This window comes from Hippoglossus hippoglossus, chromosome 21 (assembly GCF_009819705.1).
Source record: "Hippoglossus hippoglossus isolate fHipHip1 chromosome 21, fHipHip1.pri, whole genome shotgun sequence".
Taxonomy (NCBI): Eukaryota; Metazoa; Chordata; class Actinopteri; order Pleuronectiformes; family Pleuronectidae; genus Hippoglossus; species Hippoglossus hippoglossus.
The window spans coordinates 19,636,379-19,780,557 of NC_047171.1; the positions used below are offsets into that span (position 1 = coordinate 19,636,379).

At 41.3% G+C, this 144,179-nt stretch overlaps 7 protein-coding genes across 8 annotated transcripts; 3 read left to right on the forward strand and 4 right to left on the reverse strand.

The window, feature by feature from the left end:
- Positions 1 to 21,309: 21,309 nt before the first annotated feature.
- Positions 21,310 to 24,249, reverse strand: gdf3 (growth differentiation factor 3). Its single transcript, XM_034574955.1, has 2 exons — positions 23,825 to 24,249; positions 21,310 to 22,395 (listed from the first exon to the last, which is right to left on the reverse strand). Exons 1-2 carry the CDS (start codon positions 24,120 to 24,122, stop codon positions 21,542 to 21,544), a joined length of 1,152 nt encoding a protein of 383 aa, XP_034430846.1. The 5' UTR covers positions 24,123 to 24,249; the 3' UTR covers positions 21,310 to 21,541.
- A 2,526-nt stretch (positions 24,250 to 26,775) lies between these two features.
- trappc10 (trafficking protein particle complex 10) lies at positions 26,776 to 45,247 on the reverse strand. The gene is made up of 23 exons (XM_034574468.1): positions 45,061 to 45,247; positions 41,710 to 41,791; positions 40,926 to 41,061; positions 38,933 to 39,132; positions 38,632 to 38,827; positions 38,317 to 38,428; positions 37,913 to 38,160; positions 37,557 to 37,703; positions 37,197 to 37,311; positions 35,873 to 35,949; positions 35,569 to 35,660; positions 34,780 to 34,920; positions 34,374 to 34,483; positions 33,683 to 34,200; positions 33,421 to 33,562; positions 32,397 to 32,555; positions 31,579 to 31,808; positions 31,090 to 31,190; positions 30,752 to 30,875; positions 30,091 to 30,255; positions 29,771 to 29,951; positions 29,178 to 29,372; positions 26,776 to 28,536 (listed from the first exon to the last, which is right to left on the reverse strand). Exons 1-23 carry the CDS (start codon positions 45,119 to 45,121, stop codon positions 28,289 to 28,291), a joined length of 3,780 nt encoding a protein of 1,259 aa, XP_034430359.1. The 5' UTR covers positions 45,122 to 45,247; the 3' UTR covers positions 26,776 to 28,288.
- A 5,475-nt stretch (positions 45,248 to 50,722) lies between these two features.
- On the reverse strand, positions 50,723 to 60,690 carry cnga4 (cyclic nucleotide gated channel subunit alpha 4). Its single transcript, XM_034574273.1, has 7 exons — positions 60,219 to 60,690; positions 59,587 to 59,688; positions 59,396 to 59,502; positions 58,636 to 59,219; positions 58,285 to 58,530; positions 58,043 to 58,208; positions 50,723 to 51,925 (listed from the first exon to the last, which is right to left on the reverse strand). The coding sequence occupies exons 1-7, from the start codon at positions 60,368 to 60,370 to the stop codon at positions 51,189 to 51,191; spliced, it is 2,094 nt and encodes a 697-aa protein (XP_034430164.1). The 5' UTR covers positions 60,371 to 60,690; the 3' UTR covers positions 50,723 to 51,188.
- A 2,015-nt stretch (positions 60,691 to 62,705) lies between these two features.
- fam160a2 (family with sequence similarity 160 member A2) lies at positions 62,706 to 81,605 on the forward strand. The gene is made up of 12 exons (XM_034574272.1): positions 62,706 to 63,086; positions 66,477 to 66,951; positions 68,838 to 69,242; positions 69,657 to 69,887; positions 72,158 to 72,403; positions 72,609 to 72,776; positions 73,591 to 73,670; positions 73,784 to 73,953; positions 74,682 to 76,079; positions 76,573 to 76,751; positions 77,317 to 77,479; positions 77,928 to 81,605. Exons 2-12 carry the CDS (start codon positions 66,823 to 66,825, stop codon positions 78,230 to 78,232), a joined length of 3,474 nt encoding a protein of 1,157 aa, XP_034430163.1. The 5' UTR covers positions 62,706 to 63,086; positions 66,477 to 66,822; the 3' UTR covers positions 78,233 to 81,605.
- Positions 81,606 to 84,702: 3,097 nt separating this feature from the next.
- On the forward strand, positions 84,703 to 90,972 carry LOC117755317. Its single transcript, XM_034575002.1, has 3 exons — positions 84,703 to 84,856; positions 86,494 to 88,476; positions 88,579 to 90,972. Exons 2-3 carry the CDS (start codon positions 86,545 to 86,547, stop codon positions 89,320 to 89,322), a joined length of 2,676 nt encoding a protein of 891 aa, XP_034430893.1. The 5' UTR covers positions 84,703 to 84,856; positions 86,494 to 86,544; the 3' UTR covers positions 89,323 to 90,972.
- Positions 90,973 to 93,702: 2,730 nt separating this feature from the next.
- On the reverse strand, positions 93,703 to 111,750 carry ankrd50l (ankyrin repeat domain 50-like). 2 transcript variants are annotated; one of them, XM_034574440.1, is made up of 4 exons: positions 111,492 to 111,750; positions 105,991 to 106,815; positions 99,377 to 99,594; positions 93,703 to 98,542 (listed from the first exon to the last, which is right to left on the reverse strand). In XM_034574440.1, the coding sequence occupies exons 2-4, from the start codon at positions 106,437 to 106,439 to the stop codon at positions 95,016 to 95,018; spliced, it is 4,194 nt and encodes a 1,397-aa protein (XP_034430331.1). In that variant the 5' UTR covers positions 106,440 to 106,815; positions 111,492 to 111,750; the 3' UTR covers positions 93,703 to 95,015. The 2 variants fall into 2 exon arrangements, with proteins under 2 accessions (XP_034430331.1, XP_034430333.1); XM_034574442.1 differs by lacking the exon at positions 111,492 to 111,750 and adding an exon at positions 106,892 to 107,291.
- A 4,193-nt stretch (positions 111,751 to 115,943) lies between these two features.
- hpxa (hemopexin a) lies at positions 115,944 to 120,856 on the forward strand. Its single transcript, XM_034574443.1, has 10 exons — positions 115,944 to 116,213; positions 116,718 to 116,803; positions 116,928 to 117,002; positions 117,180 to 117,334; positions 118,126 to 118,279; positions 118,776 to 118,988; positions 119,427 to 119,522; positions 119,654 to 119,784; positions 119,869 to 120,016; positions 120,173 to 120,856. Exons 1-10 carry the CDS (start codon positions 116,155 to 116,157, stop codon positions 120,400 to 120,402), a joined length of 1,347 nt encoding a protein of 448 aa, XP_034430334.1. The 5' UTR covers positions 115,944 to 116,154; the 3' UTR covers positions 120,403 to 120,856.
- Positions 120,857 to 144,179: the final 23,323 nt, after the last annotated feature.

Here is a 144,179-nt window from a genome sequence, read left to right on the forward strand (position 1 = left end):
AAAGCCGTTTTTCAGACATGAGCTCCAGAAAATTGGATTTGGAAATGTTCCGAAGAAAACGGCAGGAGATTGTCTGTTTCAGACATGTACACAACGAAAGGAAAATGTCCGAAACATTCAGGCGAGGGGTGTAGACAGGAGGCAGGACATGACGTAGAAATTCTGCTGTGGAAAGCACTGTCTTTTTATTTACAGCACATCGACACCAACGTTGGCCCTCATCACTAAAAACTCTTAAATCTTGTTGCCTTTCCACATTGACATCTTTGCCGGGATTCTAAGTGTATGGCAACTCGCTTTGTTTTCTTGCCATATTCTCACATGGACTCACTCGGACATTTCCTGGACATTTTACTCCGGAGCTGGCAGGAAAATGCCTGGAGGAGCTGACTATGAGGTCCAACATTTTTCATGTTTCCCCACAAACATCCTCTGTAGTCCCTCTTACTGTACAGGTATTAGGTGTAACTCCAGAGAGTTGGTAATGTACAAACTTGTATCTGTAATCTGACAGTTCTTTGCTTATTTTCCTCTTGTTTCTCTCCTTTTTCTTGCCACACAGCTTCGGGTTCATCCCAATTTCTTTTCAAGTTGAAATATTTTTTATTTCGTTGACACAATTGAATAAAAACACTTGTGTTTGTGTTTTAAGAGCAAATCTGCATCTGTTTGTGTCCCCTGGTCTTTTTTATTGACTTTTTATTCAATCAAACTGCCACTAAAATTCACCTCACGTCCAACCTGAACACAACTTTATGGTTCTGCATCTAATTCTGCCTTTGCTGCAAAGACCAGACTGAACAATCATTATTCACTGCAACAGGTTATTGAAAATGGAAACAAGAGCACTGGTTGTTTTGAAAGCATGAAGAAATAAATAATGCAGTTTTGTTCTGCTGTCCACATATTTTTTATACTTTTGACTTTCATGGTATGGACGAAAGGCCTGTAGGTTCCAGAGAAGGAAAATGTTAATGCTTCGTCCGATAATATTTTTTGGGGATGTTTCTGTTTTTAACATGAAAGAAAATCAAGACATGACTTTCCGAGCCTTATCAGCCAAGATTAGACGTCACTTTCTAATGCATCATATCCCTACAGCCAGGTTCCAAAACCTGGTGCGGACCATAGACTGTATATAAAGAATGTAAAGATGGACGACATGACTGCTCCCCAAATGTGAAGCCAATGCATCTGGTTTGCCCCCTGGTGGCTGGCTGCAGTATAGTTTGTAAACCTTGCCTCCTTCATGACACCTCGAAACTATGTACATTTTTTCCCAAAGATGATTTCTGTTAAATTAGGTAGTTCTAATCTGATTGGCTAATTGACAGCTGACATGCAATTGTTTGAGCGATTGTATAAGCCGAACCTCGATACTGCGGCTCCATCCCCCATGTTTTTTATTTTACGGTTGTCCAATTTGGACAAACTAGACACCTTTTTAGTTTTTATGACAACAAGAAGCTGCCACGGGTTCTCTTTCATGTTTGTAAGGGGAGGATGAGGTGAGGGCTTTTCAGCTGCAACATGCAACTTCACCCCTAGAGGTCACTAAATTATGTACATTGAACCTTTAAGGCTGAAATATGAGAAGCAATGAGCCTTTCTTATGAAACCCTGCACATTAATGACAATTTCAATACTTTCATTAGTGCAGTCACACACACACACACACACACACACACACACACACACACACACACACACACACACACACACACACACACACACACACACACACACACACACACACACACACACACACACTGACAGTTAGTGCAATGGCAGCATTTCTAATAATTCCAGCCTAATTGTAATGGGTGATGTGACTCATGGCTCTTTAGAGCTATTGACTAGATCTACAGACACACTGTTTAAGTCATCATTAACACAGCCTTCAATAAGGCTCACTGGCAGCAAGTGTAACACTGATTAGTGTGTGTGTGTGTGTGTGTGTCTGTGTGTGTCTGTGTATAAAGTGTGTGCTTGAGTAACAGCAATTGTGTTTCTCTACTAACATGGGTTTGTCCATCTATGAGCCATAGTTGTTCTCCTATGTTCCAACCTGTTCTAAGGTTAGAAATTCACATGCATGGGACGGAGTGTGTATTAAAAATGGATAATGTCCTGTTGGATATGATGGATGGGACGTAGTGTACTGAATTACATATATAGGCCAGTGTAAAACTAATCAATACTGGAGTCGTTTTGTGTGAAGGACCTTTTGCTGAATTGATCTAGTTAAATTTTTTCAAGGTTCTTATTCTTTGTTCGGTTTATTGGCGAGTGCCAACCAACGTCAAGGTGCATTACCACCAGCACACATAATTATTCTTCCTTGTTCCTTGACAATCGGTTCAGTTTTCTACAAATTTCATTTAAGTTTCAAACCAACCCACCCTTGCTTGAAATGGTCATACTGGATGTGAGCTTTAAAATGTAAAAAGTTCTCCATCTTCGTCCATCTTTATATATACGTCTATGGTCTCACTCCTATTAAGAAAGGTGTGTGTTTCTCAAATATTCATGTGAAATAAAGGAGACGCTAAGATCCAATGTTTGTTTAGGGTAGCAATGATATCGGATATGATTTGTATATCAATGGGTCACATAACCTGGCAGCTATTAGAAACTTACTGCATACCATTGCCAAGGCCAAACATTCCCATTATGAAACCACATTTATATTTACTAGATCCAGATTTTGATCTGTGCACACTTTAAAAGGTTATGTAGTGTAAACTTCGTATAACCAGCAGTGTTGCCAGATTTCAGAATAATAACAAAACATCTGAGACAACAAGCAAAATACACTAGCAATTAAAAATCAAAGACAACAAATGACATAATAGAAAATCTAATTTCAGAAAGCTTCTTCATTATGTAAATGGCTCAATAAATTGCTCAAATTGCTCCCAAACTGAAAAAGAATATGAAAAGTGAATAACATGCCATTAGCAGTGTACACAACAGAATTTTAAACTCTTCTGACTCTACGTTTTGCACTGAAATGCTGCTCAGGATAAAAGTCGACTTCCTTCCTTCAGTCTTATGTATCCAGTCTTTTACCTTTGACCATTTATGAAATACCTGCTTATTTTCCAACACAGTTATTTTGTACTGACGTTAATGTTTATTTTAACCTTGGAAGTGCTCCAACCATCAACCACCTAGTTTGTGTCTGTACAGAAAATGAACAAGACTTCTACGTCTCGATCCCTGGGCGCCGGAGATAACTCCTCCTCCGTCGCCGCCGCAGAGTAAGTTACATCATATAAAAGCCTCCCAATCTCGGCTGTCTCCTCACTCTGGCTGTGCTGTTTTCTGCCCCATGAACTCCTCCGCCCTGATCATTCTTTCAGCCTCTCTGCCTCCCCGTCATTATTCTTCTCCCTCTCCATGTCCCAGTTCTCTCTCCATGGCTCTGCTCTCCTTTTCCCCTCCATCTCGCCACTCCTCTCCCTCCCTTTGGACGCCTCAGGAAGAATTCAGCACCAACTGACAGTCTGATTTAGTTCCAATACCAACCTCCCATCTCTCTTTCTCTCCCTCTGTCTCTCCCCCTCTACTTCTCTCTAGAGAGAGGGTGTCACACATAAATCTCCGCTGTAGCCATCTATTACCTTCTACGCTCGAGCCCTGACCTAATTCCTCCCCGTCTCCAATGTGTCAGTAGGTGCAGGATATAGTGGCCCCAATGTAGTCCATCTCCCTTTCTCTAATCCCAACTAAGTCTTCTCTGTGTTTTATGGATAATAATTTTACTAACACTATCACATTACCTCACAGCACTAATGTAATAAGATAAATTGCCCATATATAGTTCACTTTATTTCCCCAATCACCTTTTTTTCCCTCTTGAGGTATTAAGAAGCAGTGTGTGCCTGTCTGTGTGTGTGCGTCTGAAATGATGACTTATTTTAAGTATATATCTCTTTCACTCTTATTGGAAATTATTGCATCAGTACTTTAGCACCATGATAGAAGGGACAACTTTAGTCATTTTTAAGAGGTCGTTATCGCTCCTCGGGAGAAATAGATTTATTAAACTTTCCCGCCCTCCTTACCTCTAATATTATTCACTGGTAATAATCTATTTCAATCCCAACACAGTCATAGACCAATATTTAGAGACAGGGGCATTGTTAGAACCTCGGCTCCTCTAGAAACAGCTCATGTGGGGGCCAGAAACAGTAAATATCGTCTGCCCCTGAGGCTTCGAGCTGGATAGGGGTCTTTTCTTTCCGACGCGGCACCGCTGCATGAAGGTGCTGATAATTGCTGTGTTCTCTCATGATGACTTTTATTGTACTTTTGAGACTGTATACACAGTCGACTACAACTCTAGTTAATTAGCCAATTTGTTTTAATTAACAAGTAATTATCAGTTAATCAGAAGAGTGCTGTGCCTCAGTAGTTAAACACTGCCCCATCACATAAAGACAATGTGGTTATTCTTACAACTCGGTGAAAGAAGTCTTTAACCACTATAGATATCTTTGTGTTTGTCTAGATCAATGTCTTTCTCTTAAAAAAGTTGTTAAATTTTTGGTTTTAATTTTAGACACAAGTTCTACTCAAGTCTCAACCCACCGTGCTTTCTCCTACTGGTTTGTGATCTGCCGTTTTGAAGCCTTGAGTTTGGTATTTTGTCCATTTTGTCCACAATATTTGGAGAAGCTGGGGGACAAACCTGACTGAGAACTCGAGGACACTGGACAGGGCTTGCCGTCAATCACATGGTATCCACGCCTCAATGCAAACTAAGCTTTATCGTCTACTTACTCTAAATTTGACCATAATTTACAAAATGATCATGCTGTAAGACAGATGGAAAGATGATGGAAGGCCCGCAGATAGATGATGGAATGATAGGAGGATGGATGGATTTTCTTAAACCCAGATCCATACCTTTGCCTTTCATGTCAAGTTGATTGATGAGAAAAGCTTCATCATCATTCGTCTGGTCACTGATCACTGGTTCTAGTGAGTTAATTAGTAATTAAAATGTATAGCTTGGCAAAAACAAGGTGCTTTACGGGTACAACAAGAATTAAAGTGAGGGTCAAATTAAATTGTGCCCCTTTCTCCGTAGAACTTGCAGGGCTTAAATTTTTGGTTCTGAATCATAGTCTGTATATAAAGATGGACGATGTGACAGCTCCGCAAAAGTGAAAGCAAAGCGCCTTGATCGCCCGGTGGATGAGGTATAAGTCATGAAGCCTGCCTCATTAATGTTCGCAGATGGGAAATGGACCAAACTAAAAAGTCATAGAACATAAATACATTTTTTATCAATGATAGTTTCTCTCAGTTTAGGTAGCTCTTATCATACTGATATATATTATGGTATTCATCTTCTGATAAAGTCGGCTTTAATTAGTTATTTGATGCTATAAAAATGGGGTGAAACAGCCTGAGCGTATCTCACAATTGGTTGAATCCTTGCAGTCTCAATACCGCGACTACACTCCTGACTCGGGCTTTAAATGATGTCAAAAGTGCAAGATGGCGACGCTCGTATCCAGGATATTTTAGCTTCATTTTAGCACAATGGGAGGAGTACGAGATGCATTGTCCATCTTACAGTTTATGTTTTGTATATTGACTTTTTTCACTGAATATGATGATTTGTTGTCATTTGCTGTTTTGTTAAGTTTGAGATCTTCACCATCCATCATACTTTGTGGCTACTTTTCACCCACACAGAAACTATGGATGTGACACAATAAAATAGGAATGTTTGAAGCTTTAGTAAGTCATTGTGGACTTTCGACAAAATAACCTTAAATCGAAACATGTCACCCAAAGGAACATTTTAAAGCTTCAAAAAGACAGGATTTATTGCAAGGATATTTCATGAATTGTACTATATTCTACTCGTGCCCATCTTGTATATATTATATGTTTTCTTCTCAAAGAAACTAAGGGAGAGCCATATATGTGGATGGTCATGTTTATAGCCTGTTGGGTGTTCAGTGGTGTGGAGGGCTCCATTTATCCTCTCCAAAGTTCTCCTTTCAGAAGGGTAATTATTTCTGAAGTGCTCCTCAAAAGGATTCCATTACAGGCAAAAGCCAAAGGGGACTAAAAAGAAATGAAATGATCAGTCTCAAGCTACAGTCACAATGTGCTGGGTTGTGGTGGACGGCAGACTGGACTTACTGTGTGGTCAGCAATACCAAAGTTGACCTGAAGCAGACTTGAAACATGAAGGCCAATAAACCTGTCTGAAGGTATCAGGTTATTGCCATGAATCATCATACACATGGCAACATTCATTGTGTTCAGTGAGAGATCAGATCATCAGTAATCTGCTGCGCTTTTCAATGGAAGCAACCATCAAAGCCTGAAGCTTTACAAACCATTGTTTTAAAATGTGGAGTTCGCCACAAACCAGTTGCTGAATTGACACCGGAGATCAATGGGTAAATGTGTTTTGATTTCCTCAATCTGACCATTTCTTTATTTACCTCCACCAAGAAGTCAATGTTTTCGCTCCCTCTTGTTGGTTTGTTGGTTTGTTTGCAGCAGGATTACGCAAAAACTACAAAACAAATTTCCACAAAACCTGGTGGACAGATGGAACATGGGTCAAGAATGAACCCAATTAATTTGGGCATGGATCTGGAAAAAGCAGCAGTTTCACTTTCTTTAACATTGCAAGATTTGAAGGGATTGTGTTTTTTTTTTACATATATCATTGACAGATTTCCAAGAGAGTCATTAAAGGATCTTGATGAAAAGGTTTAGAGGAGTGATAAAAATCTGGATCTAGTGAATTTGAATGTGTTTTCATAAGGAGACTGTTGTGCCTTAGCGGAAGTATGTGCTCTACTGTAGTGCCATTCAAGTTTATAATGTATTATTGTCTGTTTTAGTGTTCCTTTTAACGTTAAACATTGTATATAAAATGTTCAGGTACTGAAGTTTAATTTTACATAAATGTGTAAGGGGCATGTTATTATTTTATGTGGTAAAGGTATCATTAACAAACCAATTTAAATGTATTATATTTATTATTATTTTTAAGTTAATTCACTTTGTATTCTGTGTATGTTTCTATTAACTAACTTCATTCATTTTCAAAAGGATTACAATGTTGCATAAGTTATCAAGCACCAGTAACTGTTGCAAGGTCTACTTCCAATGTATATGATGAAATACACACTACTGACATGCTTTGTTTACTTGTTGGTTTCCAGGTTGTGAGGAGGAAATTAATTGTCAGGGGCAGCTGGACATGAATAATTTATCTGAAGTAGAAGAAGAAAGTTTCTTTCAATAATCGTTCATCACATTTATTTTAGCCGAGCACAAAACCTTTTTTGGTGATATCTTACGAAATTTTCTCAAATGTTTGATATTCTCCAGCAGGTTTTGACGCTTAAAATTAAAATATGCACGAGTGTGGGTGGAAATGTGTGGATAGAGACACACAAACATGATTGACTGACATGACTTTTCTGGTATGACTTTCAGGTAAGGGTAATATCAGCGGTGACAGGAGATATTTCAGTGAGTTGAGGAGAACAGAAGGTATTTCTGGACTTTGGAACGAGGTATAGAGGTGATTTGAAGGTTAGCGGATTAGAGGAGGAAATAGGTTGACAGCGGTGGTGGGATAGGAGGATAGGGAAAAGGAAGCAGGAAGAAGAGGGAAAAGATTTAGTTGGGGTGAAAGAAACAGATGGAGCAGAGAGAAGAGGATTTGAGGTGAGATGGGGAGGAGGGGGAGAGGAATCAACTCAGCAAGGAGCGCAATGAAGAGGAGAGTAAAAAAAACTGAATATTTGTCCTTTTATATATTTCTATGTCCTTATCTTGTACTTGTTTGTCTTGAGTTTTTTTGTTTTTACTTTAGTCCTTGGCCCTAATGACACTAGACACAAAAGTAAATACCATTTGTTCAGTCCTAATTTTTACTGACTTCTTCCAGGGTTAATGGGATATGATCAGTGTCCTCATCATACACTTTGAGTAAAGATGAAGGACATCCACTCCTTTTTTACAAAAATATGGCAAATACCATCTTGCACATTTGATGCCAGAATCTGTGCAGTAGTGATCGACTTTGACTCTCTTTAGTTTACCCGTGTCCCATGTGCTAACATGGTGGAAGCCGCGTTTATGACCTATACTGTGGCCAGCCACCGGGGGTTAATCAAGACAGTTTGGCTTCACTTTTGGGGAGCTCTCATGTTTTCTTGTCTTTATATACAGACAATGGTCCCAATTTGGGGCCCACATGCTTCAAATGACTACAAAGGTCCCATCAAGTAGATCGCAAAGGCCAAACCGAAATGAGGTGGTCTTGTCACCTGTTTTAGTCCCTCGCTTGTCCCACTCTTACCCTTGCATCGTTAGCTACTCTGAGCTGCGGCATTAACTGCAGCTAGCTTGTTAGCTTCGTCACTGGCATGCAAAGAATCTTGGGACAGGTTGGATCAACAAGGATTCACCCATTCATTGCTCAGGAATGGAAGGATGCATTTTTCAGCCTCGTTTGAAGGAGACTTTGCAATGCGACAACCTGGTCGGGATGCTTTGACGCAATCATTCTTCAAATGCAGCCTCTGAGGGGTGTTTCAGTTAAAGCAAATACGACAAGAAATCAGACTTGGAGAATAAACTACGGTGAACATGAAGATGTGACTTAAACACTGAAGAGACAAAAACAGCAGCAGATAAATACATCAGGCGCAAAGGGGGACACTATAATATTCCTCGAATTATTTCATGAAAAAACTGAAATATCATCATGTTTTCTACATAGTTTTCGTTTGGTTATGGTTTAACTGCTCTTCTTTTTATTTTCATTTTGTTGCACCTTCCTCTTCTGCGATGTTTTAATGGCATCTGACTGGAGATTTAGTCGCTCCATCTGCTTATCTTAATGAACCAACTCCTGAAATTACCACAGCAGCAGTGGATGAAAAATGCAAATTTACATTTTGCATTTTCTTTTTCAGGTTTTCTCAAAATGTATTTTCAAGTTTGAGCTGCATTCAGGAGAAAACCCAATTTTCTTAATTTCATCTGTTCCCTCCTCATCCTTGTTATCTAATCACTTCCCCTCTTCGCTCCTCTTGTCTTCTTCTCAGCCTTGTTCTGGATTTCCTCTCCCTCTATTGCCTTTTCCTCCCTCTTCTCTCTAATTCACATTTACCCTGCCTTTTCTCCTCTCCCCTCATCTCCTCTCCCCTCAGCATGTTTATTGATGACCTCCTATTCTCTGTGCCCGGGCAGACAGGAAACACAGACCCCTGCAAAGAGTGAACACTATCACAACCCCTCGGGCAAGTGACCAGGTGAGTGACTCTATGTGTGTGTTAGTGTGTGTGTGTGTGTGTGGCTATGGTGGTTGCACTGACAGAGGTAATAAGGTAAAAGGAAAAAGAGGAAAAAGAGGAAAAGAATCAATTTTTTCCAGAAGGATGAGGTTTTCTCTCTGTGTGTGTGTGTGTGTGTGTGTGTGTGTGTGTATATAGAGTAACAGTGGACTCCTGCTACCTCCAGCCCTGCAGGCCTCTCAGAATAAATGGATTTTCTTTTTCTATTCTCGGACGCACTGGACCTTATTTCCTTTTCATTCTCCTCTCTCTTTCAATCTGTCTCCATCTCTGTTCTCCCCGAGCTACGAGAACATGCTCACAGATGCTCCAGCCCTCACTCTCTGCTCTGTTATCTCACAGAGCACCATTAATAGTCTTTAATTGAATCTAATAATACTGCTCGGGTTACAGTAGACTATGAAATGGAGCTGGAACCCAAGCAAAGATCACTCCAACCCAAACCCGAAGCTCAAATAAGTCAGATTAACAACACAAGGAAAGACAATAGACAAACACAGAATATTAACAAACTAGCTAAATAATAAGATATCTGTATAAATAATATAAAATAATCATGATCATATTGTCTAGGACATAGTGTATTAGAACCTGATACCAAAGCCACCTAACGAAAGAAAGGTGTCGTTATCATCAGCTTAACCACATATTTGATAACTTGCCTGATAATACTGCATGAAGCATCAGTATTGTTGCCATGGTTACCAGCAGAATACATATTCAACACTGCTTTAAACACAGTGATGAAACTGAGCACTGAAGATGATTCTGTTTTAACAGACACCTGCCAAGAAGTCAGAAGCAGTTTTCTGCCCATGGAGCGAAGTTAAGCACGAGAAGGTAGTATGATCTTAGAAGAAATGAGGATTCCTCATCATCTTTGGTCTTCAGATAATTTGACTCATGTGTCAGTAGTCGTTTGATATGAATGACCAAATGATGGAAATGAGAACTGGATATTATTCTAAGAGGACGGCCCTTAAGAGAAAAACAAAACTTGTCCTTAGCTGTGTCCCAACCAGAGACTGTATGTCGAGATGGAGGACACACGTCTCCACATCCACCTGTTAGCTAAAACATCTCGGACATTGAGTCAAGTCAGTTGTCAGTCAGGACGTTTCACCTTTTTTCCATCCATTCACTATCTATACTGCTTGTATAGATAGGTCACCACACAGAAAGAACAGGTCACCACAGGTCACCACACAGAAAGACCCAGGCAGAGCTGGAACTGTCTTTCCAGCATGAAATAACTAATTAAAGCTAAACTTGAACAAACATGGGTTAAGAACTCCCTAAATTGACACAAACCATCTTTAAGAAAAGCTACATTGCTTTGCACTTCAGGACGAAGCTCGGAGAAAACAGGATAATTTTAAAGGGCTAGATTTTGCAGCTCTTTTGTCGACTGTAAGCAGTAAGCGGTGCTCTTTGTTGTTTAAATACTGGTCCTCCATCAAAAGTCTTATTAGTAACACAAAGCTGCTGAGCTTGTGTTTATGTAAGCTTTGTCCTTTAACATTCACACTTTTCCTCTGAGGCACAGCTGCTGCTGAAAATCCTGCCCCTGAATTTGACTCGTCCAATTCTAGTGTAGGCGTCTACAGGAGCCGTCCATCTGCTTTGGCTCTCAAGGCTGGAATCACATCTATAGTGAGATGGAGGCCGAGACTCTTGACACTGTCCAGAGACGGTCCATCTCCAAGAGATCTCCATGGTGATAACCGCATCATGTTACATCTTATAGCAGAGAGGGAAGCTGTGAAAGGAGGGGGAGGCCTGGAGGGAGGCAGCGATTTGGTTTCTGCAACATGCACAAAAAGACATCAAATATGGAGTAAAAAGGCACAATCCTACACACACAGAGAATATATGTAATATCACAACTATATTCACACAATCATTACTTGTAATGATTTTATAGTCTTGTAATATTACAACTTTATTCTCAATTACACATTAAGTCTGTCTAACATGCTCCTGATAATCCATCATATAATCATTATTTTCTTCAGTACAATGAAATTTAAAATGGATATTATTAAAAAGATTTAATGATGGCTTTGCAGTGAAACTTCAGAAATAAATGGAGGTATCTCACACTGTTACTGTGGGATTGAGGTTGTTGAATATTGCTGAAGGACCGTGTTCGACATGGATTCAGAGAAGCAGACAGTCATGTTGCTATCTTTGTCTTTATGTGATCCTGTATTGACATAGTTAATCAGGAGTGATGCTTCGATAACTACAATTTTAAGAACTTGCCAAACACATTCAACTGTGTCAGTGTGCTCACACTGCACTTTTAAAACACTGGTTACCTGATAGATGAAGACACATTCGATTTGAAAATGAGAGGAGCTTTGATGTTGCTGGACAGTAACTATGATGATGAAATTACCAAATGACCATAAATGATGATTAAGGAAAGTACTGAATGAAAATTGCCAACGGGAACAGAAAGAAAAAGAGAAGTCAGTCAAATAAACGAAGAAGCAAATGATCCTGAAAGCCTGATTAGTGCATATCATTAGTCTCCTGCTAGGCTGGTATATCAAGGAATTTCATTAATTTTAATGAGATTGTTTTTAATTATATGAGAAAGACGCTTTTCAGCAGATTTCAGTGGAGTATATCAGACTGGTTAAGAAGAATCAGTTAAATGTTTAGGTATTATGCCCAAAGCTTCAGTTTATAGTGGAAAGGAAAGAAGACAAAGGACAACATGAGAAGAAACAGGTTGTTTGTTGTTGTTCCGTTTAATTGATCATGTTCCTTCCACAAATTAAGTAAACTAATGCTGACTCACGAGTGGTCAGACACTGGGCTGACAACAGCTTTTTTATAATCGTAAGTGTAATCATGTGTGAATATATTCTAGTAATAGACGAACAATGGACCGTCCCCTGCATAAATGTGGGGCAGGGTGCTTCTGTGCAACGGCTTTGTCAATAGTCCCCGGAGAAAGAAAAAAAACGGTAAAAGAAAAAACGCCTTCTCCTCCTCGGGGAGTGGACAGGTGATCATCGCCTGCTGCCATTTTTCACCGACCTACAAACCAGACGCACCTCGGGCCTTATGACAGAGGGTTTTTTTCTGAGAGTCAATTTTCATTCTCCAAGGACAAATTAATCACTTCTTGGTGTGTACGCCTACTCTGTGTGGGTGTGGGTGTGCCCTAATTCATAATAAGCTGTGTGCACACTTTCATGACAAAGATGTGTGTTCATGTATGTAAATGTGTGTGAGTGTGTGCATATGTGCTTGCTTAATATCCAAGTTAATATTCAGTTTGTGGAACGAATGCTAATTTAATCAATATGCTGTAAATCCGACTGGTTGCTGGCCTGAAAGTCCCAGTGGGGGAAGGGAAGAAAACACACACACACACACACACACACACACACACACACACACACACACACACACACACACACACACACACACACACACACACACACACACACACACACACACACACACACACCTATCAGATCTATATATAGGTCTTCCCTTCTTCAGTACCTGTTGTATCTCTGGTTCAGTGTGTGATGAGGTGAGCAGGTTTCCTGGCAGCGACTGCCCTCCATCACCTCAGACTCCCACTCAGACTAAAGTCTTATTCAAACAGGATTTGTTCCTCAAGGGGAGTTTGTGATTTGAATATTTAATTTGCTGATCAGATTTTAATCCTGTCTGCAGCACATATGGGTTTGAATTTTCTCACATTGTTCCAGCAGTGATTCAGAGGCTCCAAAACATTTAAAATGAAGAATTGCATAATTGACATCCCAGATTTGAAGGACTCAATAAGTGTTTTAGCCACTGAATAAAAATTGCAACTACACTTGAAAAATACAATGAAAAATTTGTTTTTCAGTTTAGTTTTTTTTGGGGGGAATGTAGCCTATATTCTTCCTACCATTTCAGACATCTACTAGTTTACATGGATGTCATTGGTTTCAATGGTTTTCATGTGTATTGTTAAGGGCCCAAGAAAGTGCAGTATCGCATTTGGTGCGATTTGGACGAGTGATAAGTTCAATATTAAACTTGTATATTCATAAATAAAACAGACGACCAGCTCTCTTTGGTGGCTGGGACTCATCAATGAAAGTGATGTTGTCGATCAAGGGTTCAGTGGACTGGGTCCCACAGCAGGTCTTTACTCGCCGCAGCTCAATTACTGCAAGACACTTCTACAGTTCCAGAAAGAAAGCTGCAACCAGCATCACTACAGGCCAAGTAAACAATGCTATAAAAATGCATGGAGGCCAATGGCTACCTGGAACGACAGGACTCCAGATAATGAGCTGCAGAAATGTAAAATTTACACAAATTGCAAATTAAGCAAATGGACGTCGGAGCAGACTTTCTACTTCCTGCGCCTCACTGAACAGAAAATGTTCTTCATAAATACGGCACCTTAACCCGCAGAGGGTCATTGACCACACGCTCTTGATGTGGCTTAATATCGGACACTGATGTTAGATGCTCATTAAAATCATATTTGTGTAAGAATTAATGTGAAAGCACTGAACTGTCCGACTGTGAAGCAGTGAGCACTTTTAATTATATACTCCAACTGCCAACTGCAAACCCTCACACACACACCTGGACACACACACACAGATGCAAGCTGAGGGGTCAGGGGTAATGGTGTCACCTCTGTGTGTGCGTGTGCGTGTGTGTGTCCAGGTGTGTGTGTGTGTTGGTGGAACCTGCTGTCACCTCATTACAGGACACCGCCAGCCACAACTCACGCTGACATCCAGGGGCCATTCACTGAGCATTTTATTTTACCACCAGGAGATCTCCTAAATGGCACCAAAAACTTCTGAGCTAAGAGTTTTTCCTCTTAAGTCCCATTCACAAAGCTGCTGGGAGCCACTCTAACTGAGGGATGGAGAGAACTATTAAAGACAGTGCAATAAAAAAATATATTTTTCTTATCCTGTTGTATCTGTTCCGTCTTTCAGGGAAACAGATACACAGTCCGCTGCACTCATCACTCAGGGGCATATACATTCATTTATTATACATTCAAATGTGCTCCATCATTAAAGCTGCCCTTGACCTTTTTAGCTGGAGTCCACCTAAGTTGAACTGAATGCGTAATCAGTTTGCAAATTGACTTGGCTTCTGCAAATGAATCCATTGATTGAGGGGATTCCATTGAAATTATTTTAATCTAAATGTTAGAGCTATTGATGTGATTGAACCCGAGAAGGATACAAGGATCACAATATCCCAAAGTGGTTTGATCAAATGCTGCACAAAACAACACCTCTTATGAGTCAGAGCACAGAGCTTCAACTTGCACCAACTGAAAGACTAAAAGTAGCGTGCCTTAACTGTCAGACCACGAAGCCAGTTCAATCTTCTACTAAGTCCTCTACGGCTGATAATGTCTTCGCTCACTGAGCAGCAGGTCACTCACCCAGGACACAGTTGAATGAAAGTCTCCTTACGTTGTCCAAACGTGGTCCCAGGAAGAAAAGAACGTCCACATTCGGTCCTCAGACGAGGAAGAAGAACAGCGGTGGATCTCTCTCAGAGCCGGAGGTGCAGCCGTGCTTTCCTGGTCACACAGTGGCTGTCTGGTGACCCTCAGAGGCCATACGTTCAACGTTAGCACTACGCTAGCAGAGATGCTAACCCACGGCTAGGCAGCAGCTCAAAGAGTCGTGCTTAGCTCCTTAAATACGAAGAGAAAAAACACTTACCAGCCTTACATACATGAGTCAGGCTAATTTGGTGACATAACTTTTAATATCTGGCTTACTTTCTTAGCTGGTGGCTACGTTAGCACCACGCTGCCAGAGATGTTAACTGATGGCTACACAGCAGATGGACAGAGTTGTGCTTAGCAACCTAAACAGTCTAAAACTGTCCGAAACACACTTTCTACAAACGAGTCAGGCTACTTTAGTGTCAAAAACCTTCATATTTAGCTTATTGTGTGACAGCTAGCTACATTAGCAGAACGCAGCGAGCACACTACTCACACTTCCTCTTTCCATTAGTCCCGCCCCACAACCAATCATCTTCTTATAAGTGGAGGGACTCTCTGAAAGGACCAATCAGATAAGGGAAACACATGCAGGGTCTCACCTGTTGAGGGATTCTTAAAGTAACAGACCTGATTGTCACATTTCCTGTTTTACAATGAGATCTTTTCATGTAGCAGTGGTAGGATTTCTACTGCTATGTTACTGCTATGTATATATCTTAACTCTGGGGCTTTTATACTATTCTTACTGTTCTACTATTTTCACTTTTACTGACTCTTTCGTGTTCATAGTATTTTCTGCAACTATGCATCCAACTGCAGAGTAGACGATCTTCTTCCTGTTTACACCTGTACACACATATGGCCAGTGTACATGAATGGTCATGTGATGTGTGATCACAGGTTTGTTATGGAGATTTCTTCTGAAACTGAACTAAAACTATGCAGACAAGCTGTAGAGAACCAGTGTGGATGTACAATGGTTCCTCTCTCTAAAACACTATGAACTCAATGAGGCTACAAAGCTGTGAAAGAGTGCAGAGTCGTTAATCCTCCGTGGTTTCATCCCCACAAGTGGTTCCCACACATAACACAGTCATTTGATTAATTGGTTATTATATAAAAAACGTAATTTGTGATGCTTTAAACAATATTAATTATCCCACACGGATTTTGGTGGCACAGTGACATCATCTCCAGTGTAACATCTGGCTGAGTGTGGTGACGATTGTTCATACATGTTCCAACATGCAAACACGTGTACGCGTGTGACCGAAGGTGTAGGTTAGCATGTTAATGACAGAGCGGCTTGTGTTACCAGGCAGGATACACAGTGATTCCATTACCATTGATTAGGTGACAGAGTGTGTGTGCCAAATGTATGTCAGTGTGACATAGACTGTAAAAGGATTAGACACATGGAAGCCAAGAAGTGTGTGTGTGCGTGTGTGTGTGTGTGTGTGTGTGTTGACAGAACATTAGTCAGAGTGCTTGTCGTATTATACGGTGTATTACAGTACTCACTGTGGACCTGAGTGGAAAGATGAGTGTGTATGTGTGTTTGGGATAAATTAAGTGCTTCAATGTCATCTTTGCCACTCATATGATCGTCTGCTCGTATTAAAACGTGCTCACAGTAAAATGTCGCTCTTCAGTAACATTGACTTTCCACTGCCGGAGGCCACAACGACTTTTACACATCAAATTCACTGTTCTGGTTTTGGATTTTGACCATTTTAACTGTTACCACTTGTTATTTATTCAAGCAACAACACTTGAGGCTGCATATGATTCAAATGATGAGCAGATCTTTTCAGTCAACTTATGATGTTGTGTTTTGTGAATACATGTTTGCTAATTGTAAAATACACATAAACGGACATATCAACACCATTTTTCTGTATTCTTGTTTGTAAGCCACAAGCATTTTAACTGCTTAAATGCATTATGTTTTTTTGTGTTGTAGTATTTGTGCAAATAAATAAACCCATATCAAATTGTGTTAGATTTCTTTAAATTTTGTAATAAAATTTTGATTTGTTTGGCCACCTGGAGGCAGCAGAAACAAAGCTGTGCACACATAAAAAACTGATACACAGTATTAACCTTTCAGTTGATATTTCACAGAGCAACATTTGCTGATAACAGATGCCTCTTGTGCTGCAGGAGTCAACTACACAATTAATCAAAAGAGCCTAAAAAGCTCTGAGGAGCTAAGGGAGGAAAGTCTCTGTTGGTTTACTCATCAGTGATTCCCCATAAAAATACCTATTACTGCAGCTTTAAGTCTGTAAACATTTTATTACATATGTTTAGATATATATAAATTATATGTGGCCAGAATTTTACATGGGGAAATTGTTTTACAGTAAAATTTGTGCTGTATGAGGTGTAATAAGATGAATGTTTGGATGTTGAATGTTGGTCCGCAATGCATTGGAGGCTGTGTTTTTATGCCATTTTTAAATAGTTTTAGTAAAGTAAAGTTTATTATTTTGAGTTGAATACTTGAATCAGCCAAACCATCTCTGCAGGTGGTCTGCCAGTTTGGAATGAGCCGCTTGTTTGGCCTGTGGTGACGCTGGTTACACTTTTCTTTCTGAACCTGTACAAGTGACCTGCAGTAATTGAGCCGCAGTAAAGACCTGCAGCAGGACTCAGTCCAGAACCCTGAAGCTGCACCACCACTGCTGCACAAAGAGCTGTTCACCAGTTTATTCAAAGTTCACTACACAGAACCTGAACTGGAGGGTTTAAAGTGTGTTAATATTGAACGTATCACATGTCCAAATCGCACCGAATTCAACATTGCACCTCCTTGGCCCCTTAACAATACACATGCAGAGTGTGAAGCAGATATGTGAGACACAGACAGACAGACTTCTGGAATTATTCAATATATTATTTGATAGATATGAGGTTTGGTATGTTGAGTGTTTAACTATAACCTAAACCTTAATGTTTGAGCCTTACACAGACACATACACACAGGTAGTCTACACACAGACTCACACATATCACTACTGATGGTCTCTGCAGTGGTCAGCTCACACACACACACACACACACACACACACACACACACACACACACACACACACACACACACACAGCAGACAGGACTGGACTGAAGCCACATTGCCCCCTGCTGGTTGATAGAAGAACATGTCCTCCCTGTGGCAGAAAGATTTAGATCCTTTAGTGAAATAACAGCAGCTCCACTCAGTCCTCTGTTCCACTACATCCTCGACTCAAGTAGAATTAAACAAGCGTTTGAATTAAAATGTGGTCAAGTGTCATAGCAGCTCTGCTCATTATGAAGAATGGATCTTTTAAGGCAGTTAAATTATGCAGAAAGAGAGAAACAGCATTATGTTGTAGATGAGCTAAGTCTGAATGCTTCTTCTAACTGTTTCCTATTTCTAAATTAATTTATGAAACTCACTTGTTTTTACTGTTTAAAACGTAAAGCGCTTGAGTTCATGACATGTTCTACACCAGAGCATTTTGCTTGCAATCTTTTGCTAGTCTACACAACCTCTTACGAGGCTATTGGATTTGCTTTTCTTGAAAAGAGTGTGTTTATGAAAGCCGATCAAGTCCATTTTCCGATGTACGTATGTTGAGCAACCTCTCACTTTTTAACCCAAACAACAACGAAATTTCCTCCAGATTTCTGAATCAGTCCCATTCAGCACCAATAACATGACCGATGGTCCAGTACTGACGTTGGAGTTTCAGTTCAGATCAGGAACTCTTACAACAAAGTCACAAACATTATTGTCTAGAATATAAATGTATGCAGTATCGTTGAATGGAGACGGATGGAGGGACTGGAGACAGAAATCCAGATGGACAGAATGTGCCACATCCATTCAGGAGGGCTGAGTCATGTGCAGCCTCTGGTACTGATTACTGGTATTGATTATTAATTTGACTGTTATTGACTGAGCTCAAACTGCAGCAGCAGGAGAGAGAGAGAGAGAGAGAGAGAGAGAGAGAGAGAGAGAGAGAGAGAAAGAGCGAAGCTATTATTCATTGTGTCAGATAACATCTATACTATGGTTATGGAACCAGTCAATGAACAGAGCAAAGCTACGACTCAACAAACGTGTGTGTGAGTGTGTGTGTGCATACACTCATTTAGTCCACGTGTCGAACAAACATTTTTAGTTTAAGAAAAAATACAGAGTTTAGATTCTTATCACCAGATCAACCTTGTTAAGTTTCATAGTTGTTCAGGCTAAATGTGAAGGGACTGCACTGAATTCATCTTGAGGGGGAACATCTAACAGTTGTGAGATGTTTCACTCAAAACCACAAATGTCAACCTCATGGTGGCACTAGAAGTAGAGTCAAGGGACACCAAAGACATCAGGATTCATCCCTAGGGGACGTGGATAACTGTGACTTGCAACTTTTTCCCCAAACCCAGCATCTAATAGGCTAACTCTAGTTTTCAGACCTGACTTACAGAAAACCACCAATGTAAACTTTAATACAGTTACTGGGTCATAGTGAAGATTTATTTGGGAGGAGGGGGAGACTTTTACTTTTAGAGACAGGAGGGAAAACACCAGTGTGAGTGTGACTGTAGGAGATAGAGCGGGTGTCGTTGGCCCCAGAGGTTTAAGTGGAAACGACTTTGTCTTTGACAGCAACGTTCTGTGGAAGAGCCTGAGGCCTCCTCCTCTTTTTACTGCCCCGCTCCCCCGCTCGCTGCTTCATCTTCTGCTCCAGCTCAGTGTTAGGACGCATCAGACAGTCGACCTGTGGGACAGAGAAAACTGGCAGAGCTGTTCAGAGGAAGGGATCAAGAAAAAGATGTAAACAAATAAAAATAAAAACCTAATGAGAGAGGAAACACATCACTGCTTTCAGATCAAGGGTCTTTTAATAATTAGAGTTGTTTGAAGTTAGTTTAATCTGTGACCAGTATAGTTGTATTAGGCAGTTTTAAAAATACTACATATGGTTGGATGAAAAAATATATATATATGATAAAATTATAGTTATAATAATGTGAGTAATTTATCATTTATCACTTTAACTACATGTTGGATTTTCGGTTTAAATACTGTTCAAACGTTTAATGCGTTATCCACACAAATGAGAATCGTAAGGAACTTGACCCAGACTTCACAATAAAAGAGGCAACTTGAACTTTTGGGTCAAGATCCTTAAGATAAGTTGAAATTTAGCAAGATTTACAGGTAAGTAATAAAAGCACATCTTCACTGAGTTAAAGTTAGAAAATTGATGTCACTATTTGAGTCATTTAAGACTGGTTGGAAAAAGAGCTATGGCACTCAGAAGAGCGCAGACCTCTGTCAAGCTGGGGCGTAGTTTCCGGGGGTAATCAAAGGAGTTACCCCACCAATAATCTGAACCGGCCAGTATAACCCTGCTAAATAATTAGTTATAAAACCTGATTTGGTTTTCGTTATTCTATTTAAATTGCAGCAGCAACAAACAATAACTTGTTCATACCCTAATTTTATGATAGATACTTTGGCTGGTAGCTAGTTGGTATTATCTAATAAGTGTGAGGTATAAAGAGGTATTATTTCTATGAAATATCAAGCAATTATTCATTGATAAATTGTTTTAGGAACTATCCAAAGTATTTGACCATGTCATTGAATCTCAATCCCCTCGATGTTCAACCCATTTTTCATCAAGAGCCATGAATTATTCCCTGGGAAATTGGTGAATATGTCAAATTAATGCCTCTTACAATGTTCTAGAAAGTGAAAAAAGTATTGATCTTCTCCTTTGTCTGTATCCATGCCAAAATGTAATTCTTTCTTGGTCCATGTCTCACCCAAATTTTATCCAAATCCGTTCTATATTTTAATCACCAAAAACGTCCTTGAACGTTAAAGGAGGCCAAAGAACATCTCACTGTGGCTCCTCTTCTCTGCGTCTTCACACCCCAAACTCTCGCCACGTCTCTCTCTCACTAATTACTACAACCTGTCAGCCTCTCTCGGTTGCTGTGGCGACCGGCCGTCGTCATGGCAACCCCAGTGGTCTGACTGGCTCTGCGAGGGAGGGGACGGAAGGAAGGGGGGGGGGGGGGGGGGGTCTTATCATGCAGGAAGGTGAGATAAGAGTTAATTTCTTATAGAGCAGATAAAAAGAGGAGCTGGTCTCAGTCAGTGGAACAGTTATATCACAGGGAAATGGCGGTGAAGCTCAGAAGGCCAAAACTTTATCCAACATACGAGTGATTCATCTTTCACAGCTGTGAATCTTTGTATCGAGGTGAAGCAAAACCTGTAGCAGCCGTCTGGAGAAGCCCAGTTGGCCTCAAAATCTTACAAATCCAGACTGAGAATTTATTTCTTCTTCCACCCATTTCAACTTTGATGAGCCTTTTTGAGACCACTATGTTTGCTATGTTAGCGTGGATTAATAAGAAAGTTCCACCCAAATTAATGATGTAATTTTATTGACAAGATATTTTTTTTAATCATTCAAACCTTCCCTGAGAACAAACATATTGAATCTTACACTCTTTAAAACCAACGAGGATGTCACATGATACATTGAAAGCAGGATCTGACAAATCATCAAACTGATACAACAGAAAGAATTCAACATTAAAAACCTGCACAGGAAAATAACAAAAGAACGTTTCAATTTCAAGAGTCAATCAGAAGTGTCCCGTTCATCGACAGCCACACTCGTCCACCACCATGTCCTGGTAATGCCGCAGCACCACGTTGTCGTTGTTGTCGTAATAGAGCATGGAGATGGGCGAGAGGCGGATGGGGACGCAGCAGGGCTGAGGCGTGCCGTGCGGGTCCAGGGAGTGCACCAGCGTCTGCAGGATGGCGTGGTTGGTGCCGTTCAGGCTCTCGCTGAGCGGGAACGGACACTCACCGTGGCAGTAGTTGGCCATGTAGCCCTGCGGAGCGATGATCCAGTCCTGCCAGCCCACATCCTTGAAGTCGATGTAGAGGCGTCGGGCCTTGCACACGTTGCTGGGGGTCACTGGGAGGTGGATGGCGCTTCTCCGCTGCCTGGAGCGACACTGGTGGGGGTTGAGGGACACGGCGACCAGTGAGGCCTGGATCAGCGGCAGGATGAGGGCTGGTTCCAATGGGAGCGAGTTACCGGGGTGAAACGGAAGAAGATCCTGTGGCTCTGCGCTGAGGGGAAGCAGCTCCAACACCAAACCGTAGTTGCGTCCCGGTTTGCGCCAGTTCTCGGCCAGCGAGGTGAGGTCCATGGTGATGGAGGTGGGTTCCGGCTGCAGCTGGACGGACTGGGACAGCAGGAGTCTGCGGTTGGCCTGTGGGTCGGCTCCTCTCAACGTGGTTCTCATGACTTTGTACAGAGACACGCCGAGGGCCCGGGGAGCCTGCAGGAGCTCTGCAGATCTGAAGGGTTTCCAGTGGAAGTTGACCTCCAGCTGAGCCAGAGACAGCAGCTCCACAGGCTGCAGGACGGACATGTTGAAGAAAAGCTGCTTCTCCACACAGGCCTGACAGCTGCTGCTCCACCCTGACACCAGCCTGCCTGCAACACATCAGCCACATCAGTCTTTACAAGAGCCTCACTTTGTTTCAGGACTTTATTTAGGTTTTTACTTGAATGATGAAGAGTTTGTCCAGTTTGACTGATTTATTATAACTTTGACTGAATTTACTGTTAAAATTCACAGAACTTATTGATTACAATGCATTTCTTTAGTCACTTTAGTCACTTAAAAAACAAATTTACATCAAATTAAGGTTTTGTGTGAGTTTGATGGTTTGCTCTGCCTTATATAACATAAACAATATTCTGTAACTCATTACCTGTGTACTCATCATAGGTTTTGAGGCTTGTCAGTCTCAGAGTCTGACGTTACTTTACTTTTGGCTCTGCCTGAACACTATAAGGCCAGTTACACACGAAAAGTTTAAAAATGTGTAATTTTCAAATCTAAATTGATAAACTCAATAGAGGGCCAGTCATCCTCTTATAAAACCACATTTAAATTTGCTAGATTTTTATTTAAATCTGCAAATATCAGATTGTTTTCAAAAAGATCCAGTGACAATGAAATGATAAAGTTATCCTTGGATCTGCCCGCTTGTCGCAGTCAATGCCAATTTTGTATTGTGTACATGTTTTTGTTTGTACAAGCTGTTCCAAATGAATTGCCCCTAGAGGGATAAATAAGTTGTTTGAATTGAATTAGGTCATCATCACAGATTTTTAACTCCTGTTTTCAAAGTAGAGAAAATGAGGCTTTTCTCTGTTGCTGCCCCCACAAGCTCTGAAATAGTCGATTTGCCCCACTATCGATTCATTTAAATCAAATTTAAACTCCTGCCTCTTAAATCCTGCTTTGAAGTCAACCTGATTCTGTTTGATGATTCTGCCTTTATTTTATCTGGTTTACTTTTATCTTAACTTCTGTGTCTTGAACTTTATTTTCCTCTTGCTTTGGATTCTATCATTGCTCTTCACATTCCTTTTTATCCACACTTGATTATTTTAAAGCCCTTTGGCTCAACTCTGGTTGATTTTTAATCTGAGCTGGGTAAAAAAATAATACCAATAATCACCACAATATCACTTGCAATAAAGTCCTATATATGTGTGTATATATATATATATATATATATATATATATATATATATATATATATATATATATATATATATACACACACACACACACACACACACACACACACACACACACTTGATGTACCTCAGATTTGAAACCACACATTCTCAAGCTCAGGAGCAAAAAGCAGTCTTTAAACCTAGAGAAATAATAATGTGACATTTATTGTGATGGGCTGAGATGATAATGTTTATCTTGATATAATTGTTGGCCATATCTTCCAGCCCCTGACTAATCTGTGTGATTGTATCTTGCAGTAAAAACCAAATCATAATCCTACAAACCTCTTTGGCCCATGAGAAAACTTTAAACCAGTTACTTTATTACCTTGGTCCTGCACATATCGGATGATGTTGCCGCGGACTCCGTACTCAGACACCGTGCAGGGCTCGCTCTCCTGGGTGCGGAGGGTCTCGGACCTCCGGAACATCCTCCAGAGCGCGGAGGGGACGTGGCTCCGGGCCTGCGGCTGCTGCAGGTGGGTCCCTGCGGCCCGGGGCGGCCCGGAGAGCCCGAGGGAGCTGAGGAAGATCCGCTCCTGGCTCTTCATCTCCTCCACGTGTGAGAGATCACACACATCCAGAAAACACACCGCAAGCAGCAGAGGAGTCAGGTCAGGCCTCATGTCTGGTTTCACTGCTGCTCGTTCCTCACCTGCTCCAGATACACGCACCACGTTTGTTTTTACGCGTGAAACCTCCCGGTGTGCAGCTGCATAGTTAAGTTAATGAGGAGGTGAGAGGGTGGCAGACAGGCGGAGATAAGGTGAGGGGGGCGGGGACATGTGGAGATTGATATCAGAACTACAAACATACTGTCTGAACCACAAAATCACTGTCTGAACTACAAACATACTGTCTGAACTACAATACATACGGTTTAAGTACAAACACACTGTCTGAACTACAAAAATAATGTCTTAACTACAAACGTACTGTCTGAACTACAAACACACTGTCTGAACTACAAACATACTGTTTAAGTACAAACACACTGTCTGAACTACAAACATACTGTTTAAGTACAAACACACTGTCTGAACTACAAACACACTGTCTGAACTACAAAAATAATGTCTGAACTACAAACGTACTGTCTGAACTACAAACACACTGTCTGAACTACAAACATACTGTTTAAGTACAAACACACTGTCTGAACTACAAACACACTGTCTGAACTACAAACATACTGTTTAAGTACAAACATACTGTCTGAACTACAAACATACTGTCTGAACTACAAACACACTGTCTGAACTACAAACACACTGTCTGAACTACAAACACACTGTCTGAACTACAAACACACTGTCTGAACTACAAACATACTGTCTGAACTACAAACACACTGTCTGAACTACAAACATACTGTCTGAACTACAAACATACTGTCTGAACTACAAACATACTGTCTGAACTACAAACACACTGTCTGAACTACAAACATACTGTCTGAACTACAAACACACTGTTTAAGTACAAACACACTGTCTGAACTACAAACATACTGTCTGAACTACAAAAGTATTGTCTGAACTACAAAACACTTTGAACTACAAACACAATGTCAGAACGAAGTATTACAGTGAGACCCTAACCTCGGTGTGGGGCGTCTCAGCAGTGCAGGGTGTAATGTATGTTCAGTGTGATGGAAACCTCGGCTCAGAGGAGCCCTGATAACGCTGTATGTACTCCTGTAGTGAGGTTATGACACCACCTAGTGTCCATTGGAGGTACTTCTTTAGCAGCGCGTCTACTGTGTTTCATAAATAATACATGTTTTCCAAGTCATTGAGAATAAAGTAGCATTTTCCAACATGTTTTGATCTGTGAACGACGACAGCAGCCTCAGTGTGGATGCGTTCGTGTGAGCGGTTTCAAAGAAAGAGTAACCTTTCCATCTCAGACGGTTTCATATTATCGAGGCCTATCCTTTTAACGATGTTATGACCTCCTCAGGTTTTTCTTCCGTCCTACCTGGGAGATCATAAACTTAAACATAAAGATTAAACGCCATGAGATCATATTAGGGATGGCTGCCACTTTCCATCAGCACACAGGTGCAGATCGATAGCGGTGCAACAGTCCCCATCACTGACCCAGCTCGGCCTCTTAAACATCCAACAGTGTTTAGTAATCTTTATGAGACGTCCTTGTTTGATCTTGTTGCTGTTTAATGATGTGTACAGTTTGCATGGTGGGTGTCGCTCTGTTGTTTGTTTCATGGGACGTGGTTTGTGGGCGTGAATGTGAACATGCAGTGTGGTGAAACTGAATTTCTCCTTCCAGGACAAACTGGAACAGCAACTGTGGGTCAGACCTCGGAGCTCACTAATGCTCCATGGGCTGTGTCGAGGACTCTTTGATCCATCCTCACACATTTTATCTGTACACCATTAGGAGAAAAGAGCTTGTCTCATTCCACACATACTCCCTTCTCTCTCTTCGCAGTACTCAAGGTCAGTTTATAGACAAAGGGCCAACTAGCAGTACATTGTAGCGTCTACGCTTAGACAGAGAGGCACCAAATTCCAAGTCTTTTGTGTATTACACCAGTGGAAAGACGTAAGGACACAAGCTGCTTTAGGTATGCATACTTTAGGCTTAACTATCCAATAGGATGTGAACACCTACATGTAACATAGAGAGTGACAGCAATTCTAGCCACTCGTGGATGTGCTGTTAGAATGGATAACTCAAGTAGAGGAAGATATACTGGGAAGCTGTGGGAGACATCTTCAGACTGGGGGGGTGACAATTGCTCCTGTTACTCTGTGAGCGTTTGTATATTGTTCCACCTTCTGGTCTCCTTGATGCATCAAGTCTACATTAAAACCTTCTGCATAAGACATCAGCTGCTGCCTGAGTTCTCCTTTCACCAGCTTCCAGAAAACTTCCAAAACAGGCTGAATGGGAGGAAAAGTCTGCGCAGCCAGGTTATCAAAGTTCTGTGGAAGGTACAGATACACGATGTTCAAACTTATTCTGCAGTAAAGATTTATTTTGTCAAATCTGGTCCTGGATGCATGTTCACTGGAAATAAAAAATGTGAATCTTATAAGTGCTGTATTCCACCATAAGCTTTGTAGCATTAGTTGTGTCAAATTATGTCAAACTTTTGTCCCAGCTTTGGAAAATAACCTGCACAAATACATAAATCGCTCTATAAACCGTCCATTTACTATTCAATGCTCACAGCTTTGTTTTTGGGGTGTTTCACACTTCTCGTGCTATGATGCTGTCGCTAACATGCTGCTACAAACACCACACATTCAGTCAGTTCCAAGATTTTTTTTAATATAGTTGGCAATCAAAGATGATCTTGATTTGAATCATTATTTACAGATCAGTATGTACAGTGGTCAAACCGAGAGCACGAGGCTGTAGTTACACTGTGTGTGTGTGTAGGAGGTGGGGGCAGAAGTAGCTGACATTCATCCTTTCAAATAAATGAATGAATAAATCAAGGAAAACAAAAAACTTATTTCACTCATTCATTCGACGGCTAACGGTATGTGTGCATAGCTCAGACAAGGATTTGGCGACACACACACACACACAAACAAACGCACAAACACCACTCACACAGAATAAATATACACACACAGTATATAAACAATCCACTGATAGTTAAGACAACTGATAGACAATAATGTGCACGATGATTCTTATCTCATCTTATCTTATCTCATCTGATCTCACCAACACACCCACACACACACACTCATACAGACCTTCACACATACACTAAACTACAGCTGAACATATACTCACACACTCACACACACACACAACACACTGCTAGATTCAGCCCGAGCCTCTCAGGTCATCACTGGGTTTATATTTGAGATTTCATATCTGTGCTGATGTTTTCATCCGATTCTGACTAACTACATTGTTGCTTTAAATAAATAGAAATAAAGTTATTAATCTCATTTCATCGAGCTGCGCGCAGAGCTGTGTTGTGATTATTAGAGAGAGGAAGTGAGATCCCATCACAAGTTGTCACAGGAAACTCATCCAGGACACATTTTTAATTCCAGGTGTGAACAGACAAATTTAGAGTTGACCACTTGTGATCTTTATCATATTTCATGTGTAGGGAAGATAACTGTGGGCTAATCTGGCTGATATTATGAATTAAATTATTCTTCACTATACACCAGTGGGTATGTTTCCTGTGAGGACTGTGGATATGCTGTCTCCTCAGGTTTGTTAACCTGCCTGGTTTTGACTTGTATCATATCTGAAATGAAAGCCAGCAGCTTAATTAAGTGACTTCTCAAATATGAAAGCGGTGACAGGCTGACAGGCTCAGTGACAGCACGTACAGCTGGAAACACTCAGTCAAAGTTACAGCACTTGAACAGCTGATCGAGGCGTACACACATCTAGGGCTTTGGTGCATCATGGGACAATCAGGAGTGTTATTCTTCAGTTTGAAGGAGCACAGCAGTCGCCGATCTGATCGATCAGTCCATATATATATTTATATCTTTATAACTATAAATCCATCCAATGACCTATGTACAAAGTATGGCAAAGAAAAATCTTCATTTTAAGTTATCAGCAGATGTCATTGGCTCTTCACTGTCTTGTCCATTATGTCTCCAGTGATGTGAATGGTTCATGCTTGGGGGAGGGCGGGAGTCCATACCGGCAACCTGCAGAGGTCTTCGACATGGACTCATGGACCCGATCTGCCCCAGAGCAAAAGCTCAGCAGAGTCCATCCAGGGTCTCGGTTCAGTCCTGTAAGAGGAGGACGGGGAGTCTTCTCGCCACCAGGGTCATGTGGCGTTGACCTCCATGATGTGGTCGTCGCTGGAGGGCAGCACCAGGACCTGCCGTGCGTGGCTGTGGTTGAACGCCTGTCCGGGGCCGAAGGGCTCCAGCCGTGGCATGGCCACGCCTTTCTGCTGCTGGTCGGCACTGCCCACAGAATGGACGCTGCCCCGGCTCCGGATGCTCGCTGTGTCCCCCTGGTCGTCCAGCGTCTTGTCCAGCAGGGACAGACTGTCGTTCTCCACGCAGCTGTCTGAGGAGGGCAACAAACAAACTATTTAGCGTCCACAGGATGAGAAAGGGAATTGACAAAAGTCCGTAAGATTTACTGAAGGAACAATGCAGAGAACATTATTTTTTAATTAATGTTATTAATGATAAAATGAATGAATAAACTGTAAAATATACAGAACAACATTTTTTAAATGATTGCCAAGTTATTTTTTTAAGGCAATATTAATCCTTTTATTGGGCCTTAAAACAAACCCAAGCAAACTAAATGTGTTATATTTAGTGGTTAAATAGTTCAACTATGTCTGCTGCTGCAGCAGGTGAATGTGAAAGGACTTTACAAAAACAAAATCCTCAGTGTTACTGAAAACCTGGTGCTGCTTTGAATTTTTCAGCCCCATCTAAACTCAGTGGGCTCATCATATTCAGTTTGTTAACAACTTGTTATTCAGTCTCACAACAACTCCTCCTTAATAAGTAATACTGTCACATCTGTGATACCAACTGCTGCTTGTGGTTCATCCGCTGTCGGAGACTGATCCTGCTGCTTGAATGTCTTTAAGTGATTTTCCATCTACTGTTTTCCAGGAAGTTCAAGCTTCCCTTTCCCCCCTAAGGGATAAACATGCAATGATCTGTGGTTCTACATTCAGAGTGTCTTACCAGGGTCTGGCTGAATGGCCACAGCTGCAGTGTGGGGCAGGTACTTCAGTACTTTGATTTTGGGGAAGGGCAGATGTCCTGCGAACAGAGGCATCACCTCGATCTGCACCTTGTGGGTGGCATTGGCCGTCATGGGCATCGACACCATCCCTGAACTCTTCCCACACACTGCCCAGTTACTGCTGCTGTCAGCCACTGTGAACACACACATACACACAAGATATAGTCACAAAGAACCAATGTTTTGTCTGTTTCAGTCTCTATGTGCCAAGAGCAAACAATCACTAATGTCTGATTTTTTTACATCTAGAGCAACTTTTTTTCCTGAGAAATTACCAAATACATCTCACAATGTAAAGGAAAAACGATGAAATAATTCCTGGATCTGTTCTCCTCGAGGGGGGGGATGAGCTGTCGCTGTGTTTTTATCAATCAGCTGACATAGCAAAAACTACATTTCTAATGAGTCGCATGAGCACAAATGTTTAGCAACTCAAAAACATCAGAACATTATTTGTGTTTGAAATACTGTCCATATACTGTCCATGCTACTGGATGAAAAGCTCAGATGACGCGTTCTTCTCCAGACTTACCTTCATACATGAGTTTGGTGGTTTTGAGTCCATCAGTGTCTGTCTTGCTCTCCTCTGCATTCTCCCCCTCTGCAGGTTCAGTCAGTCGTGTTATACACACCTCCAGTCCACAGAGGAGGCCAGAACGACAGTGCTGTTCACCAGCAGGGGGCAGGATCTCAGCTCTCACGCTGTACAACGTCTGACAATATCAAAAGTGGTTATTTACAGTGGCAGAGTCTCTGGTTGTGGCAATAAACTCAAAACAGACATGTTTGGTTTCCCTGTCCATGTCAACATAATCAGAGCCATTAGAGCAAAGAAAAAAAGAAAAAACTTACAGTGACTCTCTCGAGCTGAAACTGGTAATGGAAAGGTTTGAGGGAGGAGACGTCCTGGTTGGTTAAAGAGAAGTTGGCAGAGAAAACACACTGGAGACAGGAAGGCAGGTCATCCTTCCACCTCACCTCCCACAAGCAGAACACACTGTGCTTACTGCACAAAAGCTGCACACAGAAACACACCAGATAACAACATGAATTAATAGTTAATGTAGTTTTAACAATCTTGCATATTGTTGTAAAAACAAATACCAAAACTCTGAAAAACTGTAAAATATCTTCCTTGTGTATAACTGTCATCACATGGTAAAGAGAATGGTTGACAGATTTATTTGGATATCATTATACTGTACTTGATAATTGCACATCAGATAAGATGCCTCAAAAGTGCCCGGACACTTTAAACTTCACTTTCCTGCGGATATCCGAGCTCCTCCCCCTTCCTCTACTGCTCAGCCCCACTCAGGAAACAAGGAAACATTTTGGCTGCTGATAAACATGATCCTTCTTCCATTACACAGAATTCATTATCATAAATTGGGGACTCTCTAATATTACCATAATAACCATCAAATATTTTACAAAACCCAAACCATTTTTCAGAGACTTACAAATCTATTAACTGATGTATTCTCTTCTCAGTGACATTTGTTTTGTTCACCTGTTGTGCTTTAGTGGTCAGGGACTGTAGCTCCAGTGACTCATGCTGCTTCTCTGTCAGCTTCACTTCTGCCAGCGTGAAGTTCACGTCTGACACATTCTGCACACACACCTGGATGTACTTCCTGTTGAATCAGGGCAAAGGTCACAGACCAGACATGAAACTGTGGCATCTAAGCGAGACAATTAATTCCCATGGATCGTTATTGTTAGTTCAACGATACAAAATGGTACCATTTAATGAACAAGGTAATAATTTTAGTAGCGTCATGATTTCTCAAATGTTGAGATCACAAAATCAAATCGATAAGTTAATGGGATTTCTGAATGGAGACGTACCTGTTTCCAGCAGAAAGCAGTGAGTGTTTGGTCTTGAAGGGGATGTAGAAGGTGAGGGCGAGCAGCGTGGAGTAAATCGACCAGGGACAGTCGATAGACATCTGTGGACACAGCGAAAACTTTACCATCAATCTTTTAACTCATCGTGGTACAAAACAGCTAACTGTACCACAAACGAGGTCATATTTATCTGACTGATAATGGTTATGCTAATGCTGATTATTTTCCTAATAATAATTGGGTTGCATCAGAGAAGTGAAATAAAATCCCTGTTAAAATATACAAATTCAAAGTGACTTAATCAAATTCATTATTTTGTCTCAGAAAACAGAAAACCCTAACTTCTACAAACAAATGTCACTTATAGTTTTGCTCTGAAAAAAAAAAATACACACACATGATTAACTAAATCCTTCCATCACTATCTACCCCACATAAGTAGAAATTTGTCCCACACTCTTAAAGTGTGTATTTGTCCGTGGGCCTCACCCTCTGGTCGATGGCGGTCATGGGCGTGTCAGGATGACTGTAGCTGCGTGGTCGATGGCGGACCTCCCCATTGGTCAGCCTCTCGTTGGCGGGCCGGTCGTACCCGGATGGGATGAGGCACAGGACCTCCAGCTGGAACTCCAGGGTGTGGTAGGGAGGGGTCGGGGGCAGGCTGATGCTGGTCACCTTCTCAGACGACTGGATGGAGAGGACGCTTTCACTCAGCAACTCTGAACACGGGACGATGACAGAACGAGAAGTCATGAAAACTTTAAAGCAGCATGTGTGTCAGTTACAGCTCTTAACAAAACAAATTAGAGTTGGTTTTTGAACTGGTTCCATACCAAACCAACCCAGTCCACATTTCTATTAGTTTTGAGGAGAACTATTGTAACTGAGTACTTCATCAAAAGAGGGCGTTGCCAAGTGTACAATGGAGCTCTTTCCAAATAATGTTTCCACACTTTGCACTTGGCAAACTACCGGCTGTAGTCAACTTTCTCTAGGAAACCAATCTTATAAACATTATGTAAGAAACATGGCTACATTGGGGTGATAAAGAGAAAACTAGTTAAAATTGGTATATTAGTGCTGGGAAAAACGGATTTCAGGCAGATTTCAAACCCGTGAAAAACAAAGAATTCAGGCAGAATAAGAAGAAGCAGCAAAATATATTTAAAGGAAAAACAACTACTCTAAAAACAATAATTAAATCCAAAGTTCAACAAAACAAAAACTGAAATGATTAACTAAGTATCAAAGATGACCTCTTTAAATTAATGTAATTGTCAGTTTGAAATAAAGTGAAATGAACTGACCAGCCGCAGGGTTGCTGATGCGGGCGGAGCAGCTGCTGGAGGGCAGGATGGGCATGGTGTCTGTGTTGCTGAGCTGCAGAGCGTCTCCTTTCTTCACAGTGTAGTGACCCGTCAACAGAGTGAACTTCACCATCTGAGGCAGACCGGCTAACAGCGGCTCTGAAAACAGATAAACAGCGACAGTTAGGCAAACATCAAACATCAAACATTTATTATGATCAGTGAAGGCTCATGTATTTGTGCACGCATTCTGAAAGCTTACGGACACGGCTGAAAGAGACGAAATGGAGCGATACCACCGGAAATCGTGGGGGGGCATAGCAGCCAATAGTTTTTGCGAGAAAGCCATAAGACACAGGTCAACGATGGCAAAAACTTTTTCAGACACTTTGTGATTTGGTAAGAAACTACAGCCGTGTCTAAGATGTTTCTTCTTAAGACGTACATGACCACTACCTCCTCCACTGTTGCTTGCTGCTGTCAGAAACCTTCGCGCTGCCCTCTAGTGGATGTATTAACAACCGTGCCAAAGGAAAAGGAAGCATGGCAGTGACATTGACATAACGGAGTCTCTGTTTTTGTACGTAAAGGCAGCATAAATAAGCCTCAATAATGTAGAAGCACAATTGATCTCAGCTGGTATTTAATTCATCTTTAAATCTAAATGTAGTGCTCAATTGTTGGAAAATCATCAGATTATTTTAGATTTAAGATCTGGCCCTGAATAATTATGTAAATATAACATTATGTAAATATAAGAATACAATCTTCTGCTTGACACAGTCACATTAACGATCAACACGCTCAAACAAAGAAGCCTGAGGGCTTGTGTTTGATTTGGTTTGCCAGCTCCTTGTTTAGTTTGTTCAATAAGACAAATCCAATCTAAAGAGAATAGCTCGTATTTAAAGCAGTGCAAGTGAGTTAAAAAGACAATTATTTTAAAGTCTGAGAACTGTGACCAGCATCACAACCTCAAGTATTAAGCAGTAAATATCACACATCATATCAAATTTAATCTGACCTGAGAGCGGCTCCACAGTGAGCTGTGGCTCCTGAGAATACACTTCATACTGGACTGATGGGTAGATGTGAGGCAGCACAAACTGCACCTGACCCACTGTGGCACACAGCTGACGCAATGTGTAAGTCCCTGGCTGCCCACTCTACAAAGAAGAAAAAGAGAGAAGTACAAGGTGACATAGCAAAAGGTGTGAGGTGAGAAGAATAACGGATAGCAGACAAGCAAATCTTGAGAAAGGAGGAAAAACAAAAAGGTCTCTTACTGGTGCTGTGAAGGTAATTCTGTTATTCCCAGGTTCTAACGTTACATCCTGCACTTTCAGCATCTGTGCTCCTTCCTTCATGGGAACAGCAGGACTGACACAGTTGGGCGTGTCTGGTGGCGAGCTGCTGTCATGACGACGCATGATCAGGTGAGTGTTTTTACACACCACTCCTGTAGAATTGAGGGAATTGTCTGACGGACTTCTGTCGTGAATTTCATCCAGTTCTAAAGCAGGACCCGAGGCCGAGGAGGAGGGGGGGCCTGCTGACGAGCTGCCTTGGTTAAACTCTACTGTCCCTGGGTTTGTTTGTCTCTGCAAAGCCTTCAACCTTCCGTGATCCAAGTCAAAGTGAATGCTAGCAGCTACTTGTTGTATGTGCACGGACACGGGCATCAGACATCTCAGAGTGAGCTCCACCTGCAGGACGGCTCCAGAGTGCACAGACGCAGTCGCTGGGTGGAACTGGAGCCGTGTGAGGTGAGCAAACACGCCCATGCTGAGAGTAACATTTTGGGCTGCGAAGGAAGAAAATGACATTAAACGTAAAACAATTATTTCTGATTGTTCAATGTTTTGTTTGGATTCACCAGTAAGAGTTTACTGTTAATTATACTGTGAAGCAAGTTTTGTTATGATTAGCTGCAGTTAAATATACCTTACATACTGATGTAGATCAGTGGTTACTTACAGGAATCGCCAGACTTGGCAGCAAAGGTCAGAATTTCCTGACAAAAGTGTTTCCTCTCCTCTGTGGTCAGATTTGCGTCACCCGCCAACAAGGCACTAGTCTGCAGGTAGCTGTGATGAGTCGTTAAGAAAAAGAAAAATAATACGGTGCTTTCGCTCAAGAAACAATCACAAACTTTGAGGTGAAAATGGATTCTTCTGTTATCTTCCCAAAGATGTAGGACAACAACAAGTATGAACAGTGTCCAGCAACATAACCCTGATTAAAATATTATTATAGAAGTAAAGGCACAAAGAACCATTTTGTCATAAATGACGTAATTTCCTCTGCTCCACTGGAAAGTTGACATATTTGGGCCTGAGACAGCGACAGGCGACCTATGTGACCCTGGTGCTTTGAAGGATACTCTTCAGTTCTGCCCAGCAGTTTCTGACACGCCGCGATCTGTTTTCTGGTGTGAGTGACAGGGAGGTTCCACCCCTCTGATACATACGACTTCAGAGCTTCCTGTAAGAAGTTTTCTGCTTTCTCAGGGTCCCCCTTCCTCCTAATACACACACAAACAAAATCATCAACTTGGGTTTTTAAGGCCACAGGAAAATTCTAGATCTGTTCTTAACAATACATTTCTAATGCTTTTTAAAGCCCTCTAAAGCTATAAAAATACATAGATTACAGCTAGTGACAATAAATGAAATTATGAAACAATTCAGAACACATACTCGTAAAATAAATACTTATAACAGAAGTATTGTTACAAATTTCCAATGGTTTTGAACTCTCGTCTTTTGTGAAACCTGACCGTGAAAGCAGAATAATAAAATACCCATGTGCATTTGGCTGGGGTTCTGCATCAGTAGATACTAGGATCTGTATTTACAGAAAGTAAATCTTGCTTCTAAAAAAATATTTTGTGCTTTGGGATCTGTTCAATCTTAAAGCCGCTTCAATCTATAGTACACCTAAACACAGTTAATCCTGTCACTGCATGAGGAGTTTAACTTCTGAGAAGTGTTTGAAATGTTGCTGTCAACTGGACTTTCATGGCTTCACATAAACTGTCTAATTCGACGTCTCCCTGGGACTGCGTGGGTGTTTACAAGTAAGGAGTTCTGGAGAAAATATCCTTATTCAGCAAGAATAACTGAAAACACCCATACGGCCTGTGTGAACCAGCAGCTTTAACCTTCCTTACATGTAAAACTCCGCCAGGCTTTTCCCCACCAGTCTGGCAGACCGTAGCCGCCCAATGGCCCTGTACATCTCCATAGCTGCATGGGAGAGTTCCTGATGCAAGAAGTGGCCAACAAGATGGGAGTGGAGGCGGAGGGGGAGGGAGACGGGAACGAGAGAGGAGAAATATAATCAGAGTTTCCAGGAGGTTACGTCAGACAAATGTGGACTTCAAAACTGGTACAGGAATTCAGGGAATGGGTTTGATGCCAAGCTTTGAAAACTCCTGAAATAAAACAGCAAACAGTGGCGAGGATTTGACTTACAAGATAGTGTCTTTCAAAGGCCTCCACAGATGACAAAGCCTCTTTTAGCTTTTTGTATGGGCTCTGCAAACTGTTGACTGAGGAGGAAAAACAGAAAAGACTTAGAAACGAGGAGCACACGGTTTATAATTGTCCTTCAAATAAGAGTCAGGCTTTTTCATTACGCTTGGTCTAACAAGCTCAGACTTCTTTCAGACAGAAGGCAATTCAAACCCCAAAGGCATGGACACACAGCAATGAATAACCAAATAGACAGACTGCTGTGTTGCTTGGTGTCCTCTGTTAAAAGCTGCACTTGAACGGTTGACAGCGGACATGTATATTCAGTCTGCACCAGCATTAGATGAAATACAGATACCCTTGAGTCACATGTATGTGCCAAGACACATACAAATACATAAAGCAAAAATACAACAGGAGAAAAACAACAGTTTGCAATGTTTGGGATTGGAGTATGTAAGGATTGCCTTATTTCAACAAGTTAAATTTCAGACTTTTTAAAGACCCTTTCAAGATAAAAAGGAACGAAATATAAGACCAATGTCAAGACACATATGAAGAGAAAAGCGAAGAATAACTGGAGATGAGGTGAAGTAGCCTAGTATAGCAGAACCCTCAAAATGTCTTTCCCACAGCGAAGCTGAGTGTACAGCAAAAATATTGGTGTGTTTGTAAACACAGTTATCAGTTCCACGTTGGTCTTAATTGTAGTTTTATTACATCATATCTGTATTGTTGAGAAAGTACAACAACACATGCAAGCATGTCACCAAAACAATAAGAAAATACCATTTTAAAGCACGACAAAAGTAGCACTAAATTTAAAAAAGTTAATATAATTCAGACAAACCTAAACATATTTACGACCTACTACATTAACATTTCAAATATATTTTAAGACTTTATAAAGCCTCAAATTCAGATTACTGAAGACTATTAGACTATTTAAGACCTCCTAAGATCCCACTAAAACCCTGTAGATGACAAGATGGAAATTTGGATGTGGCATTTTTTTAGCTGATGGTCATCTCCTTGTGGAGGAAAAATGAAAAGACGAATATGCATTTAATGGGTGCAAAGACCTAAGTCATCTAAACTGCTGCTGATGATGGCTGAGTAAGGCCAGTGGATCAGGATACATTTCAACAACTACAGGCAGCAGACGAGCATCGACTGTTACCTTGGTGCATAAGGGCCATAAATTACAACCTGTGTATTAATGTCAAAAATGGGAAAAGGTAAAAGCTGGATGCCCCTGTAAGCTCGCATTTAGATTTTCAAAACTCACACTAGTTCCATATGACAGGAGAATCTCACAACTCACCAGTCTCAGGTCTCTCATCTCCCAGTCCAGCCAGCAGATCTACAGTCCTGTTCAGGTCCTCAGATGTGGGTCCCTCCTCTGACACCAGGCCACAGTGTTCCCCCAGAGACTTCAGCTGATGAAGGCAGACAGGAAAAAGAAGGAAGAATTTTATTTGAAATATAAATCAACTTTACGGACAATGATTTTAAACCAAATATTTACTGCTTGATATTCAAATTGATTATATTTAAAATTTGGTTTTGTTTAAAAAAAAACAAAAAATGTTAATGCACTGCTGCAGATCAGAAAATGATGTGCAAATTATTTCATATCAACAGCTTGTTTGAGACAAGCAACATCATTGATTTATTTCCGTACCTTGTCAGTTGCATAAGCCCACAGCCCGACAGTATGGGAGCAGTTTGATGCTAACTGGACCTGATCACAACAACCCTCGATCCTGTGCAAAACCTCCAAGCAGCTGAGGAACACCCAGCAGTCCAGTGCCCCCTCCAGCACCGACACCTGAATGAGAAAATGAGTTACACATTCAGTTCAGTCAGTGCCGTCCATTTATGTAAGAACATTACATTATTTGTGTTTGACCTCTTGTCTAATAATGTCCGAACATTCCCTCAATCTCACCATGTTATGTCTAACATACTACATACTTATTTTCCACACAATCGAATTCTACATTCATACAAACTGAACATGTAGGGGTGTCTGTTTACCTCGAGCAGGCGTAGCTCCTGGACACAGTTGTGCAGCAGTTCCAGTGCTCTTTGGGTGACCTCCCAGGGCCTCTGGAGGAAGATGAGTAAGGTGCACTGGCGGGAGAAAAGGTAGCTCCTCAGATCCAACAGGCTGGCCTCCCCTCGCTGGATCCCATCCCTCTTCTCCATGTCAATGGGCCGCCGAAGCAGCAAGCCGCTCCAGTTGCCCACCGGGGCGCAGAACGAGCCGAGCCAGTTAGCTGTATCTGTGGATAGAAACACACCAGTAAGAACAAAACCATAACCATAACATTTTTTGATAGCGTTAACAGAGAATGCATGCAAAAATAGCTATTTAGCTTATTTTACTGTATAGGATTGCCATATTGCAAATGTCTATTGTACTGGTAGTAGAAACATACCTCCAGCTCCAAAGTTCAGGACATACTGGGTAAAAAGAGCATCAAGTTCATCATACTGGACCAAGGCATCTTCAAACTGCTGCAGCATCTCGAAAACAAAGGCAAGCTCTTCCTACACAATCACACAAACACACTGACATGAGACACAGCTGCACCCTGAAATTTAAATATCAGAGTCGGTTTCTAAGTTTAATGTTTAATCTGTAGTTTTAGAAAAGGGTCAGACAAGTTTTTATGTTATTTCAGTAATAACACAACCTCATCTACATTTTCATTGCTTATAAAACAAACTATATGTGCTTCTTTTTTGCTTACCTGGACCATGAAGTATTCACAGAAGCTCCAGCCGGGCTGGGTGCGTTTTTCTCGGAGCGTCCGCATGTCGTCTTCAAATCGACCCAGGTTCTTGGTGAAGGACATCAGGAGGAGAGTTCGCAGCTTGAGTAATAAGGAATTCCAGGATTCCTGAGAGCGAGACGAGTCTTTCAGAGGATCCGATAGCACCACGCACCTGCACCGAAGAACAAGACGCCTTGTTTACTCTGGGACATCAATGTAGGAACAAAACAACCATCTTTTACTGTTACTGTGGCAGAAGCAGAAGGAGTCTCCTCACCTGTCGTTCTGTTTGTTGCAAAAATCACTTCGGATCTTGTCCACAATGGAAGCGCGAGGCAGGATGTTGGTCTTGTTCTTCTTCTTAGTATCGTTGGTCTCCACGACGATGATGACCCAGTCTACTGAGCCGTGGCCCCGCAAGCTGTTCTGCCAGCGCATCACGTCCTCCTTCACTGTGCCCTTATATACCTCCGTATCCTACAACAAAACAAAGTGCATTTAATATTAAGACCATGTGAGGGGGGGGAAGTAACAGCCCTATGGAATAAGTGTGATCTAAATAGCATCATTAAAATCATTCTCCTGCATTAAAAAGTATTGATTAATGTATTAATTATCATTGTTTCTTAATTATTTATACACCAATGATTTTAGTTACACTGGCTTATTATTTTTGTCTGACTGTCCTTAACATGGGTGCCAGTGCCTCCCACAGTTGGCTGAGTAGATGCAGAAGCTAAACTGAACTCTTTCAGCAGTAAGATAACAGCCTGTAATTTATTTCAATACAAATACAGATGTTAAGTGTGACTCGTTGGTGCAGTGTGGTTTTACAGCCTGTGCAGGTTTGAACCTTGTCCACAGCGCTGCCCAACTGTCCACACCACCTGTGATGCTGTCATACTGTGTGCACAGGATTTGCTCCTCTGTGTAAAAAAAGACAAGGACTTGACAGCTCTGCCTGTCCACAATATTCAGTCTGCTTGTAATGTTAACAGAGTGTGGGTGCATTGACTGACGTCTCTTTAACTCTATATGTATCTATAAAACTCTTCCAGCAGAACAACTTGTACCTTTTTACACCCAACTGTTTGTACCTCTATATCAACACCCTCCCCTTGAAAACAAAAGAAACCTCAACTGCTGTGACTGTGTCATCACGGCTTGTGCAACTGAGTAATGAAATGCTGGACTACACAACCTGTATTCTATCCAGCCTGCAACAACACACAGGCTCACTACTCCCACACTAGAGGCATAATCCTTAGGAAATGTCATGAGTCATGGGTTGATACCAGCACTTCCTTAAACTAACCAGCTGCTCTGTCAGCAGCACAAGGTTCCTTTTTCCCCTTCTTGTTTTTCTCCACTCTGCTGTCCCGAAGCAAGTTGAGCAGAGTAGATTTCGAGCCCCTTTAACTGCCTCAAGTTACACCATGTGCACAATGTTGCATTGAACGTTTGCAAACATAAAGTAAATCTTTAACAAAACTAAGCTCTGAAAAACACTATACACACACACACAATAGGTTAGAAGCATTATATAATGACATTTTCAAAGTCAACAGAGTTATGCCAACATTATCTGAACACAGTGAACTTGCATATCTCACGATGCCACCTTGAGTGTTGATGTATCTTGCACATGAAGCTAACTGTGACCTATTTTTGCCCAAACAGGATAACTGCAAGACCTATTCTATTCTTAGAGAGTCGACAAGCAGTCGTTACCCAGTCCCGCAAAGACATGGACTCAACAAACTGAATCAATATTCGGTTTCTCCAACTTCCTCATTTGGTAACAGCAACGTTAAGAAACCAGCTTTGACTCAATCTCTAATTGTTATCACTCATTGATTTGTCCATGCTTGTATGATGCCCGACAACTTAAAGATTCAGTGTGTACAATGAACACAGACAAGTCAATGTGTTCCAGAGAGAGACAGCGGTGCAGAGAGCTGTTCCCTCTACAATGATGCAACAGCACAAAACTTCATAAGAAACTTTTGGTTTATCATGAGAAGTCCACCACCATCGTCTCGATAATTAAACATGACACACAAGTTCAAATGCAGCAGTAGAGTGAGCCTGCTGGCAGTGAAATCTAACTTTAAATATCTCACTCAGAGCTCCACACTGAACCAACACAGGTCTTTTCTGGTTAAATGTCAGGTTGTATCACTAACACCGGAGCTGTCACAAGTTTATTACCAAGTGGGAACATTTCCACACACCGTGGTATCCCTAGTGTGTGCTGCACAAGTACTCACACAGCAGTCGGTCCAGTAGATGTGGAGGAAGGGGAAGGTGAGGAGAGCCTTGTTGCCCTCCTTGGGGAGGAGCTCCTCTTTAAATTGGACAAAATTAGCTTCAAGGTGGATCATTTTTGGTGCACGGCCATACGTCCTGTACAGAAAGGAAATTAGAGAAATCAGAGATTTACACAGATAATCATCACTGGTATCCTTTATCGACACTCACAAGTAATAACCGTAAACAGAATAACACAGCAGACGTCATGTTAAAAGCCTTACACACTTTACTTCTCATTTCAACTCGTAAAATTCAAGATGATGCAATATCTCCTCCTCCATTTCCATGCAGCCATAATAGAAAACATCCTTACATAATACACAACAGAATAACAGTGAGGATGAGTGTAAGTCATACAAAATCCCCAGAACTCCCCCCACACACTATCAAATCCCTCTATCAGAGCAAAAAGGGAAGAAAGGGAAGTGAGACACGTTTCTGACCCAGTAAATTTTGATTATTTATTTTTCCACAACCACACATTCCACAACTCTTACAGTTAAACAACTAAATGATGCTCATCTTTTAAAATAAATGCTTTATGCATGGGATGTCTTGTGGCTATTATAGTGGAATATGTAAGAGGGTAAAAACTCATTTTTGGACAGAGTGGACAAAAATTCAACAATAGCCCATCGACTACATCATCCGAAATAACCGTAGACCTTTCAATTTACAAGCTTCAAAATGATATTTAATACCATTTAAGTTCCATGATGCATTCAGTAGAGCAGTACTCACCTCCTCCATTCCATTGGCTCCCTAGGAAGTTGTTGGGCCAATGACGTATAGAGCGACGTAAACAAGCCCTGGTCTCCAGCACCTGTGATGGGAGGGGGAGGACAACCAAGGTTTAAAAATTAGGTCAGAAGTGGAGAAATCAAAGAGCTCAAGGTGAAACTGAAATCTAATATTTACTCAATGTCATATCCTCATTATAAGAACTGAACTAAAGATTTGGAGTTTTGTTACCTTAACGAGTCTCTAAATCTCCACATTTCACTACTTGAGGTTTGAGCAACAAAGGGAAAAAAGATATTTTGGGCCAAAACAAATGAACACATAATTAGAAAGTGCTTGTATTTGTAATCAAAAATAATTGAAGTGATAGGAACGCAACCCAAAACTCAAGTGCAAATGCAAAACCTCAGAAGTTTTATTTTTACTCTCCTAGTAAATTGGTAAAGAGAGCACTAATTATGCTCATGTTTTCAAATTCCACATAGATGAAGTTCCACAGCAGCAGTGAGCCTAGAGGAAAAGATTATATTATGTTGCATTACTGAGCAAAGAAACCATATTAGGAAATGTGTTCAGCAGAATTATCAAGAACAAACTGAAGTTAAGGGTATTTCAAAAGACAGAGTCTAAAAGAACACTAACAGTGTTTGTCACAGACATTAAAACACGAGGTGAGGCAGAGATGCGATTTTCATTTTAGATAATGTACTGTAGTAAAGGTTTATACAGACAGTGACCACTTATGGGTCAGTGTCCTGTTGTGCTCTTTGCCTTTATCTGCTCTCTCATGTTTAAAAGCCTGTTAAATGTACATAATCTGTTATCTTGAATGAGCAAACTTCTTTTACCACACAACGAGGTATACGCCAGTGTTTGCAACATAGACTCTCACCTCTTTCCAAACAAAAATCAAAGACACTTTGCTGAAATTTCTGCTTCCCTTTTTGTTGTTGGTAATTTTGCAATGAATAACTTGACCTTTTTCTGATTTACTTGTTTTGTCATTTACAGCAGGCTCCAGACCAATTAAATAGATAACACTGAAAGCAGCGCCTCATGATCAGCAGAACAATTTCCACTGAAACACAGAACAACACTATTATAGTAATGTTTACCCGAACTACACAACTGATCACTCTTTTTTAAAACAGTAACTTCAGGTCCATTTCAAAACCCAGTCCCCCACCTGGTCTCCTGATACAATCTCCACTGTAGCTCAACAATGAAGTGACTTCAATTTCACATCTGGTGCCTCATTTCAGAAATGTTCAAACCGTCATTCCTTATAGCTCTGAGCGTTTTGATAGGAAGTGGATTACAGGACTGAGGTACCTACTCAAGATACACCAGAACTGGGTCACCACATACAATGAATGAACCATGTAAATATAATCCCTTTTTGTAAGAACCGCCCAAGGGTAAACAGGAACACTGCTCTGCCACTGGATGTAAACACCTTCAAACATCCTGCAAGATGAAAGTCAGCACTTAAACTTCACAGTCAGTTCTTTTTTAATCCAGTGTGGTGACGCTGAGCCAAAACACCTCCCGGTGCTGACAGTCTGACTGCACTGTGAATCAATTAGTCTAGTTGCTCATTGTATAAACATAACAACAATTTAACAACTTTTAACGATTGCATCATGTGTCCACTCAACATTCTGACAAAATATTTCTTAGTTTTTTTAATTTGTGTGATTTCATGTGAAACTCTCAGCTGATTGATATTGTCTTGGGGCGCTTTCACACCTACGTTGTTTTGTCCAGACCTTCTGACTTTTCAATTTAGTCCGAATCCAAAACAACAGGTGTGAAAGGGGCCTCAGACCTCAGTCCAGAACAATGAACCAACATTTTATCCAACCAAAAGAGGTGGTCTCGGTCAGGATCAAAGAGAACCATGGTCTGTTCCCTTTTTTAATCGTTTGGATCTTCGGGCAAATTGCAGGAAGGTGAGACAGAGTTAAACAATAGAAGAAAAAGAAGAAGCAGCGGCTCTCAGGATTGCTCGTAGGACAATCCATTTTTCTGGTAGTAATGATATCACGGTGGCAAGGAAATGAACAAGGTGAATCAGTTTTCATTTTCTCTATTTAAAATGGAAAGACAACTTTCCCATCATGCACTTTGTTCAAAAAAGTTAGCAAATACAACTGACAACAGGCCACCGTCAGACGCATACCTGTCAACAAACTAATCTAAATATAGGCCGACACAGCCCACATAGGTGATGACGACAGGACGTATGCATGTAATCAAACATTCCATGCCTCTTGCCCAATGTCAGCTGAGACTGGCTCCAGGCCTCCTGACACCCTCAATGGATACGTGCTAGAGATCATGGATGGAGGGTTTCCAAGATCTGCAACCCACCTCTCACAGAACACTGTGTTCAACCACAGGCATCTGCCGGCTTCCACAGTGATACAAATAACAAACACTGTCAAATGTAAAATGTCACGTCAGTTTAATTACATATTCTGATTTGCCAGTGCCCTTTCCAAGCTCAGCCTCGGGTTTGCATCTCCTCTCAAAGTCTAATTTATTCAGTTCTCTATAGTAGAAAAGCATTTGAAAACCTGGAGCTTCAATGATCAGTGTGGTAACAGATAATAATTAATACTGTTTGAGACACAACCCTTAAGTTGTTGGTTTTCCCACCATAATCCACAGATGTCACAGTGAGGACTTCAGGTGCACACACACTCTCAGGAAACACACGTGACTTTGAATCTACACAATCTACTGATGGTGTCACAGCCATGTTCATGATTTCCTTTAATATTCGGACTTGCCAGCACCGGAGCCTCTCAGGACCAGTCTGACCTAAAAAAAGGAGCAGCCTGCGGCGGGAGGTGAAGCTGTCACCGGGCTCCTAAAATAACCCCTCCACCGAGACGCTTCCAAAGGGATTTGTGAATGGAAAACCGACCCCACCGTCCAGGCATCGTGTGGCGACTAGTGTCTGTGCTGCTGAGCCAAAGAAGCGGTGGCTGTCCAGAGGGGAACCAGGTGAAGTCCTTCCCCCAAAAACTGCAGCAACTGGCCGTGACGTTACATCGTTAGCTCGGCCTGTTAATCAATGTAGCCACAAGCTAGCTGACGGCGACACCGCTCTCCATGCTAACACTTAGCACAGACAGCTTCACAGCGTTGAAGTACGAAAATATCGCATCTCTAGAAAGTACACATTAAACCTCCATTCCCAACAGGCACGCACATGCGGTGCTTTCAACCTGGTTAATATGAGTGTGCCTGCTAGCTTAGCTAAAACGAGCTAATCCCACTAGCTAGCAGGCTAACTGTCACAGAGAAAATAAGAGTGAACGTTTGTTTTTCCTCAACACTCACATGTCACGATCGGCTTGTTTTCCATAGTATAGATGATGGGTTTTTCCTCTTGACTCTCCATATGTGTCAGCGGTGGGCCCCCATGAAGATGACATACAAACACAGCTTTATTATTAGTAAGTGCTTATGTGAGCACTTGTGTTCAATCGATGGGGCCTGTGTCCCCACTGCACTTCCGGGAAGTACGTCACCTGTGCGTCATTAAAGGGCCGACCTGTGCTTTTTTTTCTTCTAAAGGGCGCGTGCAGTGGAAGTATTCAGATGCTTTACTCGAGTAAAAGTACAAATACCACACTCTTAAAATACTTGATTACATATTAGTATTACAATATTACATTGTTAAAAAAAATACTCGATAACAAGTAAAGTACAATTATCACACTATATATAAATATATATATATATATATATATATATATATATATAAAAAGGTAAAAGTCTCACACTGTTAAGTCCTGCATTCAAATGCTACCTAAGTATTTTATCACAGTGTACAAGTAAAATAGTAATTATCACACCATGAAAATACTCAATTACAAGTAAAAAATTATCAGACTATAAAAATACCAAGTTACTTATAAAAGTCCTGCATTCAAAAGGCTGCTTTAGCACAATCACCACACCATACACAATACTCCAATACAATAAAAGTATAAATACCACACTGTGCAAAATATTTATTTGCTAGTAAAAATCCAAATAATACATTGTAAAAAGATTAAACAATTACAGGTAAAAGTCTAACACTGTTAAGTCCTGCATTCAAAATGCTCCTTAAGTAAAATTAGTGTAAAACAGTGTAAAAATTCTCAAGTAAAAGTGTAATTATCACCCTGTAAAAATGCTCAATTACAAGTGGAAGTACAATTACAAGACTATAAAAATACAAAATTACGGGTAAAAGTCCTGTACTCCAAATTCTGCTTAAGCTAACGTACATATGCATCTAGAAAATGTATATACTTAAAGTATGATTGCGTATACTAATACTTACAATATACTTAAGTATATTGAGCTTTGACCGAGCTCCCTCAGCCGCGTATCCCCCCTGGTAGCTGCTCCTTTATAATCAGTCATACATAACATTAAATACAGGGACATTAATAAGGACAAATAATTACAGATTCATAAATCTGTTTAAAAAACATTTAACTCTTGCAGGGTTCGAGACGGGGGTCTGAGCTTTAGCGCTGGTCCAAGAGCAGTGAGGCTTCATTGTCTACTGTATATGCATGGGTCTACTTACTTTCTTCTGACATCGGGACTTTGAAAATGTGGTTAAGAATTTAAGTGCACTGCTGTAAATATTAAGGATTACCTGCCCTCTTTTGTGACCTCCTCTTGGCAGGGGTATCTTGAGGAATATTCAAAGCCGGCTATCCTCACTATAGAAGCAACAATATGCAAAACAGCCTACAAGTTTTGATGAAGTGTTACTCTGTGTTTTGTGCATTGTTATTTCTGATGACATGTGGTGTCACTCAGAAATGTCCTAAAACCAGTTTTAAAACATGGGGTAGTTGAGATGAACAACTATAAGAGAGGAGCATTGCAGAGTGAGACCACGTCTCTCAGAGACCTGAAAAAGAGGAATTTGAAGCACAGGTGAAGTCTCATCAGAGATCATCTTCTCCCAGGTCATCCAGATAACCTCCAGAAAGTAAGACAGCCCCTCTTTGTGTGTCCCTGTCTCTGCCTCTTTGTCTCTGCACAGCGCTGCTGGGTTTTTGCCTCTTTAAAAAAAAGGCAACACTGAAGCTGGACAAGCACAGGAACTGTTAATCCACTTTGTATCTTTTATTGTTTTGACCACTCAAAACTCTCATTTTCAACATATGTAATAACACTTATTAGTAAGATTCAAACTACTTTTGAATTTTGTGTGTGGGGTTTCTCATTATGGATACCTACAGTTTAGTTTAATTATTACTACCTTTAACTCTAGTTTCAAATATCTATAATGGAATTCTTACAAATTCATATGTAATTTAAGGCATCTCAAATTGAGGAGAATTAAGGATATATTGAATTATGACTAGTAAGAATTAAATTGTAAGTATATGAAACTGGAATTATAGTCATAATGAAGTTTCAGATATCTGGTATATGCATAGAAAGAGCATTGTACAAGAAGACAAAGTTGATTTTTAAATAAACTTCTGGAAAGGATAATATGCAGCGCTTGACTTTTTATCAGATTAATAATTGAATAATAATTTTAAAAATCCACAGATGAATCTGTTATCAATATAATTCACCAATAAAAGATTCAAGTTACTGTCACAACACAATATTCTCCTCACATTGATATAGTGTCGTGTTTGTCCCTTAATTCACCTGTACTGGTTTTTAAGAAGTGTCCTGTTTGGAGGCTGATCCAAACCAGACTGTGACGGCTCTCCTCCAACATGCTCCTCCTCCTGGTCTACCTGGCTGCACTCAGCCAGCAGTCTGCTGCAGGTAAGAACACACATGACTTTAACCACATGGCAGCCATTTTTAAACCCCACCCAAACTATGAGTTGACTATTGCTCTGCTGAGCTGACCGGTTTCTTCTTGTCCAACAACTTTCATTGCATTGTTGAGCCTGTGTTAACTGCATATGACAAATAAAACTTGAAACTTAGCAACCACTTTATGTGAGGAGGTACAGGACTGTGACAGGTGTTTGTGGAATTAGCAGGTACATTGTACAGTTTTTACTTCATGACTTGTTTTACATGTGGTTTCTCCCTCATCCCAACAGGTGGACTTACACGACGGAAAAGTTGCAATTTGTTTCAAAGGCCATTATCCCGCTACACAAGAGAATGACTGTTTAGTGATAGCACAGGAGTCAATCATTGCAGGAAGATGGACATCAGCTACATTCAACCAATGGCTTGGATCAATTTATCATCAAAAAGTGCCTGGTCTCGTTGGTACATCAATATGCTACACTTTTATATCCTCACAGTCAAACAGCCTATACGTTGAGTATTGTTCTGAGTATTGTTCTTTCCAGTTCAAATTGCATTACTTTGGCCAACAATCCATTGTCAACCTACAGGATTACAGAGGTTAAAACGTGGTAAGTACATGTACAACAAACAGTATTGCCGGAGACACATGATGTATAAAGACAGTGTTTTGTGATGTCAGCAGGAGGGTCAGAGATTTTTTTCTTGTTCACATGATGATTCAGTGGAATGAAGCAGAGAGGTCACTATCCGTTGTCTGGTGGTGTATTTTCGAGAAAAGGAGGAGGACCTCTTCAAAGAGCACTTGGTAAGAAACACTGAAGTTCAAACAGTTCACTGTACTTTGTGTTGCTCTTGTTTTTTCTCTTGTTCTGTGACAAAAGCTGGATTAAGTTCAGGATATTATCCAAAATATTTTTTAAGAATGTGGTCAAATTTGGTTTGTCTTGTTTGAGGGCAACTTCGTGGTGACAGCCTGAAAATATTTTACTCTGTGTTAATTTGAAGCAATCAAATCAGTGTTAGTTTGGTTTTCACTTCTGCCATTTTGCCACGTCGCAGGGTAAACTCAGGGGTAATTTTATAAAATCAACTATGGTCCTGTTCTATTTAGTGAGTCAAAGCCACTCCAGTGAGTATGTGCAATACCAGGTCCCTGACCCACCTAAATGGAACAGAACCATAATTTACATTATTAATCAGACCATTACACCTGTGTTTACCTTTCAATGACTTGTCAAAGTGGCTAAAGGGCCAACTATGAAGACTATCTCATTTGAGGACGAGGAACCAGTTTAGTCTTGACTAAGTAGTGTAGGAATTTGCTGGTATATTTTGTGAACAGATGTTAGCATAATTGTTGATGGTTAGAATAAATTGTTAGAACAGTGTTTACAATAAACAGTCTGACCATATTAAACTGGAATTGATATTTGTTGTTCTTACTTTAGCTACATAAATTACTAATACTCAAAAATGTAGGATGGAAATAAAATAAAGAAGTTAGATTAATGTAGATGCAATAACAACTTTTTAGTTAATATTAAATTGGTTCAACTTAATTAAGCTTTTAGAGCTCAAAGCAAATCATGTTGGATGTACTTAAGTAGTTGGGATAGTATGACCATAAAAGACACAGCATTTACTCAATAATGCCAGAGTTGAAACTACTTAAAAAGATCCATGCAAATTGTTTTAAGTTGAACCAGTGAATTTTTTTCACTGGGAAGGGGGGAAGGGGGGAGAGGTGGGTGGAAAAGAGGAAAGAGAGAAAGGAGGACGCCGAGGAGAGAGAGGAGAGAGACCAGGAACCACATCTAAGTTCTGTCAGACTGGTTAGAATCAAAATATAGAAAAGGGTTAGGCAGCACCAGTTAATATGGGATGGGTCAGGGCTCACCTGATCCAGCCCTAACTATAAGCTTGATGAAAGAGGAACAGTTTAGGTCTAACCTTAAATGTAGAGATGGTGTCAGCCTCCCGAGAGGAGCGTACAGCTAAAGGCTCTACCTCCCATTCTACTCTTACAGACGGAACCATAAGTGTATTTAGGGAGCAAAGTGATCTATTGGGACAATACGGTGCTATGAGCTCTTTAATGTATGAAGGGGCTTTGATTGTTAAGGGCTTGTAAGTAAGAAGCAGGATGTTGAATTCTATTCAAAATTTTACAGGGAGCCACTGCAGAGAAGCTTAGAGTAAAATGTTCCATTCTTCTAGTTGCTGTCAGCACTCCGCTACAGCATTTTGGACCAACTGTAGGCTTTTAGCAGATTTCCTGGAGAATACTGGTGATAAAGAATCACAACAATCCAGTCTAGGTAAAGAAAACATGGACTAGTTTCTCAGCATCCTTTTGAGAAATGATTTTCCTCAAAAATCTGTAGATTCTGGTAAATTGAATACACACAGAAAGTCTTTTCGCAGGTCAGCTTCCTGCAAATTGGTTCGGTGTTTTACACAGGAACCTGATAATTTATGTAGAAACAGTCTCACACAGACCACAGTGTCATGTGAGAAATAAAGGAACTGGATCTGGGTGCATTAAGAAAATAACCAAAAGAGATATTTAGTCAAATATTTTCTTCCACACCATCTTCACAACTTTCTGAGATCAGCAGTTCTTTCCTTTCTCTCTTTGTTGTTCCAGACGACACACATGGAGATAACATGTGACACTTTAAAGTAAAACATTTAATTTAAATGAAGTTAATAATTTAACTTAGGTGCGGGAGGGGGACCACGCCTCGACCCCTCCTCTAATCTCCCATCAACCCTTCTTATACTAGTCAACCCATCCTGCTCCGTTTGTCTCAGATCTCTCGACCCACCCACCATTCCACTCATCCCTTCCTCCTCCCTACTACATCCTCATCACTACCTACATCCCTTCATCCTCCCCTACCTACATCCCCATCCCTACGTACATCCCTTCATCCCTACCTACATCCCTTCATCCCTACCTACATCCCTTCATCCCTACCTACATCCCTTCATCCCTACCTACATCCCTTCATCCCTACCTACATCCCTTCCAACTAAATCGGGCGCATATTTCTCTAATGTCTCTCCCAAGGTCCTGGGGGGTCCGACACCAGCGTGGGCGGAAAAGGGCCTGAGACGGAACCCCCAAACTGAGTCTCCATCCGCCTAGTTCACCACATATCCTCCCCAGCCTGACAGAGACGTCCTCCCATAGATGTGTGTTCTCGAGAGTAAATGGGACATCATCTGACTCAAGGATTAGACCTTTGCTCAGGAATGTGACTGGAGGAGCTTTTTTAAGTGTGAAATAGTTTTGTTGCGTGCAGATTGTTTTCCCAGGAAGATGTGTTAAAAGACTTTTGGGGTGTTTGTGTACCTCTCCTACATGTATGGATATAAATGTATTATACTGACACAGTCTCTCATTTCTGTTTCCAATCTTGCACAGTTTCTCTGCACTAGGGTACAATAATGCCATCTATGGGTACAGGTTATACTGCAAAAAGTGTATGTGAGATGTTGAGGTTTTCAACATTTTTATTAATAGAAATCAAACAACAATACATATTTAAACTTCATTCTCCTTTTCAGTTATTTGGATTTTAGATACATTTTTTCTACTCTTCATCTTTCGGCCCCTTTCCTCTTTTTTCTTCTACAGCCTTATCTCTCCCCACTTCAGATTATCTTTCTCCGCTTTTCTCCTCTTTCTCCTCTTCAGGTCTGATCTCAGCTCCATCTCCTTGCCCAGGTCTATCATCTCCTTTTTCTCTGGTTTTGTCTCCATCATCGTGTTTTGTCTTTTCCTTGTCATCTGGGTCCTTCAGCCCAGATTTATCTCCCTCAACTAGCTTCTCTACATCTTTTGTTGTGCTTTTCGTGCTGTCTCCGTCTCCCTCCTTGGTCACATCATGGCTATCTTCTGTCTGTTTCAGTTTTTTCACCTTTGGATCTGAACCCTCCTCTTCCTCACCTTCTGCCTCTTCTCGCTCCCACTCAACCTCCTCTCCCACACCTGCACCTCTTCCCTCTGCTATTTCTGCCTCTTCCCCATCTTCTGGCAGCTGAGTCTCCAGCACTGCCACCTCCCTCTCCAACTGCTCAACCCTGGCCTGCATCTTGTGGCTGCTCGACTCTAGTTCCATCATCAGTCGAGCTAGTTTGGTTTGCAACACCTCCAAGTTGCTCTCCAGCCTTTTTATCTTGGTTTCCACTTTCTCTTCCTCCTGCTGCTCTCCCTCCCCACTCTCCTCCAACATGCCCATCTTGGTGAGGATCTGTCTTCCTTTCTCCTCCAAGTGATGTTTGGCTGCAGGGAACTCAGATAACACATCAGTTAGATCTTCTTTGGACAAGCTAAACAGGTCAGAATAGCCGATGCTTCGGATGTTGGCAGTGCGACGGTTGCCGGACTTGTTACCTAAAAGGAAATTGCAGTTGTCTTTAATCACCAAGGTTAATAGTAGTAATATTTAGGTATTCTTATCTTACAGTTGTTTCTATAGTTGCTCACAATGCTGTTTTTGTTAGCTAGTTGGTAAACAGTAGCTGATTGATCTAAATAAATAGATACAAATTAATGACAAAATTTGAACAAAGACTGATTCAATTGTTACTTATGCAACGAATAAGCTAACTAGATTGTTCTGTAGCAAATCAAACACAGTCAACCATAGTCAACAGTTCCCAGTCCTGACCAGTCTGAGCACCAGTCTTGGTACTTTATACTCAATATAATTACATAGACCAAAAACACCAAAGAAATATGTCCCTTCTCTCATTATCAAATCATGTTCATCTGCTTGAAGCATTTGAAATATTGTGATATATACACATATTCTGTGTATGTTCTCGCTGGCATTCAAGGGAAAGCTGACTAACATTCCACTGTGTTGTTATTTATTATTATTATATTAGATTTGTCTCTTCCCAGTGGGGAGAGAACAGGTGCATTCAGTTAGTGAGTTTTAAAGAGTTTTAAACATATAATTAAATAGCATTAATAACATTATATAATATTTAGTTATTATTCATAACATTATTATTTCAAATGTAAATCAAATATAGTCATCAAAATATCTAAGTAAGAAAAAAAGTATTTACTGAAATAAATGATTGCAAAACAAAATCAGTAGGTGTTTTCATCACCATAGCAACCAGATGCTAAGATTTGAAATAGAAGCTGATTTTGATTGACAGGGACACTCCCTCAATACCCCGATTGTTGCTGTGACAACAGGATGATTTTGATTGGACAATTTTGATAGGAGACCCCTGATTGGCTGTTGATTGGCTTAAATACTGTTAAAGTTTAAGACAGTTTCTATTGCACTCTGACCTTGGTAAGTCATGTCTCACTCTCTCTGTATTTACCCAGCATGCTAACCGATACTATTCAGGCTCATAATTTAAGTTTGAAATGAGACCACTGTATAATATGAAGTTGCTGCTGTTACCGGCTACTGTTAAATGTTGATAATGTGCTGGTTTCTGTTGCTTCTATGACAAATGTGGGAATATTGTTGCTGGCTTGTTTTGTGTTTTCTGCTGCTTATCTTTGATTCCTGTGGTATTCTTGTCACGTTGTGATACGTGATAATGAATGAGTGATACGTGATAGCGTGATGCTAAGTAGCGGCAGAGCGAGGCATTGTGGAAAACACATCTTTAGCACCAGGATATTTTCACATTTCACATCTTATTCTACCAAACAATGTGATTTTTGTAACAGTGGGAAGATTAACCTTGGTATTTAACTATAGTATTGCAGAGAAAGTCATAAAAAAACAACTGCCATCACTGCCAATCAAACTCAGATTCAAATTCATATCAAAGCATCTGGTTGCCATGGTGATTGATGAGGGAAGTTTTCCCAGTCATTTATTTCAGAAAATGCTTTTTTTTTACTGGTGAGTTTTAATTGGTTTATGGGGAGTTTGAATGTGTTTAAGGACAAGTTGACGGGAGCTTAAGCTAATGCTAGGAGCACATTACATGAGGTGTGTAGCTCCTTTAAGGAAAAAACAATCCCTCTCCATTTCAGAGAAAACATTTCTGGAAGGAGCATCAACTCGCATAACTCGCTCCCACGGTCCCATTTTTTTACTCTCACAAATCCCAAATATATCTCTGTGTTCGGCAACGTCTTGGGATTCTCTCGATGTCTTTATTTCACAGATAGGACTTACAGTTTTTGAATTAGAGTTGTTTGAGTGCTGCACTCAGAGTTTAGATTTGTCTCTTCCCAGTGGGGAGAGAACAGGTGCATTCAGTTGAGTTTCCATGGCAACCAGATACACACATAGCAGGAGGGGAGTCTCTCTCTCTCTCTCTCTCTCTCTCTCTCTCTCTCTCTCTCTCTCTCTCTCTCTCTCTCTCTCTCTCTGTGTGTGTCTCTCTCTCTCTTAAACCAGCCAGTCTGTCTCTGTTTCTCTGTCTTTCTCTCTCTCTGTGTCTCTCTCACTCTCTGGGTGTCTCTGTGTCTCTCTCACTCTCTGTGTCTCTTTGTGTGTCTCACTCTTTCTGTGTCTCTCTCTCTCTCTTAAACCAGCCAGTCTGTCTCTCTCCCTCTCTCTCCTTGTCTCTGCGTGTCTCTCTCTGGGTCTCTCTGTGTGTCTCTCTCTCTGTGTCAATTGTTTTATATTGAATGTTTGTCAGTAGATCAATTTCACCTAAATCTTACACACTATTTCATCCTGTCACCTGCAGACAAACGTCATTTGACTTCTAGATCCAGACGAGAACAGAAACTTCTTGTGAGAACGATCCTCGACGACCACAAACCAACATAAAGACAACAAACTACTCAGCAGATAAGAGAAAATAGAGCATCAACGGTTCCAAGAGCTTCATCAACAAATAGATCTGCTCTCTGTTGTAAACATGCAGCAACCAGACATTGTGTTGAGCCTCAGAGCCGAACTCCTCCGAGCCAACAGGGAGATTATGGCTCTTAAAAATGGAAACTTGTCTCTGAAGGAGCAGGTGGAGCAGCTGGAACACCAGCTAAAAGACAAAGATGGTCTCATAAAGAAGGAGACCAAGAAACGGCGTGCTCGCCTCAGGGCCTACATTGACTGCATGGCCGAGCTCACTGAGTGTCAGGCCAAGGCTAGGAGTATGGAGGCAAGTCTGCACCAGGAGCCACCTCAGCCTGAGACAAGCTGGAGCAGAGAGGTGGAGAAGGAGAAGGAGATCCAGGCTCTGAAGGAGCAGTTGGAGCAGCTGCAACATCAGTTGAATGACAAAGATGGTCTCATAAAGAAAGAGACCACAAAACGGCGTACTTGCTTGGGGGCCTACATTGACTACATGGCCGAGCTCACTGAGTGTCAGGCCAAGTCCAAGAGTATGGAGGCAAGTCTGCACCAGGAGCCACCTCAGCCTGAGACAAGCTGGAGCAGAATGGTGGAGGTGGAGAAGGAGAAGGAGAAGGAGATCCAGGCTCTGAAGGAGATGGTGGAGCAGCTGGAACACCAGCTAAAAGACAAAGATTGTTTCATAAAGAAGGAGACCAAGAAGCGGCGTGCTCGACTCAGGGCCTACATTGACTGCATGGCCGAGCTCACTGAGTGTCAGGCCAAGGCTAGGAGTATGGAGGCAGGTCTGCACCAGGAGCCACCTCAGCCTGAGACAAGCTGGAGCAGAGAGGTGGAGAAGGATAAGGAGATCCAGGCTCTGAAGGAGCAGTTGGAGCAGCTGCAACATCAGTTGAATGACAAAGATGGTCTCATAAAGAAAGAGACCACGAAACGGCGTGCTTGCTTGAGGGCCTACATTGACTGCATGGCCGAGCTCACTGAGTGTCAGGCCAAGTCCAAGAGTATGGAGGCGAGTCTGCAGCAGGAGCCACCTCAGCCTGAGACAAGCTGGAGCAGAGTGGTGGAGGTGGAGAAGGAAAAACAGGCTCCGAAGGGGCAGGTCAACCTGCTGGAGGTCGGACAGAGGAGGCCGATGGTTAAGCTCATTAACAAGAACCAGCTCATCACATGCGAAACCAAAAAAAGGAGAACTCCCCGGCTGCCCGGGCTTGCGCACTACAAAAGAAAAGGAGCATAGGAAGAGTCGGGGCTGGAGGTGAAGCAGGAGGAGACGACTCCACCTATGGGACTGAGCTGGAGCAGAGAGAAGAGGTGGAGAAGGAGAAAAAGGCGAATCAGTGCTCAAAGAAGAGAGGGATGATTAGACGTTTCCCTTCACCCATTCTTACCTCACCCACTCCTTCCCTCCTTTACCCCGCCACCCTCACCCTTTTCCTACTCCTCAAAACAAACCCCTCCCGCGTTCCCCCTTTGTACAATATTATAAATATTTTAATGATGTGAATGTTGTAAATATGTTAAATTTTGTGAATAAATATAACTAGTTCAGTAACATCTACCTCTGTCTTTCTGAATATAGATACAGGATTCATGGCCCTGATCAATTAACACAGTGTTGGAGTGAAACAAATCATAATAATGTTGTTACTTGAGAAAAGTTTATAGATTTCATATTTACATCATAGATAGCATGTATGTTTACATTTGGAGCACTTTCTTAGCAAATTATTCATGATTTAAAAAAGTAGTCATTCATTGCCAATTACTTAAAGCAATACAAATAAATACTATTATATGATTAGTTCAAATTTTTGCAATGTAACAAACAAGTGATCCAAAAAGTTAGCTAACAAGCTGGTGACCACAGTGGAGCATTTAGCAGCTGATGATATATTTAATTAATGGGAATTTCATTGGCTTGGAGTTGGTGGAGACCAAAAACAGAGTTAAATGGGGTAAACTAACCCTATTTGTCCTTTAAATCACCAAGTGGATGACATGAAATCTCAGTAAAACCTCAGAAGTTGTTAGTTTGGTAGTCTGGTGTAAACTATAGTTGTGACAGTGTTCCAGGGCAAAACCATGTTAAATCTAAATATTTAGTTTGAAAAAAGATGAATGACAATAACAATGTTATTCATTCAACACACAAGTATTTATGGGACAATAGGTACATTCATGACGAACAATATTGTTTTTAAATAATTCTATTTAATACCCTTGACAACTATTGGAAGAAAAAGACAGTTCCTTTGTTTTCGTTGTGCGCTGGAGACATTTGGGTTTACAATCAGAAAATGAATATGAAAGAAAAATTCAGGATTTCAGTTTTATTTCCCTGGTATTTACATCTTGATTTGTTTAACAATTCAGGATGTTGCCTCTTTTGTATCAAACAGCATTTTAGGCGAGCAAAAATGAAGAAACATAAAGTATTGAATTAAAATAACTTAACTGAATATTTGGTTGCATAAGCTTTGCTTGCAGTAAATACTTCAAGGCTGTGATCCACTGATTTCAACAAACTGTTTGATTTTTCATTAGTGAAGCTTTTCTCTCACTTTGCTGCAGCCTCTTCTAGTTGGGAGGTTGTTTGTGCATCTATTTGGGGATTACGTAAAAACTACTTTACCACTTAAGAACCCTTTTGAGTGGATGAAATTATGGGGTAGATACAGGTCTTTTTTTCTTGTTTTCCATTACAAGAAATAACATTTGCAAAATATTTGTCAATTTCTCATTAATTAATGCAGTTATCTTTCTGAAAGAAACCAAGCACACTTTTACTGGTATCTATTGTTGTATGAAATTTGGTGTGGCTTGATTCAATTTAAATTGGGTGCATATCTCCTTGGCAAAGGTATGTACTCAATAGTGAGTGTCATTCTAACTCTTGTTTGTCTCTGGTGGCTCCTCTCCTCAGAGATTGTGATGCTGGATCGTGGATTCTACCATTACTGGCAATAACTTCTCTATGTCAATCGTCAGTGTTGCTCCCTTCATCTATATCAGACAATTTCCCCCCTGTTTTTTTTCGGGCTGGTTTTCCTTACTCCTGCTGATGGTTAATGACAGAGGATGTCGCACCTTCTTAAGCCCTATGAGACAAATTGGGATTTGTCAATTGGGCTATACAAATAAAATGATAAATTGATTGTGTTGTGCAGTGTGTCCGGGTCAATGTCCTGCCGCATGATGACAACGTGTTAGTGCAGCCTTCTGAATTATTTCTACTGCTGATGATTACTTAACCTTCAATAACCTTTGAATATACTGTCTGTCATACTGTGTCCAGTTTTGTGAGAATCTTGAATGACTTGACAGCAGATGGGAAAATAATGAGCTGAAGTTAGGAAAACCAACTATTTTATTTTCAGATGAGCTTCAATTATTGTTATTGTGTATTTTCTGTGACCTGCAAAACTCACACAATCTATACAAATCATCTCCGATTATTCCAAAACAGTACTTTAAGAATAGCTTTTACAGAGAAACTGATTTCTTCGGCAGTTTTCCCATTCTCCTCAGTGTTTCTGTGAGGTTAGCCAAGCTGCTATATCTTTCTCACTGTGTCAATAAAGTGTTAACACAAGCCGAGTTCTAATCCAACTCAGAGCAGAAACAAGCCTACAGGTACTTTATTAACACTGTGCATTCAGTTCAGCCTTGTTAATAATTGTTGTATGACCATGTACAAGAAATTGTACTTGACTTACCTTTGATGTTGAGGATACTAATTTCTCCGAAAAAATTCCCTTCAGTCAGCACAGCGAACTCGGTGACCCCATCATCTGCTACAACTGCAAGTTTTCCCTCTTTGATGATGTACATCTCATGGCCCACATCTCCTTTTCTGCAGACATATTCTCCTGGACTGAACACCTGCGCGAGAGAGGCATTATAAAAGTATATATCCCTGAACAATTCTTTTCTGCGCTAGAGCCAACTTTTCCCTGACCTGAGGTGTTAGCTTAAGCACCAGCTCCTCCAGCAGACTTTTCTCACAACTCTTGAAGATGGTGACTTTGGAAAGCGTGGAGAGGTGAACGCTGACAGCGATCTCTGTCCTCAGGTGCACGGGCAGCTGCTGCAGGATTTCATTCTCTCGCATGATCTTCTTGTTGATGTGCAGATGCTGGTACCAGTTGTCGATACGCTGACGAAGCTCCTTGCTAATGTGATGGCTACGTAGGTATCCCTTCACCTGAAATTAAATTGTGTAATTCATCAATCATCCATCTCCAATTTATTATTTTTTTCTGTGTCATATAATATAACAAGACTGTCAGAAAAAAATGGAACAACTTACCAGCTCATGGTTGGGGAAAAATACATTATCACGGTCTCGTAGGCTTGAGATGACATTACCAACGTTGCCAACAATGGATGCAAATACCAGCACAGCAATGAGCAGGTCTGCAATCATAAACAAGTACTCCTCTTCCCTTTTTGGCAGGGGGGTGTCTCCTACTGTGGTGAAAATCTGGGCAGAGAACCAAAAGCAGTAAAAGTATTGACGGCGCATGGAGGCAAACTCTGCATTGGTGATGTTTGGGTAGACCCAACGGTCACTTCCGAAACCAATGTAGTTGGAAAGTGCAAAGTAGAGACAGGCATTCCAGTGGATCAACACAAAGATGTAGATCATGAGCTTGGTGATGCGAAAGGTGTTGGGGTAGGAGGTTCTTGTCTCCATGCGATCCAAGGCCTCGTTGAGTCGTGGCATGCGCAGAAGGCGGTTGATCCTCACCATTGGTGTTTGGATGCCAAAGAGAAAGTAGAGAAAGTCAGTGGGCAGCACGGAAGTCAAGTCCCTCAAGAAATGTTTAGAGTGCAGGTACCGCTTCTTCAGTTGATTTAGATCTATTACCAGGATACCCTGATCCAAGTAACCTAGAGTGGGGAGATAAAGACTTAGTAAGGCCCACAGCACACTTCACACACTCATGCACTGGAATTACCTTTTCAAAGTTTAGATTGGCTCTAACTTTTCAAGAATAGTAAATGTACCTGATCTCTATTTGAAGTTCTGTTCTATTTCAAATATCCAATTAAAAATTAATATTTACCTGTGTGAACAGTGATGACCATGTCAACAATATACATGAGGTCTGACAGATAGTCCAGTGTAAGCCACACAGGCAGGTAGCTCGTTGCAATTCCTGTGAAGCATGTTCTGAGAAAGCCAAAAGACTGAGTTTCAACAAATTATAGGCAACATGCATAGATATATGATATATACCACATCCCATGCTTTTACCTCAAAATAATGATCACCCAGTTGTAGACAATAGGGAAGATCATGACCTGTAGCCAGACATAATAAAACTTTTCTGCCGGATCAACCGCCAACTCTCTCCAACTGCAAAGGAAAAGAGGAGAGAAGGTAGAGCACTTAGAGAAGAGAACTTAATCTGTCACACCCAAGGAAAATGTACATATTGAGATACAGAATATATACAGATATAGAATGTTTCATTACTCACATCACAATCAATTATTTAAATTGAGCAAAAATTGCAAATAGAAACATGAAACCCTATGTATATTTGTTTTAATCTATAGAATATTGCAAATACCTCAGTGGAATGAATATCAACAAAGATTAGTTCTGAGCATTTTTTTTACCTGATATAGCCATATCGCAATATCAATGTTATACTGTGGTAACAATGAGGATATTAATTTTCACATATACTGTAGTCATGTACTTTGTGATATGTAGTAAAAGCCTATGATTATACAATTGATGAAATGTTCTAGTTATGGAAAAGGGAAGCGTTCAAGTAGATTGAATTAGTGGGGACGTTTATTTAAAGGTTAATACTGTTCGGTGTTTTAAAATATTTACATTTTTTGCAACTATATCCAATCCAATTGTTAGTTACTCACTTAACTTTCAACTTCAGATCCGGAGCGATGTTAGGTTTCCCTTCATCTTTGGCTCCATCTTCTCCTTCCTCGTTCACTTTCTTCCCTTGATGCCACCGGACGAGTCTCAGCCATTTGTTACCGCTAACATTAACATCACCTGTTTTCTCCATTCTCCAAAGTTTAGCATTAGACTAACACATGCTTCTAGATGAGGATGAATGTTACTCTTGATCTTGTTCCCTCCTGCATGAGTGTCGCACTTTCTTGGACAATAATTCAAACAACCAAGATGAAATGCATAACGCAGCACTGTGTGGTTCACCTAACAACAAACCAGGTCTACATGCACACTGCCTGGTGATGCTGGTCACTATGGAAGGAAAGCACAACAGATGCCATGTGTCCTTTGGGAGTTCTTCCCTCACCTAGAAAAACAGAGAGGTCCTCCTCTGCACATCCCAGAGGGTTCGTACATCAAGTATCATTCATCCGTTGTTGTTAAAGTCACGCAATGAAAAACAAATCCTGTGTAGTCTAGTCCCAATTTGAGTTCCAATTGAGTTTTCATCTTTACATTGATTTTCCTTTGAGAGGGGAGGAGTGCAGTATTGTGTGTTTTTGAGTGAGCTGCATCTTGCCAGCTGGTTCCCATGCCTCTTCATACAAAGCGATGCTAGGCTAATTGTTTTAAAATATTTGTGTTGTCAATACCTCCATTAGCACATACTACTTTACAGTGACAGCTTTGTAGTAGTTCTTATGCTCTTTTTCTCGACTGTTGTGTGTGTCTTTCTATCTATCCATCCATCATCCATCCCTCTAGCTTTCTAACCATTTCTCTCTCTATCTATCCATCCATCCATCCTCTCTCTCCCTCTATCCATCTATCTATCCCTCCCTCTCCCTCTATCTATCTATCTATCTATCTATCTATCTATCTATCTATCTATCTATCTATCCTTGGTGTAGTTGAGTCATTTTATAATTAGGGGTACATTTCATATCAGTCAAAAAAGTGAAAAAATCTGTGTTCTTTTTTGCTAAATATTCTAGTTGTTCCCATAATATACCCCCATAATTTGCTAAATTCATTATTTGGCAAGCTTGAGCTCAAATTACTTATTTAAATGAAGTTAAACATTCAAATCATTGTTAAGTCAACAGAAACTGTGTCATAGAGAACATGAATAAAGTCTTACACATTTGTTTGAAAAAGGTCTTGAGTCTATTCACCAGGGGTTTTGAGATTGTTTTTGAAAATATGAATTTTGCCCTGGATAACAGATATTCTGTGGGATGCTTTCACCAATGATAAAGTTTGTTTCAACATAAATCCAAATTACACAGAATTTGGAATTATTCAACATCTTTATGTACGTCTCAAGTTCAGCCAACATTTCAAAGATTGAATGTCGGGGCTTACAGACCCTTGGATGACACCACAGGAGCAGTATGGAGGCATTATATGGTGGGGGGGTTTGTACGTTTGAAGTAGGAGTCACCATTTACTTCAACTGTATTGGATCTTGCTGCAACTCTGTTTACCCCTGAAACTACAAAAGTGTTTTGTGGACTCAAACACTTCACCCACCCCTCAATCGGCATAGTGGTGAACTATCGGTGAACTATCCCTTTAATAACAAATCTTTATATCAAAATAATCCATACTCCATGAAATCATTGTTTTATTCATATGAGTGTAGCTTGTGATAACTGTAGTTGATTAATGTTAATTAACACACAAAGTAAGCATATTGTCAAACTGTTCCAATAAACCACACCAACATTGTCCCATCAAGTATAACACAGTTGACATTTATTTCATTTTATGCCCTTGTGCTAACTGCTAGCTGCTAACATGTCATCACTTATCTCATGTTTTCATACACGCTCTCTACACTTTTGTAAATATATTATTTAAAGCAATTACACAAGAACATGTTGATAACACAGTGGACTGGCAGTTAATTCGCTCTAAGTGCAAACAATAATATTGATGAAATATCGAAGAGGAGGAGTAGAAATTTACCTCAGAGTATTCAACATTCCCTCCAGAAAGGAGATGGCATCTTATGGTGTTGACAGAGATTTCTCGGACACACACAAAGTGACTAATTTAATGTATAGTAATAATAAAAACAGTTTTTGATAAACCTTTGTCATGTTTTAATGATTTACACAAGTAATGATGCCAATAATATACAAAAACGTGTATCCTACGGGTTTATGTGAAGAGCAAATTTTGGTATTTAGCAAATCTGACAGTATATTATACTGCAAATTCCAGTATAATATACATGTTTTCTGCTAAATAAGTAATGGAACCTGTTTACTTTTTGTAATAAATGAAAGAGAAATGTGCCCAAATATTGTTTTGCTCGTTGCTTGAAGTGACTGTTTGGTAAAAATTGACAAATACAACCCACGGATCTTAAAGGTGCCCCTAATAATAGAAGGAGTCCGTTGTGGAAGTGGGTCACGGTGTTTAGCGGCTCACCTCCGGCTCCTGACGCCGCTCGCACAGCTCCGTGGAGCCGCGGTGTGGAGGCGTGTGTCGGGGCCGTGTAGGCGGAGTCAAAGCAAGATGGCTGCGGGAGAGAGGAGAGTGTCTGAGGAATCATCTGATGGGATGTTTATCTGTCGCTAACAGGATGCACGGCAGCCCGAGAGGAGCAGTGGTTCATTCGTCAGCTGCCCCGGCTCAGTGCGGTCGAACCCAGCGGTTGTCCCCGGGTCCTTGTGTCGCTGCTCGCCCCTTCACTGCTCTGACATTGTGGAATTCATTAGCAGCTAGCCGCTAGCCCCCGAGCAGCGCTAACTCGCTAGCAGGCAGCTAGCAGGTTTCTGTGGACACCTCGTAACGACAGACAGATACAAACAACCAAGGTGAGTGACTCCTGCGCCAACCAGCGTTAGACGCCTCCAGCTGGATGCACAGACATGGCTGACGTCCCAGAGTCGGCTAATCATCTGTGTAGTATCCACCACTAGCCTGCTACATCATCTCGCCATTGAAATGCATTGATTGTTGTTTCCAGGCGTAGTCCAACGTAAGCGGCTAATATGAGATCCAGTGCAGGGCGATGACTGAGGGATCACATGTGAAGAGCTAACGTTCCCGACACGGTGTCAACAAACTGGGAAGGTTTTAAAGGAAGGTCGTGTTGTTTGATGGCTGCACAGCTCGTTGCTAACTGTCTGTCAGACTGGGGGGGGGGGGGGGCACATGAGCCACAACACCGCAGTGACTGATGACTGTCTCCGGCCTGATGCTGTGTGTGTGGACGCCGGAGTCTTTAAATAAGTGGATATTGTTTGTCCTGGAGCTCACAGGAAGTTATATTCAATATCTTCACATGTGTCAGAAGCAGTTAACACAGACATTTAAATACACTCACATAGAGAAGATCCGTTTGTTTTGATCAACAGCAAATGTCTAAAAGAGTACTGAAAGAGACTATAATGATAAATATTATTTGTATGGCACCTTTCATGCAAGACATGCAGCTCAAAATGCTTGATATATAATGTAAATAAACATAAAAACATTTAAAAATGTAATTCAAATAAGAAGAGAGCATATTTAAGGAGACATTAGAACACGTTAAAATGACATTTGAAAGAATCGGAAACAAAAAAGAAAATAAATTGAAATGCATAAAGACAAAAAAAGCCAAGGAGGGTATTTATTTATATTTTTTAGGGGTAGAATATCTCTTCTTTCAGGCAGTCCTGGTAAAGATAGACAATATTAAAGTAAAAAGGTTTCAAATACCAAGGAACATACTTAGAGACACGTGTTTTCATTGTGTGTTTGTTTGTCAGCAGGGTTACTTAAACAACTAGGTGGATTGATCTGACTTTTTTTCCCACTTTCCTTATCTACTGTAGGTTTATCACAAATATAAAATCAAGTTTATCAGACCACCTCCTTTTTCTTCTGTTTTATACAAACTCAACAACTATGTGGGGGTTAGGTATTTTCACAGATCACCAAAAACTTAAAATGATGGAAAGCATTAAATGCTTGTTCAGACTGTGCAGCAGTGTTTCCACTATAATAGTACAGTCTCAGGCTGACGAGAATCCCTGCCAGACCAAGAAACAAGTAAATATGACACCAATGAAATAATGAGTTTCGAAATTTCCATAACATGATGGAATCTTTCTCCAAAACATCTTAAAAAGAGAACATTTGCACAGCTAAAAGTTTTCCCAAAAAAAGGAAGATAAAGTAGAGCAATGATTCAAGCTCAGGTCACACAGCTAAAAGGTTTTTGCAAAAGAACATGTCTGAGAGTGAAAGTTTTTGGTTGCTCATTCTACATTTCTGAGAGTTTCACGATTTTCTGCTTTATGCTCCTCGTGATTTTTTTGTAGGTACTACTGGGCCTGAAAAAAATTTAAAGGGGGAACACTGCTCAAGTATTTTTTTCACTTATTCTTTGATCGCATGTTTCCAGATTCAATTGGACTGCAGGTTAACTTTCTGTTCGCCTCAGTCAGTCTCACAGCCTCGACAGATGAACTGATGTTGAACAGATATTGAACCTGAGTGCAAAAATAACATGTTTCTGTTGAGTATGACATGGTTTTTGAACGTCTCCCATGTAGGTCTTGTTTGGATGATGTATGGTTAACCTCCTCAGAAAACAAAGTTGTAAATTATTTTCTTAAGCGACGACAACCTTTGAACGCGAGGTGAGAAACATATTGTCAATGTGAACGAGTGACGGAGGTAGTTTTTAGTACAAGAGGTTGATTAAACACTGTGTTTAACGACCACTTTTATCAAGGTGATTTTAAAATGCGTGAAGAAGCAAGTTTCAGTGCTGTGGTTCACAGCAGGTTTAAAGCTGATCTGGGACATAGATGTGATCAATGTGGTTCAACTGTGAAAAAAACACGGCAGATGTAGACATTTGATGGTGAAAGTTAGCAGAGACTTTAGAGCTGTGCTGCCTGTTTTAACTCCTGTGCACACCTGGACATCTGCGACAGAAAGCAGGTGTGGTTTTCAGTTTGTGCACGTTGCAGGAAATCACAAAAACTTTTGGACAAACTTTCCGCGTGTCTGAACTTCAGAGACAGCATTTCTTGGCCTGTAGACTTTGTGCTATGAGATTTTACAGCCTGAGCAAGCTGTGTTTTGATCACTAACCTTTGACAAACTCAGAGGCAGCCTTCCCTGGAGTGGAATGTGTTGTTGAACTTTGAACTTATTTTATGGCTGTTTTAATGAGGCTGTGTGTGAACTGAAATAAAGCCCATTTTGAATATCCATATGTGGGACAGCTCTTATTACTGGCTGATATGTGTTTAAGTTAATCAAATGTATGAAACATTGGTTGTATTTTCAGTGAAATTTATTTGAAGGCTCATTCTGATATATCTGTTTTTACTCTTTGTTGGTTAAGATTCATTTAGTGCTTTGAAAGACTGAATCTTCTCTGAATAATGAATAAATAATAAATCTTTTTACCTTTGACTCACCCAATGTCAGGCCGTGAATCACTTTGATAGTGTTGTTTGTCCTACAGCTGCTGTATAAGAAATCCAGTGAAGAAAAGCACTTATTGATTTTGGGAAGTCGGACCAGAGGTGATCAAATGTGTTACTCCTGTCTCATGACTTCGGTCCACATGATGCAGTCATAATAATAACAAGTACATGAGGAATGTAACCTTAAAGGACCAGTGTGTAGGATTTTAAAATTGGAAGAAATGTAATAGAATATTAATTATCATGTTTTGATGAGTTATATGAGTTTATAATGACCTAAACTAAGGATCATTGTGTTGTGTTAGCTTGAAATGAGCCATACATATCTACATAGATGATTTTCTCCACATGTTGCACTGTGATGTTTCTACAGTAGTCCACAAGGAACAGTTTATGTTTTCCTAATTGCAAGAAGGGGAGGGTTTTTTATTGGTTGCAATCTGCTACAATACTAACACATTTATTTATTTCCACTTTTATTGTGGTGCTGACCCTGATGCTTTTAAATATTCTATATATATATAAATGTATAAGATCTCTTTCACACTTTTGCTTATTAGTAGAAATGTTAACTGTAAGAAATAATGGATTCATATTTTTTTTCCATTCATGTGCTGAATTGTCTTGTTTTTGTTTAGAGCCTGACCGATATGGTGATTTGGGGGCCAATGCTTATAATGATTTAAAATGTAATCTTTTTTTTATAGAAGGCTCGGAATGGTTGGGAAATATAAAGTTTGCATGTTGATGTTTTTGTTTTGTTTGTCTAAACAGAGTGCCCGTCCTGACCGGCTATGGAGTGGTGTTGGCTTCAGACTGGATGACAGGGTCTACAGGGAGGACAGGGTCACACAGTTTCTAAAGCAGCAGCGGGCTTCTCTTGGACGTACACTGACTGGCAGTGACAGCCCATACAGTCGACCTCCTTTGCCGCCTTCTCTCTGGAAACACTTTTCCTCCCCTTCATCCCCCACCTCCCCTCCCCTTCTTATTCTCCCTCCTCGGTCATCTTTTCCCTTTCCTCCCTCCTAATTTCTGTTATACTTTGACCGTTTACTCAACCCCCTTCCTTCTTCTTTGAGTTCGTGTGACTTTTGACCTGCTGCCCACTGGCTCCATTATGAGCTGGCTGAGCAGGTTGAACCCGCGGGGCTCTGGGAGTCGGTCTGGCCGGAGCGCCGCCCCCTCCAGCCCCTGCACCGCAGACCCAGAGACCTGCCTCATGGTGTTTGAGAACCACTGGAGACAGGTGAGCTGGAGACCTAAATATTAGTGTTGCTGAAAAACATTTTATTGGCTAACTTTCTATCTGAGATGTGAAGGAAGCATATCTGTTGTGTTTTGCTTTGCCATAAAGCGTATACGACAACCACACAGGCCATCAGAAAAAGTCCCAAATTGTACAATATTATGTAAACCACTCTACACAGTAGACCGTGGTTTGAAACTAGAATGGCACTCAGTAGAGCACATACCTGTGTCAAGGCCTTACTATCAAGCCAGTTGCACACACTCATAGATATCAGTCCCCTCAATTAACTGATTTTTAATCAATTATTTTATTACCAAATTATATTAAGAAATTGGTGGAGATTTAAAAAAAAACACAAAAAAAACACCCTATCTTGCAATATTAGAGAAAGTAAATAAGTACATCTTGGATCCGCCCCTTTGTCCGGATTTAAACCCAAATGTAATGTTTTTTTCTTAGAACATCTCCCTTCCTTCCACCAAGTTTTCACAATGCTACTGACAAACAAACAGACAGGAGTAAAAACGATGACAATTAGGACTCTTGATCATTATGTCTACAGTGGATGTGACACAGCTCAAAGTTTACATGGGGTAGAGATCAGTTAGAATTTGAATGCTCCTTCAGTGAATGATTATCTGTCAAGACACCAAGTGAAGAACTACTACAGACACATTCAGCTGGTCTACTTTAACAGTGGGACTGACTCATGTCCAATCACTGACTGAAGGTTTATAGGTTACTGAGCCTTGGCACTGTGTGACTGGTCAGTTTGCTCTGAGACAATAAAAGATGTGTGACGGATTCTTATAAGTCTGTAGTGGGTGGATCTTGTTATGTGGAAGCTTTGGAACTGTACAGTTTTGGGCCGGATGCTGTATTTTGGCTGGATTCTGACTAATTGTTCATGGAGAAGTTTGTTATAAAAGAAGCTGATAATAACTGATAATAGCCTTAACAAGATGATAAATTACCTCTGCATGTCTGTGCCAGATTCCTAGCACTGTACATAACATGCAGGAGTTAAGAGGAGGGAAGCTGGAGCAATAGCATTTTTTTGAAAAGTGTTAAGGTCTGTGTCTTGATTATTAGATTGAATAAATGATGTTCTTAATTTTCAGCTTGTATGTTAACCATACACGTCAAGCTGCTAAAACCCAAAGAAGAGCATCTCTTATCTTCACAGGCTGTTGGCAGATCTGCAGATTCATCGTGCTGACATAGCGCCGCTTGTTATGTGCTGATAACACCCTGGCTTCTCTATTTGTTCAGTTTTTACACACTTATTACACAACTTTGTCTCATTCTATCTTGAAAAAATATCTTGCAGTGTCACTGATCTGTCAACGCCTTTTATAATTCAGTGAATAACATAAAAATAATTCTGTAAATACATTCTGTCTTGTCATGGCAGGAACGGCACACTTGTTACTAATGCCATAATGGAGGCTATGTTTTTTTAATCTTTATTTAATCGGCCAGTCTCATTGAGTTTTCTTTAAGTGCCCCAGTGTTAAGTGTTGGCTGTTTCCTGAATCATTCCCTTGTTCTCTCATTCACCACTCCCCATATTGATTTTGGACACAGCCACTATGGGAGTGAGCCTCAGACAATGCCAGGACCTTGACAAGACCTGCCAAATGACATTCAGCCACTCTTAAGTGTATTTAATCATATGCTTTACCTACTGTGACATCAACATGTCTGCTATGATGAAACAAGGTTTCATTACCCCACTTAATCCAAAAAAAAATGTATTTAACCCAGTCGAAATATAATTAAGTGTTCGTCAGAAGCCACACTTGTTATTTTTTAACTCCTCATCAGAAGACAGTGATGTTAAGAGTTAAACATTACACTAAAAACACTTGTCCTCTACTCAGGTCTCTTGGGTGCTGGAGCAGCACGAGCCTTCATCATCCAGCGACGACCTGACAGCAGTGAGGAATCACACAGACCAGATGTTGTGTCTGCTGGCAGAGGAGAGGCCTGCTGAGAGCGCAGAGGGCGGCCCCAGTGTGCCACCCATGGGCCCCATACTGGAGCTGGTGGTCACTGAGAATATTCTGGAGTGCCTGGTTCAGTGGCACCTCCGCCGCGGCTTGGATCCCGACAGCCAGGGGGCGCTGCTCAAGCTCTTTGAGATGCTCATCGGCCAGTCCCAGCAGCCTCTGCTACAGCACACAGCCGTTCTCCACCCCTTGCTGAGGCTGATGGGAGCTTGTGCTGACCCAGATCTTGGTTGTCCTCCAGTGCTGGAGAACAGCCTGGTACTTCTGCTCAACCAGGTAAACTCACCACCAGTTAACATCAAGCTCTATCTCAATTTAGGGGCCGCTTCCTTCGTCGGCTGCATTCGTAGACCAATTGTGTCACGGCGGCGTGAATAGACCAGTCACGTTGAACAGTCTTTCATGGAGGTAATGGTGGCAAAAAGCGAGGCGAAAACGTCAGGAGAATTTATGCAGTCGGCTGCATAGACCTGCTCCTCTGCAGGATGCTGCCGGTGAATTGAGACACAGCTACAGTCTTAACCTGCTTTCAGAAATGCACTGAACTCTGGGGAATTTCCGGAGAGGCTGTTTGCCTAACTTATATCAGTCTGACTAAGATCGATAAGTCCCATATTTTTCATCTGGATATTATTTTTCATATGTCATATTGTATTATTTTTTTACTGCAACTCAATTAAACCTCACCAGGTGTGCGTGACCATGGCCCGGCAACCAGTGGTTCTAGAGATGTTGTTCCGTGCAGCACCAGCCCAGCAGGGCTCCACCAACCTGCTGATCTTCTCCCTCCTCGTGCCATTCATCCACCGCGACGGAGCGATCGGACAGCAGGCCAGAGACGCGCTGTTGCTGGTCATGGCGGCTTCTGCCAGCCACGAGGCCGTGGCGCGCTACATCGCAGAGAACTCCTATTTCTGCCCGGTAAGCGATAAGCTCAAATCTCATATGTTTCGTGACTTTTCTTTGCCAAAAAGCTGCTACATTTTTTTATTTCCCGAAATGTGCGTGATTTTATTGTTTTCCCTTGTTATGGCCGCACATGTGTGTACTATCATCACAATTTGAGATGATAGTAAGTACAGTAATTATGATAATAGGATCATTGTCCAGATGAGTGTTGACACAAATTTAGAAGAGATGCATTTATTGGTAATTACAGTATTTCATTTTGTCATCAATATTGTGGGATTGTTTTGGTGATAATTATTCAGATTGATGTATATCTCAGCCCCAGTGAGTTTTAGGGAGTTTCATCAATTGTTCATTTGGAGATTTTCAGCTGAAAATGGTTGCTGTTTTGAGTCTGGTGCATGTTTATTTGAATTGTGTGTTTTTGTTGTTTTGGTCTTATTCTTTCTTTCCACCAGTACACACTGGTAGAGCCAAACAGCCTGTTGGGTGGAAATCATACTTGAATCAAAAGCCTTAGAAAGCTACTGAGGTAGAATTGTTTTACTCATATTCAAGTATCAATTAATTATCTTGCTCACAACTCAAAAGACCAACAAATCTTTTCTGTTGGGTTTAAAACGTCCTCAGTTACTGTCAAGTTTTCAATTTCCATCCAAAAGATAATTCCCTGTGTTTTTCAAAAGGAAATATTTGTAAATCTCCTGCTTTTTTTCCCCTTTGATGCTCTGATGGTTTTATCCCACTTGTGCATCAACCAATTTAAGTACTTAGCAATATTCTGAAATAACATGCTCTATTATTTATGGTTGATTTTGACAGAAAAGAGCTATGATATGCACATGACTACAACCTGCTCTTTAATGATGCGATAGCTGAGGACAGCTTATAATGTGGGTCTCTGGCTTCTTTTCAACACTGCTTTTAAGAAAAGTGTGTGTGTGTGTGTGTGTGTGTGTGTGTGTGTGTGTGTGTGTGTGTGTGTGTGTGTGTGTGTGTGTGTGTGTGTGTGTGTGTGTGTGTGTGTGTGTGTGTGTGTGTGTGTGTGTGTGTGTGTGTGTGTGTGTGTGTGTTTTCCCCTTTCTGATGCATCAGTGATGCTGTGTGATAATGGAAGAGGAAGTAGATGACTTTGCATTTTGACAAACCATCCATCCTTATCTGTGTCTATCAGCTCTGTCTCAGCTCAGAGTTCTTCCTGTGAACGTCTTAAAAAATAACCACCACAGTCAACATCACACATTTACAATCTATAAGATAAACACATTTAAAATGCATTTAAAACCCACTGTATCACCCAGACGCTGCTGATTAACACAAATTAATAATGTCTAAACTTCCTGAAGGAAAACAAAAATCATTTAAAATTGAAGATTGGATGACGTTTTTTGGTGATTACATTTTTTCTTCTAAAACGCAAAAACACTCTTTATTTAATGTATATTTGTGAAGTGTAAATAAGTGAGCGGAGTTTATAAAGGGAGATCAGTGAGCCATGTTGATCTTTGTTGTTGTAGTTTCCCACAGCTGCCATTAGATGTCATATTTTACTCATTGCACTTTAAACTGTGTATTTACTGAGCAGGGTTGCACCACTGTTAACCAATGAACTTCACTCTGATTGTGACTCTGTGCGAGATGAAGGTGTGTGTGCATCTTGATGTCACGACCATCGTTCTAAATCCCGCCAAAATCCGCTTTGTCCCACCATAGTTTCATAATGACCCCAATTATTTTTTTACACTTCTTATACTAAAATAAAAGAGCTAAAACTTTGTGTTTTGCAATGTTGCTGACTCTCCTATTCTCTCTCTCACACCAACCCATTTGACCCGCGTGTCAAAGTCGGACTGACCATCAAAGGGTTTCCACGGGTAGTGAAACAGCCCAAGTCTAAAGCTCAGTGTGAATTTCAGGCCTTAAAAAGTCTTAAATATGTCAAAATATTCTATATTAGGTCTTAAATATGTTTTTGTTTCTTTCTCAACCCTACAAATAGCAGCACGCTGTAATAAAACTACAAACATGACCAAGATGGAACTGACTCTAAACACCTCGGTCATAATTTATCTCAGTACATAGTACAAGTAATTCTAGGACTCGGATATTCATTCATATCTGTCGTACTTGACATAGATCTTAACTTAATTCCTCATGTTCTTAAAAATTGTGATTATATAACTTATATAAGTTATTGTGCTCATATATCACACACATATTCTGCACCACTGTGGCTATTGAGAATAACCAGTCCCATCTAATGCCTCTCTGTCTCTCTTCAGGTGTTAGCAACGGGCCTAAGCGCTCTCTACTCCTCTCTGCCCAGAAAAATTGAGGTTCGGGGAGACGACTGGCACGCCCTGCGGCGGGAGGACTGGATCGGTGTGTCGTCACTCGTGCTGTTCATGAACTCGCTGGAGTTCTGCAACGCGGTGGTGCAAGTCGCTCACCCCCTGGTCCGCTCCCAGCTCCTGGACTACCTCCACAATGGCTTCCTTGTACCTGTCATGGGCCCCGCCCTTCATAAGGTAGATAATAAGATCACAGTTGCAGACCACTTGTCGGCAGTAGTTTGAAGTATTTTTATGTAAAAAGAAAACTCTTCCCAAGGATTTATGATGCTTTGAGGCACTACAAACTATCTGCATGACTAAATACCACTCAGGGTTTGTGGGAGGATTGTAATAGATTAATCAAATCACAAGCATCTTACGTGAATGTTTTTTTTCCCAGTCGTCGGTGGATGAGATGATTGCCAGCACCGCCTACCTGGACCTATTCCTGCGTAGTGTGACAGAGACTTCCCTCCTCAAAACCTTCCTGCGCTTCATCCTGCTGCATTGCCACGACAACGACACCATCCTGGACACATTGCTCACACGCATCAGCAGCAATTCAAGGGTCTGTATTTATAAACTGTGTGTGTGTGTGTGTGGTGTTGGGTGGGTGGTGAGTGGGCTGTGAACAGAAATTGATTGAAAATGACTGCATCAGAATACCGAGGGATAGAAAATGTCATCAAGTCTGCTGCATCTATTGACTGCCTCGCTGCTCATTGTGTGTATTTTGAAAAGACATCAAGAATGAATTGTGCACATAAATCGTCAGGTTCATACTTTTTGATCCCTCAAAATACACACATTCTGTTCTCTGAGTCAATCATACTGTAGTGTTTCAGAAAAAGAAAAGAAAACTTCATTGGCCATAATTTGCATGATACCATTACCCTGTGGCAATCCGACTGATGAAAGGGACCACACTTACACTTCAAAGTAGTTTTTTATTACTGTAACAAATAAATAATGAATGTATTCTCTGTCAGAGATCCTGCGATGGTCGCTCAGTATTCTGAATATGCTGTAAAGTTATTTGAATGCTCCAAAAACTTGTGAGCTAGCTGTGGAAAAAATAACCAGTACAAGATTGTAACATAGAAAATATAAATAAAAAATATGTTTATTTATCCATTGACTTTTGCATATGGTTTAGGTCATAATTTTAAAAAGGGAACTTAAATTACAGCAGTTGAGAACCAGGTTATTAAAAATACTGTATTTCCTGCTGGTTAAAGTATTACGACATCTTTAAATGTAATACTTTTAAGAACTAAAAGCCTTGCAATTTTCAACTCTGAGGGGATTTTCCTGTCATGTCATATGTAAACTGCCTGAATAATTTCAGTTTTCTAACCATTTTTCTAATGTGTGTGATGCAGCTGTGCATGGTCTCACTGAGCCTCTTCAGGACTCTGCTCTCTCTGCACTGTGAAGACATCATGCTGCAGCTTGTTCTCAGGTACGTTTGCACATCTCAGCATCTCTTCCCTCGGCTCATTTGATATGCAAAACACAGAGTGGGTTGTAAATATTGTTCTGCATACTCAGTGGTTTGTGTGTGTGTGTTCTTAGGTATCTACTGCCCTGTACCCATGTCATGCTGAGTCAGCGTCGGGCCATCAGGGAGACAGACATTTATGGAAAGTCAGCAGACAAGTTCCTGTCGCTGATCCCTGAGTGCTGTCGGCTGGATGCAGCGCCCTCTGCTGAGCGGGACGAGGACAATGCCTTCTGGGGCAAAGGTGCGAAACAAACACCAGTGGAAAGGGAATAACTCACATTGAACAACTGTGGTTGAAAACACGTAGACAACAATTCCGGCTGTGAAAACTCAAAACATAGTCCTTCATATAATTTTCATTTATTTTAGTCTCTTTACTCTTTTTTTGAGATTAACAAAAAAATGGAAAGTTAGTAAACTTGCCTACTGAGCCCTGTAGGTGTCAGGATTAATATTGTAATGTGCAAAATAATATTTTTTTATTATGTATAGAGAAGGTCGTTGTTTACACAAAGGTAGCAGCTGTCTTTTAAGTTTAGCCTTGAAAATGTTGTGTTTAGTGATACTACACTAGGTTTTTCTTCCATTTTTGGATGATATGTACTGTGTACATAACTGTATAAGAATAATCTAGAGGAGCTGCTGTGATTTAATCTTTTTAATCTGCCTGTCAGATCTGACAGCCATTTAACATGTGCTTAAGTGTTTAGAGTATTTGGTAAAGTTATGTTCAGTTCATTTATGTGAACAAATTAAGTATTTAAAGAGTATAAAATATTAATAAAAGGTTTTTATTGTCATGACAACAGCTGAGCTTTGTAGAAATTTCTTGTAATGAATAAAACTTTGGTAAAAGCTCACTAACACTGTACATTGTTAGCCTTGTAAAGTTGGTTTTTATATGAGCTTATCTTACCAGTGACGATAGAAAGTAAACATTTTTTTTTCCTGTATTTTTATATCATACAGTGCTGAACAGTCCAAGTACAGAGTCTCCTGCTCCACCAAGACCCAGCACCCCATCCCGCTTAGCCTTCTTCATCCGCCAGCAGAGCAGTGGAGGAGGATCAGGGGGAGGGGGTCCCTCTACGCCCACCAGCATGGAGCCGCTGCAGTCGGGTCCTGCCAGCTCTCACCCTTTATCCCCGGACAGCCCAATGCACCAGCTGCAGACGTACACAGAGTGTCTGGACTGGGACTCGGGTTACCTGGAGTACCTTAAAGATGCCCGACGAGGCATCGAGCTCTGTTCCTGGGCCTGCCGAGACTGGTCAGCACCCTATGATGGAGAAAACCCCTCCCCAATCACAGCCGCTCCGCCCCCACCACCCCCTACCTCCGCCCCCTCCATGGCCATGTTGCCTGAGCACTTCTCTTTGCAGCAGGGAGGAAGCAGTAACACCCCTCCCGTCCAGCAGAGGGCAGCCATTGTGGCTGCTGCACGCTCTGAGTGGAGCAGTTCGGAGCGAGACAGCGGAGAGTGGGACATTACGATCGGCAAAAACAGCTGCATCAGCCTCACGCCTCGCTCCAAGAAACGCAGCCTGCAGAGGGAGGAGCTGTTGCCGAAACCTGTACCTCCTCTCGTCCCGTCTTCCTCGTCTTCAGCCACCTCTCTAACAAGTTCCCATGCCGCCTTGTCCCCAGCTCCTCACATTCCCACCTCAGCTATCACTGTTAGCTACCAGGCCATGTATAACGGAACAATGGGACAGGGGGACGGATGCTCAGACAGTCGAGATAGAGGTCTGGAGGTAAAGAAAGTGAAGAGAGATTTAGGGGAGCAACAGTATTTGGATGAAAATTCAAATCAAAACGGATCCCTCGTCACACATCCCTCACAAAGCTGCACCAGTCTCCCCCAATCCATTTTTAACAGCAGTGACATCAGTGATGCAAAATCCCTGTGCCCTAACCAGATTCCCTCACAGAGCTCAATTTCCCAACCAACGTCTGACACCAAACTGCTGACCAGCGACACCTCAAACTCGCACAGTGTAACCTCAGATCTTCCAGAAGCCAACCAGACGCAGCAGTCTGTCGAGAGTCTCATCGAGGAACTGCTAGAGCAGGCCCCAGGGGACCCCCAGCTCCCTCCAGACACCAATGGTCAGGGCATCAGCATCGAGGCCTTCACACAGGAACTGAGAGAGCTGGAGGACAGGGTGAAGGAACGCTGCAGAGCAGCCTGTCTGCAGGAGGAAACGAACAGAGAGTCCCTGACAGCTGAGCGGCCGGAGGAGGAACAGCAGCCGTCCTCGGCCCTGGAGGCAAAGCTGATAAGTGACACAAAAGTAGAGGGGAATGTGGTGGGCCTCTATAGTCCTGCCAGACCACTAAACCAGCCGGCCTCACAGCCATACACAGGTGAGACTCACACGGTAGTATGTTTTCCAGGATATTTTTGGATTTGGTTATAGTTTCATTGATTTTAGTTTATCTTAACAGTGTCTACGTTAGTGCTTACAAAATGATGTACTGTATAATCTACCACACTGATCACCAGGCACAAGTGCTGATCCTGTCCAATCGCTGAAGTACTAAATACTTTAACAGGATACAAACCTAATTCGGTCGCTGAAAGGCAAAGTTAGTTTTTCCATTTGTGAAATTATTTTTCAAATTATTTTGTGAAGGATACTGGACAAAATGTTCAGTAACAAGTATATATCTCAGTTTTCCATAAATTCCATAGTTCATATGGGACATGTTAAATTCTAAAGAAGTTGGATTGTCCCCATCTAACCCGGAAAAGCTGTAAAAGCACCACCTCAGCTTTTTCATACTGACTTCAGTCACATGCAGTTTAAATCAATTTCTCCACTTTCATCCAATGATGCATTCATCTTTGCCTCTGCAGGTCCATTTATGGTGGTTCTGTTTGCCAAGCTGGAAAACATGCTCCAAAACTCACTGTATGTCAACATCCTGCTCACGGGCATCGTGGCCCAGCTGGCCTGCTACCCTCAGCCCCTCCTGCGGTCCTTCCTGCTCAACACCAATATGGTCTTCCAGCCCAGTGTCAAGTCACTGATCCAGGTACACTGCACCCTTCAACACCTGGGAAATAAAGGCCAGGATGGCCTATAATGCCCTTGTTTGAACTGCACTGCATTTCATAACCACGTATTCAGTACAAACTGGAGATAATAGTTTCTGTATTTGCTCTTGAAGTGATGACAGTTCTTAGGTTCCTGTTTGTAGGTGTAGTTTTCCTGCCCACATCACTTCTGTGCAAGCTCCAGGCCCACAGTCATATTTGCATAGAGTTTCATCAATATTCTATTCTTAGAAACTGTAAATGGTTGCTTAGTACTGGACTGGACATAGACTGTATATTAAGATGGACGACATGACAGCTCTCAGAAAAGTGAAGCCAAATTATCTCTATTGCCACCTACTGACTGGCTGCAGTATAGATAAAAAACCTTGTCTCCTTCATGTGAGCAGATGGGACATGGACCAAGACTGTTTTCATCTCTGCCTGACTCTGTAAAGTCAGAAATGAGACATTCAGATATAGTCATCAATAAAAAAAAAACTAGACAGCTGTTCAGTAAACATCTGAATAAACTCTGAAGCTTTGTTGCCTGATCCACTTTAGGTTCTCGGTTCTGTGAAGAATCGTATCGAGGCGTTTGCAGCTTCCCATGAGGACTTCCCTGCCATGCTGAAGAAAGCCCAGCAGTACCTCGTGGCCCGAGGCAAAGTGGACTGGACCGACTCGCCTGCAGCCGTTCCCCCCCTGCGGCGCTCGGATTCATTAGGTGAGAATAGAAACCAGGGAGACTGAACTTACGTATACAAACACCCTTTTCACATGTATATTTGTGGCTCAGTTAATTATTAAGGTCTTACAATGTGAGTTGATAAGTTTTTTTTTTGCACATAACTGGAGGTTGGACAGCGGCTTAAACTTCTGGAATCAGGCCCAGTAAGTCCAAGGGTAAAGCCGAACTTTAGGTCAGTTAAAAAATGTTACAATATGTTATAGGTCACTAAAACCAATGTTTATCTACAATATTTAGCAAATAAACAGAATTCGGCGTGTTTCAGTTCAGTGAGTGCAACTATAAAGTCAAGCGATTGATATTTGTTTGTTTCTGAGAACTGCTAAATGGCTTGGACTACAAACAGAAATAAATCCCACCTGTGACCACAGAGGTCGCTGTTGAAAAAGCTACTTAGTGTTGCTTTAATCTGTTGTTTTCCCAGTGAAGAGTCGTAAGCCATCTCTCGGAGACCTGATCCTTCGTCACACCAACAGCCCGACTCGGGCCCGGAATGCCGCTCAGCTGGCCCTGGCACACGTACGGGATGGCAGCCAATCACTGACCAGCGCATTTTTCCGGGGCAGTGGAGGGGCATCAGGCCTGGAGAAGCAAGCCGAGGCACTGCGAGTGAAGAACGCCGTCTACTGTGCCGTCATCTTCTGTGAGTTCCTCAAGGAGCTGGCTGCCCTGGCTCAAGAGCACGCCGTCACCCTGCCCTTCCCCCAGAGCCAGGAGGTGGAGGAATAGATGGTAAACACAGACTCCTCAAATCTAGCTCTTAGCCTCCATTTCCTTTTGTCTAGGCTGTAAAATAAGAGTTGTATAGGATTCACCCATCACCAGAGGACAGACTGGAGCACTGAGACTGTTCAGTCACTGATGAGGTCGTCTGCAATGTCACAGAGGAAAACAGTGGCAAATTTTGTACCAAAATCATTATAGGAAGCCTATAGGACTAGAAGTACTGTCCTCATCTGTAAACGAATGATAGTGTGCATATCATGTATTATATTTACATTCTATACACACAAAAGTCTCTTGAGATTTGGGAGCTTGTACATACACATACCATGTCATGGTATAAAAGCCTCCGATAAAGAAATAGGTGCACATACTGGTGCTAGTCAGTGCTCTATATTTTAAGATGAAAGGTGCTTTCAGGCGGCACAGAGGAGACGAGGGTTTTATCCTCAACAAAATTATAACAAACACCAAAAAACTGAAAACGTTGAAAGTGTGAGCTAGACGATGAAATACAAAGTGATCCACTCAGCTTCTCCGCCTCCATCAAGGACAGGCCAATAGAGAACAATCGCAGAAGACAAAGTAACATTGAAGAAGAACCTCAAGTGTCCATTTTGTTTCTAAAAGGCTCCACTGCTGCAAAGACTCAATGAACGAGATGAGAACTGGAAGAGGTGAGGCGAGAGTGCCACCTTCTTTCCTGTGAATCAGCACGACCATCACAAATGTACTGGAAATTCTTTTTTTTACATTTTGTTTGAAATGTGTTTTTTTCGTTTTACATTTGCACCATTTTCTAGACATATCAGCAACATGTGGGAGCAGGTGTGACTGTGTTTGTGAGTTTGTTTTTAAAAGTGACTCCATTTTTCCGAAAGGTGGCGTTGAGTCATCAGGCCGTCGCTAAGCCATTCACCTGTTGCCATAAACAAAGTCAGCGGGATTGAAGAGGCAGCGCAGCCTCACAGTTCATACCTTTTTAATGTGTCATTTAGTCTTTTCAAAAGACCTTAGAGTCGGGGAGAAAAAGGCGAGAAGGGAAGGATTTAGTTTTTTTTCCTTGATGATTTCCATTTACTTTGAACTGACAGGAAAAGGTCCTACTGAGGCATTCATGGCTTTTCTTTAAACAGATCTTTTGTCTGAGCGAAGAATTAGGCTCCATAAGAAGCGATTTTTCATGTCCTTTTTCAGGTTGAGGTTTTAATCTGCTTCAAAATGTTTTGTCTCTTCGGATGAGACAGGGCCAAACTGAACATACAAGCGTTCATCTTGAAATATAACATGCTGCTATTTTTCTTTTTTTAAACACTCACACCCAGTTTGGTTTGAATTATACTTTCACTTCATCTCATTGTTAGGTACCAAGTATTAAATGTGTGTAGAGGATGTGGAGGAGTCAGTGCCTGTGATGTGAGCGGCTTTTTTAATTTATTATCTTGTGTCAGAGATTGAATGAAGTTGCAGTCAAAGTGTTAAAAGATTTTGCCAAGTTAAAATATCCTCTTTCAACGTTGAGGCTCGGAAAATGTTGCGTGTGGGGACTTTTGTAAGAGACGGTGATTCTTCATTTTTACAGGTCTGTAATTTTTCTAGAAGATTATCAGGAAAATAACCTGTGAAATGAAGCACGACACCGGTGTGAGTGCATTGTTGAATCCAACTGCCCATGGCCCAGCTTTTTGTGAAGTAACTTGTTTTTTTGCACATACTCGCCATCCTCTCTCAACTTTCAGCAGCGGAGAAACTGCCTGCAAAGTCTTAATCTCTGAAACTGATTACCACATCATTTTTTCACAGATGTCCTCTTTCTCAACAAGTCGAAGCCGCCTCGACTTGTCAAAGCCATAGCCGTGATCTTCCTGTTTGTACATGTAGTTCTTCATCACTTTTCTACACAATTTCTAGACACATTTTGTAACCCCCCACGTTTATTTCCATACATACCATTAGTTAGGAGTCTCTGCATGCCCGTTAAGATCAGGTTTATGATTAAATAATGGATTAAATAGCGTAGGGTAAGTTTTCTTTGGTTTGTGCAATAGTGCCGAGCTTACTTTAGCCTCCATGCAGTAGGTTTTTTTGTGGTTTTAGTGAGTCATCCGGGTGCCTGCAGAGATCAACAGCGATGAACATGTTTCACACTGAATGTTTGCTCTATAATCAAATTCGTAGAGAAATCGCTTCTGTATTTTACCCGCTGCCTTCTGTCCTTCCATCTGTTCACCTAGTCTGTTGTTCATCCATGTGTTCAGAACAAGATTCATTTCCCCCTCGTTCCGGGGAAAGAAAGGCCAGAAGGTGGCGCAGTTAACAAAGTTCCCCTACTTTTACCCTCAAGATTTGTGTTTTCATTTCACTAACTTACTAAGAGTTCTGTTAAAGTTCGGGCATATTTTAAGCATCTTGGTAAATGTCGCTCAGTCACCCTGTAAGTGGTTAGAGTCAGTTTTATGTTACTCATACACATATGTAGACACCAAGAACAATTTATGTGACAACATTGGAATCTCCCTGTGTCTTTAAAACCAATCGCAGACAGTTTCTTGGGACCTGGTCTTAAAAGTTATTCATGAAGCACTATTTATACGTTGAAAAGCTGCACCTAGTAGAGTGTTGATCTCTGCCAAGGCCCAACAGTCCCCTTATGAAACACTTAAATCAGCTGGATCTGAATTTTTTTTGGGGACCCTAAACACTCTATCCGGCAATGTTAAAGAAAGTGCCCCTTTGTCCAGATCTGTGACAAAATTAAATGGGTTCCTTTTTGACCCATGTCCCATCCCTTCAAATAGTTTCGTGGAAATCCATTTAGTAGTTTCTTGTAAAATTCTGTTCACAAAATAACAAGCAAGTAAAAATCCAGATTTATTCTTAAAAAGGTGATTTTATTTTTCCCAGATGAAGCTTGGACAGGGAAACGTTTTTTGCTCAGTGACCCTGAGTTTCAGATGTTCAGTGGTCGGCATTGATCCTTTGTGAAAGAAAATCCTTCAGATTTTAGCCCATTCCCATGTCTACACTTTCCACAGTCATTTTTCACTTTGAACTCTTTGTATTTATTTATTTTTGATCATTCTCTAGTTTTTCATTATAAAAAATACTAAAGACATAGTTGTGACAATGTTTGTAATGGGGTGTTTTTTCTAAAGGGGATTATTTCTACCTGGGATTTGTCAGATGAAAGCAGAGCGTAATATAGAAAATCAAAATTCACACAGTGAAATAACTAACTGACACTGTTTTAAATTTGCATTTGACAAAGGGATTTAGATTTTTTTTTTTTAAAGCAGCGACTATCGCAGCTGGACGCTGAAGCCAAAGCAGACATTTCTAACTGCTGTTCTTCTAATGGCCACAAGAAAACAAAAATCTTATTGTCATGAAGTGACAGAGAAAACCAAACTAGTGATGAACTCAATTAAAAAGTTAAATATAATATATAGCCTGTGTACCACAACATGTTAGGGCCTCAAAATGTGTAGAGTCATATTTTTGAACACAATGATTTGATAAACAGGTCGTCTCAGTCAGTTGCTGTTTATCGAAGACCGAAACTGCCAAAATAAAAAATAAATAAAATAAACAAATGACGAATGATTAATAATATTTGAATTAATAAATGTAGAAACATTTATAAATTAATTAAGAAGTGAAGAAATGCATAAATAAATAAAGGCATAAACATAAATAGCCTTTTTCTTTGGAAGCCTATTGAATTCACTTGAGAGAAAAAATCTGCTGTTTTTCTGAATTAACGAGATAGTTAAATCATTAATTAGCTTCAGTATTTGTTATCACCCAACTGTATTCATTTTTTTCATTTATTTTTGTATTTTACTTTTTTATCTGCATATAGGAAATATATTTATTTAAAATTTTGGCAGTTTAGATCTTCCACAGTAGTTTCCTTGTTTCCTCACCTGACCTAAACTCAAGACTCCAAATTATCTGCTTGATAAAACTGTTGATTAAAAAGAAAAAATGTATTTCATCATGTTTTGACTGTAAACTGACCAAGAGGGTGCAGAGTGTTAACCCAAAGCTACGCTTCAAAAAAATTGTCATGTCCGTTTTTTCCCGCTGTCTTCAGACAGATTTACTTGAACATTACAAATTTTCACTCAAAAATGTATTCTGTCAGATGAATATTAATTGTTGTTTTTTTTGTTGCTTTTCAATTCAGAGCATTTTAATTTTGAGTTTCTGTGTTGTGTTTATTGAAGGGTACATGGAAACACACTGCAAACATAAAACCAAAGTGTAAAACTGTCCCTTACTTTAATTTTGTTTCAGGGTGTGTTGTGATTGGCTGTTCTATTTAACAACGCAACACAAAATATAAAAGTAAAAACAACAGCAACACAACTTAAAAGCAGCTTAGCTTCATGTAGCAAAGCTGTGAGGCCCTTTAACTTCAAACGCACATATCATTCAGTTCAGCAACTCCCTTTTTCACTTCAACTAGAATCTGTTCTCACTCCTGTTCTCTTAGTGTCAGAAACACTTTGTGCCATGTTTTTAGAATTTTTTTTTAATACAAGGATTTGTATTGCTTATCATGGGATGTACTGCATCTTCACTCATTTTTCTTTCTTTCTTTCTTTCTTTGGAAAGCTTTGACTTTTCACTAATATTTCTCCCCTGTGATCTATGCAAACATGCTCTAATGTCCCCTGTTTGAATCTGAGAAGATGATGTGGACTGATTTAATGTGTAAATACTGTAAAAATGGGGAAAAAAAGCAATGGGTCAGAAATGCAGAGGTGTGTGAAATAATCAACGGGTCAGAATGAAAATCACGCTAAAATAATGTAATGATGTTGAATGTTGTCAGAAATATTTTTCTATATTTTGAAATCATTAGAAAAAAGGACAAAATACAAAGTGGGATAAAGCTGTCAGAAGAACACTACAAAGGGAATGTTTTTATTAATTTATAAATTCTTTGCCTAGCAATATCGCATGTGTCTGTGTCCTTTCTTTCCTGTCTCTCCCTCCACTGTTTTATTTGAATTAATTATGGGAGGTTGGAAATATGAAAATCTCCAGTAGCAGGGAGAAAATTACATAAACTTACTTTTTGTGAAATAGAAAAATCTAGTGACATTTACATTTTTTCTCGGGACACCTTGAGCCTGATCCCAATAGTAAGCAAGTTAGCATGCTCACTGCAAAAATACTGAGCAGTGTTCATCTATTATTTATGCTTTTAGGGGCTGGAGGGTGGAGCCCATCGAATGTTTACCTGCTCACTGATCTCCATTTCCAGTTTCCTGCTTATAAAACTGCATTTGCTGGTTTGAGATTCCTGTAAAAGCAAATTTTTGAAAAACAATTTGATGGGAACCAGGATACTGTGCCATTTAAACCTTTGACCCAGGGCTCTGATCCCTTTATCACTGGCTCTCTCAGGACTGCCGGTGCAGGTGTATCTTTGCCTCCAGTTATATGGCCGTTAAATACATGTAATTAGGTGGTAGTAAGTCTTGTCACCTAGATTCCAATCTTCTTTTACTGGTAAAGTTGTAAAAAAAAAAAAACTATAATAAATAAATGCAGCAGGTTTGAATTAACAGAACAAATGGAAATAACAGACATGCTGGGTGTTGAGGAGTCAAAGACATCTGCACTGATGAACATACGGTGAAACAATTAATTGAATTATCGATTAGTTGATCAGGAAAAAAAGCTGAATAGTCCTTTTTCTAGCTTTCTCCACTGATGATTTGTTGCTTTTTAAAATGTTATATGAATTGAACCGCTTGCATATGAAGTATTGGTTGGATGAAATAAAAGAACAAGATTTTAAACTTTTACTTTCACTTACAAAACGATAAGAATAAATAAATAAGAGATTAAATTGATACTAATATCATTAGTTGCAGCCCCTATAGTGTTAGAATCTTGTATGAAGTCATATTTTCAGTAGAACTCATTACAAGATAAAAAAACATAGTAAGACACCTTCGACTGGTCAAGCTGAAGTCTGTTAATCAATTAGTCCATCAACAGAAAACTAATCAGCAACAATTGTGATAATCGGTAAATAAATGTTTTAAAAGAAGAAATGACAAAAACATTAGTCTGGGAACAAATTTCTGATATTTTATCAATTAAATCTTGAATTGATTAATTGAGGAAATATCCTGTATATTTAAACTAATCATGTAAATAATTGTTAGTTGCAGCTCTACTCTTCAGCCCATTACAGAAGCAGAACTGAGATCATATAGAGACGTGGCTCAAACGCAGACACGACACTGAGCCTAGAAAACAATTAATGCAGGAAAAAAAGCATAAATATGAATACATTTCCTCAGTACTCCTAGTTATTATTTACGTCTCTTCCTCTTTTATTAACTCAGACATCTAAAACACAGCAAGTATTAAGTGTAAAGCACATAGCTCTAAGACCGAGAAAAATGTCAAGAGTGGATGCACACGCTTCTGCGTTTGCACACAGAGGAAACCGGAGACGGCTTGTCCGTCTCCCAGCAACAGCCAATCGGAGAGGACAGAGCCAGAGCGATGGGCCAGAGGTTGATGGTAAAAGTGGACGGGTGATGAGACGAGGTGACGACGAGTGGAGCATGGGGTCGAAGCAGTGCTCGTACCTGACGACAGGTAAGAAGGAGGGTGGACTTTGGTTTTTTCAGCTTTCTACAAAATGAGATTATCGTGGATTCATTATCAAGTGGATTTTATTAGGATATGACTTTGATTTCATGTGTATTTTGTAAGAAAATGCAAACATAACGAGAATAATTGTCGACAGCCATTTTAAATGAGTCCATAGTTTTGTTAATTTCATCATTTGAAAAGTTGGAGTCGTTACACTGAGCTGCAAATTGAGCGTCTTCTTGATCCAACCCAGTCGTCCTGCGCAACTGGACCCTCCTCATCTATAATGTAGTTTGGTAATTTGAGCGGAAACCTGGTCTGTGACACAGAGATGGGGCTGGAACGGTGCCTCAGGTACACCTGTCACCTCCTCATCATAAATAACTTCACTGCCAGTGACGCTGGAAGAATTCTTCAAAATTCGTACAAGTTCCACATATGAAGAACAGATTCTTTCGCAAAGCTTAATTATTTTTTTCGCAAAGCTTAATTATTAATGTGTCCGGTATTAAACTGTATCATAGTCAGTTTACCAGTCAGAAAATCACTTAGTATTTATTATGTGATGGCGCCCTGGGTCTCCGGTGTTCTCACAATACATCACAGAGAGGAGAGACATCTTTCACTGCTGTTTCTCTACATCACTTTGTACTGCTTATGAATAAAATATCAAAGTGGCGTCTGCTCTCAGAAGTGGGGAGTTGAGAAGTATTGTTGTGTTGACACTCGGGCTGTGTCTTTACCTCCCACTCCAGCCTTCACTCTGGACGCTGCTGGCTGTTCGCCACCATTTGAAATGTTAATGCTCTCTCAGTGCAAAACCCCAAATGTTCTTCCTCCTCTGTGCTAGTTCGTCCTGCCCACTCACTCGTCCCTCTCATGACCTTCCTTCATCGCTCTATCACCTTCCCATAAGCATCTGTTCACTTGGCAGCGTAACAGTAGCTCTAATAAAAGACCCATCTGGTTAGAAAAATGTTGTAACTCCATCACCTTTGCCTGGCTGAAGTAGAGCGTGCCGAATTTGATTAAGCTACATTCTTTGTTCAAGTGTCTGTCACACATTTCCCCGTGAAGAAAATAAAGTCTGATGAAAGTATTTCTTATTATAATGTAGTGAAATGTTCAAGCTATTGTAAATCATATATATAGAGAGTATAAATTCACTTGCCATCTGCATTTAACATCCACTTAAAACGTCTGCCGATGCTAACGTTAACCAGCTGATTATACATTTCTGTGAGGAATACAACTTCATTAATTTATGATTTGCTGAGAAATTGTTGGGCATGCGACATCTTAAGGTATGAATTCCTTTTATAAGGGTGCTGAGCCGGTGTTGCCAAGTAACATCAGTGCTTAAAACTGAGGTTCATCTTACACTGATGGTCCTCAGTGGCGTAAGTTAATAAGAAACCTGCAAGTTCTGTGATTCATTGAGAAAATGTGGCTCAGTTATTCAAATTGTAGGAGGAGAAATAACTTTGGTTAAAATATCTCTGTATTGGTACAATTGAGTCTTTTTTAGAAATGGAAACAGTAATGATTCAGCACAGCATAAAAACAAAGCATTTAATATGTTAACGATTTTGTTGTTTATGTCCTTTTTTTCTCTTTCCCTTTATCATGTCTGTCTGCAGGAACTCAAACTGAATGCTAGAAAGAAGAAAAGATCCATCCGTCCTTCCGTGATGATGTTTGTGGGAACTCCTTTCGGTTGCAACCCCAACTCCCCTAACCCAGCACACAGCCCCAGTCCTGATTGTCAGTCAGACATTTCTTCCCCTGCTTTCCTGCCTCAGTCTTCTTCATGTTGGGCAACACAGGCACGTTGCGACCTTGCCCAGGCAGAGGCAGAGCTGCGTCGACTTCAAGAGCGTCATGCAACAGAGACTGAATCTGTGAAGCGGGGTGTAGAGCGGGCCATCCTGGGAGCTCGCAGAGAGGAACGGCGCCTGCAGGAGAGGGTGGAGCAAGACCATCGGGACACTCAGCAGCGTCTGGAGCAGGTCCTGAGAGAGAACATGGCAGCAGTCCGAGTAAGCCAGTCCCTGTTGGAACGAAGGCTCCACAGACTAACCCAACTTCAGCAGCAAATGCAAGGAATTGGTCAGCAGCCAGGTCTGGATCAAAGTGGGCATAATCAGAATCTGCTTCTGAAGGAGGTCACAGAGTTTCTACAACCCTGGGAAATCTCTCTTTCTCTAAAGAAAGTGAACTTCAAGCCTAGCTCCCAACCAAATGCTGTCAGCTTTGGAGATATCCGTATGCAAGAACAAAGTCTGTGCTTGCATGTTGGAGGTTGTGGACAACAGGGGCAAATTTGTGCTCTACATTCACAGGAGATACAATGTGAAGACAAAAATGATCAAGGTGCTGCAGGAGAGAAAGGCATCCTGGGACAGGGGTGGACGTCACCAACAGGCAGGGTCATTAGAAAGATCAGTCTCTCTACCCGGAGTGATCTGGAATCAGAAGAGGAACAAAAGGTCTCCTCAAGGAAGACGTGTCCCTGGCTTCAACAGTCTGACTGGGAGTCATCCCAAGATGATGATATGGAATCAGCCTCCTTTCAGCAACAGGGGGAGGATGTATATCTGGTTGTCCCTACGGTACTTCCAAACATGGATACTGAAGGCAAGGAGCAGGTGTACAAGATGAATAGCAATGGAAAACACTACTCTCCCAGGAACCAGAGGAGGTCACGTTCTCTGGTCTCTGGTAGGAAGCTGTCCCCCTCACCAGAAAGAAGACATGCTAAGCTGGGTCACTACTTGAGTTTGGACAGCCAGGAAGGTGATAAAGGAAAAGTCAGTCAAGAGTCCAATAGTAGACTTTTGAGGCATGGCAACAGTGCACTAACATCTCCTAGGTTGAGTCCAAGAGAGCCTCTGACCAGCCGAAGCTGCTTAGACCTCACCTCCAGGGGCCGACCTCACTCCCGCCTCAGCCAATCCTCTGATGAACACTCTCTAGGTACGCTTGGGGACTCTGGCCGAGCACCATCACCTACAGACAGCCTTGACTCCAACTATACCTTCATTGTTAGCCCATCACATGACTACAACATGAACAGAGGCTCTTTGAACTACAACGGCCGTTTATCAAAATCTGCAGTGGACTTGACTCACAACACACGCCCACTGATCAGTGGTGGGTCGAATAATCAGGAAGGAGGTTGGAGGGTCAAGTGTAACAAATTCAACTCCATGTCAAGCTCAACCTCGCCAGTTCTTGGTAGAGGGCATAGGCTCTCTGATATTGGACATACCCTTTCATACCCTTCATATAAAGCTCATCATATGTTACGTCAGCCACAGAGAAGAATTACAGTGGCTGGCTCAAAACAACCCCTTGTGGGTAGGTCTTTATCAATGTCTGTCATAGATGGTTCCTCTCAAGAACCAAAGAGAGGCAGAGGAGAGAGAGGAGAACCAGCCTTGATCGAGTTGGAGGAGGAGGGGGACCCATCTTTTACAGCATTCAACCCCAGAGGAGCTCATCTGACCAGGCAGTTTGGGAAGCAGGGATCAGGTCGGGCTGACCTTACCCTGCCAAGTGGTATCCATGCCACACCACAAGGCCAACTCTTTATAGTTGACTGCGGAAATGCACGCATCCAGGTATGTGTCCTCATAACAATTTTTTCATACAAGATACAATATGACTACGAGATAATTTTTTGTTGTCAACTGGGGTAAAACTAAATGTAAACTTTGAAACAGGTGACTGACCCTCGGGGAAATGTCGTCCAGCAAGTAATCTCCCCAACTTCAGATGGATCTGCCAGACGATGTCGGAACTACTTTGATATTGCTGTCAATGCTAAGGGTTTGATTGCACTGAGCTGCGCTGCAGAGCGGGCCCTACTTGTGTTCAGCCGGCACGGCCGTCTGCTCCAGACCTTTGGAGGATCTGGGTGGGGCTCTGCAAAAGATGAACTGGAAGCTCCTAGAGGTGTGACAGTAACCAGGCTGGATGAGTTCTTGGTAGCTGATATACGGAAAGGTACCCTTATTGCTCTAAAGCTGGAACCTAAAACAGGATCCCGTCTTGAGCGCACAGTGGTGACTGGATTCCACCGCCCCTACTTAGTAGCAGCTTGTTTGAGCTCAGGATTGATAGCGGTGTCCGAAAGAGGCAATGAAACAGGTCGTGTACCTTGCATCAAAGTTCTGGAGCCAGGCTGGAACACAGTGAGAATTCTGGGTGTATGTGCTGGTATGGGACCAGTCCTGGTTTGCCCCTGGGGCATCTGTATAGATACAGATGGCAACGTGCTGGTAGTGGACTGGGGGGAGGTACACAGAGTCCTGTGGTACCCAGCACATGGACCGGGGTGGCCAATAGTCACTCAGGGCTTGAGTAGTCCACGTGGTCTTACACTGCTACCTGAGGGCCAACTTGCTGTGTCTGACAGCATGCACCATTGCATCAAGATATACCAGTACAAAGAGACCCAGGGTTAGAGAAAGTGAGTTAAGGCTCAACTTTATGTACACAAAGTTATGTCAGTTTCAAATGATGTAATCATTAGTGTCCACATACATACACGCATCCTTTACGTTGGCATGATTGTCAAGCAATACGTCCACTAGGGGGCCGCACAGAGGTGAAGGAAGATGTGATACTGTGACTCTAAAGAAAGAAGCAAAAACAGCTGACCTTTGAAATTTATTTCTCGTGTCTTATGGTCATCTCGCATCAACTATGGGATACACTGCCCCCCATGATTTTCTGTGGTACTGCTACATTTCCATCTGCTTGTCCGTAAATGAGCCTTTAATCAGATCTGAAGTCTAGTGTGTGTTGATTCTAAATAGAAGTGTTTTTACTGCAATCAGACACAGCTTCTATGCTGACTCTGTAAACGTAACTAGAGAAACTCTGACTGACAAATGATGCACTGATGTTGGGTCTCGCTGTATTAAAAGAGCAGAGCCTGGTATTCAGCTGAATTCTGAGCCGAAGGTTATTCATTCTTGAAAAAAGGCAAAGGTATTGACCCTAAACTATAGAGAAAAATATCTCCAGTTACAAAATCAGCTCAGTGCAGTACTCTGGTATTTTTATGTTTCATGTGCTGAAATGAAAGTGGTTTGACTCATGAGTGGAATCTTGTCACAACTGACTTCAATAATTCCTACAATTTTTCAGACAGGTGATGCTCTTTTTCTGACGAGTGGAGCTCGGTGGCTTTTTTCAATCCTCCCACTTGTTTGGCTTTTTCGCCAGCAGTGTCTGTCATGTAAATCCACCATTCTTTTTGAAGGAGTCTGCATTTAACACATGGATGCACTAATGCCAGACAGCACGTTTGAATCATCAGGAGCGAAAAATTGTCGTCTGTGAAAAGTGTCTGTTAATAGCTCACGTTTCTTTCAGGAGACCATCACTTATGTGGGTTCATGCAAGAGTGTTAGGAGCTTTATTAAATGCCTTTACATAAGTATGGTGTATTTGCAGTAATGGTAGTTTTCTACTTTTACGCTACTGTCACTATGGAAATTTTGACTCCACTATATTTATCTGACAGCCGTGGTTCCTGATAACTTTTCAGGATCAGGTTTTACTTTCAATTTTAGATAATCTTGCTGCTACAGGCAAAACTTCATATGTTTCATTAGTTTATGAAATTCAGAAATTTGTTTTAGAAATGGAGTTTTAAACTTCTGGTAAAACATACAATCTGTAAAACAATCCTTAACGCTTAAGATATACTTAACATCAAAAATATTACATATTGCTATAGTTTAAATCCATAGTAGTGTAATTAAATAATTAGAAGTACCTCAAAAATTGTCACAGAAACTATTCTTTTTCTTTTGATACTTCACTGTACTGCTCTTAAGTAAACTGTTCAATTCAAGACTTATACATGAAATTCAGTTTTTATTTATTGCTCAATTGTAATTTTGCTACGTTTATTTAAGTAAACGATGGGAGTGCTTTTCTTCGCTTGTATCGGATTGTAAATGTTCCGATTCCATGTATTAGATGACATGTCTAGTATGTGTTTATTATGACTATAGTATAAAATAAAGACATTAGTATGGTATAGACACAATTCCTTTAAAATCTATTGTGTGACTGTTCATTTGTTAACAGTAAATAAAAAAATGTTGGCTACAATTGTGTCTATTTTTTATTATTATATTTCTAATTAGATTTGTTTCATCTTATATTACCGACATAACTAATAAATCCTGGCATTATCAAATGTTGAATGACAGGTGAACAGCAGAAAAATGTACAAGCACGTCCAGAAATACAATGCTGGTGTAACAACAACCTAAAAACAGCTTAAACATAAAACTTACATCTGCTGCCAAGTGAAGAATACTATAAGGGCTTTGTTCACATTTTCAATTTCTTGCACATTTGAAACAGTCACACCAACCTCCTCACATTTTAATCCAGCAGTTCACCAGCGGTTCAGCGCTCCCAAGGCTCTCAAGGCTCGCTGCAGCTTGAATATGTGAAACGATTGTTCAGCAGGAAACCAGAATCGCTGTCTGCTGAAATTCATTTTTTAGAGTGAAAATGATTTTGAGTATAAATGTCAATTTCCTGGGAATGCTCCACATTTCTCAGCTCCCCCAAACTAGCTAGAGGCTGTATTTGCTGGAAACGTAATTATTTGCGCTTCACTATATTTGGTGGGCAGGAAACCATATAACGTTAAGTAGCTAGATCAAATAATCCAGTAATTAATGTTTGTTTGTTGATGAAACAAAGCAAATGTAAACTCTTTAAACTGATGCAAACATCCAACAACACTCGTGTCAGACTTTTAAATTTAAAGCAAGAAATATTCAGCATGTTAACTTGCCAATGTTTGCTCGTTGTGGGAACTCTTATTACACTATAGAACCTCTGGTTTCTCTCTGAGTCAAGTCAGAATCCTATTAAACAAAACATAAATCCAGTATTTGGTGGAAAAACATACTTGTATTTCCTGCCTCGTCCACTAGATGGAGGTGACTATATTTTAAAGGATGTGGCCCCTGGCTTGGTTCCTGGACCTGCAGGTGACATCAGTCCTCTCTTCTGTCCTCCATTATTCTGCTCTCCTCACTGTGAACTGCGTCTCCTTCTCTACAGCGTTAAACTTCCTGTTTCCCATCCGCTGCTTCCTGTCCTGTTTCTTCATTGTTCTCCAGTCATTCAGCCGCCATTGCTTCCTCGCCAGCTGCTCAGTCTGTCATTTACTTTTCCTGCTATTTCCTGTTTCACTGACCCTCTGATGCCCCCACTTTATTCAGGTCTTATACTGTATTCACCATGGACAGTTTGCATGCTTCCAGACACTCTAGCTTTTCTTTTTAATCATCCCTTTATCAAAAATTATAGCCAAACATTTGTGTCATAAAAAGATTAAAACCATTCATCTTTCCTTTCCTCCCTCTACATGACTCCACAGTTGGAGAGGAAAGAGGAGAGCATCCTTAACTCTCTCACAAGCTGTCAGTCATTTAAAACCTATTTTACAGTTGATTGGATAAAAACATTTTATCTCACGATCAGTAAGTAAAATATTCAAACCAAAGTAGACACTTAAAATACTGTTTATATATACACTCAAGCATTGCTTAAATGTAGAGATTGATGCATTTAAACAGGAAGATTCTTAACCTTGTATAAACTGCATTTACTGATGTTGCTTTCATTTGCTTGAGCTGTGTAGGAAGAATTATGGAAACGAATGAGCTCCTACACACAACACACCAACATCAATTTATCACATTATAAAGTGCATTTATAAAGTAGAGCAGCGTCAGTCTCTAGTTTCTCATAATTGAAATAAAGATGAAATAAAAAATATTACTATAAACCCCAGTAATAGCTGTATTGTGATTGTTTCTGACTCTGTTTCTGCAGGTCTCTGGGCACCGGCTGGTGTTTTAACTTTGGATCAAACCAGAGCAGTTATCCTTTTCACAAATATCACACACAAAGCAAGTTTGCTCTTGTACTTATCGTACCTGTTGTTAACGACAGTGACAAACTTTGTCAGAGAGATTAAAGAGCATCCGAGTAGTTGTAAGCTACAGAAAAGCAGTGACGCAGATGTCACCGAGAGTTGGAATAACGTGACCTGCCTGTGCATACAAACACACACTGAGCACTTTCACACCTGAACCTCCGTCAACAACATGAATCTATGGATCTAACCAGCTTTGTATCATCAGCCCAGGCTGCTGGTGGGTGGATAATAGGTGTGCAAAAAACTGCAAAAGCTTAGTTTAGTATCAGCTCCTTTGTACATCTGTTCGTAAAAAGCTAATTAATTGTGCGGTAGATTTAAAGTAACTTAGTGACACGATGCTGAGATGCAAGGTCAAAAAACATCCAATATGGACAAAGAAAGACACATAGCTCCAAATAATAAAACCAACTTTCATCAGAGCACATCCACAGAATGCAAAGTGAGAACACTGCTGCTCGGCAACAGCAACATAGATGCTAATATTACTGTCGGTGTCAAGAAGCCACCAAGGCAATTTAGCAAGCAGGCATGTAACAAAATTCAGGAAGTGAAGACGAAAGAAAGAGAAAGAGGAGACTAATAAAATTGTAGTTTAGAAATGGGATTCCCAAGGTCCAAATAACTGAAGGTTTCACAGATACAACAAAACACAAAAATGTAGGACAATTCGCTAAAGGAGCCGTCCTTTAGTCAAAATGTGTTTGGTTCTCTCATCCCAGGTGGCCACCAGCAGGCAGCTGCCAGGGTTTCATCTCTGCATGATGCTTCCACATCAGAGGTTTTCCATGACATTTAGTCGTAGTGCAAAAGTGCACTGGAGTACACACTTAAATAAAAACACACACACACAAGACAGAGAAGAGGTAGACACTTTTTATGGCAGACGTTTGCCACTTTAATTAATGTATGTCATTAAATAAAAATAAAAAAAATCAATGAAAAATTATTAACAAGTAATGTTTGAAAGTTTGGAATTAAATCCATGGCTCCCACACCCACCCTCAGTTTCTGTGGACTGGTTTCAATGTTCCTTCCTGCTCACACACACACACACAACGAGCAAAGCTGGTGCAGTTAACTTGGCCGTCTTTTATGGTTTGAATCATAAACCACACACTTTGTCAGGCCTGCTCTTGAAAACTGTTTTTACTCGTCAGAAATGGACTTAAGGGGGATGTTTATAGCAAATATAAGAAACCTCAGCTTAAAGCTCTCAAACAAGGATGTTTACAGCTTCAAAAAGGATCTTTACCAGCAGAAAATTATTTAAAACATAAAGCCAATCCAGACGTGTTATTCACTGTAGAGCTGATAAAGTCTTGTTAACCTATGTATGACTCCAGACTCTGTCAAGAGGCTAAATTGAGTAAATATTAAAAACCTTCTCTTCAAACTGCTACTGGTGAGTTCAACTAGAAAATAAGGTCCAAGTTAAAAATGAGCAAAGTTATGCATTATGTGAATATTGAATGCGAGAGCCCTGCTCAACACACAGTCACCGGAAAGGTTGGAAAGTAAGAATTGATGTCATTCAGTTCATTCTTCCTCTAGTTTTCTGAACCCAGGAAGTCATTTTACATGTTGAGAACTGTCTTTTCCTTGAACAGCAGAAATTCCAAACTCCTGCGAGAACAATGGGGTCGTCGTTAATGCTCTGAATGTGTAGCACCAGCGACTGTTTACCAGCCGCGACAGAACAGCAGGTACTGTTTTAACCTTCTAAGTGAGTGTGTGTCACTATGGCAAATGAATCAAATGAAGGCCAAGTCAAAATGAAGGCCATGTTTCAAGATGGGTGTGGTTGACCTGTGAGTATCGAGTACTGATTTCTGAGCACACATGAGTTAGAACATTAATATGTTAATGGCAGTCGGTGCTGGCGTCATCACAAAATTGTTTCTGGACGGTTTTGATACCACAAAATAATCTATAAATACCCACACTGGGGCTGCAAGTATTGATTATTCTTTATAAAATATTTTTAAATAATGAAATGATGAAACCCAAACAATATCAAACACAGAAAACAAAATCAGATTTTAGTTGCTATGACCAGACACTATTTGGCAATTTAGTTTGACAAATGAGTCTCAATTACTAAATTTACCATCAATAAACTTTCAGCATTCATCCAAACCAATGAGGAATTTGAGTCTCTTAGTTGAGCACCAGTCACAGGGGTGTCTCTCTTTTGTATAAGACTGCACTGGTGGGACCTTCAAACTGCAATTTGATGGCCTGTTTCAGATTAAGCTGTGGGTCAGTGGTAGTCATTGTAACCATAACATCCTCTGGCAAGGCACTACAGGATAAGTCTGGAGTAAAACTGTAGCAAGCAGGAGACAAAATGTTTTTCTGGGGTACAGAATCCCAAGCTTCTCCTTGAAGTGGGCTCTGCAATTTATATGGGTAGCCCAGAGGAGGGCTCCCTCGGTTTTTAGCACCTATGGCAGGACTGTCTTGCCCTGGCATTATCCCAAGGGAAGCCATGACTGAATTCCATTTACCACCAGCGTAAGTAGTCCTGTCTGTATTTATTAAGTGAGAATTTTGTTTGTTCATTTTGTCATATTCAAGTCCAGGCGACAAGCCTTTCTGGGGCAATTTGCAGTTGTGCACCATGGCAGTAACTGTGCAAACAGTGGGAGGGGGACTGCCTTTGGGATTTCTCTGGATGCTTCCTTGGAGGCTGCCTGGTGGAGGGAGGGTGGAGTGACGGCTACGACTGCGAGGCAGGGAGTGTTGCTGGATCTGTTGAATAAAGCTGAGGCTGTCAGCTGGCACCGTCTGCACTGTGGACAATGAATGGCAGGTAGATGAAGTTTGGGAACTCTGCATGGAATGGAATCGTTCTGCAGTGGAGGCAGGAGAAGATACGGAAGAGGAAGAGGTGGCAGCTCCATTACTCTCAGAGATTCCTGAGGAGAGGATCCTGTTGGGTTTTGCAGGGGAGGTGGTACTAGAGTTAAGCGACGGGCCTAGGTATGGCTTGGCTCCATAGCGCTCCAAAAGCCTGACAATGTTAAAGTGCCCATGTTTCCCAGCCACTTTGACTGGACTCCGGCCATATTTGTCCATGTGATCGGGATTTGCAGCTCTTTCCAGAAGCATTGCAACAATATTAGCATGTCCCTCCTGGGCTGCAATGCTCAGAGATGTTGCCCCCTGGTTGCAGGAAAGGTCAATGTTGACACACCTGGCGTCTAGGAGACGGCGTCCCACTTCAGCATGTCCTGTCCAAGCCACTGAATGCATGGGAGGTCTCCCTTCTGTGTCCTGTGCATTAGGGTTTGACCCATGCTTTAGAAGTAAGTCTACCATCTCTACACATCCCTGCCAGGAAGCCACATGAAGCGCTGTACGGCCCTCAGAGTCTCGGGACTCTAGGGGCACCCCTCCTTTCTCCATTAGTAGAGTAGCCATCTCAAGGCGACCCTCTAGGACCAGTAGGTAGAGCAGCGGCCTGCCCTCTGCATCCCGGACATCTGTATCAGCCCCTCGCCTCATAAGCAGCTCTGCCACCTCAGCATGGCCCTCCAGGAGGGTGGCACTCAAGGCAGAATGTCCATCATAGGCCCTGTGGTCAATGGGAGACCGCCTGTCCAACAACAGCCTCACAGTGCTCAAGTGACCTTCTTGTGCAGCTAGTATAAGAGGGGTACGTCCTTCAATGTCCATCTCTCCGACACGTGCCATGCTGCCTCGCTCTGTCAAAGCAGCACAAACAGCCCGATGGCCTTCACAAGCGGCAGCGTGCAGTGGAGTCCAGCCGAGGTCATCCTTATGGTTCTCGTCGAGTCCTCGGTCCAGCAGTGCACGGACAACCTCAGTGCTGCCTCTTGCTGCTGCTAGGCAGAGTGCCGTCCTGCCTTCACAATCAATGGCATCCACAGCTGCTCCCCAAAAAAGCAGACGAGATACTGTTTTCATGTGGCCCATTGCTGCAGCTGCCAGTAGGGGAGTAACAGCGGCTGCAGCAGGGACATTGCCATCAGGACCGGCAGTCTCATCTACATCAGCGCCAGCTTCTAATAAAAGTTCAACTACCTCTTCATGGCCCTCATAGGCTGCAAGAAGCAGTGGTGTCATGCCATCATGGTCTCTGTGTCCTGGATCAGCTCCACGTTCCAGTAACAGACTTGCTACCTCACCATAACTTTTTATCCCTGCTGCGGTCGGGACACAGAGGGCAGTGACTGACAGAGCGGTTCGCCCATCTCCATCAGCTAAGTCAACCTCTGCATTGCGGTCAAGCAATATCTCCACAGCTTCATGATGTCCCATATAGGCAGCAGCAATAAGCGGTGTGCGGCCCTTGCTGTCAGCTTTGTCAACCTGTGCCCCATAGTCCAACAGGGCCAGAACAATTTCCTCATGACCACCCCATGCAGCAGCTCTGAGTGCAGTCCGGCCTTCAGCATCACATCCATCCACATCAGCTCCTGCATCTAGAAGAAGGCGAACAGCCTCGCTATGTCCTCCCCACGCTGCAGAGCGCAGTGCTGTCCAGCCTTCGTTGTCAACATGCTCCATCATCTGTGCTGCAGTTTCTGGATGCTGTCTCTTGGCCCATTCCAGGAGCACAGTCAACACTTTGACATGACCCTGCCTGGAAGCCAAATTTAGTGGTGTCTGACCTTGATGATCCCTGATCAGTGGATCAAATCCATGTTTCAGGAGAAGTTCAAAAACATCTACAGAGCCCTCATGGGCTGCACTGGCAAGCAATGTCTGTCCATCTGTAGAACATAACTGGTTTATCGACACCCCACTGTCTATCAGCTTTTTTACAGACACCTCTCTTTCAAAAGTTTGTCGTAAAGTAGTTTCGTCTTCACCTATACATTGTACTCGGACACTTGGCTGTGCATCTGAAAAGCAGGCAGTAGGGATGAGCCCAGTCCTCATTAACAGCTGAAGAACTTCCTGACTGACCAAAACAGGAGGCTGACGTGAGGATGCAGTGAGGGCACTGCTGTAGCTCGGAGTAAGAGCAGGCACACCGGCCCATATCATCCACAGTGCCAATAATGAAGGGTTGTCTTTATGGTGACCAGAGCAAACTAAATGTGTGGCTAACTGGCAAGTGTCCTCAATGTCCAAGTGTTTTCCCTGCAGAGTCAAAGCCATAGCGTGCATACTGTGACCTTCTGTCCTGCTACACAGGTATTTCTGTGTGCAATACTTAACATCTGTCAGCCACTCAGCAAAGCTAGCATGAAAAAGTAGTTTGGTCCCTCCAGGGCCATCAATTAAGAGAGGAGAGAGGGTGTGGAGCTTGTTCCGAAAATCCTGGAGGCTGAGTGAGGTGTCATGAGTCCAAACTGCTGTGAACAGCTGCTGGGGCGTGAGGGGCCTCGGGGAAGCTAAGAGCACATTAAGGAGAGGCTTGACGTACATGAAAAGCCCCCGGGGAAACAGCCTTTGGCACAACCACAGATAGAGGCCATTGAGCGTCCCAGGGATGTCGCGGATCTCCCGCAGACCCACCAGTGCGACTGCGACACCATCTAGAACACGCTCGAGGAAGAGAAAGCAACCGCCGCTCTTGATGTGAAGTAAATTCAGCATGTCAGCTGTGTCAGGGGTGAGCTGACGGCGAAGCGCTGCTTCTTCATCCAACCGGCAGAGGATGTACTGCTGCACATCGTGGACTGGCGGGGGCTTCCGAAGATCATCCAGACAAAGCTTATGGAAACCTATAACACAAAAAGATGACAGACTTTATCAATTCGAATGCTTAATTAACAGGGATTGCAGCTGCTCAAAAGTGAGACTTTTTTATTTAGATTAGACTATAATTTGGACAAAGCAAGAAATTGAAGACATTTTTGTTGGCTTTAGTGTTGTTGGATTAATTAGGAAATAACCCGATTTTTTGATAAGGAAAATAAGTTGCAGCCCTAATGCACCGTATAAGTTACTCATCAGGTTCTACTGCTACAAATATAACCTCCCTCCTTCATTTAAAATTCGTCAATAAAATGAAGCTGGACCGTATAACCAGAGCACTTGAGCTAGTACCAGCTTTCAACAAGAGTTAGTCAAGTATCGTTTTTAAGATACAGAAAAATCTAGGCTAAGATTCCCCATCTTATTAGGGCCACTTCCTATTCAGAGCTTGAGTCTGCAAATAAGATCAGACAAAGCAGATTATTTTATTTCTTATTCAGCAGTTCCACAACCACTGCATGCAAGTTAATGCTTATGATCAGGTCACCAGTCATCAGAATTTTGTCAAGATGCATCATAGTTGGGAGTCAAAATGCAGACTATATGATTAGGGGAAAGACATTTTTCAAGAATCTCAGGTCTTGCTAAGGGATTTCACATTTTTTCTCATATTTTACAAATAATTACGGAATTGTATATACATATTGTTAAGACTTAACAAACAGCTTATTGGTAAAGATGAGAGTACAGATTCAACGGAAAACATTTTGGTGCAGACCGTAAGACTGTTTTTTAAGGTTTATTTTTATTTCTAGCCACAAAAATGTCCTATAACCTTTAAGAAGTGTCTCTGCCTATACCTGAGAAGATCTTGCACACAGCCTTGTTGTGGCGGCGGACAGAGCAGACCAGCAGCAGCCACCCAGGCAGCAGGTGTTGATTGGTGGCCAGCAGCTCTGCGATGGAGCCACTATTCCCACTTCCTGTAGCCGGTCCATATCCTACATCCAGGGAGTCTACCACCAGCATCAGAGTCTGGGCAGGGGGAGGGAGGTCTAACAGGGGTCTCAACACCGCTCTAAGAAAGAGAGACAGACACACAGAGGAAGAGTCAGCCGTGTAAATACTGCAGGAGTCGTGGGCGGATGAGGGAGCTGGAAGCAGCGGTATCAGTGGGACCGTTTTCTTATATCTTGACTGTGGTGTAATTACATCACAGATAAACACGGTGGGTCACACCTTTAGCAGATAAAAGTCAGTGACTTTAAATGAAATCTCTCATCAATATGCAGGCAGCTATTTTGCTTTGTCTTCAGGCGATTCCATTTTAATCGCGTTGAGTTTTTTGCTTTTGTTTTCTGTTTCACAGATTTCCGGAAACAATCTTACCTTCGCTCTCAGGCTTTTAGATTCACAGTCATAAAATAGCAACTTGACACGTTTGCTCAAATAGAATTTCATCAACATCAAGAGAAAACATTTTAACATATTGACAGAACATGGAAATCAGACATTAAACTGAAAAAGATCATTGATAAAAACATTTATCATATCATTAAGCTCAAACTTTCAACTTTGTAAAACTATTATAAGGCGATAAAAGGGTCAATTCTGTATCTTCTCTTGTGATCAAACACACATTGTAAAACAACTGAACCACTGTGTTAAAGCACCGCCAGCACCCACACCCTGCAGGGATCTGACAGTGACTCAGGTAAGTGGAACCTCTGAAATGTCCTGCTCCACCCTGCTCTACACACACACACACACACACACACACACACACACACACACACACACACACACACACACACACACACACACACACACACACACACACACACACACACACACACACACACACACACACACACACACACACACACACACACACACACACGGTTAATACCCACGCATACTTGTATATCGCTGTTGCCAAGGTTCTTCCAATGAATTCATTTCCTCCTCATTTCAACATGCTTGAACTTTGATACACATTTTCATTCGATTTCTTCTTATTTTTGTTGTTGTAGTTTCAACAATATTTCACACAATCTGGATAAATAAAAAAAATAACTTTGGACTATTAAGACCTGAGGCAACTGTGTGTGAGGAGAATGAAATCCTGCAGTCATCATGACGAAATGAAAGGGAGAGTTGTATGAAGAAAGCTGGTTTAGTTATGAATGGAGATGAATACTTAAGATGCTTTCAGACATGGATTGAACTCCAGTCTTTTCCTGAAATTGTCCAGGCGGCTGTGTATGAGAATGAGCCCGTGTGAGACAGGAGGCAGGAAAATATCTGAAAAATTCACAGGGAGCAAGCGATTGCGTTGATGGCGATGCTGACGCATGACAAATGCAAAACTGTAAGAATACAAAGAACTCAGGATGAAGAGGAGGAGCCGATGTGCTGTAAACAAAAACATGTGATTTCCACAGTGGGATTTAAACTTCATGTCCTGCCTCCTGCTGCGCTGCACAAATGCCACCACTCACCTGAATGCTCTGGAAATGTTCCTGTTGCTGCGAATGTGTCTGCCACCACATTTTACAACCAGACAATAAACAAAGAAAAAAATATATATTTGTAGCAGCTGTGGTTTAACACTGGGATTTGTTCAGAGCTACATATGTATACAAGGGAACTGCGGGGCTCTTATTTTGAAGGTGACAAACAGTGATTAACCTATGACAGCAGCATACCAACGAGTGGGTCACACAGAGGCGCAACTCAAGTCAATTATCCTGCAGCAATCACAGGGTGTGTTGGTGTGTGTGTGCTGTTATTAGTGTTAATGTCTGTGTTTAGGAATGACCAGAAGGTTTCAGTCACCTTTGGTCGTCAAACGTTTTTTCTTTAAACCACATTTAAATAAAGAAAATATATAAATCACAGGGGAAAATAAAAAGGTTGCATCTTTTCAACCTCAAAATTACTGTGTGGGTGTTTTTGCATCTGTAGTGTCTAATAATAGCAAATCCAGCAATGATTCTAATGTCGTAAAACGCAGAATCTGCTGCTATCAGGAAGGAAACAGCTTCACCACCGTTTATAAAACACATGAAAGAGGTCCTCAGAGCTGCCGTGCCAGAAATGCATTGAAATTTCAGTTTACTCTGATAAATACGTGAGCAAACAGAGGCTTGTTCGAGGTCACGTTGGTAACTAAATAAAACAGGGTTATCATCTGAAAGAGCTGCGGTCGGCGACAGAATATCAGTCTCAGGATTAACATATGCGTAGGAAGTGAGGGTTGAAATTTCAACACCACACAAATGAGTCATAGACAATAAAAACACTTTGGTAAATATGATACATCAAACCCATTTACCTCGTGGAGCCACGGTCTCCAAATTACACACAAATGAACTACTAGCTCCTCCATTTAACTTCATACATTATCATTATTATATTTTTCATAATTTATTCATGACAACGTGGAGGATTTACCCCAGGAAACCATTCAACAGAGCCACCAGCATCTTAACATATCTGCACTCAGGATGCATAAGTTATTAAAACCCTAAATATCACTGAGACTCATTAAATATCTGGCATTTACTGTGTGAAATCGATTTCTTGCTCTTTTCCCTTGAAGGTTAATGTTGTATATCATGAAGGCGTTTTAACCGCCATTGACGTCACCCATTGGTTTGTGAACTTTTCTTTTGAGTCCTCGACTTTGACATTTTGTCCAGCTCCATCTTGGTGTTTGGAAACCAGAAGGAACAATGGCTGTGTCTGAAATCACCCACTCACTATTGCCTACTTCACTATTTAGTGACGACAAGAGGACTATATAGTGAGCTCATCTGCAACCTGCACCCATTGGACAGTACCAGCTGCCAGTCGCACAGAATCCACACCCCCAATGCAAACAGTGCTTTATGGTCTATTTGACCCTAAATGGGACTATACCTGAACATCATGCTGTATTGAGGGAAACTTGAAACTAGCCATTGAGACAATTATCTCCTTAACTAAAAGCTTAAATATACTTGGGTTTAAAAAAAAGAAGAGAATCTGTAAATTTAAGCGGCAGGAAGCAGCAAATGCTAATCCTTATGCACAAGGAAAAGTAATACTTATACCTAGAACATCCGTTAAGTCATTGTTCCATAAAATGTTATCTTATATCTTATGAGATCAATCTGTAATGAGTGTGAATCATCTAATTAGCCTCATTAGCCTTGACTTTTATCACTGATCATATCCTGTGATTAAATTCAAAGGGAAGTTATGCCCTGGGTGAAACATCTGGGTTTCAACTCGCTTATCATACCTCTGTGTGCCTGAGTCATCTGATTAAAGTCACAGCGGAGGAGGAAGTGAAATTAATTCAGCTCACATAGCCGTGTGCACAGGTCTGCGTGTGACCTTTGACCCTCGGCTTTCATGGGACTTGTTGACAGGAGCATTCATTCGGAGGTTGCCTCTGTGTGGTCGTATACAACTTAAATCACTTCAGTGGCTCTCTGACCTTCTCCCAGGCCTCAGGTGCTGGTTCTCTGACTGGAGTGAGAATCCAGATCCAGGTCTGGTGAGGGTGAGTTTTATTTTTTAAATTTCTGTCCTTTCTCCGCAACAAACCACACTCAACAGCGAACTGTAACCTAGTAGATGTTAATGATAATATTTTGTCCCTCTGCTCACTGTGAATCAAACCGTCTGTACAACCGAAATAAATATGAATGCACTGAATAATAATAGACGTAACAGATAATTCGGTGTGCATGGTGATACTTCTGACTGCTTGTCAGTATCATAGATCGTATATAAGGATGGTCGACATGACAGCTCTCAAAAAATGAAGCCAAATCTACTACATCACCACCTGGTGGCTGGCCGCAGTATGGGTCATAAATCCAGCCTCCTTCATGTTAGTGGATGGGACACATCAAATAAATGTCTCTGTCATTTTAGGTATTTCTTAGCACACTGACGTATGTTGAAAGTGTTCATGTTTCTGATCATTTTGGTTTTAATTAGTTATTATTAGTTAGTTATATAAACAGAATGAAACATCCTGATTGATGGCGGAGACAGACTCTCTATTGGTCGGGCACAGGAATCAGCTGAACCTTCAAACAGCAGCTCCACTCCACCATCACCACTGCAGAGTCTTGGCTCCAAATGATGTCACCTGAACAAAGATTGCAGCCCCTGTATCTGGGATATTTTGGCTGCGTTTTTTTTTTTACAACAGGAGGAAGCAAAGACCCGTCGTCCACCTTAATATGCAGTCTATGGTCAGTAAAGATTTTGCTAAATATATCAACCACATTAAAATATAACACGCCTCTTTTCCGTCCTGTTTGTGCCTGTTCTTTATGCCATATACAGACTTTTAGTAAGATATTATTCACTTAGAGAATGTGAACGGCCCACTAAAGTGAGGCATGACCACAAACGACCAATTAATTAAGATACATGTCCTCTTGGAACATTTGTAATAACTTAGTGTGAGCATTAAACAGTTCACTCCAAGTGAACTAAGATAAAGATGTGACTCAAATGCATCAAACAATTAAATCTGCTGAAGTCATAGAAAGTTAAATCTAAGTGCAGGAGGTTCCAGGCAGCAGCACATAATGGCTCGGTGACGAGTTAATGACTTGGTGACTGTATTCAGCTACAACTCAATTCCAGGCGTATCGTCCCATTCATGCCCTTTCACTGCCAATTCAAGCCCATGTTTCATCTTGTTTGCCGACAGCCATTCTCTTACGACAGCTTTTCGCCGCAGCCACCATCTCCCTCCCTCTCCCTCTCCTAACACAAACAGCCGCTGGCCGTGAGCCAGTCTGAGGGGAATGTGCTCGGTACTTCACACCAGAGGAGGGCAAACACAGGAGGAGTGTAAAAGGGCTCAGGCTCATCGCTGAGCAAACACACCAGGAGAGAGCGAAAAAGTCCTGGAGAGGAGAGCGACCTCGCTGACTCCTGCTGAGACGGTCACCAGGAGGCACTTTTTTTTTTTTTTAAACTCTTTGTTCTTTTTCTCTCTCTCTCTGAAAGGATGTTGTGTCGTAAATAACACTGTAGCATTGATTCACACTGGAGGCCCATTGTGTGCGCTGTGAATGGGCTGCATTATGAGAGAAATAAATATAAGACGAGGAAGAATGGCTGCTGCCCTCTTTTTCCTGTGACTGTCCGGCCTTCCCTTTGCTTCGCTGATGGACTCGTCACTTTGCAGTTTATGGGCTCTGAGAAATGTTTTGTGTTGACAGACTAAATACCTGCAGAGCCACCGTTATTTAGATAATAATAAAACTAAATGCAGCGATAAAGCTTTTATGGATCTTTTTCCCACAATTGTTTCATACTCAGTCACTTTTTCTGATGTTTTATTGCATGATGCAACAATTTGAATGTGTAACAAGAGCACAATATTATAGTTGCTTAAAAACTTTTAGTCACATGAGAGCATGACATGCAGAACGCTGTAGTAAGTGATATGGACAAAATTCCTGTCAGGATATAAGTCATTTTATAGTAAGTAATAATACATTTTCTAAAACTGTTTATGAATAAAATTACCAGACATGAGTATCTGGTTGTCTTTCAAATAAAATTGTCCAACTAGCAGGGCGCTCACAGAGCTACAGGCCTCCTTTAAATCAGGAAAATTAGGACTTTAAACTTGGACTCTTGATGTAATCTCATGCAACAACTAGAAGGGCACCCAGAGACCACATACCCCTGACAAGGCTAACACCCTTTCTCACCATTTTAAAGAAGGTAAAATAGACTATTCTGGGTTTTTTTCCTCCACCCCTCCACAAAATTTTATGGAAATCGGTTCAGTAGTTTTTGCTAAATTCTGCTTAAGAGCCAAACAAACACTCATGAAAACAAAACCTCTTCGGTCAAGGTATAATCGGTGACAACAAAATAGTTAGCTACTGATTTTCATCTGTTGTCCCGATAGCCAGTTCTTACAAGACAATGTGAAATTAAATTAAATGATTCATCTTATGTAAGTAAAAGTTATTCCTACTTTCAAAGCTGTTAGACAAATGGTTTTCAGTCACAACAACTGTTGAAACTATTTACAAAACACCAGAAACTTGTGTCGCAGGTTTTCCCGCAGGTTGTTTTCACTCATGTCTTAATCTGATGAAGCACCTCTTTGCCTGCTGACACATGCAATTCCCGTCAGCCGCTCCTGTTTTCAGTAATAATGTAAAAAAAGTTATAACACCATTTACAGTCTGTGATACCACACATACATTTAGGTGGGAATGAGCCACGCTCCCCGACATGCACACACACGCTGGGCTCCTGGATGGGCTCCATGCTTGTTACCTTTCGGCAACTTTCCACTCCCTCTCATTTGACAACCATGAAATTAACCTCAACTCTTGTTCAACAAAAAGTTCCCCTCTTCAGATCAAGCAACTGACAAAAAAAAGGTGCCATGACATACACTGAGAATATTAAGAGGAAAGTCTTTTATACAAACCTCTTGAAGGTATCATCAGGGTCTTTCTGACAGGTGACAGGCTCCAGAGCAGAAGCTACAGATGGGCTGTCGAGGACCTTTCTGTACCCAGGTGAGAGGAGAGGTGAGGCCCTCAGCTGCTCCACCAAGCCCAGGACAAACCTCCACAGCACCGTGCTCCTCTGGTCCTCCCTTTGGCAGAAGTGGGACGCCAGGCAGCGTGGTGCCAGGCCGGCCGCCAGCCCTGCCTTCGAGGTGGGCCACACCACCTCAGTGCAGAGGGCAGTCTTTCCAGCGCCAGGGCCCCCCATCACCAGCAGCCCTGGTGGTTGTCCCGGCACAGAGCGGGTGTCCAGGCAGTGCCGCAGCTTCTCCAGGGCCCATTTCCGGCAATAGAAACGCCGGCCCTGGAGTAAGCTGGAGCTGCCGTCAAAGCTGCCGCTGCTCATTTGCTCCCGATGGCCTGACATGCTGGAGAAGACTCACTGCTCTGAACTCCACTTCCCATGCTTCCTCACCGGTCTTACTTTGACTGTCCGGTTGAGCTGCAGCTGGAGACTGCTGGCTCTGCCTCGTCACAGCTCTGGTCACAGCCTGGGTATTTTATCACACTGGCTGTTCCTGACAGTGTTGCATCAGGCGATTAGTATCAGTTGCTGTCCTTCCCCTGCAGAGGTTTAGGAATCAGTCAGAGGAAGGTCACGTCCTCCAACTCATCACTTCCTTCACTCGACTTGATGTCTTTGTCGATCTTGATCTTGAAGCAGTGAAGCGAGGAAGAGGATGCATGATTACCACGGTTCATCATGCCTCTCCCGGCGATGGTGGAGCCGTTCTGTCAAAAATCTGAAAGAGAGAGGGAACGAGTCAGGAGATGAACCGACAGCCTTTTCTTCACAAAAATAAAGACACTGTATCTCACCCCTTCCCTGCCTGAGTCGTCCCCCGTCTTCCAACTACATCTACAGTCTTCCCTCCTCTTAGTTTCTGTCCCAGTTCTGCATAATCCCCAAACGCAGCTTCAGAAAGAAAGTCTCTTTTCCTTTCTCACGCTCTTCTCACACCTTCCTCTATCACACAATCTCTCATGCTCTCCGGTTTTTCTAGTTTCTTTTTTGAGTGTGTGTTTTTTTTTGTTTGTGTGTCTCCTCCCTCCCCTGGTGTTTCTGGGCATGTAAAGACATGCACACGACAGCAGAGCGGAGAGAGAGAGAGAGAGAGAGAGGGAGGAAAGAGGGAGGAAAGAGAGAGGAAGGACTCGCAGCTGTGAGCGATTCCACAGCTGACAGGTGGGAGGGGTTACCTGCGGTCAAGGTTCAGTCACAGGGCAATTCAACACCTCACGCTTTAATTTAGAGTGATTTATCCACGTAAAGCTACTTTAAGCTGTTCAAGTTTTGTTTCATGAAAATGTCCTCTTAATCTTCTGAAACGAGCCCTGACATTTATTTAATTGTATACGCCCTAATGTGTAAATTTTTGAACTTTCCAGAGGAATCTTTGTAGGAACTCTGTCTGTTCCAGTGAAATATTTTTACTGCCTACAGTCTGTGTTTACAGCTGATCCGGAATCCTGTGAGTAAGGGGTGTGACATTTCTGACACATGCTCAAAACAGTTAACCAATCACACAAGAATGTTTCAGACGTAGGATGGAAAGAGGCGCTTCAGGAATTTGAGTATTACAGTACATAAACCTGTTCTGAAAAGAGGACAGGCCCAGGATTTTTTACATTTTCTTAGCAGCATTTCTTACAGAAGAACTTTAATCCATGGCGGTAGCGGGGGTGCATGTGCACTCGAATGCAGGTCGTTCTCACGTGCAACAGATTCTGAGTGACAGGTACACAGACTTTAGTGTGAAAGAGAAGTGCACGTGAGAAAGAGATAATGCATTGCAGGCTACTTGCGGGTACACATACTACTGCAGCTGAAACTATGTTGTGTGCGTGGACAGTTACAACTTTATGGATGATTATCACATTTCTTTCGCATTTTCCCCGACTGAATGATTAAGGTTACGCTAAACAGGTAATTTCCTGGGCCCCACAAGAACAGCTGATTAAAGCATGATGTTAAAAAAGCTTAATGAGGTTAGAGGTTTGGTTAAAGGTTAGAATGTCTTAATGCATGAATATGATGCGTCTGGGATGGTGGTGGAGGTTTACACTTAAACTTGACTTACCTTCTATTACTTATATGCATGTACAGTATGATCTTTGTTTATAATCTTGATATTAAAAGAAGGTTTGAAGATTGATGTCTGGTATCCTGTGTTTCATTTGGTGGTGTTGGTGTCTCTTTTACCCGGGGTCCCTATAGGTCCCTTTTGCCTGAGGCCCCTGAAGTCCCTTGCAAAGCTCCTGTGACTGATCAGCTGTGAGTAGCTTTGGGCAATATCCTCCATGTGCTGCATTATAAGGCCACGCACAAAGCAGCATGTACAACTGTACCTAACACATACACTACATGTACTGTGACATGGATATACACATATAAAACAGAACTAATATAATGAACAGAAAGCCAAACCCGATGTTTTTGGACCCCTGATAAAAGAGGAATCCAGATGAGAAATGTGAGAAGCTTCTGTGACAAAGTTAACACATTGATGAGAGTGGACGCTGCTTAAAGTCAAAGACTAATCAGCTGCACTCAACCCAATCTGTCAGATTACTTCCAAGTTTCAATACTTTGAACAGAGGTGGAGAAAACTCACTGCTGTGTGAATCCTCCGAAACATGAAAGCTCACTGGTGACACTGATTCAAACGCATACATCTTTCCTATAAACCATTTGCAGCATTTTCACCACATTCGGAATGAGACATACTGTTCCCTCCTGCCGGATGACACATGTTGTACACTTGCTTCTGACAAGTGCCAAATACTAAAAATGAACAGGAGATGTGTTTTAGCGAGTCACTGATGACAGCGCGGAGGAGAAATGGCACCAAGCCATTGAAGTTGTCTACATTCTTGTCATTATGTGTCGTATTTACAAAGACCTGCAGACCTGGCATGTAGCCTGTGAAGAGTCTGGTGCAGTAAAGCCATCGGCAGCGTCTTCATAGAGCTTCACTGACATGCTGCTTATGCTTAATTTAAGTTAAGTCAATTTACTTTATATAGTCAGAAATACACCAAGGCGCAGTGAAGTTTCTTTTTGACAATACTACATAACATACTACCTTTCAACATGTACACTACTACTGCTCAGCATCATGTGCAGTATCACGCTTTCCTTATTATGCGCTATGTTTAAGTGCAACTAATCATCATGTACAGCATTATATTCATATCATGTGTAATATTACATGCATCATCATGTACATGTACTTACATCTTATTTGTCATACATCTACATTTCCTACCTTTTCTATTCCCATTTCAGTTCCTTCTTATACTGTATACCCTATACATGTAATGGTCTCTACTTTATTCCGTCCTGCTGTTACAGCAGTGCATTTCCTGTCTGACTCAGATTTACTTTCTGACTGTCAAGTCCATGCAGACAGTAATAAACCCATAAAAAACCTGGTGACACAAACTGCATCACGGAGAAATACATTCTCCAGAAGACATCTGGATAAAAACAAGAGGCTTTAATTCCCTAACCTGATCACGGAATCTGTGTTTCTCCCTCACATTTGATTTAGGAAATCAGCTTAATAGAGACATCTGACTGTAACTGGACTTAATGAGGCTGCTAGGCAACGAGCCAAGACGCAGATAGAACAGAAGTAATGGGAGAATGGATACAGTGTTTCATCAAGATATTGTTACATCACCTACTTAAATTTTGAATTCTCTTTTTTCATTGGTTTGTGTAGTTTGGAAAATTAGCTTGTTGGCTTTTTTTGGGGGGACAAGAATTCAATGAAAATATTAACACCAGCTCTCCTGGTATACAAAGGAGATCATGGAGGTACTCAGCATATTTGTAAAAGTGAAAAGCAACTGTAGAAATCATTAACTGTTAATAGAGATGGACACCATGTCTCCACTTCCTCCCACTATCTAGCATTAAAGACAAATTATCCTGGAAACCAACGCTGCCATCTTGTATCTCTGACATCATTAGGAGCCAGAATGGAGGTTACACATTTAACCAATCGCAAATTAGTCTAAACTAATCATGTCGTCAACTATTAAAACCAAACTTATCAGAAACACTTGAACATCAACACATACATCAGTGTGATATGAACTACCCTAAACGACAGAAATCACTTTGTTCATTCTGAGATCACGGCAGAAAAAGCGACGCCATCGTAAATGGTCTGGAAGGCCCTTAAAACAAGCACGGCGTTACAATGGCGAGTACGTTTCTCTCGTTCAGCCAATGTGAGAAATTGATGATGTAAAACACCACAAGTACTTTTGAAAGTCCGCCAGGATGTTTGATGATTGGCTTCGCCGGATTAGCCCGCTGATGAAAACCCAAAACAAACAGTGAGCCAATCAGTTCAGCAGAGCGGCTCGCCATCACCTGATTCTATCACATTGCCTAATACTACCACTACACTACCCCAACTGGTCAAGTGCATCTTGCGTACGCGTAGCACTAATTAACGCAGGATACGCGAGGCAGCCATCATGCATATGCGTAGTTAACAGTAAGTATATCTCCGGCTTAACATGGAGGAGGCAGGATTTATGACCTTTACTGTAGCCAGCCACTAGGGGGGGAATCAGAATGATTTTGCTTCACTTTTGAGGGGCCCGTCATGTTGTCCATCTTTATATACAGAATGTAACACCAGGAAGTGATTAGCTTGGTTTAGCCCAGCTTAGCATGAAGACTGTAAACAGCAGTGAACCAGCTGTTAGCACACACATACTGCATTTGACCTCTCATAAAGATAAATAAATGTAAAAATGACTGACTTGATATTTGTCAATTTTATGGTTACCATACACAACTGTCCCTAAAACATCGAAACAGCATTTTTTTTATTAGCATTAGCATAAACCACCTTGCCTATTAGTTTATATTGTGTGCATGTTTAAGACATTTATAAATAAAAATAAATGAAAAATGACTGAACTGTTTGTCATATATTTACAATACTCAAATAACCCCTGCAACAATAACCAAATCTGTGACCTAGCAAAAACAACCAACTAATGGATTCATTTATATGGTAAGTATTTTTTAAGATGTTTAAATTACATTTTGTAGGTTTTACATTGATTTTAAACCTGATGGTTTGTTGAATAAATTAAAATGCATTCTCAAACTATGAAAAACCACATGAAACCTGAACTCTACCAATCAGCTGCATCACTTCACTATCATGAATCTACAGGTGAAGTGAATCAGTGTCACACACGCACACACATACACACACGTGTTATTTTACCTCCACTACCCATGAACACATCATACATCGACGATATTAAATAAAAACACAAACCGCTGCACAAACACTTCATCAGTTCGTCTCTATGTGCGATCAACTGCGTTAAATCAACCTAACCAGACACTGAGCGCTGTTTCCTGCAGAGAACTCGGTCTCACCTGAATCTGCCTCCTCCACACACACCACCGGGTCCCGTCACGTGTTTCCTTTCCGCCAAATAAAGAATAAATCCTTGATATCATCACATTAGATAAAGTAGGTATCTCTATGTCTGTGCCTGTCAGAGACTGTGAGAGTCTCAGTGTCTCTGAGGTCTGTCTGCTTCCCTGAGAGGAGGAAACCAAACACCAGGATGTGGAGTCACACAAGGACACCCTCTGCAGGACTGCTGCACACACACGTGTTACACTGGACCACAAACACAGTGAAAGGGTTCATTAAAAATCATATTACATCAAACGACATATACAAGAGTCATTAAACAAGCCCAACATTTAAAAATAAAAATGACCAAAAGCTTTTATTTTGTAAATTTCACAGTTCCGACTATTTAATACAGAATATTTTACTTTTATTTTAAATTCTGATTTTAAAGTCTCAGGTGTGTACTTCTAATTTTATTCATCTATGAAAAATATATATAATTTTGGAATTGTAATTTTGATTCTAACTCAGACCGTAATCATATCGAACTCTTTGACTCTTGGTGTCATGAAGTTGTTGCAGGAACCTTAATGCAGTTTATTTCCAGTTTAATTTGTTTTATTTAAATCACTTATTTAGACAAAGTAAAAACTGGTAAGAATATTTAGAGCATTTCAAATCTAATCTACATTGCATTTATATTTTTTGGGCGGACTTTATTGTGATTGTGACTCATAGTAACTGTGTGACTTTAATGGGATAGAGGGGTGTGGTTTCCTGCTCAGTCAGTGACTATCTTTAATTAACTGATTAAGTCTGAAGTAGACTCTCCCATGTAAACAACATTTTCTGATGACCTCATCCTGAATATACAAATATAGAATAAGACATGGAGGAAGTGACAGGAAGCCATTCCTTCCTGTGGTTATCAGACTTTACAACTCCTCCCTCCTGGTGTCAGACACATTTAGTCAACAGGATTTTTTGCTTTTCACCAAGAACAGTTTTTCTGCAATCATGACTTATCTGCAGTATATACTGTATGATATAGTAAATGATGTAAATTAAAGTGGCCTATATGTAAATGTATTGTTGTATAATGGACAAAATGCATGAGCTAACTTTCTGTTTCTCTACACACGCCTTGTTTATATTTCATATTTCTATACATTATAATTCTTTCTCTGTATATATTTCTCAAGACGATCAAGATGAGGATTCATGAACTTTTCCAGTCCTGTAACCTGTGAGGGCCCTGAACAGTCCCACGATCACAAGTGAACTCACAGTGAAATGAGAAATGACCTTTTCACCCCATTAGCTAATTCTTCTCATTTTAACATGGAGGCTAACAAATACCGAAATCTCCTTTCTTTAAAAAATGACTGTGACAGAAACCGAAAGAAACAGCACATTTGTGGAATACTTTTTTAAATCATTATCTGAATTATGAATGAGCCAATTAGAGAACCTCTCCTCTATTAAACTTGCATGAGGGACCTCTGCTGGATATTTGTAGTTACTACAGACCTCTGTTAAACTGATGATGAGTCACATTTAGATTTTTGGAGGATTTAGTTTAATATATGTTAAGTCAATAAAACAACAAACACTTATTGTTTATGACATGTTATTTATTTACTAATTTTCAGTTAAATGTACTATATATAACCATGGCTCTCTTAATCAAAACAATAACAAAATACCTAAGTTGAAAATCGACCTGATGCAACTCAGGCACAAATCATATCCACGTATATGGTCATGTCATAAAGTTTTATTCACGTTACGCAGCAAATGGCAAAGAATAATTCCGATCCAATATGAGTGACCAATACAAACTAGTGGAGAGAAAAACACAGCTCATTGGCTAACTGGTAGCAGTTCGTTTGAGTCACAAGTCGTTTGCCCCTGAAGTAACAGCAGGTGGCCAAATCCCATAGACCGTTAATATGACGGAATTAAAAGGCCAGATGTGTCAGATTTAAAAAGATGTAATTTTTTTTGACCTGGACTGATGAGTTGAATGATTGTTTAGCAGGGTGCACAAAAATCATCAAATTCAGTCTCCAAACAAACATGATTAATATGTCACCAGACTTCCCATCATGCATCGTTTGACAGCTAAAACGAGCACGTTTGTTTTAAGAACAGAGACGTATAAGTTGTTTCGTTACTATGTCGTCATCCATGACAGTCACCTCATATGTTTCCACTGTATAATTTCCGGTACTAAAGGCTAAAGGCTCCAGCAGCAGTGACAAACAAAACACAGACTTTTCAACAAATGAATGTTGTGAAAAACAAATCTGTCAATAATGTGACCAAAGACTTGTTTATGCAACTCAACACTTTAAGTTTAATAAACTTCAGTAAAATTAACTCTGCTACTTTATAAGAACTTGTCATAAGAACATTTAATTCTTCAAGTCTGGTTAAAGTTAACTCGATTTTTAAGTAGAAGTTGAAGCTTTAAATGCTTTCCATTAAAACCTTTTGAACTATTTGAAGAAAACTGGCTAAAAGTAAGTGGTCCAGTCCAGCCAACATGCACCTTGACCCTTGACCCTTCCAGCAGAAAAATCATGACGGCTGCTGCTTATTGCAGAGAGCAAATCTAAACCCACGCGTAATACGTTGTTTAGTCACAGTGGACACAAAAACCAAAATTTTCTGGATAAAATGTTAGAAACGGATTTTAGTGCTCCACTCCGTCTGTATTTTAATGAAGGGAAAGATGAACGGAGAAGTTAAGTGTTGAGAGAGAGGGAGAAAATAAGTAAGAGGGGAGAATAACACAGAGGAGGACTGGGTAAAACATGGCGCTATGAAGGGAGTTAGGAAATGGAGGAGAGGTGAAAGGAAAACAGATCAAGAAGATTGCCAGATGTTATTATTGCATCTCGTGGTCTCCAAAGATGTGGTTAGCTGGAATTTTTAGATTTCTGCCACCATCCCAATGAAATGGAGGTGAACTGAAAATTTAAAAAATGCTAAAGCAATAGAAACAATGACATAACTCTTTACCTCAGACAAATTCAGAGTTGGAATTGCAGCAGTTCACAGAGTCAGTCGCAAACATGTTGACTGTTGTTTCAAACCTCGGGTGTAATGAACCAAATTCTATCAACATTTGATCAGCTTCACTTTGTTTTACATATTGTGATACAGGGTTTGTTGTGTGTTGAAGCCAAATTCAGCATTAAAAGGTGATATATAACGTTTTACTGTTAAGTCAGAAATAAACAGAAATAAACTTCTTATTCATGTGGTTTCTTGGTGTTTTATCTGCCACAGTATGTTGTCTCTGTTTTTTTGCAAAAGTAAATTTAAAGTTCACTTCAAGGAAAAATAGAAAATGACAATTGTGTTTGCCTATTTAATGCTGATAAATAGCAACCTCTTTGCCCATCTGATGTATTTCACCTGAAAAAGTTTAATATTAGCTCTCACTTTTAGCTCTGGTTAAGTCTCCACCAGCTTCGAAAATACATCTGTCTCTCTCTCTGCTGGATTTGGTTTCTATGTGCAGGTTGGTACAGAGGGTTTCAAAGCTGCTGTGGCTGGAAACTTCAAGATAAAACAGCTTAAACATCTCTCTGCAGTCAGATGATGCTTCTCTTCCGGCCTTGATTTCATTTCTTGATGCTATTGCATGTGTTACCAGTTTCTTCTTTCTGAAGAGCTGAGACTAATGTTTTCTGTCCATAGTTTAAACTGCTACTGAACTTATTGAAACAAAGATTTAAAATTATTTAAATCTATCTATTAGTAATAGATAACAAATCAGTTAAAACTATTGACAGACAACTTTAGTCAGTATTTCACAACCATAGAAATACCAAGCTGTGTCCTTGTTTGTAGTGTGCAGTAGTTTAAGAGTGATACCAGACAGGTAAAGGCCAAACCACTATTCTCTGTTAATGTTCACCGTAAAAAACGTTATACAACACTTGTTTCAGGGGCTTTAAGTGCAGTGGTCAGCAGTTTTATTTATTTTTGATGATTTACTAAGTCAGTTATCTCTCAGAGTTGAACAGGTCCAGAATGCTTTCGATCAGACTTAACAAAGTTCTGGTGATATAATTATATTATAAGCAGGAGCATTTATAGATCTAAGTGTACAGTTGCATATAACGCAGATGAAAGTTGATAAATTCACTGGTATTTACACAATAAATATACATTTAATGTTAAATCTATTATGTTTCACAGTTAATGAAAATGAATATTGCGTATTATATTAAAATGAATAGATCACTGCTGCCTAAACAGATGATCTATCATCAGAAAACTCTTTCTGTCTAATGTCATCCAGTTTGAAATTTATTCGGCCCGCTGCCAATAACCTGGTCCCATGAGGACATGGTGTCATGTCAGGTGAACGTTTATATAAAGTTATCGATTGGTGAAAAGGGAGCATTTTGAATCCTTTGAATCTCTCCCAAAAGGAGTGGGACGACTGAGGGCACAGGTCTGGAGGACATCAAACTGCGTGGTCGTCTGTGACCCTCCCCCGAGCATCTGCACATTGTGCTCTCCTTTTTTGGTGCCCAGCGTCACATGATCCACCTGAACTGAGACATGATATAAACGTCAGCTGCAGCAGAAGCCGTCGTACCTTCATCCCAGCTCTGCTGACTCTTCGGTCTCTCCTGGAACAGAGGACTGCTCACCATGAAGCTCACCCACGCCCTGTGTCTCTGCCTGGCCCTGGCTCTGGCTTTGCCTTATTCGTAAGCAGTCTTTACACTTTTAACCTGAAAAAACAGGTAACTCAACTCACCAATAACTCAACTCGTGGTTTTTAGTGCAAATAGACCGATAGTTGATCTCAAGCACAGCCGTGGGTATAAGGAAAGCAAAACTCATCCTGCAAGGGTTAAAATACTATAAGAATAAATAATTAAAAATTGGTTGCATACTTTGGAACATTTTCAACAGTAACGTATGTATTTGAATATTTTGACTGCAAAAAAGACTTTCAAAGCCCGACCTGCCAGTGGAGGCCTCATCAGTACAAACTTGTTTTGTCTGAATATTTCACTCAGCATCACGTGTTTGTGCAGAAAATTGAGAAGAGTTTTTTTATCTGAGTCTTCATTCAACTATAAATATGTTTTTCAAAATTTGAGGGAATAAAAGTGCATTTCTTAATTTTAACTTCTAAGATCGTAAATGTGGAGCAGCCTTATCCTCGGAAATTAGAATCATTTTCTGTTTCTGTTCTGTTCATCCAGGCATCAAGATCACGGCGGGGATCATGACAATCTTGAACATCACCATCACCATGATGATGCTCATATTGAACATCACGATCACCATGGTGAGTGGATGGAAAGCGTTCACACACATTTTGACAACTTGACATCCTGTAACAAACATTTCTCATCATGGATGCTACAACTTTATTTAAAACTTTCTTACATGACCATGATTCTGTGCAAAAGAACTCGACCGTTGTCAGGGACTTGAGATGGACGCTGTTGCAGTGAATGAGGATGGAATCCCATTGTTCTTCAAGGGTAAGTCCATACTTATTGAGGATTAAGATAAGATAGATAGATAGATAGATAGATAGATAGATAGATAGATAGATAGATAGATAGATAGATAGATAGATAGATAGATAGATAGATAGAAGCTGTGGAGGAGAATGTGTCTTGTTCTATCTAACGTTCGTGCCCTGTATCTCCTTTCAGGCGACCATCTGTTCAAGGGTTTTGACGGCAAATCAGAGCTGTCTAATGAGTCCTTCGCCGAGATGGATGACCATCACCACCTGGCCCACGTCGACGCTGCTTTCCACATGCACTGCCAGGAACACCCCGACCACGACCACATGTTCTTCTTCTTGGTACACTCCAGTCTCTTCTTTCTGATCCCTGTCAAATCAGCTGATTGGCTGAGGACCTGCAGGGGACCCTGAACATGTTGGAGATTAGAGACATTCACTGTGTCAGGAAAAAAAGCCTGGACCGATTTAGACTGATCAATATTTTCTGTTTTCAACATACTGACAGGTTCATGTCCTAGATTCAACCACTTTCTTGCAATCGGACAAAATTAATAACATATTTAGAGAAGAAAAGTTTATTCATGTGCAAGCTGATTATTATTTTTATAAATGACTATCCTTTTTTGTGAATAAAGCCACAAGGACACATATATCTGAGAGAACAGGAAAGGTAAAAACAAAGTTTACAAGGTCATTGAGTTTGGCAGCAGGTGTCGCCAGAGCAGGGAGAAGATAAAGATGCACAAACTGTTTAAAGTAGAGTTCAACTCTTTAAAGTTGTTTCTTCCACAAGAACGCCAAATGGGGCCTTCTCAGCCGCCATAGTTTTTATGTTTGAATACTCATTTTGAAAAGTTTGGTCTGAGCTGAGCACAACTCAGGTGATGACGATGGTCCGGACACTTTAGGGACAAATGCTGGACCAGTAAGGTTCTTGCTGGTTCTAAAAACTTTTCTTTCAACTTTTTTTGCACAATAATACCATCGGTGTCCAAAGCCTTTATGCATGCTCTGTGTTTTGATGGTGCAAACATACAACACCACTCCAACCATGCAGAACAAACCACAGTGGAACAATATTCATAGCGACTTGTAAACTGGTGTTTTTTGGTGGTGGTGCTTTGATGCAGGACCACAAGGTGTTCGTCTATCACCATCACAAGCTGGAGGTAGGTTACCCCAAGGAGATCTCTGAGGTCTTCCCTGGAATCCCTAACCACCTGGACGCTGCCGTGGAGTGTCCCAAACCAGAGTGTGACGAACACTCCGTCCTCTTCTTCAAGGGTCAGTGCACTTTACCAAATTCATTGAAACCAAGGTTTTAGCTGTAGATTACTTAACTTTGCAAGATGCCAATTTTGCCAAATTTGCTTTCTTGAATGTAAAGCTTATGTATTTAAAGCAGCTCCAAATGTTAATTATACATTTTTATACTTTGCCTTTTGTCTCATTTTGTAATAATAATGTTGCAGCAGCAGAGAGTTCACAAGCTTTGAACGCCTGTGTACAGTAAATGACATATGCATTATTAATTAATGCACTGAAATCCACTCTGGCCTCCCCTTTACATTCTACTACAATGAAGTGAAACAATGACAAAGAGGTTAAAACGCTGACTTCCAGCTTTAATTTGAGGGTCTTATTTCCACATTCGCTGAACAGTGAAGGAACTTATCTTATTTTCACAGTCCAAAAGGTGTAAAGAAAATGTTGCCCCAGAGTGGATGTCAACACCTTAAACAATCTAAATGTCTAAGTGTGTAATTTGTTTTTTCGGTAGATCACGACATCTACGACTACAATGTCAAAACCAAGGCTGTGGAGAAGAAAGTTTTCCAGGGCATGCCCAACTGCACGTCCGCTCTCCGCTACATGGGGCACCACTACTGTTTCCATGGACACAATTTCTGCAAGTTCGACCCGAAGACTGGCCAAATGCCCGGAAAATACCCCAAAGAGGCACGTGACTACTTCATGAGATGCTCAAATTTCAGTAAGTGAAGAAAATGATCACTGTTAGCCATTCTCCAATAAGACGTCAATGAAATATTTAATAGTCAATAGTGTGAATTGATGATGTAATAGTTTCTCACCTCCCTCCCTCTCCCTTATTACTCAAAACATAAGTGGTGTTGAGTCTACACCACTTAACCTTCACCACTTCACCACTTAACCTTCAGTTCATCTTTCACTTCCTCTTCTACTTTTACCTGTAAAGCAGAACCCCAAATTTCCCCCCAAAGCTTTAAATTGTTTAAATATCACTTATTTCTTTACAAATCATGTCCTAGACGTCGCTCGATTACTGGAGCGATGATAAAAGTGAACATGAAATCATCTCTGCTCATGTTAGGAGTCAGTTTGGATTCCATACGCTGACAAACCCAAAAATATTCATTAAACATTAACTTCATGCGTCTTCATTGTGTAGGTGAGAACAGCGACCACGTGGAGAGAGAACGCTGCAGCCACGTTCACCTCGACGCCATCACATCCGATCATGGTGGAAACATGTACGCCTTCAGAGGTGAGAACAGATGACACACGGCTGTTTCAGAGACGGCTACTTGATTCGTTGGGAGTGGGAGGTGAATTATTTCCTATTTCGGGTTCTGGTGATCTTCCACAGCATCTCTGAGCGATTCCCTTGTTTTGCAGACCACCATTTCCTCCGTCGAGATGAGGGCAACCACACACTGACGGCCGACCGCACCGAGCACGCGTTCAAGGAGATACACAGCGATGTGGACGCTGTTTTCTCTTTCAATGATCATCTGCACATGATCAAGGTAAAGTACAGAAACAAGCGCGTTGCTCCTGACGTCATCTTTTCCTCAAGATTAAAACTTTAAGATCTTTTTTTTCCTCCTCAGGACGACAAGTTGTATGTTTTCCAAGACGATGAGCCCCACAATCAAATGGACGGTTACCCCAAGTCTGTGAAGGAAGAGCTCGGCATTGAGGGTCCCATCGATGCTGCGTTTGTCTGTGAGGATCATCACATCGCTCACATCATTAAAGGTAAAGACACAGCCCTGAAAGAAAACCTATGAAAGTACAAATCTGAACAAGAAACAGTTAAAGCATCACCTCTGGGTAGATATTTTTATTCTCATGAAGCTTTCCACCACTGGATACCATAGCAACTCACATGTCCTCCTTCCTGCCGTCCTCCAGGAAACCACATTTACGATGTGGAATTGAACGCCAGTCCTCGTGTTGCAGTAAACAACCACACTATTGGCCTCTTCAAGAAGATCGACGCCGCCAAGTGCGACAGCTCCGGGGTCAAAGTGTTCGTAGGCAGCCACTTCTACCACTTCAACAGCACCATGGAGTTTGTTGCTGCGAGGGCCCTGCCGGAGCAGCACAGAGTTTCCATGGACCTGTTCAGCTGCGAACACTGAGAGGCTTTCTGGACTGAACGGATTGTGTAGGTCATCACGTACAAGACAGTGAACTGCGGAAAAGCGTCAGCACCAGCGACATCGGACAATAATGATATGTTTCACAAGGTTTCTCTTCTGGGTCTTCACACCTCAAACTAACCCCTGTTTCTTTCTGGAAAAGTTCTGAATTATCAAAAGGTCAACGGTCCGCTCTTTAACATGTGGAAAATTAAAATGCATGTACATTCATTTTGTACAGTGTTATGAATAAAGAGGAGATGCAACATACTTCACTCAGTCTACTTTGTGTGGTGAGAGGGGAAAGTAAGTCACTTAACTTTGGATTAAACTTTAACTTGATTGAACCCCAGAGGGTAAATCGCTCTGTTCAATTTAGTAATATCTGTTGGAGCGATAAGCCAACTGGCAGCAAACATTATTTCAAGGTACTTTACAGAATGAGGCCAAGACCTTAGAAAACGATCACGAGAACCCCAGCTCTTTCCAACTACAGCAAAAACTTGGTGATGGAGGAAAAAAAAGTTGTAACAGGAAGAAACCTCCAACAGAACCAGAACTCGACAAAGGTGGGAAGAGAAAGTGGGGGAGAAAGAAGAGAAAGAGGAGAAAGAGGGACCAGGGACAGGTGTGTAACGGTTGTATATAAATACTGTCAGACTGGAATATTAACAGAAATACCTAGATGTAGTGGTCTAAGACAAAAAAATGACTGATAATAATATAAAGTTATATTACTACAACTGCTGCTACTATTAATGATATTAATACTACTACTACTACTACCACCACTGTTAATAATAATTACTATTATTATTATATAATTATTTTCATAACAAAAATAACAACTACTACTATTTCTACTTGGAGTTAATAAATTAAAAGTACAAATAATACTAAACACTGTGTAGAGTTGTCTACAGCTGAATGGGAGACATCTCTTTGCCTGCTCGAGCACAGGTGCTGACCTTTCACCAGCAGAGGGCTCTACAGTTCCATTTCAGGATGCAGCTGCTGGTCTTCACAGTAAGACTTCTTCACTCTGAGTATCTGACTCGTTTCCCTCCAGTGGAGCAGCACAGATAAATCAGTGGTTAACACCTCATTCCCTCTGAGACAGATCTGGTGAACCTCAGGATGCTGTTAAACTGAAATATTAGAGGTGTCTCTTCTGCATCATGTAAAGCCCCATCGACCTGCTGTCGTTAGCCATGATTCAGAATGTGTTCGACAGAAACCTGTAGTATTCCATCTGGTGGATAAATCAACTGAAACATTCTGTGCACGATTCTGCAAAACGCTCATTGTTTAACTTCACCCTCCTCAGACCATACTTAAAGGGTTAGTGTGCAAGATTTAGGTGAAATGGATCAATTGACAGAAACTGAATATAAAATAATGTGTGATCTATCATCTAAATTGTATGAATTGTTGTATTCTTTACCCTAATATGGGCCCTTTATATTTAAATACTTTATATCTGGAGCGGGTCCTCTCTACGGAGGCCGCCATGTTTTTTACAGTAGCCCAGACTGGACAAGCTAAACACCTTTTGAGTTTTTAAGACAACTGAGGGCTACCACAGTTTCTCTTTCATGTTTGAAAGGGGAGGGTGAGGTGAGGGGTATTCAGCTGCAACATGCAACTTCACCACTAGATGTCACTAAGTCCTACACACTGAACCTTTAACATTCAACGCACTTAACCTATGAAAACACTTTACACTGCTGCAAGACATCAACTATGTCAGGCTCTTACATTTATTGATAACCAAAGTTTAAATTACAAGTAAAGATTCAAGCTCTATAAAATTCCGAATGTTGAAGTTAGAATGCACAACATGACTCAACGTCCAATGGAACGGCCAAATAATACTCAGGGGCAATAAGCACAAATGCCTTCACACGAAAAATAAAACCTTTAACAAATAAAGTCAACAGAAGACAGCAACACGTAAAAGAAGTCATTACAAATAAGGAGAATAGGGAGAGTAAAGAGAAGACAACATTACATAAAAGCAGATAGATACAAATAAAAAGAATAAAACCAACAAAATATAAAAAAACATAACAAGATAAAAAAGACACGATCACACAAAGGCCTATCTGATAAAGATGTGTTTCAAGAGGGGATTTTAAAAAGTCACCAATGTCAGCTGGGATTGGCTCCATTGCCCCGACGACCCTAAAAAGAACAAGCACTATAGAAACAAGATGGATGTAAGGCTGAAGACAAAATCCAAGCACAGAAGAAAAAGTCCAACATTTCACACACGCACAGAAGCAGCATGAGAAAGCGCAGTTTGAGCGCAGAGCAAATCTAAGCACAAGCAGGGGCTGTCAGGGTGCAAGCACAGGGTTTTAAGTGTCAGCATTAAAAAATCTGAACGTGAAATCAATGAGTCCTGCTCTCTGACTAAAAATAACCTCTCTAGGAAAACACCTCTAATGTTTCTGCTTCCAATAAAGTCTGAAGTAACCATGCTTCCGAGTGCCAACTTCTCATTCCACGTCATATCAACTTCAAATGTTTTGAAGGAAACAAAACTAATTAAAAATGAGACAGGTCTTCGTGTGTTTTTTCAGAAAGGTCAGGTCAAACAGAGGAAGACACTGATAACTGACGGCACAGGCTCTGTGGTTATTTTGGGGTTCTCCCTCCTGTCCTCAGTGACCCGCTGTGCATCACACTCGGCCAAACTGAGGCAATCGGGTGATGTCAGCTTCATGAGCGGGGCTGAAGTCTCTGATAACTGCACGCTTCATTGGATCACACAATCCCGTTCCTCACCCCACTGCCCGCTGCGATGACAATAGAGGAGGGGGAAACACTGAGGCCGTTCAGCAGCGACCCTGATATGATGCCAAAGGCACCCAGAGAGGCTGCCGGCCCAACAACACGTCGTGCTCACAAACTGCTTTTCTGAAACAGACCCAAGTGCATGTTTCCACCAACTGCTCTCTTTCATAAAAATGTGTCAAAGCTCAGACACACACAGGATTTAAAGCACGTCTCAGAGACACAGTAGCAAAAGTTTATTTTAGTCAAATGCAGGGAGGGGATTGGAAGAGGGGGTAAAGAAATTATAAAAACAGCAAATGGACTGTGTGTGTCTGTTTGTGTGTGTGTGTGTGTGTGTGTGTGTGTGTGTGTGTGTGTGTGTGTGTGTGTGTGTGTGTGTGTGTGTGTCACTTGCTTCCTTGGTGTTTGTGGTGCTGCTTAATTAACAGGACTGGGAGGGTTGACGGACATCTGCTCTCAGCCTGTCGTTTAGGGTAGCTTGACCCCCGTGCATGTGTGTGTGTGTGTGTGTGTGTGTGTGTGTGTGTGTGTGTGTGTGTGTGTGTGTGTGTGTGTGTGTGTGTGTGTGTGTGTGTAGGAGCCAGTGAGCCAACAAGAATCGTTGAAGGTCCAATGACACTGACGCCCTCAGTGGCCTGTGGCAGTGTGTACAGTTTGCACAACATGCAGAATTGACATACTTTGTTCGAATGTTGTTCAAATGTCATTCAAATCGTCTACTTCGTGTCATAGTCTGGTCTTTTTTAGTTTTTGGAGGATGATGATTAGATGACTAGATATAGAGTGTGTATGCGTGTGTATGTGTGTGTGTGCGTGTGCGTGTGCGTGTGCGTGTGCGTGTGTGTGTGTGTGTGTGTGTGTGTGTGTGTGTGTGTGTGTGTGTGTGTGTGTGTGTAACAAGCAGGTATGGACACTGGCCAAGACTGTGCCAGATAAACGTTGGCTCCCATGACCAGATGGTGCCAGCGATAACGTCCCCACTGTATACTGGTGACCGCTAAAAACACTCCCTCAGATGTAACCCTGGTGCCCTGCATCAACTGTCAGCAAGAGCAGAGAGGTAATCTGGAACCCAAAGACACACACACACACACACACACACACACACACACACACACACACACACACACACACACACACACACACACAAAAGATACAATCAATTCAGTATGACTCTTATTAAAAAAGAAAAATAACAACGAACAAAAGAATGATACTCTGTGTAAAGTGTAAACCTCCATCAACACTCCCCTTAAATTCCTACCAGTCCACTAAATACACCAGATTTTATCATTAAGATCAATTAATTATTCCATGAAATTGGTAAAAATGTATATCTCACTATGTTAAAGAAAGTCATTAAAAATCCAATCTGTAAATTTGATCTGTAGTTTAATCCTGCTGAAAAACAAACAAATGGACAAAGGCGAACACATCACTTACATTTCCTCCTTTGAGGTAATGAGGACAATATGTTTACAGATGAAAACATGGCTCTAAGCTGGTTCATTTGGTTTGTGACTCAAACCGACCTGTGATTTATATCTGAAGGGTTAAAAAAGACTTTACTTCATAACTTATTATTCTCCCTCACACAGATATTCTCTGACCTTTCAGCTCTTGTCCTCTGTCGTCCTTCATTTGACTTTAAACTGATTCTGCATGTGAAGGTGTAGAATCTGTGAGGGACAAGATTTGGGGGCTGGAAGCTTCTTGTTTCCGTGTCTAGTTTGACCAATCAGGTTTGAGCAGGCTTTGGTTGCCCGCAGGTAAACAGTCTGAGTGGAGAGAAAAAGAGGAGGAACAAAATAAAATACATCGGCTATCTGCATTTTAATTTAACTGCTTTCATATGCAGATAGATGTTAATAGAGATTAGCCTAAATGTTGTCTGGACATAAAACACCACAACATTTATAATAATGTATTATAGTTGTTGTGATGAGAAATATTCAACTCCTGTGATAAAAGAACCTAGTCGGATTGTAACGTAAGATGGGGTCTTACCCCGTATATCAGTCATTTTCACTGGAAGGCCCAAAATATCGGATGTTCTTCCGTCATCCGATAACTGATGGGCTCCAACATTGATTTGACGCCAACTCTCATGTTATTTCTCTTTCTATTTACTCTTTCCATCTCTTACTTTCCTCTTCTTTCTTACTCTGCTGCTGTTTTTGCTGCCTTCCTGTGATCAGCCCCTTAACTTCCCCTCCTTCACTAAAGTTGCCGCCACCTCGACATCCCCTCCTCTCACCTAAATCCAGTGTATGTAGCCTTACTCCTCCTCCTCCTCCTCCTCCTCCTCCTCCTCCTCCTAGTGTCTTGTGGATTGGGTTGTGCGGAGCTGTCAGACCCTGGCTGGGCCTGCCAAGCTGCACGTCTCGGTCAGAGGGGAGGCCGGGGCAAATGGTCGGGCCGTCGTTATGGGTCCGGCCGACCTCCCACCACAGAGCAGTGGACCCCCTCAACAGATTGAGCCTCCAGCTGGCCGGCACGGGGCCCACCGTGGCCCCATGCTGAGGGCACACATGCCACAAAGCACGAATTCCCACTTGCAGACAAACACACACACGCATTGGCTAAATCTGCGTGTATAGAGACACATGCTCGCCTGCACATAGACAAAAACAAACAGAACCCTGCGTGTGTGCTCACTCATTCAATGAAGTTTAAAGAAGGCAAGTTAAAGATACAATACGTACAAAATCATATATGTTATATATATTGTTGACTTGTGTACTTAATTATCCAACATGTTTCCAACAATGTTCAAACCCAGAGAAATCCCCACTTTTATTAAAGGCAACGTTTCATTTTGTTGACGCTTAATTCCGTCAACCCAGGACTTTGCTCAAAAACTTCAAACGATGTATGACGAAGGAAAAAAACACAGCGAGCCAGTTAGCAAGTAGGCTTTTATTTCTTCCACTGTTTGTATTGGTCACTCTTAATGGATCTGTGCGTTAAGTTGCTGAAGCTTCTCCCAATAAGGAGAAGCTTTAAAACACACAGAGGAAGTGACCCAAGAAGAAGAAGAAATGGTGGTAAGGACAACAACTACCATAATGCAACATCATCAAACTAAAGGTCTTTCGTTATTGTTTTTATTGAGAGACCCCTAGAGTCGGAAGTTACACACTGTACGTTTAAACGCTTGCAAATTAAAAAGCTTCACAAACAATTATGTTGACACAAAGAGATATTCAAATCTTTTGTGGTGCAACTGTGGAGGAAGAAATTTAAAGAATAAACTTAATGTGAAGAAACATTATTATTAATATAGATTAATGCAGACACAGGGGCGGAAAATTGGAAATAAGTTAGTATAACTTTAGGGAAATTGCTGAGGCAACTAAAGATAATTGTATTTCTTGCTCTGTTACTGTCGTCTTGTGTTGTTATAAACATTGTCGTACCTCGTTAGGCAGCCACTGTAACTATCTGTCCTTCCTCTCATTTACCCTTAATTCCCAGTTTGTCCTTGTTGAGTTCACTACCTCTCTTTCAGCCAGGTAAAAATTCTCATCCTGTCTTCATTAGCTACACTTGCACAGGGAGCTTTCCTGCCTGCTTAGGTCCTGTGGGCCCCCAGGCACCGGTGCAGAGGCCTCCGGGGGCCAGAGGAGCCAGGTTGCGCGCTGTCGGTCGGCAGTCTGTTCTCCAGTTGTGACAGCGGAACGCATCCTTATGATGACAATTAGTGTCTGTTAGAGTGCACAGACGAGCAGGGGAGGCAGGAGAGAGAGAGGAAGAGTGAGAGAGAGGGGAGGACGAGGCGAAGGGAGGAAGAGGGAGGAAGAGGGAGGATGAGGGAGGGGCAGGTGGTGCAAAAAGCAGGACACAATTAGCAAACATGGGAAAAATACTCGCTAATGAGGACGGGCAAAGCTCAAGGGAGGTGGTGAGACGGAGGGGTGAGGGAAGGGAGGAGGGATTATGACTTTAACTCTACATCAGGGGAGCAGGGGGGAGAAAAGGGGGGACGGAGCAGGAGTTACTTTGTGACAACGCATGTGTGAAGCTGAAAGACTAAAAAAGGACAAACGCTCTCCTACAGGGGGCTTCACACTTCCATTCACACGCTTGTAAGTGAGACCTGATCTGAGAGTCCAGCGGATTAAACTCCGTCTAATTGGGTAGAGTGTGACTGGTCTCAGGTCAGTGTCTGTACACGAGCGATAAGAGGATATAACCACCCGCTTGATCGATCACGAGTGAGTCTCAGCTGCCAATCATGACATTTCATTTCATGACGTTTATATACCAACAATTAACTACATAAAACCAAACTTATTGGGAAAATGAACGACCTAAAATGATAGTAACCTTCTTTGAGAAAAATGTATTTGAAGCATATTCTTTGGCTTTTTAGTTTTAGTGTCCCATCTGTGAACATGGATGAGGCAGGGTTTATGATCTGTACTACAGCCAGCCACCAGATGGCGATAGAAACACTTTGGCATCACTTTTGGGGAGCTGTCATGTCGTCCATCTTTATATACAGCCGATAGTAACGACATGTGGGACAGCGCCCTCTGGCAGCTGCAGTGATTATAACGGCGAAGAAGGAGAAAGTCAGGCGGCCCCGTTACTGACTTACAAAATCGACAATACGTTGAACTTTTCCTGTTTCCAACCAACAGTCAGCACTGTTGTTTCTAAAAAAACTATGATCATGATCGATTCCCTAATTCTAATTCAGTCGGGTTTTGGGCTGCACTATGCCAAATTGTAACTGTATACTGCAACAAGCCACCAGGGGGCGATTGAGATGCTTTGGCTTCACATTTGGGAGCTGTCTTGTCGTCCATCTTTATATACAGTCACTGATTGAGACTGAGACACAGACTTAGAGATTTACAGATTTAATGAATTCTTATTCGAGCCACAGGTTTAAACACCGTAAACTACTACAGGTATGCAACAGGTATGTATGAAGTCTGACATTAATATAACAGAGAAATTACTTTTACTCTCAACCCTAATATAAAGACTTTAATATCAAAATACGACTTTTCAAACAACAGTAAGTATCATGTGAAACTTTGCCTTCTCACTAAATATATATAAAGTTTTGTCCCGTTCAGATTATATAATAACGAGAGGCAAAGAGATGCAATGACTCATAGGAATACTTCTCCCAACTTTTAATGAATCATTTAGGCTCTGCAAACATTTTGGCTTGAGGCAGTCCCTAGCATCATTAGTGCTCTCCCCTCTCCGTGATTATACAACAGGTTTAACAAAGCCAATGAGTCAAAACAGGTGACTTGTAGTTTGGGCCCTACTTTCTACCGACTTTGACAACATCAGAATCCTTCTGAAGCTGATTTCAGACCTACACTGAGGTCTGGGCATTTACCGGAGGGGCTGTATGTAAGAACACAAATGTCAGAGTCAGTTGCTCCGGACATTTCTAGATCTTGGCAGTTTTGGGCACCGTTAGGGGATAATAATGGTAAACACCACAATGTAGTGCAACAATGAAAGATTGTGGAAAAATGTCAGTAGAGTGATTCAATAATTTCAGGTAACATCTACTTACAGTTTGCTCAGATTAAGCTGCGGGACATTTTAGACCAAGTCCAGATACAGAAACTACATCCTTCATTGTGATGAATAATTCATTTCTTATGAATTTATCTTTTCCTTTATGAGAGGAGGATTGTATTATTTCTTTTTTCAAAAGTTGCATAGTCTTACATTGAGACTACGTTCACACAGCCGGCCCAAGTGACCCGAATCAGACTTTTCCCTCCTATGTGACCCAGATCTGATTGTTTAGTGCCAGTGTGAACAGCACAAATCACATGGAATCTGATCTTTTCAAATCAGATTTGGGTTCTAAATCAGGTACAGATCAGATTTCTTGAAATGCGACCTCAGTCTGAACGGTGACTGTTCCTCTGGATGGACATTCCGGCTAATGGTCAAAAACTATCCAAATTGAGCACTAAGTCTCACAGTGTAAACGTAGCTTTAGCCTCCAGCTCTGCTTTTCTCTTCAGACGGACTGTAGCTTGGTTTACTGTGTCTGACACTACTGACCTGGTTTGGCATCACTAAACTTCTCTACAGCACCATCACATAGCCCTTCTTTTTCCCATGACCCACATCCACTGTGTGTGTGTGTGCGCCGTGCATCACCACGCACTGCATCTATTGTCTCGCGGCCAACAATGCAAGGGTTAATAACTAACCCAGAGAACCATGGAGCTAAAACAACAATAACAAAAAACAACAACAACTCACAAAGCCTTCCCTCCAAAATATATATATGTAGAAAAGCTGTGACAATGATGCCATCCAGGGAGCACAAGTCCTCCATTGTTGAGAGGCTGACGCGCCGTATTGTGCCTGGCAGACTACATTGCCTCATAGCAGCTGGGTTGTGCTGGCAGGGGAAACAGGCCTGCCTGTCATCAGCTGGGGGAGATACAGTGTGATGCAAGCAGCATTACATCACACGTTTGATCCCCCGGTCGAGCGCTTCTACACCGCTCCGCGCTGTTTGGTGACTCTCGATGTGCTGTAAGAGATTCGATGAGTTCGTCCAAGGACAGAAAATACAAATAAAAAACTTTTTCTTCTGCAAAACGTCATTCAGGATATTTCTGAGACAGTGACAAAGAAACTACATGAGTTAGAAACAAAGCACATTGAAGACTAGAGTTTGTGCTACGTAAATTCATTTGAATTGTTAGTGACACAGGTTACGTTTCCACCGCTGTTCGTTTGTTTGTAAGCAAGATCAAAAACCACTGAACAGATTCCAATGAAACTTGGTGGAAGGGTCTGGCATGGATCAGGTGCGAATCCAGCTCAGGGGGCAGAATTTTGTATTACTTTCTTTAACAGTGAATATGTTTACATGCACAGCAATATTCTGATATTAACCCGATTGAGGCAGTAGTCAGAACAAGGCGCTGCCATGTAAAGAGGAATTTCTGATTCCCTTTAACCTGAATGAGGTCAAACTCGGAACAAACCATAATCAAATTAGCACATTCTGACCTTAGCTCCATTATGTAGACATGTATAAACATCTTAATTGTATTATAGAAAAAGTGTTGTCCATACATGCACTGTATGAATTTGTGTGTGAATGGGTGGATGGCAAAACTGTACTTTAAAGCACTTTGAGTGGTCATCAGGACTAAAAGTGCTCTAACGTCCTATTGGAGTTTAGTGACATGGACATACAGATATTACCAACTGCTGGACGACAGATGCCCTGGAGGTGAACTGGAGCTTTTGCAAAATTAGAAAGAAAACTCCCCAAATGGTGAAAAGTGTAGCATCATATATTTAATCTTTTCAGGTCGGGAGTTTTAAAACCGGCGGAATGACGTCGAAGTAATGATGCAGTGGAAATAATGAAGCAAGTCATCATCAGACTATTAATAGAGTATTCTATTAGCAACTCATATGAATACCATAATCACAAAAAGGTCTTATGCTGAATAAATTAACTGATCAGAATAATAAGGAAATATATTATTTGTGAGATTTTGATGTTTTTTGACATTTTCTCAGATTTCACAGAGAATCTTGATGAAAATATCAAACATATTTAGAGGACTGATCTATGAGTGTGTGAAATATTGTGCAGCGTGATTGAATTTAAGTCGACTTAGAGAAATGTACACTCTACTGAGGGCTATTATAGTTGAAATGAAAATAAACTGATGCTCAAAAAATCTGATCCTTGTCTTGGAATATTACGACCAAAATAATTACAAAGCAAGTATTCAATCAAATCTTATTAGACGATATTAGTTAATTCCTAATGATAACAAGTATCATAGTAGCAGAAACATCACATTTTCATGTACCCGCATCCCATTATATACTTGCACTGGTTGGGAACCTTGGAAAATACACAGAGTTTAATGTCTACAAGTCAGAGTGCAATTAAAATAATGTATCCCCATTATCTGTATGCAAACAAAATTAGCTGCAGGGCTGTTCTGTCAGTTTCAAAATGTTGACCTAACTGCTGCACCTACTACACACACACACACACACACACACACACACACACACACACACACACACACACACACACACACACACACACACACACACACACACACACACACACACACACACACACACACACACACTTTCTCAGGCAGGTCCTAATTGCCTATAAATGTCAGTGCGAGTCAGTGTGCGACTGTCCGATTGTCTTCTGCTAAATTAACTGGTGGGACTGGCACCGCCTCATTAGACGGGAGATACACAACACAGTGAGAATACAACACACCGGTCAGCACTCAGTCAGCAGGCACTGTCCCTGAACTCCCCTGGGATTTCATCAAAGATGTGGTGTGTGTGTGTGTGTGCTGAATGCATGTCGGTGTGCATATGTCTGTATGTGCGGATACATTTTGTATTCATGTGTTTGTGCTGCGGGTGCATCTGAGTCCTCCTGAGGGAAATTAGTCGTCTCTACCCCGCTCCGTCTCCAGGTTCGTCCCTGATGTTTTCTCCCTCCGCCAGGACACTCCCACTCCCATTTGGCCACATTGCAGCTAATTGCTAAATACACTGGCTGTTGTTTCAAATGTTGGCAACAGTCTCGGTAGAAATGACTGCCGCTCTGGCTAATTAGGGAACACCATCCAGACACAGGTCTCTATAGTTTTTAAGCCGTCTAATACAGATGATGTGCTGATGTGGCAGGTATTTGTCGAGATGATTAGATGGGTTTGATATCATTTTTTGTTTGTATGTTAACCTGAAATAGGAAACAAAAGATTATGAGAGTATTTAGTAGAAAGTTTGACCATGACCCCCAAAGTTTTGTTGCAGCTGAAACACAGAACAAAGGAGAAACAGAGATGCCTTCTTCACCTCCAAGGAAGTGATGCTGGAACAACGGTGATGCATTCAGACAAGTGTGCAGTACTGTGTCTGAAGACCATAATGATATCAGCGTAAATTAACCGTTCATTCATTTTCTCCTGCTTCTCGCCGAACGGACAACAGGCCAAAGTCAGACGCACGCCATCTACAAACCAATAAATGTCAGGTTCAGGTAGACGCAGCCAACGTAGGTGATGACAACAGGACGTACGTGTGTCGCTCCCTAAAGTAAATGGTTTTATATTGCGCTTTTCTAGTCTTGATGACCACTCAAAGCTCTTTACAGTACAGTTTTACATTCACACACACACACTCATACAGTGCATCTATTAGCAGCACTTTCTTGCTCTATGTGGGGCAATTCAGGGTTCAGCATCTTGCCCAAGGACACTTCGGCATGCAGATGGAGAAGACTGGGAATTAAACTGCCGACCTTCAGGTTGGAGGACGGTCACTCTACCCCTCAGCCACAGCCGCCAAATCAAAACTGACCAGAGTCAAATGTAATTAATGTAACAAAGACATGAAGCTTGGATCAGACTTTCAGGTGTGAAAGTTTTTACAGAGTAACCTCCACTGACTTTTTACTTGACCTGAGCAGATGTGGAAAACTGAAAGTGAAGAATTCCAAAACCTAAAGAAAACAATCAGTCATAATCACGGATCGTCTGTTTATTAAGTCAAGTTTAATCTTCCTCTATCGGGCTTTTCTTAGGTTGATGTTTTGCAGTGTAGAACATATTTTTTTCATCTGGAGAAACATTCAGTTTAAATGCATAAAATAACTGTAGATTATTTAACCTCTGTCTACATTCATGGCTTTCATGTGCAAAAGCAACATCCCAACATGAGATAAAATCAGGTACGAATCTTGAACCATTTTCAGACGTGGACTCTGAAAATGTTTGGAAAATCGGGTCTTGACATTCTCCGTACTTTGCCTTTCACATATGAAGAACGCAGCTGCACAATTTTGGGTCAGATGCATTCACGACAACAGGAAAATGTCGGGAACATTCAAGTGAGGGGTGGCATCTGGATAGAACACCTAAGAGGCAGAACGTGACGTATAGAGTCTGCTGCACAAATAATGCGGTTTTGTTTACAGCACATTGACACCGGTGTCTTCTCTTATCACCAAAAGCTCTCGAATCCCGTCGTCTTTCCAAGTTGACGTCTTCGTCTTGATTTCATACGTGTCTGACTTGTCTTCTTCATCCCGACATATTCATATTCTCCCAGTTTCAAGTCTGTCGCATGGTAGAAACATGATTTTTCAAGTCATTTCTTAAAAGGGCTCACTCGAACATTTCCCAGGGGCCTGTTCGGAAAACTTCCAGAAAATGTCTGGAGCATCAGACATTTGCGTTCTCAAATAAGGCCCCTCTGGATAATTTCAGGAAAATATTGGGGGCTCAGTGCTTGTGTGAAACCAGCTTTGATCAAAATCCACCTTTAAATGTTAAAAACTTTAAATAATCCATGTTTTTGTTGCTATGTTAGAGGATTAATGACATTTGTTTCCTTTTTCACTAGAGAATCAGATTTATTCATCACCTGGCGCCTGTTTGTCGTGACGTTGCGGCGGAGACGGCGTGTTTTCTGTCATTTCTGTGCGACACAAACAAACACGGAGACAGTTGCTGCCCCTCGAAACATCTGAGTGTGAGAATGGAAGGTCTCGAGGCTCAGCAGCATGTATGAGCCATCTGTTACACAGTGAATGTGTCTCTGCTTCCCTCACTGTGACAGCACTCACTGTGAATTACACTGTTACCGCCAACTGTCTCTCACAGCGAGCACAGGGCCGTCTTTGTGTACTGTACGCTGATGCTACACAGATGATAGAGGTCGGCCTGTCGCTCATAGTGCGAGAAAGAGGGATATAAATAAATAAAGACGGAGAGAAAAGAAAGAAGTGAGACTATTCAGGCGATGACATGAGTGTCTCCTCTGTGGGTTTGGCTGCAGGTGTGTGTTTGGTCTCGCAGGCTGTGTTTGTGTGTCTCTGCCTTTGTATGACACGCTGAATGAAGACAAAACATGCATGTGCTCACACACACACACAGACACACACAAAGACAGTGTTTCACTTTCTGTGTGGGACAAATTTAAATTTTTACATAATTTCAGGAGATATTTGCAAGAGCTGACACTGAACAAGGACCAAGTCTATTACGTCCACCATGGAGCTAGTTTTCCTCTTCCTGACTTGGTTTGTTAGTTAGCTTGATTATGCAAAATGAATCTGGGGCAGGAAAGAAGCTATTAAATTTTGGCGTGGATTCAGAACAGAGGGTAGATCCAGGAAGTTTTTTTCCCCCTCTTTAACATTTTGAGATCGAGTGTTTTTTTTGTGGACATTTTGTTCCACAAATCCGGATTTAGTGAATTTAAATGTGGTTTTATAAGGCGTGTGAGGTAGGATTTAGAAATGTGACCAATAAATTCACATGTGGATCGATTCCTCCCCCCCTCTCATCTCGGCTGCCGACTGTGGCTCAGTCTGATCGAGGGTCTCGAACACTTCTCACACCAGTCGGAGGCGTGAACGAGCAGGTCATAGATTAGGAGGAGCTACACATGTCGACAAATTGCTTTTGACAACACTGGCTTTTTAAAGATGAGACAAAATTGCAAAACATGCAGTGCTGCTATGAAGTTAAGAAACAGCACCACTGCCGGATCCATCTGCTGGCAGTGGTTAAACCATATTGCATTATACTTCATTGCTAATCCTGGGCATCCTTAAACTGTTGTTACAACAAGTTTTAATGAATTTTAACACAATGAATTGGCCTGAGACAATAAATATTCAAATGAAATAAAAAATTTCTGACTCCAAGTAATATTCAAATAGTACACAATTGAAATTTACAAAGATAAGTTAATTTTAATCTTGTTGAAGCCAAATAAGGCAAACAAATGCTGAATCGCCAAATGTGTCAATGTGATGCCTCAGACAGCGACGGACGATGGATGTGTCTGAAGTCTGTCTTTATCTCTGTCTGTGTTTTTCACTCTCTTCACACACACACACACACACACACACACACACACACACACACACACACACACACACACACACACACACACACACACACACACACACAGAGGCGTCTCTCTTCTGCAGCCGCCTTTCAATACTCAACTGTCACGGAGACTGTATGGTGACCCGATCTTATTCTGCTGGCAAACACACGCGTCCATACACAGACACACACACTCTTTGTTTCTGCTCCGTATATAGTCTCTTTAGACTTGAAGATGTGTGTGTGTGTGTGTGTGTGTGTGTGTGTGTGTGTGTGTGTGTGTGTGTGTGTTTGTGTGTGTGTGTGTGTGTGTGTGTGTGTGTGTGTGTGTGTGTGTGTGTGTGTGTGTGTGTGTGTGTGTGTGTGTGTGTGTGTGTGTGATGCCCCCTGACAGTGCTTTCAGTAAATCATTGCCATGTCATTGCTAACAGAGGAATTACAGGCCACTTAGTCATTGTTTTAATGTGTCTCACTATGAATGCGATAAAACTATTATTCACGTTATTAATCTGTTGATTTTTTTTTTCCAACTATCAATTGTCAGATTGTTTGATACAATTTTTGTGTGTACAAAATATCACGGTTAAGGACAGAGGACGTTGCACCTTATTAAGCCCCATGATTTGTGAATATTTACTAGACAAATACAATTTTATAGAAGAAAGATTGAGAAATTGAGAAAAATCCACAGTCCAAAGTGACGTCTTCAAATAGCTTGTTTATTATAGCTCAAAAATATTCAGATTGCATCTTGCAAACAGAGATGTCACATCTGAGGAGAAGAAAAACAAATATTTGATATTTTTAGTTGAAAATGACTAAACGATATTTACCACATGACAACTAGTTTTTCATTAATTTAAGTTAATGAGCATTTAATAAACAGCCAAATATTATTCTCATAAGGCTAATTAAAAGTCATTTACTCTTTTATAGCTTGAAAATGTAAAAAAGTGTATATCACTATACATATCTCTGACAAAGCATTGAGGTTGTGCCTCACATTTCTAATATATATACTACAATTGAGTTTAACATTTAAAAAATGCCATGATAAGTTCCTGCAGCTCAGTGTAACTACATCTGGTGATTTTGTTTCACATTTAAGAAATAAATAAGAATCTAAATTCAAAATTGTTCTGTGTATGGAATTAACACTTCTGCATTGTTAATACAAAGTACATGTATGACAGTGGGGTTGCTGTGTGTTTTGGGGGGTGGCAGCAGTGTGTGTGTGTGTGTGTGTGTGTGTGTGTGTGTGTGTGTGTGTGTGTGTGTGTGTGTGTGTGTGTGTAGGACAATGTTTGTACTGTGGGGGTATGCAGACAGATGGCTGGGACACTTGTACGTCTGTGGTGGAACAGTCCCACCATTGTCTGTGTCACAGAGAAAGCGGATTGTTGTGGCGGCCGGTCACACTGTAGTGTCTGTAAAACTCACATGTTCACAGCACCATAACTCACTGTGAGTCCCACACGGATGCTGCTGCAGCCTCCTAAACAATCATGTCAACCAATGATGGACCTGGCATCGTCACAAATCATTAATGTCCAAATTTAACCTTTATTTTTAATTTAGGGCCCAATTGTACACCCAACACTATTTTTGACATTTAAACCATTGGCTAACTCTAGGCCTTTTATTTCCAGTGAAAGAAGACCACATTATGCAATGATCTCTTAGACAAGAGTGTGTTATGCTCAACATGACAAATCCCCCCCGTGCACAAAGCCAGATCCATAAAGAAATGATTTTTCCAGTTTGATATACGAAATCTGAGACTGTATACTGTATACTATACACTACACTGACATAAAGTTGTCAAGATACAAACGCTGATATTTTGCGAATTTGGTGCGTTTTAGCAATTTGGAGATAGAGCCGTGTGCGGAGGCAGCAAGGTCCTGACGATAAATGTGCTCGACCAATCACGAGTCAGTTTCAGTTGTGAATAACTTTTCAATCCCGTTTTCAAAGCATTAAATTACTGATTTAAATTAGTATTTTTTCCATTCTTTAATAAAGAGGGGGCCGGGGGCAATCCAGCGGCTTCTGCTTCACTTTGGGGAGATTCCCGGCCCCATCCAGCATCTTTGGGATAAACTGAAACACAGTCGGGATTTCCTTCTGGTCGACTATCAGGTTGTTCTTCTCGCTCTTTCCTGGTATTTGTTCAACTGTTCACCATTGATTAAAGACAAAATGCTGCAACACAATCCTTAAACACAATAATTGTTGCATAGTACCATGCTAAAAATACCAAATACCTAAGAGTGTTTGTCAGTGTCTTCCAAAGACAACTTGTATGACCATTTTGGTAGCTCTTAATTATTGTGGTCCAAATATTTCACATTATTTCCAAACTATTTCCTGAGAAACTTCTTGGAACTAGGAAGCCACTTTGTTTGGCTATTGCTCTATGCTGATGATGCATTGCTTTTCATTCACATCGATGTTTAAAAAATGATAAACGTCTCAACATTATAACCTTGGAGTTAACCACACCCCCACCCACTATTTCCTCCCACATATCACCAAATCACCTTCAACCTCTCCAGCATTTGTTGTTGTTGCATCGTGTTGCATCAGGTCCAGGGATGCGAAATTCTGGTGTGCATGCTCTTGTATTGAAAAGAATCTTTGAGTACAGAGAGCCAGAAAAATACGACAACTTGATCAACATATTTCCTTTACTTCCGGACCGATTCAAACAAAACCAGTCCTGTGTGGACGACTCACACACCGGCCTCCCACACAGACTGGCACATTATTAAAGGTGCAAAGAAGTGAAAGGGAAAATCATTTCCTTTATTTCCCACAACCTGGCATATCAAACCTCTGTGTGCTACATGTTTGTTTGCACCGGGAAGAAACAGACATGTTGAAAGTGACACCCTCATTCTAAAAGTGTACAGATGGGATCCAACACAAAAGAACTTTGAACCAATTATCATAATCTCTCTCTCCCTCCGTTTCCCCTCATGATTAAACATGGGAGAGTTAAATCAGACGATTAGCATGCTGTCAGGGAGAAGTCTAACTGCTGTTGTGTTTCACAGTGTGAGAGACAAAGCGCTGGCCTGCACACCGACAAGCCTCCCCGGCCAGCTACAGTAAACTGGTAAACACACGTCTGTTTGGCTCAGTGGGGGATGACAAACACCCGCCGAGGAGGCAGAGATGAGAGGGCGGGAGGAAACAAGGAGAGAGAGAGAGAGAGAGAGAGAGAGAGAGAGAGAGAGAGAGAGAGAGAGAGAGAGAGAGCGCGTTGACTCTCTGGCTTCTGTGTCTCTTGGCGCCTAATGTCCAGAAATCTGGGGCCAAACAAGTTGTTCTGAAAGGTCCCGGCACTGCTGCCAACAGCAGAGAGGAGGGAGACAGAAGGAGGAGGGAGGAGCAGAGTAAACAGCAGGTTGTTTTTACAGAGAGGGACTGGACAGTGAACTCACCTTCAGTTTTATTGTTTTATTTTAAAGGTTGAAATGATGGAGGGAGTGGGACACGGTAGAAACATCTCAAGTATTTACGTTTCAGAGGAGAATGGAGATCAACGGAACATGAGAAGTGGTAATACCTGCACAAGTGTCTTAATTTATATAATATATCTATATTTTAGTCCATCCATCCATTTTCTATAGGCGTATTATTTGAGGGTCACTGGGGGAGCTGGAGCGAATCCCAGAAAACCACTGCAGCACAGTGCCGCTGTGAAAAAAAGTTGAAAAGGCAAATGCATGGAATAAAATGTCCTTCATGGTGTTTATGATCAGGACACAACTGAGTGTGTTGTGTTTGTCTTGTGTGATGATTTGGAAAAAAAAACACTTTGATGCAATATTTTCTATGTCCACATGTATTAGGTCTGTTTGGATGCTCATCAATAAACTAAAGGGGGAGATGTTTAAGTTCATAAACCAATTTGTTCTTTCCAAAACATGCCCCTCTGCAATTGGACAGTCATCTACTGTTTCACACTATAAAGTCAGATCCTGTCTTAAACGGTTACACAGTCACACCATATGAACTTATATAGAAAACCAGGATTTGTTTTTGAAACGTTCTGGTCAAACACAACCTTAGAGGCTGTTACTTTAGTAATTCACACATAGCACTGGTTTCCATTAGTATCCATATTGGGATGAGAGATGGACATGGAAATATTTACCGGCGTCTGTGGCTCAGGAGGTAGAGAGGGTGATTCACTTACCGGAAGACTGATGGTTTGATCCCCAGTTTCCCCCTGACAGCTGTGCCGAAAGTGTCTGAGAGAAAAGTGCTGTGCATAGAAGTACTGTATGAATGTGTGCTTAAAAGGGACTTTAAAGAGCTTTGAGTGGGTGAGAAGACTCTGGATATACAGACCATTTACATTTAACGATAACAGAACGTTGTCATATATGTGTGGCAATGACTGGATACTTGGATGAATGACTGACTGTATTTGCTAATTCATTCAAATGTGTTTTCATATTAACGTAGAAAGAACAGCCTCTCTGGGGTCTTTCAGGCTCTCTGTCCACCTCAGCACGTCTTCTTTCAAACACACAACCATAAACTATATTAAGTATGTGCGTAGAAAAATGTCCATTAGGAGCAGTTCTTTATTGTTATCATTAGGATCCACCAAATTGACTTTTAGTTCCTTGTTTAGTTTCTGTGGGAAAAGGATCAAACTTGTGTCTACATTGCTGTGTACCAACACACTGTAAATACATACATGCTTCTCTGGCCTCACTCAGAGACATTTGGAGGTCATTGGAGTTGACGTCTGTCCACCGAAAGACGTCTCGGAGAGGCTCTCGTCGAGACACGTCGGTCTGGCCGCGAGCCTGCCGCGCCACGTTTTGCCCATCCCGTGTAACCATGCCGACAGGATTGGGCCGGGGTCCAGGAAGACAGTCGGCTCTGGAAGCTGTCAGCAGCAGCTCCGTTTGACAGCATGCAAATGTATGCAAATGAAGAGGTCCAACCATGACACCTGCACACAGGAGGAATGGACCGTGCCCTTCCCAACAGAGGACTCAGGATGGTGGGTACACTGCCCAGCACGCAGACACACACATACAAACATACACACACTTAAAAAACGCAAACACATACACAATCACATACTGTGCTCCTCTGGTACCCATCACACTAACTCATATTCAGAGTTATGGTCCAAAATACTGTTTAAAGCTTATAGAAAACATCCCACTCCAACAGATCTCATGTCTTTCTCTAAAATAAGAGGTTTGCAATGAATTGCACAGTAGGACATTTGTAATGAGACTTAATCGTGCAGAATTAATGTGGGCATCTTAAAATAAGGTTATAAACTCCTCACACTCGATCATTTTGCAAGATCCTGTCTGGCGTCATTGTGTAGTGTCACCACTCAATACGTCCTAAAATAACTCCACCAATTTGGTCGTGTGGTCATAAATAAATTACTCTGAATCGGACCTGAAATCTGCCAGATTATATAGTGTGGTGCACGCCTGACCAAAACCTTTTCAAATTATTTACAAGCCCCAAGACACATCATCACAATTTGACGACTTTATTGTGTTCATGCTTATTTTGTCTGATGAGAATTAGTCCAATCGTCCCGACTAAAAAAGACACTTGAAGGTTGAAATAATCTCTTGTCTTAAATTCAATGATACACTTATGAAGTTATAAGCTTTGCATAATGTTAAATGAGGCTTACAAATACAATGTAGTTCCTCTTGTATGAATATCACAGAGAAAATTCTACTAAACCCCATTTGTACGAAGACTGTTTCTCACTGTTCAAGTGCATGAAGGTGAGTTTTCCTTCTTCTCAGGCCGAGCAGCCAACACACGTTCTCCACCTTTTAACTTACGCTGGAGCTTTTTCCAGACTTCAAAGTAAAGTCATTTCCATTTATTGTTCAATAGGTCAAAATCATGTACCTGTGTGATAAAAATGCACAACGCTGCTTGGCCTCTCCTCGTTTCTCTGAAGTGTTTTGACTCCTTCCTTGACCCTGCCGGCTGGTTTTGGCATTCCAGCAGGCTGGAGGAGTGGAGGAGTGAGCTGTGGCCCCCAGCAACCCCTGTACACTCACACACACACACACACACACACACACACACACACACACACACACACACACACACACACACACACACACACACACACACACACACATACACACTGTCCTTGGGTTGAGGTGTCCAGGGTTTCTGCTGGTCAGCAGAAAGAGAACGGCTGTGTGATGGCACAAGTGTGTCGGTGTATGTGTTTGTGGGGGTTGTAGCTGTCAGAGCAGCCCAGTGCATGTGTGTGTGTGTGTGTGTGTGTGAGAGAGAGTTTAAAGTAAGGAGAGGGCAACCTTAGGGAGAGAGCTGAAGTCTAGTGGCTCTGGTCCAGACCTTGTACCATGTAAACTGACTACACACCCAACCCTTCAAAAACCTCATATTTACAACACACACACACACACACACACACACACACACACACACACACACACACACACACACACACACACACACACACACACACACACACACACACACCTCATTGCCCTTGATTGTCTGTTTTGGTGTGTGAGCAGATGGACAGGCTCATGGACCCTGAGGGAAGAGAAGAGTGTGTTTCTCCTTCAGTCTCAAGCAAACCAACAAACAAACAAACAAACAAACAAACAAACAAACAAACAAACACACAAACACACAAGATGACGGAAGAATAACAACACAATTACAACAAAAGAAACAACACTGATTGTTTCAGATATTAGTCCAAAACATTTGTTTCATAATGATAACTGAAAGAAGAGCACAAGTAATATATATTTAGATATAATATATTATATTGAAAATCTATTTAGATATTTAATCATTTGACCAGAGTGGATTATGGACCTTCGTAAAGGAGCAAGCAGCAAACTAAAAAAAACACTCAGTAGAGCTCATACCTCGCTCAAGGCCCAACAGTCTCCTTAAACTCAATCAAGTCGCACCAAATTGCACACTCTCATTAAAATTAGTTCCCTAAACATGCCAGATTTATTTTCGTCAAGATCCATGATTTATTAATTGGTCTCGCAATGTTAAAGATAGTGATGAAAAATATTCCTGAACCTTAATTGTTGCCAATATTTGATGTTTTCTTTCTTGGCTCATGTCCCATAATTCCGCTAAGTTCTGTCACTCCTGGTGACAAACAATCAAGTTATGTTGTGGAAAATAATCGGCAACCATGTGGAGTCCATATGTAAATAGGTTAAACGGTTAAGCAGTTAAACTACTGGTTCAACTGCTTGGATTCTTTACAAGAGCAAGGAAGTGGAATCATGATTATTTAATATGAACAAGAGATATGGAGCAAACAAGCACTTTTCCACGGAACTGTGGCTGTGACCACTTTGTGTTTTAATAGAAGATAAAATCTTCAAATTATTTTTTATATTCGCAAAGTTATGTGATCACACGACTGCCACGAAAAAGTGAAATGCGAATTCTCCTCTACACCTCTCTCTCTCTCTCTCTCTCTCTCTCTCTCTCTCTCTCTCTCTCTCTCTCTCTCTCTCTCTCTCTGTCCTGATGATTGATGACTCCACACACACTCAGTGTTTGCCTTCTTCACACCACTCTACTCTCTCCTATGGAGATGATATTTATGGGTTTGCAGAGCACTTAAAACTGAGGAGACTCTCTTCTCTCTGAATGGTCCAAATCCTATTTGTAGACTTATTAAATTTAAATACAAATACGTGACACTTAAATTCGTACGTTAAATAGTAATTTAAATATTTTCTACAGGTTTGATATCAGAAAATGTGTGATGCATCTGTTTGTATGTGCCTTTCCTTCCTTTCTACCTGTAAATTATGGTTACACATGAGGGAACTTGGCCGAAACTCAAATTTGTAATAAAAACCTTTTGATGAGCCACATCTCAAGATGAAGTTTAGAAACAGATTCTCTTTTAACATATTAGATAAAAAAAACCTGCAGCCTCCTCGATATTTCAGAAATGTAACTCCGGCTCCCCCCTGGTGCTAAACTGGGCCATGTTCACTCATGCAGCAGTAACAGTGAAAAACTAACCCGTCTCTGGGAGCACAATGGCGGGTGCCCCCCTGCCCCTCAGACTCCCCACATAGACGGTGCTGTCTGACAAGCCCGCCTGCCAAACAACTCAATTAAGCAGAAAAGGAGGCAAGAAAGAGGAGCCCAAACAGAGGAGCGGGAGAAAGGAAGGAAAGAAAGAGGACAGGAAAACAGAGGAGGGACAGGGGCTGGTGGCTGTCAGGCCTCGGCGACACCCAGCCAACGTTTGGCGAGAAGCAACAGAAACACAAAACGAGAAGAAAAGAAAACTGATCTGTGATGTGTTAACTGGAATTCCTGCTTCCAAGGCCACCGCGGGTTCAGAGGGCAAACTGAGGGCCAGGGGTTCATTACCACAGAGACACACACACACTCTCACACACACATTTAAAGGACCATGGTGTCTTTGCATGTTTTAGTCCATTGGTCCATTTTACAAAGATGTTTTTTCAGATTTGTGAATGTTGATGATCACAAATGGGAGACATAATATCATATAATACAATATTCTGGATCAGTACTATCTACTGATCACTTTCATAAATGCATGATCATCCAAACACAGCGTTAGTTTATGTTTGAGGGATGTGGTCATTCAAAACAGTGCAGATTCTTTACATGAGAATCCACTAGTATTAGTTTTCTTGCACAATTTCAGCATTTGAGAAAAACAAGGGCAGACATGTTGTTGTCTCCATAGTAACCTGAGAAAGACAGAGGGCCTTTAGCCATCAGGGGCCACGTAATACTTAATAGAAAGATGATGAAGCTCATTAGCAACCCCCAAAGTTTGGAGGAAATTTGATTATCTGAGTAACAAACAAGGACAGTTTTAACACCACATCTGGGACTATATATGATTGTTGAAGAATTCGGCCCCTGCGTCTGATACCACCTTGAAATCCCCCAAAAAGTTAAGGTTACATTTGTTTGACAAAGTAAATTCTCATACCTTCACCGAGGAGGTTACATTTTTTCGCGTCCATCTGTTTGTTTGTTGGT

Coding starts and splice junctions, on each gene's coding strand:
- gdf3 (XM_034574955.1), bottom strand. CDS start 24,122: ATGAGGCCTGACCTGACTCCTCTGCTGCTTGCGGTGTGTTTTCTGGAT. Junction 22,396..23,824: donor CCGATATGTGCAGGACCAAG/GTAATAAAGTAA, acceptor GATGTGTTGCAG/GCAGGCTGGTGTCAGGGTGG.
- trappc10 (XM_034574468.1), bottom strand. CDS start 45,121: ATGGAGAGTCAAGAGGAAAAACCCATCATCTATACTATGGAAAACAAG. Junction 41,062..41,709: donor GAGCCAATGGAATGGAGGAG/GTGAGTACTGCT, acceptor CTTTCTGTACAG/GACGTATGGCCGTGCACCAA. Junction 39,133..40,925: donor TCTACTGGACCGACTGCTGT/GTGAGTACTTGT, acceptor GTTTTGTTGTAG/GATACGGAGGTATATAAGGG.
- cnga4 (XM_034574273.1), bottom strand. CDS start 60,370: ATGGAGAAAACAGGTGATGTTAATGTTAGCGGTAACAAATGGCTGAGA. Junction 59,503..59,586: donor TGGGTGATCATTATTTTGAG/GTAAAAGCATGG, acceptor TGGCTTTCTCAG/AACATGCTTCACAGGAATTG. Junction 59,220..59,395: donor GGTCATCACTGTTCACACAG/GTAAATATTAAT, acceptor TCCCCACTCTAG/GTTACTTGGATCAGGGTATC.
- fam160a2 (XM_034574272.1), top strand. CDS start 66,823: ATGAGCTGGCTGAGCAGGTTGAACCCGCGGGGCTCTGGGAGTCGGTCT. Junction 69,888..72,157: donor AGAACTCCTATTTCTGCCCG/GTAAGCGATAAG, acceptor GTCTCTCTTCAG/GTGTTAGCAACGGGCCTAAG. Junction 72,777..73,590: donor GCATCAGCAGCAATTCAAGG/GTCTGTATTTAT, acceptor TGTGTGATGCAG/CTGTGCATGGTCTCACTGAG.
- LOC117755317 (XM_034575002.1), top strand. CDS start 86,545: ATGATGTTTGTGGGAACTCCTTTCGGTTGCAACCCCAACTCCCCTAAC. Junction 88,477..88,578: donor GCGGAAATGCACGCATCCAG/GTATGTGTCCTC, acceptor ACTTTGAAACAG/GTGACTGACCCTCGGGGAAA.
- ankrd50l (XM_034574440.1), bottom strand. CDS start 106,439: ATGTCAGGCCATCGGGAGCAAATGAGCAGCGGCAGCTTTGACGGCAGC. Junction 99,595..105,990: donor CCTGATGATACCTTCAAGAG/GTTTGTATAAAA, acceptor TCTCTTTCTTAG/AGCGGTGTTGAGACCCCTGT. Junction 98,543..99,376: donor TGTGTGCAAGATCTTCTCAG/GTATAGGCAGAG, acceptor TTTGTGTTATAG/GTTTCCATAAGCTTTGTCTG.
- hpxa (XM_034574443.1), top strand. CDS start 116,155: ATGAAGCTCACCCACGCCCTGTGTCTCTGCCTGGCCCTGGCTCTGGCT. Junction 117,335..118,125: donor ACCACATGTTCTTCTTCTTG/GTACACTCCAGT, acceptor GCTTTGATGCAG/GACCACAAGGTGTTCGTCTA. Junction 118,280..118,775: donor CTCCGTCCTCTTCTTCAAGG/GTCAGTGCACTT, acceptor TTTTTTCGGTAG/ATCACGACATCTACGACTAC.